The sequence below is a fragment of the Salvelinus fontinalis genome, chromosome 34 (assembly GCF_029448725.1).
Source record: "Salvelinus fontinalis isolate EN_2023a chromosome 34, ASM2944872v1, whole genome shotgun sequence".
Taxonomy (NCBI): domain Eukaryota; kingdom Metazoa; phylum Chordata; class Actinopteri; order Salmoniformes; family Salmonidae; genus Salvelinus; species Salvelinus fontinalis.
In genome coordinates, this window is record NC_074698.1 from 18,723,555 (window position 1) to 18,842,244 (window position 118,690).

At 56.8% G+C, this 118,690-nt stretch overlaps 1 protein-coding gene across 1 annotated transcript; it reads right to left on the reverse strand.

Moving 5' to 3' along the window:
• Window positions 1-5,273: 5,273 nt before the first annotated feature.
• On the reverse strand, window positions 5,274-117,720 carry LOC129833387 (voltage-dependent calcium channel gamma-1 subunit-like). The gene is made up of 4 exons (XM_055897957.1): window positions 117,067-117,720; window positions 12,035-12,109; window positions 8,796-8,933; window positions 5,274-8,587 (listed from the first exon to the last, which is right to left on the reverse strand). Exons 1-4 carry the CDS (start codon window positions 117,305-117,307, stop codon window positions 8,346-8,348), a joined length of 696 nt encoding a protein of 231 aa, XP_055753932.1. The 5' UTR covers window positions 117,308-117,720; the 3' UTR covers window positions 5,274-8,345.
• Between the last annotated feature and the right edge of the window lie 970 nt (window positions 117,721-118,690).

Consider the following 118,690-nt stretch of genomic DNA (forward strand, 5'->3'; position numbering starts at 1 on the left):
AATGTATTGGTGAATTATATTATTCATGTATTGAACTGCATCTATCTGTTCTGCCAACAATGCCTTACTGTACGTCATGGAACGTTGAGTCAAATCGAACCTATTTTTTAAAACCTCTTATAAAGTTGGTTTTGCAGCATAAACCAGGAATTGTATCTTTTTGACTGATATTCTGATTGTCTGATTGTTTCATATCTGCAGAGTTGTTAAAACGCTGCCAGTTTCACCGGTTACTTTGTGTGCTAAACATGAAGAAAACAAATTGCAATTGGAAGCAATAGTTGTACATTTCGATTGAGAAATGCTTCACGCTTGTGTTTCTGTATCATAAGCTGAAACGTCTTTTCCGATGTCATTCTTCTGTGAGCTGCCTCTTGACAAAACCAGTTTAATGCTGCCTGCAGAGGATAGTTCGCTGAAACTAGGCTGTGTGTGCAGCACGCATGTGAATATTTTTCACTTACTTTGTGATTGTGTAGGCTACCTTGTGCATGATTTCTCTGTTGCACTACATCATTGAGATGTCGTATACCTCCACTACACTACTTTGATATGCATCAGAAGGGATTAAGACATGATAAGCAATGCCCACTGAAAAACAAGTGGCCTCTCCTACATGAGTGTGCTGATATTATAGTTGCTTTGATTTTATAAGTTCGCAAATGCACAAACATGTCTGTAAGAGATATAAAGACTGTTAAGATAATCACGTTTCAAGAAAGGAGTGTATATAATTGGCCTGGTCGAAGTGGTTTTATCCGCTGACTGAATGGAAGCTGATGATTAGGAGTTTTTTCCGCTGGTCTCGACCTAGTCAAGACCCAGTATAAATGTATCCGACACCCCCGAGACGAGGCCGAGACACTCAATAAGTGGTCTCTAGACCGGACTACAGCACTGCCATTAGGGGATGGAAATAGCCGACCCTGTATCAGTGGTTAGGGGTAAACATACTCAACAGCGTTCCCTTCTCTCTCCTAGTTCAGAGAGCAGTTTAGCAACCAACCAATCCATGAAGGCTACTCTGCTCTATATGGAGAATATAGAAGTAGTGTTGTCCTCTTGATGTTTTTGTTCCCTAACCTACAGGTCATATTAGATAGCATGTGACAATTCGCCCAAGGCCGTGTAGCATTTGTTAATGGCCCAGTGTAGTCAAAAACGGGATTTCCTGTGTTTTATATATATTTCCACACTATGAGTTTGGAATAATACTGTGAAATTGTGAAGAAATTATAATAATGACCTTTGTGTAAGAGCTGAAAAGACTGCCTGAAATGTCAGACTGTTATGGTGGGATGGGATTTTGGCCTTTCATGCTGAAATGTGTTAATAGACCATGCAATAAGAAATACAGTTCCAAACCTTTCTGCCAATAACAGCAAGTTTTCAGTTTCCCCCTCCCCACTCAGACCACTCCCAGATAGTCCTAGCAAAATGATTTCTTGAGAAAGTAGCTATTTATATTTATTTTTGACCATAAGTACCAGTAAGGTACTTCCAGTGGTGAAAAAAGTACCCAATTGTCATACTTGAGTAAAAGTAAAGATATCTTAATAGAAAATGACTCAAGTAAAAGTTACCCAGTAAAATACTACTTGAGTAAAAATCGAAAAGTATTTGGTTTTAAATATACTTGAGTATCAAAAGTAAATGTAATTGCTAAAATATACTTAAGTATCAAAGGTACAAGTATTAATAATTTCAAATTCCTTATATTAATCAAAGCAGACGGCACCATTTTCTTGTTTTTAAAGTGTTTGGATTTCCAGGGGCCCACTCCAACACTAGTTTAGTGAGTCTGCCAGATCAGAAACAGTAGGGGTGACCAGGGATGTTCTCTTGGTAAGTGTGTGAATTGGACCATTTGTCTGTCCTTATAACCATTTATATTTGTATTTATTAAGGATCCCCGTTAGCTGCTGCCAAGGCAGAAGCTACTCTTCCTGGGGTCCAGCAACATTAAGGCAATTCTATCAAATTTAAAACATTTAATGACATTACATTTCACAACACATTAAGTGTGTTCCCTCAGGCCACTACTCCACTATCACAAATCTACAATACAAAATCCATGTGTATGTGTGTATAAAGTGTATGTCTTATCATGTATATGTGTCTGTGCCTGTGTGTGTGTCTCTTCACAGTCCCCGTTGTTCCATAAGGTGTATTTTCATAAGCTTTTTTTTATCTGTTTCTACTGCTTGCATCAGTTACCTTGATGCGGAATCGAGTTCCAAGTAGCCATGGTTCTACAATATGTAGTACTGTGTGCCTCTCATAGTCTGTTCTTGACTTGGGGATTGAAAACGTAACGAGTACTTTTGGGTGTCAGGGAAAATGTATGGAGTAAAAAGTACATTATTTTCTTTAGGAATGTAGTGAAGTAAAAGTAAAAGTTGTCAAAAATATAAATAGTAAAGTAAAGTTCAGATACCCCAAAAAACAACTTAAGTAGTACTTTAAAGTATTTTTACTAAATAACTTTAAACAACTGCGTACTTAATTGTTACCCATAAATGATTTGATATTGAGATAAAAACAGAAGGGAGGAGGAGAGAGAGCGAAAGCCATGGTTCACTGTCAGTCAGGTGTTTGTTCAGTGTCACTCAGGCCCAAGGGAGAGAGATTGAGAGAGGGAGAGTGATGACAGTGAAACAAAGCGATAGTCAGAGAAAATGGAGAGATACAGAGATACAGAGAAAGAACAATGAGAGAGGAACAGCAAGGGGGAGAGAGAGTTGGTGTACTGAAGATAATGAGAGAAAGACAGTGAGAGAGAGAGAGAGAGCATAGCCTTGCTATTGAGAAAGGCCACCTTAGGCAAACCTGGCCCTCAAGAGAAGACAGGCTAGGTGCACACTGCCAACAAAATTAGGTGGAAACTGAGCTGCACTTCCTAACCTCCTGCCAAATGTATGACCATATTAGAGACACATATTTCCCTCAGATTACACAGATACACAAGGAATTCAAAAACAAATCCAATTTTAATAAACTCCCATATCTACTGGGTGAAATACCACTGTGTGCTATCAAAGTAGCAATATTTGTGACCTGTTGCCACAAGAAAAGGGCAACCCAACCAGTGAAGGACAAACACCATTGTAACACCATGTTTACTTATTTTCCCTTCTGTACTTTAACAAATTGCATATCGTTACAACGCTGTATATAGACATAATATGACATTTTAAATGTTTTATTCTTTTGGAACTTCTGTAAGTGTAATGTTTACTGTACATTTTTATTGTTTATTTCACTTTCGTTTATGATCTACTTCACTTGCTTTGGCAATGTTAACATATGTTTCCCATGCCAATAAAGCCCTTGAATTGAACTGAGAGAGAGAGTAAGAAAGAGGGAACGAAACAGATAGAGACGGGTCTGGAAAACAGCTAGATAGATAGAGAGAGAGAGAGAGAGAGAGAGAGAGAGAGAGAGAGAGAGAGAGAGAGAGAAATAGAGAGAGAGAGAGAGAGAGATAAATAGAGAGAGAGAGAGAGAGATAAATAGAGAGAGAGAGAGAGAGAGAGAGAGATAAATAGAGAGAGAGAGAGAGAGAGAGAGATAAATAGAGAGAGAGAGAGAGAGATAAATAGAGAGAGAGAGAGAGAGATAAATAGAGAGAGAGAGAGAGAGAGAGAGAGAGAGAGAGAGAGAGAGAGAGAGAGAGAGAGAGGAATCACCCAAAATATTTTTGGGACCAACATCTAAATAATTGAAAAATACAGTACAGCAGATCTTGTCTGATTGTTCTCTAATTCCATCAAGAGATCTGAAGTCTAGTATTGTGTGTGTGTGTGTGTGTGTGTGTGTGTGTGTGTGTGTGTGTGTGTGTGTGTGTGTGTGTGTGTGTGTGTGTGTGTGTGTGTGTGTGTGTGTGTGTGTGTGTGTGTGTGTGTGTGTGTGTGTGTGTGTGTGCGTCCGTGCACCCGTGTGAGTCCGTCCATGTTTCCCTCCGAATGTGCATCTCTTGTTCAGTCTCTCATATCTCCTCTGTCACTCTCTGTCAAAGCTAGTCTTTCCACTAAAGACCTCAAACTGCAGTCGGTCCCTGTTGTGATGGGGAATAGGTACGTACTCTCTATCCATGGGAAAATCCAAATAAAGTGATTACGTGTTTCTGTGCATTTAATGCATTTGTGCCGTGGTGTTTATGAGTACATTAATCATTATTCTACATGACAGTAATCATTTATAAAACTCGATTTCATTAAGTTGTAATCAAGTGGGGGAGTTTGATCATTAACACCTGAAGAACTGAAGCTTGGTTTTATCATTCTTTTTGAAAAACCAAACACTTGTGTGTATGACAGGGATGATGTGTTGGAAACTGACAGGGTACACTTTCAGAAAATAAGGTGCTACCTAGAACCAGAAAAGGTTCATCAGTTTGAAAATAACTATTTTTGGTTCCAAGTGGAACCCTTCCACTAATACCTTTCCACTAAGGTTCTATGTGGAACATTTTCACCACTAGCAGGTTCTTAGTAAAACCTCTTTCACCCCAAAGGGTTCTTGGGGACAAACGAAGAACTCTTTTAGTTCTAACGGTTATCTATGTTTTCTATAGGGACAAACGAAGAACCCTTTAAGTTCTAAAGGTACAGAGACATGCGTGCTGCTGCTTGGGTTCACTGCGACAGAGGCTGCGTACCAAATGGCACCCTATTCCCTATATAGTGGACTACTTTTGACTATGGACCCTGGTCAAATTGAATGCACTATAAAGGGAATAGGGTGCCATTTAGGACGTAGCCCAGGTAACAGAACGGATGTGCTACAGCAGCTAGAGGGTTAAAAGTAGAGAGGCGTGTTCTGCTGCCTGGGTCCACTGCAGACAGACAGAGACACAGCCTACTACTTTAAGCTAGCTGTCTGTCTGCTGGTGAACATTGGCTCCGAGGGGAGCAGAGCAAGAAATGATTTGTGAGCTCAGTGTGCTGTTTCCCAAATGGCACCAATTGGGCTCTGGTCAAAAGTAGTGCACTGTATAGGGAATAGGGTGCAATTTAGGATGCAGGTCAGTGTTCTGCATCCATTACGGCTTTTTCTCACAGAAGCCATGACCTCCAAGATGCCATGTTTATGGAGCGTTTAGAAAATGTTTGTCTCTCAATCTAGAACAGCTTTCTGAATGAAATAGAAGTGAAAGCGTGTCATGGTGGGTTAGAGATGAAGCTGTGGGGTTTCTGGCTGAGGGAAGAAAAGATAAGGTCTATATATGTCAAATATATCTCTGTTTAAAGGAGCAATCTGTGATAGAGACATCCGTTATTATTTGTTTTAATTCCCATTGAAATGCCTCATTAGCTTGGTTCAACTGTCATACCACATCAGAACCCAAAATATAAGCATTTTTTTCAAACACTGTATATCCTCAAAACATGATTAAAACTATCATTGATCTAAAGGATGGCCAGTCCTAGCATCCATAGCTCTGCCTATACATTGAGAGTAGTTACATATTGTATCTCGAGTCCCATCCCTCAGCTGTTTACCAAATCAGTGGCAGGGTGGTCTTTTGTTGTTGTTTGAACTCCAGATTGCCTCTTTAATAACTCTATGACTATATGCTTACAGCGAAACAGCAATGGTTAGGCCTTGCAGAAAAGATATATTATACTGTACCTGTCAGAGAACCTGGTACAAAACAATGGGTTAGGTACTTAGATGGGTGAGAACAAGGGATGTTCGTGTTTAGATGTACTTGAATGTCAGCACAGAACATTACAGCTTTGTAGCTATTGAAATCAGTACCTACACAAAAGTGTTGCCCAAAAACAGAACATGCCCATCGCTTGTTGACTGAAAATCACTACAATTTAGCTTGTCCAGCTGGCTATAATACTTTGAAGATAATTCATTATGCAACAACTGTCCTGTGTCAACAGAAAGAAAAGCCTTGAAACATTCTCACACTTCATCTTTTGATTTGGAGCTTTAAGTGAAACAGATGGGCAGAGAGGGGGGAAAGAGATATAATGAGAGAGAGAGAGAGAGAGAGAGAGAGAGAGAGAGAGAGAGAGAGAGAGAGAGAGAGAGAGAGAGAGAGAGAGAGGGAGAGAGAGAGAGAGAGAGAGAGAGAGAGAGAGAGAGAGAGAGAGAGAGAGAGAGAGAATACAATATGAGGAGAGGTACACAATGCGAGATATTGCCATTCAGTGGAGACAAATGTATCCGTCAATAATCACTGTGGTGGGCTTGAATGTTTTGTGTTCAAGCTAGATTGCAATGGATTGTTTGATGAAGCTACTATTGAACAAAAAACAACATAATATCTATCATCTTCATAGGCCCATGTTTAAAACATACAAGTACTGTATACACGCTGTACATTCTGCGTGTCCTCTGTAAACACAAACAGCAGTATAGCTCCCTAACTAATACAGTAGATCCGTGTATAGGCATTGCACTGGAGCTTCAATATGGTTTAATCCATTGATACATGTTAAATAAATAAACATTGTTTGTAGCTGCCTGGAGGGGTGAAAATTTACAATGCAACGTTCATTAAAGCATTAACTTATTTCATTACAAAAATGTAGAACGCTAGAGCAGAAATGTATATTAGAAGTGTACAAGACAGCTCAAACTATATTAATTACACAGAGTAGCAGCTCACTATGTTGCCATGTTCTTTAGCTCTTTCTGTCTCTGTGGTCACTTTATAGCAACAGCTACATTTTAATACTGTACATTATAGGTGCGTTTGTAAATTCACTTTAGAGTGTCAGAGTGCACTCGGTTTGAGTGTTCGAAAATTCAGAGCGTTTGGCTCTCGGAGCGTTCAGAGCTCACGCTGGACACTCTGGCTGAGGTGTAGGGTTGATCTGAGCATTCGGACTATACTCGGCAGTCAAGCACCCAAGCCAACTGGCTAAACTTGTTTAACTTGCTTGCTAGCTACTTCCAGACACAAATGAGAGAGCACCTCTCTGAACATGTTACTCACCCTTGCAGAGCTGGTAGAAGTGCTAGAGTGTTTTCATGTTATCAAGAGGGTTAGTGACTCTAACTGCGTTACTGGCAACAATGTAATTCTGTTTCTTAGCTGATGTTTACTTACATCTGTCATAACAACCGAGTTTAGGCAGTTCGTAAATTCATTAATTATTCTGCGCTCTGGCACTCTCCAACTAGAGGGGTCTGAAATCGAAGTAAGTTGCCATGGTGAATTTACTAACGCACCCTATATCAGGGCAGTCCTCAAGTGCCACAGTGTCTGTTGCTTAGTAACGGATGATATGGACCAGGAGAGCGGACACTCTCTGCAATCAATGGCAGAAATGTATCAGTTAAGGACCAAAGAAAGGTAAATCTGTGGCCCTCGGGGACTGCTCAAAGATCCTGCCTTACATCTTTATCTGTACACTTAAAACCAAGCAGTGTAGTGCAGTGTTTCCCCTTCTACCATTACTTAGGCGGGGTGCCCCACTCTCATTCTTCTGTATCCTTAACTCTGTTGCCCCCACCACCAGCCTCAATTTAGTTTATCTTCAGTTGGATTCTATAAAAACATGTATGTTTTTGGCAGCCTTTGTTGAAGATTCCCCTGGTCTAGACTAGTCTGGTCTGGTCAGTTCTGTTTCAATCTTTTCTGATCTGGTCTGTTCTAATGGAGTCTACTACTAGTCTAAGGGCTCCATGGAGTCTGGCTCTGTGTCCATACAGGTCTCCCAGGGGTTGATCTGGGCAGGTCTAATCTGATCTACTACTACTAGTCTAAGGGCTCCATGGAGTCTGGCTCTGCGTCCATACAGGTCTCCCAGGGGTTGATCTGGTCAGGTCTAATCTGATCTATACTACTAGTCTAAAGGCTCCATGGAGTCTGGCTCTGTGTCCATACAGGTCTCCCAGGGGTTGATCTGGGCAGGTCTAATCTGATCTACTACTACTAGTCTAAAGGCTCCATGGATTCTGGCTCTGCGTCCATACAGGTCTCCCAGGGGTTGATCTGGTCAGGTCTAATCTGATCTACTACTACTAGTCTAAAGGCTCCATGGAGTCTGGCTCTGTGTCCATACAGGTCTCCCAGGGGTTGATCTGGGCAGGTCTAATCTGATCTACTACTACTAGTCTAAAGGCTCCATGGATTCTGGCTCTGCGTCCATACAGGTCTCCCAGGGGTTGATCTGGTCAGGTCTAATCTGATCTACTACTACTAGTCTAAAGGCTCCATGGAGTCTGGCTCTGCGTCCATACAGGTCTCCCAGGGGTTGATCTGGTCAGGTCTAATCTGATCTACAACTACTAGTCTAAGGGCTCCATGGAGTCTGGCTCTGCGCCCATACAGGTCTCCCAGGGGTTGATCTGGTCAGGTCTAATCTGATCTACTACTACTAGTCTAAGGGCTCCATGGAGTCTGGCTCCGCGTCCATACAGGTCTCCCAGGGGTTGCGTGGCATCTGGGGCATGGAGATGATCAACAGGCTGAGGCCACTGAAGACCAGGAGGACGAAGGAGGTGCAGGCACATTCAAATGACCAGGAGTAGTAGTACTGTTCCCAGACGGTCTCCTCGCTGTCAATCATCCGCTTGGTGGAGTTCCGCATCACCTCAACAGAGATGATGATGCAGAGACCTAGAGGGAGAAGGGGTACAGGTGAGGATGGATGTGCAGACAGATGGATGGATGGAGAGACGGAAAGAACAAACTAATTAACGAACTAACGAACAAATGAACAAATAACTGATGAACCTGGATGGACAGGCAGAGAAATGTACACTGTTCTTTGTATTCATGCCTGATGTATGACATGAATATCTCAATCAAAGTAGATGTGTCTGACCTGCGAAGGCAAAGAACATCCCAGCAGGCCTCAGTAGGTAGTCCCTCCCCTTCCCGAAGGAGCACACGACACAGAGCGACCCCAGGGTCATGAAGGCCAGGCTGAACACAGCGATGGCCGCAGCTGAGAGGTTGTACTCTGAGAGAGTGAGAAAGATAGAGTGAGAGAGAAAGAAAGAGAGAGAGAGAGGGAGAGAGGGAGAGGGAGAGAGGGAGAGGGGGAGAAAAGGAGTTAACCTGGATTCTTTTCAGAGGAGAGAAAATGGGGAGATACTACCTCAACTTGTCCAATAAGAACACATATTTCTATTTTTGTGTTGCAAAACGTTTTGCTACGGTGTGCCTTACTGAAAAATGAACATGGCCATGGACAGTTTAACATTGTTTATGACAGTGCTAATGAGTCAACTTTCAGGTTTTGTATTGTAATGTTTTGTATTGTAATGCTAGAAAGAAGGATCCTCAAGTCAAGCATTTTGGAGGATCAGGGGCCCTCAATCTGTTTATCTTTCCATTTTGATTTCCAACAGAAAATCATTCAGTTCTTACTGTAACCCATCTCCCATTCTAAGGCATTGGAACTCCCACTAACCCATCCCCCTCCAATTAACCTTAATCAGCATGAAGAGAATACAGCAGATTGCCCTCTTAAACAGTGTCTTCCTTAACCATCACTGACTATATAGTTAGCCTGGTTGAACCAGCAGACTGAATGGTGTGATCCCCACTGTTTCACTGAGCTCAGCATTCAGTCCGGTTTAACCATGCTACAATACACTAAAACTGTCTATTAGCACTGCTTCTAGCAGAGGAGTGATGAAGAAAGAAGCCTTGTCTCCAGGTGACTCATTCGACTCTCCTCTCTAACCCCCCCCCTCCAATCCTCCAGGCCCATTGTACAGATTACGATAAGCCAGGGCTCACTTTCCCGTCGTAACGCCCTGACTGAGCAGCAGGAGAGCATGGAGCGTGAAATAAGCGTGATCGTTCCACTCAAGTAGCTACTTTTGTCATGGCTTGGCTGTGGAGAGACACAGAGGGACACATACAATCTGTGTCTACATGCGTGTGACCTCAGACGTTCGGGTGGGCTGCCTCTGCCTGTGCTACCAACCTGCTAAGGATTATTATGGTTGTGTCCCAAATGGCACCCTATTCCTTATATACAGTAGTGCACTACTTTTGACCAGAGTCCGTAGAGGCATTTGGGACATAGGCACAGGTCCACTTGGCAAAGTGATGTTTTCAACTAAATTCACGCAAGCAGGGATGAGAGGGGACGGAAGCAACCTTTCCTCCGTTAAAAGCAGTGCAGAATCCTCACTCTCAAACACGTAGATCCCCGGAACGCAGTTCACTTTCCAGCTCACACTCTCAAACACATAGATCCCCTGAACGCAGCTCACTCTCCAGATCCCAATCACCTGAATTCTGATCCCCTGTTCACACACCTGTATGTCATTATCACACACTATTTAGTTCAGCTCTTTGCACCCCATCACAGACCTATATCCATCCTGCCCTGCCTAGCTAAGGTCTTCGAAAACCAAGTCAACAAACAGATCACTGACCATCTCGAATCCCACCGTACCTTCTCCGCTGTGCAATCCGGTTTCCGAGCCGGTCACGGGTGCACCTCAGCCACGCTCAAGGTACTAAACGATATCATAACCGCCATCGATAAAAGACATTACTGTGCAGCCGTCTTCATCGACCTGGCCAAGGCTTTTGACTCTGTCAATCACCATATTCTTATCGGCAGACTCAATAGCCTCGGTTTTTCTAATGACTGCCTTGCCTGGTTCACCAACTACTTTGCAGACAGAGTTCAGTGTGTCAAATCGGAGGGCATGTTGTCCGGTCCTCTGGCAGTCTCTATGGGGGTACCACAGGGTTCAATTCTCGGGCCGACTCTTTTCTCTGTATACATCAATGATGTTGCTCTTGCTGCGGGCGATTCCCTGATCCACCTCTACGCAGACGACACCATTCTGAATACTTCCGGCCCTTCCCTGGACACTGTGCTATCTAACCTCCAAACGAGCTTCAATGCCATACAACACTCCTTCCGTGGCCTCCAACTGCTCCTAAATGCTAGTAAAACCAAATGCATGCTTTTCAACCGCTCGCTGCCTGCACCCGCACGCCCGACTAGCATCACCACCCTGGACGGTTCCGACCTAGAATATGTGGACATCTATAAGTACCTAGGTGTCTGGCTAGACTGCAAACTCTCCTTCCAGACTCATATCAAACATCTGTGTATGACCTTCTACCTGTCCCTGGACCCAGCTACCTGCCTCCTCCTGTGGTCCTTTACAATAAAACACCTGTTGTGCCCCACGCTTGAAACCAGCTCTCTGTCTCCCATCGTATTCATTACAATAAGGACACACATAATTAAAACATGTTTCATTAGAACTGGATTCTAGCTCCTGTACAAATGTCACCAGTCAACTCCATTACACTTAAAAGTTACTTCACCTTCAACCAGTAAATCCTACTGATGGCTAGCTATGCTAGCTTTCTACCGGTCTGTCTTAATGAGTGTTATCATGCTTATAGCATACTCTGCACACAACAATGTATATTTGTACGGGTTCTGCAGTAGTCTCCTAGAATAGCATCTGTTTTGAGAAGAGCAATGTGAGATGCGGAAAGAACTAGTTTTTGCCCCTGAAGCGTAATAACTAATAGCAGGCACGTCTGGTGTGTGTGTGTGTGTGTGTGTGTGTGTGTGTGTGTGTGTGTGTGTGTGTGTGTGTGTGTGTGTGTGTGTGTGTGTGTGTGTGTGTGTGTGTGTGAAAGGGAAAGGGAAAGGGAGAGGGAGAGAGAAAGTGTTTGCCAATCACAGAGGGTACCATTCATGTCTGTGTTTTGACTGAATGTGTTTTATTGTCATGCTGAGAGCCCAATGAGCAGTACCATAGACACATAGTATACATCTCATTCATATTCACCATGCCTCCCCCTCTACAGCATAGGCCCCTCATTCCATGAAAACAAGGAGTTGCAGTTCTGATATTTAAGGAAATGCACCATATTTGAGGGAATTGTACACATGTATTACTCAATTTACAACTCAAACTCAAGTTGTAAATTGCTTAAGATCGCCACAGAGAATTCCACAGTGGTGAAACTGACCGAATGTATTAAAAAAAAAATGTTTTTACAAAACCTTGTGTTGCACTGTGGCTCATTCACCGGAAGGCTGTAACGAAGGAGAGAGAGAGAACTCACCTTTCTGAGTTTTGGCTTCGAACCCTTTGGCCTCTTCTTCCTTAGTGAAGTGTTTGAAGTAGGAGCAGTTCTTGGCTGCGGAGGGAAAGAGATGAAAACATTTATTGAAGTGGGTGCAGGTGCATGGTGGCTCTGGGTTGTATCTGCCTCCCAATGCTCCAGCACTACCAATGAGCCTGGCAGCCATTTTATTTTCTCTAAGACCACTTCCGTGGTGGCCGTCGCACCGTGAGGTCTTCAAGGCAGAGAGCTCTGTAAATGGTGTAAATCATTTTGTTATTTTTTGTGTTTTTTGGTTCATTATTAAAATACTTTTGGGGGGTTTGACTCCTCTGGGGTTTGATCACTTACATCTCATGGTCTTGACTCTCAGAGTTGAAGAATTGGGATGAAAAGTCAATATTTGTGGCTTATAGCTAGCTAGCTGGCTGTTTGGATTGAAATAATGTATCCCTGTCTTTATTGTTTGATCTGTCAGGAAGAATAACAACAAGTACAGCATGCTGTGTCCAGAGATGGCAGAATAGTTTTTATCATTTCATCACTAGTAAACATTCATTCAAAAACTTTGACTAAAATCCGGTGTTTCTGTGTCAAAGTTTTTTAAAATAGATTTCAGTCTTCTGTGATGTATATATAGTGTAATATTGGGATGTTAACTAAAAATTCAATACATTTCAACTATATATGACACGGTGCAGGTTTCTTCTTTTTTTGAAGTACATAACCATGTGTGTGAGGTGTATACTTTTGTTTCAAAGTAGATTTATTTAAGACTACTAAGAAACACTCTGTGTGGCCCTGATTTAGCCCACTGCAGTAAAAGGTTAACTGCTGCCAACATGTGGTGGCTTTTCGTGTACTTTTCAGAAACCATGGCATCACCCAGGTGGGTGCTATATGTTTGGCAATGGAAGACCAGTACCTTTGGAGGAGCGGGTCCTATGGAGCACCAGTACCTACGGAGGAGCGGGTCCTATGGAGGACCAGTACGTACGGAGGAGCGGGTCCTATGGAGGACCAGTACGTACGGAGGAGCGGGTCCTATGGAGGACCAGTACCTACGGAGGAGCGGGTCCTATGGAGGACCAGTACCTACGGAGGAGCGGGTCCTATGGAGGACCAGTACCTACGGAGGAGCGGGTCCTATGGAGGACCAGTACCTACGAAGGAGCGGGTCCTATGGAGGACCAGTACGTACGGAGGAGCGGGTCCTATGGAGGACCAGTACCTACGGAGGAGCGGGTCCTATGGAGGACCAGTACCTAAGGAGGAGCGGGTCCTATGGAGGACCAGTACCTACGGAGGAGCGGGTCCTATGGAGGACCAGTACCTACGGAGGAGCGGGTCCTATGGAGGACCAGTACCTACGGAGGAGCGGGTCCTATGGAGAACCAGTTCGTACGGAGGAGCGGGTCCTATGGAGGACCAGTACGTACGGAGGAGCGGGTCCTATGGAGGACCAGTACCTACGGAGGAGCGGGTCCTATGGAGGACCAGTACCTACGGAGGAGCGGGTCCTATGGAGGACCAGTACCTACGGAGGAGCGGGTTCTATGGAGGACCAGTACGTACGGAGGAGCGGATCCTATGGAGGACCAGTACGTACGGAGGAGCGGGTCCTATGGAGGACCAGTACCTACGGAGGAGCGGGTCCTATGGAGGACCAGTACCTACGGAGGAGCGGGTCCTATGGAGGACCAGTACCTACGGAGGAGCGGGTCCTATGGAGGACCAGTACGTACGGAGGAGCGGGTCCTATGGAGGACCAGTACCTACGGAGGAGCTGGTCCTATGGAGGACCAGTACCTACGGAGGAGCGGGTCCTATGGAGGACCAGTACGTACGGAGGAGCGGGTCCTATGGAGGACCAGTACCTACGGAGGAGCGGGTCCTATGGAGGACCAGTACGTACGGAGGAGCGGGTCCTATGGAGGACCAGTACGTACGGAGGAGCGGGTCCTATGGAGGACCAGTACCTACGGAGGAGCGGGTCCTATGGAGGACCAGTACGTACGGAGGAGCGGGTCCTATGGAGGACCAGTACGTACGGAGGAGCGGGTCCTATGGAGGAGCAGTACCTACGGAGGAGCGGGTCCTATGGAGGACCAGTACCTACGGAGGAGCGGGTCCTATGGAGGACCAGTTCGTAAGGAGGAGCGGGTCCTATGGAGGACCAGTACCTACGGAGGAGCGGGTCCTATGGAGGACCAGTACCTACGGAGGAGCGGGTCCTATGGAGGACCAGTACGTACGGAGGAGCGGGTCCTATGGAGGACCAGTACGTACGGAGGAGCGGGTCCTATGGAGGACCAGTACGTACGGAGGAGCGGGTCCTATGGAGGACCAGTACGAACGGAGGAGCGGGTCCTATGGAGGACCAGTACGAACGGAGGAGCGGGTCCTATGGAGGACCAGTACCTACGGAGGAGCGGGTCCTATGGAGGACCAGTACCTACGGAGGAGCTGGTCCTATGGAGGACCAGTACCTACGGAGGAGCGGGTCCTATGGAGGACCAGTACCTACGGAGGAGCGGGTCCTATGGAGGACCAGTACCTACGGAGGAGCGGGTCCTATGGAGGACCAGTACCTACGGAGGAGCGGGTCCTATGGAGGACCAGTACCTACGGAGGAGCGGGTCCTATGGAGGACCAGTACGTACGGAGGAGCGGGTCCTATGGAGGACCAGTTCATACGGAGGAGCGGGTCCTAAGGAGGACCAGTACGTACGGAGGAGCGGGTCCTATGGAGGACCAGTACCTACGGAGGAGCGGGTCCTATGGAGGACCAGTACGTACGGAGGAGCGGGTCCTATGGAGGACCAGTACGTACGGAGGAGCGGGTCCTATGGAGGACCAGTACGTACGGAGGAGCGGGTCCTATGGAGGACCAGTACCTACGGAGGAGCGGGTCCTATGGGGGACCAGTACCTACGGAGGAGCGGGTCCTATGGAGGACCAGTACGTACGGAGGAGCGGGTCCTATGGAGGACCAGTACGTACGGAGGAGCGGGTCCTATGGAGGACCAGTACGAACGGAGGAGCGGGTCCTATGGAGGACCAGTACGAACGGAGGAGCGGGTCCTATGGAGGACCAGTACCTACGGAGGAGCGGGTCCTATGGAGGACCAGTACCTACGGAGGAGCTGGTCCTATGGAGGACCAGTACCTACGGAGGAGCGTGTCCTATGGAGGACCAGTACCTACGGAGGAGCGGGTCCTATGGAGGACCAGTACCTACGGAGGAGCGGGTCCTATGGAGGACCAGTACCTACGGAGGAGCGGGTCCTATGGAGGACCAGTACCTACGGAGGAGCGGGTCCTATGGAGGACCAGTACGTACGGAGGAGCGGGTCCTATGGAGGACCAGTTCGTACGGAGGAGCGGGTCCTAAGGAGGACCAGTACGTACGGAGGAGCGGGTCCTATGGAGGACCAGTACGTACGGAGGAGCGGGTCCTATGGAGGACCAGTACGTACGGAGGAGCGGGTCCTATGGAGGACCAGTACGTACGGAGGACAGGGTCCTATGGAGGACCAGTACCTACGGAGGAGCGGGTCCTATGGAGGACCAGTACCTACGGAGGAGCGGGTCCTATGGAGGACCAGTACCTACGGAGGAGCGGGTCCTATGGAGGACCAGTACCTACGGAGGAGCGGGTCCTATGGAGGACCAGTACGTACGGAGGAGCGGGTCCTATGGAGGACCAGTACCTACGGAGGAGCGGGTCCTATGGAGGACCAGTACCTACGGAGGAGCGGGTCCTATGGAGGACCAGTTCGTATGGAGGAGCGGGTCCTATGGAGGACCAGTACCTACGGAGGAGCGGGTCCTATGGAGGACCAGTACCTACGGAGGAGCGGCTCCTATGGAGGACCAGTACGTACGGAGGAGCGGGTCCTATGGAGGACCAGTACCTACGGAGGAGCGGGTCCTATGGAGGACCAGTACCTACGGAGGAGCGGGTCCTATGGAGGACCAGTTCGTAAGGAGGTGCGGGTCCTATGGAGGACCGGTACCTACGGAGGAGCGGGTCCTATGGAGGACCAGTACCTACGGAGGAGCGGGTCCTATGGAGGACCAGTACGTACGGAGGAGCGGGTCCTATGGAGGACCAGTACGTACGGAGGAGCGGGTCCTATGGAGGACCAGTACGTACGGAGGAGCGGGTCCTATGGAGGACCAGTACCTACGGAGGAGCGGGTCCTATGGAGGACCAGTACCTACGGAGGAGCGGGTCCTATGGAGGACCAGTACGTACGGAGGAGCGGGTCCTATGGAGGACCAGTACGTACGGAGGAGCGGGTCCTATGGAGGACCAGTACGTACGGAGGAGCGGGTCCTATGGAGGACCAGTACGTACGGAGGAGCGGGTCCTATGGAGGACCAGTACGAACGGAGGAGCGGGTCCTATGGAGGACCAGTACGAACGGAGGAGCGGGTCCTATGGAGGACCAGTACCTACGGAGGAGCGGGTCCTATGGAGGACCAGTACCTACGTAGGAGCTGGTCCTATGGAGGACCAGTACCTACGGAGGAGCGGGTCCTATGGAGGACCAGTACCTACGGAGGAGCGGGTCCTATGGAGGACCAGTACCTACGGAGGAGCGGGTCCTATGGAGGACCAGTACCTACGAGGAGCGGGTCCTATGGAGGACCAGTACCTACGGAGGAGCGGGTCCTATGGAGGACCAGTACGTACGGAGGAGCGGGTCCTATGGAGGACCAGTTCGTACGGAGGAGCGGGTCCTAAGGAGGACCAGTACGTACGGAGGAGCGGGTCCTATGGAGGACCAGTACCTACGGAGGAGCGGGTCCTATGGAGGACCAGTACGTACGGAGGAGCGGGTCCTATGGAGGACCAGTACGTACGGAGGAGCGGGTCCTATGGAGGACCAGTACGTACGGAGGAGCGGGTCCTATGGAGGACCAGTACCTACGGAGGAGCGGGTCCTATGGAGGACCAGTACCTACGGAGGAGCGGGTCCTATGGAGGACCAGTACGTACGGAGGAGCGGGTCCTATGGAGGACCAGTACGTACGGAGGAGCGGGTCCTATGGAGGACCAGTACGAACGGAGGAGCGGGTCCTATGGAGGACCAGTACGAACGGAGGAGCGGGTCCTATGGAGGACCAGTACCTACGGAGGAGCGGGTCCTATGGAGGACCAGTACCTACGGAGGAGCTGGTCCTATGGAGGACCAGTACCTACGGAGGAGCGGGTCCTATGGAGGACCAGTACCTACGGAGGAGCGGGTCCTATGGAGGACCAGTACCTACGGAGGAGCGGGTCCTATGGAGGACCAGTACCTACGGAGGAGCGGGTCCTATGGAGGACCAGTACCTACGGAGGAGCGGGTCCTATGGAGGACCAGTACCTACGGAGGAGCGGGTCCTATGGAGGACCAGTACGTACGGAGGAGCGGGTCCTATGGAGGACCAGTTCGTACGGAGGAGCGGGTCCTAAGGAGGACCAGTACGTACGGAGGAGCGGGTCCTATGGAGGACCAGTACCTACGGAGGAGCGGGTCCTATGGAGGACCAGTACCTACGGAGGAGCGGGTCCTATGGAGGACCAGTACGTACGGAGGAGCGGGTCCTATGGAGGACCAGTACGTACGGAGGAGCGGGTCCTATGGAGGACCAGTACGTACGGAGGAGCGGGTCCTATGGAGGACCAGTACCTACGGAGGAGCGGGTCCTATGGAGGACCAGTACCTACGGAGGAGCGGGTCCTATGGAGGACCAGTACGTACGGAGGAGCGGGTCCTATGGAGGACCAGTACGTACGGAGGAGCGGGTCCTATGGAGGACCAGTACGAACGGAGGAGCGGGTCCTATGGAGGACCAGTACGAACGGAGGAGCGGGTCCTATGGAGGACCAGTACCTACGGAGGAGCGGGTCCTATGGAGGACCAGTACCTACGGAGGAGCTGGTCCTATGGAGGACCAGTACCTACGGAGGAGCGGGTCCTATGGAGGACCAGTACCTACGGAGGAGCGGGTCCTATGGAGGACCAGTACCTACGGAGGAGCGGGTCCTATGGAGGACCAGTACGTACGGAGGAGCGGGTCCTATGGAGGACCAGTACCTACGGAGGAGCGGGTCCTATGGAGGACCAGTACCTACGGAGGAGCGGGTCCTATGGAGGACCAGTTCGTAAGGAGGAGCGGGTCCTATGGAGGACCAGTACCTACGGAGGAGCGGGTCCTATGGAGGACCAGTACCTACGGAGGAGCGGGTCCTATGGAGGACCAGTACGTACGGAGGAGCGGGTCCTATGGAGGACCAGTACCTACGGAGGAGCGGGTCCTATGGAGGACCAGTACCTACGGAGGAGCGGGTCCTATGGAGGACCAGTACGTACGGAGGAGCGGGTCCTATGGAGGACCAGTTCGTACGGAGGAGCGGGTCCTAAGGAGGACCAGTACCTACGGAGGAGCGGGTCCTATGGAGGACCAGTACGTACGGAGGAGCGGGTCCTATGGAGGACCAGTACGTACGGAGGAGCGGGTCCTATGGAGGACCAGTACGTACGGAGGAGCGGGTCCTATGGAGGACCAGTACCTATGGAGGAGCGGGTCCTATGGAAGACCAGTACCTACGGAGGAGCGGGTCCTATGGAGGACCAGTACGTACGGAGGAGCGGGTCCTATGGAGGACCAGTACGTACGGAGGAGCGGGTCCTATGGAGGACCAGTACGTACGGAGGAGCGGGTCCTATGGAGGACCAGTACGTACGGAGGAGCGGGTCCTATGGAGGACCAGTACGAACGGAGGAGCGGGTCCTATGGAGGACCAGTACGAACGGAGGAGCGGGTCCTATGGAGGACCAGTACCTACGGAGGAGCGGGTCCTATGGAGGACCAGTACCTACGGAGGAGCTGGTCCTATGGAGGACCAGTACCTACGGAGGAGCGTTTCCTATGGAGGACCAGTACCTACGGAGGAGCGGGTCCTATGGAGGACCAGTACCTACGGAGGAGCGGGTCCTATGGAGGACCAGTACCTACGGAGGAGCGGGTCCTATGGAGGACCAGTACCTACGGAGGAGCGGGTCCTATGGAGGACCAGTACGTACGGAGGAGCGGGTCCTATGGAGGACCAGTACCTACGGAGGAGCGGGTCCTATGGAGGACCAGTACCTACGGAGGAGCGGGTCCTATGGAGGACCAGTACCTACGGAGGAGCGGGTCCTATGGAGGACCAGTACGTACGGAGGAGCGGGTCCTATGGAGGACCAGTACCTACGGAGGAGCGGGTCCTATGGAGGACCAGTACCTACGGAGGAGCGGGTCCTATGGAGGACCAGTACCTACGGAGGAGCGGGTCCTATGGAGGAAGAGTACGTACGGAGGAGCGGGTCCTATGGAGGACCAGTACGTACGGAGGAGCGGGTCCTATGGAGGACCAGTACCTACGGAGGAGCTGGTCCTATGGAGGACCAGTACCTACGGAGGAGCGGGTCATATGGAGGACCAGTACGTACGGAGGAGCGGGTCCTATGGAGGACCAGTACCTACGGAGGAGCGGGTCCTATGGATGACCCGTACCTACGGAGGAGCGGGTCCTATGGAGGACCAGTACCTACGGAGGAGCGGGTCCTATGGAGGACCAGTACCTACGGAGGAGCGGGTCCTATGGAGGACCAGTACGTACGGAGGAGCGGGTCCTATGTAGGACCAGTAAGTACGGAGGAGCGGGTCCTATGGAGGACCAGTACGTACGGTGGAGCGGGTCCTATGGAAGACCAGTACCTACGGAGGAGCGGGTCCTATGGAGGACCAGTACGTACGGAGGAGCGGGTCCTATGGAGGACCAGTACGTACGGAGGAGCGGGTCCTATGGAGGACCAGTAAGTACGGAGGAGCGGGTCCTATGGAGGACCAGTACCTACGGAGGAGCGGGTCCTATGGAGGACCAGAACGTACGGAGGAGCGGGTCCTATGGAGGACCAGTACGTACGGAGGAGCGGGTCCTATGGAGGACCAGTACCTACGGAGGAGCGGGTCCTATGGAGGACCAGTACGTACGGAGGAGCGGGTCCTATGGAGGACCAGTACGTACGGAGGAGAGGGTCCTATGGAGGACCAGTACCTCCGGAGGAGCGGGTCCTATGGAGGACCAGTACGTACGGTGGAGCGGGTCCTATGGAAGACCAGTACCTACGGAGGAGCGGGTCCTATGGAGGACCAGTACCTACGGAGGAGCGGGTCCGATGGAGGACCAGTACGTACGGAGGAGCGGGCCCTATGGAGGACCAGTACCTACGGAAGAGCGGGTCCTATGGAGGACCAGTACGTACGGAGGAGAGGGTCCTATGGAGGACCAGTACCTACGGAGGAGCGGATCCTATGGAGGACCAGTACCTACGGAGGAGCGGGTCCTATGGAGGACCAGTACCTACGGAGGAGCGGGTCCTATGGATGACCAGTACCTACGGAGGAGAGGGTCCTATGGAGGACCAATACGTACGGAGGAGTGGGTCCTATGGAGGACCAGTACCTACGGAGGAGCGGGTCCTATGGAGGACCAGTACGTACGGAGGAGCGGGTCCTATGGAGGACCAGTAAGTACGGAGGAGAGGGTCCTATGGAGGACCAGTACGTACGGTGGAGCGGGTCCTATGGAAGACCAGTACCTACGGAGGAGCGGGTCCTATGGAGGACCAGTACGTACGGAGGAGCGGTTCCTATGGAGGACCAGTACGTACGGAGGAGCGGGTCCTATGGAGGACCAGTAAGTACAGAGGAGCGGGTCCTATGGAGGACCAGTACCTACGGAGGAGCGGGTCATATGGAGGACCAGAACGTACGGAGGAGCGGGTCCTATGGAGGACCAGTACGTACGGAGGAGCGGGTCCTATGGAGGACCAGTACCTACGGAGGAGCGGGTCCTATGGAGGACCAGTACGTACGGAGGAGCGGGTCCTATGGAGGACCAGTTCGTACGGAGGAGCGGGTCCTAAGGAGGACCAGTACCTACGGAGGAGCGGGTCCTATGGAGGACCAGTACGTACGGAGGAGCGGGTCCTATGGAGGACCAGTACGTACGGAGGAGCGGGTCCTATGGAGGACCAGTACGTACGGAGGAGCGGGTCCTATGGAGGACCAGTACCTATGGAGGAGCGAGTCCTATGGAAGACCAGTACCTACGGAGGAGCGGGTCCTATGGAGGACCAGTACGTACGGAGGAGCGGGTCCTATGGAGGACCAGTACGTACGGAGGAGCGGGTCCTATGGAGGACCAGTACGTACGGAGGAGCGGGTCCTATGGAGGACCAGTACGTACGGAGGAGCGGGTCCTATGGAGGACCAGTACGAACGGAGGAGCGGGTCCTATGGAGGACCAGTACGAACGGAGGAGCGGGTCCTATGGAGGACCAGTACCTACGGAGGAGCGGGTCCTATGGAGGACCAGTACCTACGGAGGAGCTGGTCCTATGGAGGACCAGTACCTACGGAGGAGCGTGTCCTATGGAGGACCAGTACCTACGGAGGAGCGGGTCCTATGGAGGACCAGTACCTACGGAGGAGCGGGTCCTATGGAGGACCAGTACCTACGGAGGAGCGGGTCCTATGGAGGACCAGTACCTACGGAGGAGCGGGTCCTATGGAGGACCAGTACGTACGGAGGAGCGGGTCCTATGGAGGACCAGTACCTACGGAGGAGCGGGTCCTATGGAGGACCAGTACCTACGGAGGAGCGGGTCCTATGGAGGACCAGTACGTACGGAGGAGCGGGTCCTATGGAGGACCAGTACGTACGGAGGAGCGGGTCCTATGGAGGACCAGTAAGTACGGAGGAGCGGGTCCTATGGAGGACCAGTACCTACGGAGGAGCGGGTCCTATGGAGGACCAGAACGTACGGAGGAGCGGGTCCTATGGAGGACCAGTACGTACGGAGGAGCGGGTCCTATGGAGGACCAGTACCTACGGAGGAGCGGGTCCTATGGAGGACCAGTACGTACGGAGGAGCGGGTCCTATGGAGGACCAGTACGTACGGAGGAGAGGGTCCTATGGAGGACCAGTACCTCCGGAGGAGCGGGTCCTATGGAGGACCAGTACGTACGGTGGAGCGGGTCCTATGGAAGACCAGTACCTACGGAGGAGCGGGTCCTATGGAGGACCAGTACCTACGGAGGAGCGGGTCCGATGGAGGACCAGTACGTACGGAGGAGCGGGCCCTATGGAGGACCAGTACCTACGGAAGAGCGGGTCCTATGGAGGACCAGTACGTACGGAGGAGAGGGTCCTATGGAGGACCAGTACCTACGGAGGAGCGGATCCTATGGAGGACCAGTACCTACGGAGGAGCGGGTCCTATGGAGGACCAGTACCTACGGAGGAGCGGGTCCTATGGATGACCAGTACCTACGGAGGAGAGGGTCCTATGGAGGACCAGTACGTACGGAGGAGCGGGTCCTATGGAGGACCAGTACCTACGGAGGAGCGGGTCCTATGGAGGACCAGTACGTACGGAGGAGCGGGTCCTATGGAGGACCAGTAAGTACGGAGGAGAGGGTCCTATGGAGGACCAGTACGTACGGTGGAGCGGGTCCTATGGAAGACCAGTACCTACGGAGGAGCGGGTCCTATGGAGGACCAGTACGTACGGAGGAGCGGTTCCTATGGAGGACCAGTACGTACGGAGGAGCGGGTCCTATGGAGGACCAGTAAGTACAGAGGAGCGGGTCCTATGGAAGACCAGTACCTACGGAGGAGCGGGTCCTATGGAGGACCAGTACGTACGGAGGAGCGGGTCCTATGGAGGACCAGTACGTACGGAGGAGCGGGTCCTATGGAGGACCAGTACGTACGGAGGAGCGGGTCCTATGGAGGACCAGTACGTACGGAGGAGCGGGTCCTATGGAGGACCAGTACGAACGGAGGAGCGGGTCCTATGGAGGACCAGTACGAACGGAGGAGCGGGTCCTATGGAGGACCAGTACCTACGGAGGAGCGGGTCCTATGGAGGACCAGTACCTACGGAGGAGCGGGTCCTATGGAGGACCAGAACGTACGGAGGAGCGGGTCCTATGGAGGACCAGTACGTACGGAGGAGAGGGTCCTATGGAGGAACAGTTCGTACGGAGGAGCGGGTCCTAAGGAGGACCAGTACCTACGGAGGAGCGGGTCCTATGGAGGACCAGTACGTACGGAGGAGCGGGTCCTATGGAGGACCAGCACGTACGGAGGAGCGGGTCCTATGGAGGACCAGTACGTACGGAGGAGCGGGTCCTATGGAGGACCAGTACCTATGGAGGAGCGGGTCCTATGGAAGACCAGTACCTACGGAGGAGCGGGTCCTATGGAGGACCAGTACGTACGGAGGAGCGGGTCCTATGGAGGACCAGTACGTACGGAGGAGCGGGTCCTATGGAGGACCAGTACGTACGGAGGAGCGGGTCCTATGGAGGACCAGTACGTACGGAGGAGCGGGTCCTATGGAGGACCAGTACGAACGGAGGAGCGGGTCCTATGGAGGACCAGTACGAACGGAGGAGCGGGTCCTATGGAGGACCAGTACCTACGGAGGAGCGGGTCCTATGGAGGACCAGTACGAACGGAGGAGCGGGTCCTATGGAGGACCAGTACCTACGGAGGAGCGTGTCCTATGGAGGACCAGTACCTACGGAGGAGCGGGTCCTATGGAGGACCAGTACCTACGGAGGAGCGTGTCCTATGGAGGACCAGTACCTACGGAGGAGCGGGTCCTATGGAGGACCAGTACCTACGGAGGAGCGGGTCCTATGGAGGACCAGTACCTACGGAGGAGCGGGTCCTATGGAGGACCAGTACCTACGGAGGAGCGGGTCCTATGGAGGACCAGTACGTACGGAGGAGCGGGTCCTATGGAGGACCAGTACCTACGGAGGAGCGGGTCCTATGGAGGACCAGTACCTACGGAGGAGCGGGTCCTATGGAGGACCAGTACCTACGGAGGAGCGGGTCCTATGGAGGACCAGTACGTACGGAGGAGCGGGTCCTATGGAGGACCAGTACGTACGGAGGAGCGGGTCCTATGGAGGACCAGTACCTACGGAGGAGCGGGTCCTATGGAGGACCAGTACCTACGGAGGAGCGGGTCCTATGGAGGAAGAGTACGTACGGAGGAGCGGGTCCTATGGAGGACCAGTACGTACGGAGGAGCGGGTCCTATGGAGGACCAGTACCTACGGAGGAGCTGGTCCTATGGAGGACCAGTACCTACGGAGGAGCGGGTCATATGGAGGACCAGTACGTACGGAGGAGCGGGTCCTATGGAGGACCAGTACCTACGGAGGAGCGGGTCCTATGGATGACCCGTACCTACGGAGGAGCGGGTCCTATGGAGGACCAGTACCTACGGAGGAGCGGGTCCTATGGAGGACCAGTACCTACGGAGGAGCGGGTCCTATGGAGGACCAGTACGTACGGAGGAGCGGGTCCTATGTAGGACCAGTAAGTACGGAGGAGCGGGTCCTATGGAGGACCAGTACGTACGGTGGAGCGGGTCCTATGGAAGACCAGTACCTACGGAGGAGCGGGTCCTATGGAGGACCAGTACGTACGGAGGAGCGGGTCCTATGGAGGACCAGTACGTACGGAGGAGCGGGTCCTATGGAGGACCAGTAAGTACGGAGGAGCGGGTCCTATGGAGGACCAGTACCTACGGAGGAGCGGGTCCTATGGAGGACCAGAACGTACGGAGGAGCGGGTCCTATGGAGGACCAGTACGTACGGAGGAGCGGGTCCTATGGAGGACCAGTACCTACGGAGGAGCGGGTCCTATGGAGGACCAGTACGTACGGAGGAGCGGGTCCTATGGAGGACCAGTACGTACGGAGGAGAGGGTCCTATGGAGGACCAGTACCTCCGGAGGAGCGGGTCCTATGGAGGACCAGTACGTACGGTGGAGCGGGTCCTATGGAAGACCAGTACCTACGGAGGAGCGGGTCCTATGGAGGACCAGTACCTACGGAGGAGCGGGTCCGATGGAGGACCAGTACGTACGGAGGAGCGGGCCCTATGGAGGACCAGTACCTACGGAAGAGCGGGTCCTATGGAGGACCAGTACGTACGGAGGAGAGGGTCCTATGGAGGACCAGTACGTACGGAGGAGCGGGTCCTATGGAGGACCAGTACCTACGGAGGAGCGGGTCCTATGGAGGACCAGTACCTACGGAGGAGCGGGTCCTATGGAGGACCAGTACGTACGGAGGAGCGGGTCCTATGGAGGACCAGTACGTACGGAGGAGCGGGTCCTATGGAGGACCAGTACGACGGAGGAGCGGGTCCTATGGAGGACCAGTACGTACGGAGGAGCGGGTCCTATGGAGGACCAGTACGAACGGAGGAGCGGGTCTTATGGAGGACCAGTACCTACGGAGGAGCGGGTCCTATGGAGGACCAGTACGTACGGAGGAGAGGGTCCTATGGAGGACCAGTACCTACGGAGGAGCTGGTCCTATGGAGGACCAGTACCTACGGAGGAGCGGGTCCTATGGAGGACCAGTACCTACGGAGGAGCGGGTCCTATGGAGGACCAGTACGAACGGAGGAGCGGGTCTTATGGAGGACCAGTACCTACGGAGGAGCGGGTCCTATGGAGGACCAGTACCTACGGAGGAGCGGGTCCTATGGAGGACCAGTACGTACGGAGGAGCGGGTCCTATGGAGGACCAGTTCGTACGGAGGAGCGGGTCCTAAGGAGGACCAGTACGTACGGAGCAGCGGGTCCTATGGAGGACCAGTACCTACGGAGGAGCGGGTCCTATGGAGGACCAGTACCTACGGAGGAGCGGGTCCTATGGAGGACCAGTACCTACGGAGGAGCGGGTCCTATGGAGGACCAGTACGTACGGAGGAGCGGGTCCTATGGAGGACCAGTACGTACGGAGGAGCGGGTCCTATGGAGGACCAGTTCGTACGGAGGAGCGGGTCCTAAGGAGGACCAGTACGTACGGAGGAGCGGGTCCTATGGAGGACCAGTACCTACGGAGGAGCGGGTCCTATAGAGGACCAGTACCTACGGAGGAGCGGGTCCTATGGAGGACCAGTACCTACGGAGGAGCGGGTCCTATGGAGGACCAGTACCTACGGAGGAGCGGGTCCTATGGAGGACCAGTACGTACGGAGGAGCGGGTCCTATTGAGGACCAGTACGTACGGAGGAGCGGGTCCTATGGAGGACCAGTACGTACGGAGGAGCGGGTCCTATGGAGGACCAGTACCTACGGAGGAGCGGGTCCTATGGAGGACCAGTACCTACGGAGGAGCGGGTCCTATGGAGGACCAGTACCTACGGAGGAGCGGGTCCTATGGAGGACCAGTACGTATGGAGGAGGGGGTCCTATGGAGGACCAGTTCGTACGGAGGAGCGGGTCCTAAGGAGGACCAGTACGTACGGAGGAGCGGGTCCTATGGAGGACCAGTACCTACGGAGGAGCGGGTCCTATGGAGGACCAGTACCTACGGAGGAGCGGGTCCTATGGAGGACCAGTACCTACGGAGGAGCGGGTCCTATGGAGGACCAGTACGTACGGAGGAGCGGGTCCTATGGAGGACCAGTACGTACGGAGGAGCGGGTCCTATGGAGGACCAGTACCTACGGAGGAGCGGGTCCTATGGAGGACCAGTACCTACGGAGGAGCGGGTCCTATGGAGGAAGAGTACGTACGGAGGAGCGGGTCCTATGGAGGACCAGTACGTACGGAGGAGCGGGTCCTATGGAGGACCAGTACCTACGGAGGAGCTGGTCCTATGGAGGACCAGTACCTACGGAGGAGCGGGTCATATGGAGGACCAGTACGTACGGAGGAGCGGGTCCTATGGAGGACCAGTACCTACGGAGGAGCGCGTCCTATGGATGACCCGTACCTACGGAGGAGCGGGTCCTATGGAGGACCAGTACCTACGGAGGAGCGGGTCCTATGGAGGACCAGTACCTACGGAGGAGCGGGTCCTATGGAGGACCAGTACGTACGGAGGAGCGGGTCCTATGGAGGACCAGTAAGTACGGAGGAGCGGGTCCTATGGAGGACCAGTACGTACGGTGGAGCGGGTCCTATGGAAGACCAGTACCTACGGAGGAGCGGGTCCTATGGAGGACCAGTACGTACGGAGGAGCGGGTCCTATGGAGGACCAGTACGTACGGAGGAGCGGGTCCTATGGAGGACCAGTAAGTACGGAGGAGCGGGTCCTATGGAGGACCAGTACCTACGGAGGAGCGGGTCCTATGGAGGACCAGAACGTACGGAGGAGCGGGTCCTATGGAGGACCAGTACGTACGGAGGAGCGGGTCCTATGGAGGACCAGTACCTACGGAGGAGCGGGTCCTATGGAGGACCAGTACGTACGGAGGAGCGGGTCCTATGGAGGACCAGTACGTACGGAGGAGAGGGTCCTATGGAGGACCAGTACCTACGGAGGAGCGGGTCCTATGGAGGACCAGTACGTACGGTGGAGCGGGTCCTATGGAAGACCAGTACCTACGGAGGAGCGGGTCCTATGGAGGACCAGTACCTACGGAGGAGCGGGTCCGATGGAGGACCAGTACGTACGGAGGAGCGGGTCCTATGGAGGACCAGTACCTACGGAAGAGCGGGTCCTATGGAGGACCAGTACGTACGGAGGAGAGGGTCCTATGGAGGACCAGTACCTACGGAGGAGCGGATCCTATGGAGGACCAGTACCTACGGAGGAGCGGGTCCTATGGAGGACCAGTACCTACGGAGGAGCGGGTCCTATGGATGACCAGTACCTACGGAGGAGAGGGTCCTATGGAGGACCAGTACGTACGGAGGAGCGGGTCCTATGGAGGACCAGTACGTACGGAGGAGCGGGTCCTATGGAGGACCAGTACCTACGGAGGAGCGGGTCCTATGGAGGACCAGTACGTACGGAGGAGCGGGTCCTATGGAGGACCAGTACGTACGGAGGAGCGGGTCCTATGGAGGACCAGTACCTACGGAGGAGCGGGTCCTATGGAGGACCAGTACCTACGGAGGAGCGGGTCCTATGGAGGACCAGTACCTACGGAGGAGCGGGTCCTATGGAGGACCAGTACGTACGGAGGAGCGGGTCCTATGGAGGACCAGTACCTACGGAGGAGCGGGTCCTATGGAGGACCAGTACCTACGGAGGAGCGGGTCCTATGGAGGACCAGTACGTACGGAGGAGCGGGTCCTATGGAGGACCAGTACGTACGGAGGAGCGGGTCCTATGGAGGACCAGTACGTACGGAGGAGCGGGTCCTATGGAGGACCAGTACGAACGGAGGAGCGGGTCTTATGGAGGACCAGTACTTACGGAGGAGCGGGTCCTATGGAGGACCAGTACGTACGGAGAAGCGGGTCCTATGGAGGACCAGTACCTACGGAGGAGCTGGTCCTATGGAGGACCAGTACCTACGGAGGAGCGGGTCCTATGGAGGACCAGTACCTACGGAGGAGCGGGTCCTATGGAGGACCAGTACGAACGGAGGAGCGGGTCTTATGGAGGACCAGTACCTACGGAGGAGCGGGTCCTATGGAGGACCAGTACCTACGGAGGAGCGGATCCTATGGAGGACCAGTACGTACGGAGGAGCGGGTCCTATGGAGGACCAGTTCGTACGGAGGAGCGGGTCCTAAGGAGGACCAGTACGTACGGAGGAGCGGGTCCTATGGAGGACCAGTACCTACGGAGGAGCGGGTCCTATGGAGGACCAGTACCTACGGAGGAGCGGGTCCTATGGAGGACCAGTACCTACGGAGGAGCGGGTCCTATGGAGGACCAGTACGTACGGAGGAGCGGGTCCTATGGAGGACCAGTTCGTACGGAGGAGCGGGTCCTAAGGAGGACCAGTACGTACGGAGGAGCGGGTCCTATGGAGGACCAGTACCTACGGAGGAGCGGGTCCTATGGAGGACCAGTACCTACGGAGGAGCGGGTCCTATGGAGGAAGAGTACGTACGGAGGAGCGGGTCCTATGGAGGACCAGTACGTACGGAGGAGCGGGTCCTATGGAGGACCAGTACCTACGGAGGAGCTGGTCCTATGGAGGACCAGTACCTACGGAGGAGCGGGTCATATGGAGGACCAGTACGTACGGAGGAGCGGGTCCTATGGAGGACCAGTACCTACGGAGGAGCGGGTCCTATGGATGACCCGTACCTACGGAGGAGCGGGTCCTATGGAGGACCAGTACCTACGGAGGAGCGGGTCCTATGGAGGACCAGTACCTACGGAGGAGCGGGTCCTATGGAGGACCAGTACGTACGGAGGAGCGGGTCCTATGGAGGACCAGTAAGTACGGAGGAGCGGGTCCTATGGAGGACCAGTACGTACGGTGGAGCGGGTCCTATGGAAGACCAGTACCTACGGAGGAGCGGGTCCTATGGAGGACCAGTACGTACGGAGGAGCGGTTCCTATGGAGGACCAGTACGTACGGAGGAGCGGGTCCTATGGAGGACCAGTAAGTACAGAGGAGCGGGTCCTATGGAGGACCAGTACCTACGGAGGAGCGGGTCCTATGGAGGACCAGAACGTACGGAGGAGCGGGTCCTATGGAGGACCAGTACGTACGGAGGAGCGGGTCCTATGGAGGACCAGTACCTACGGAGGAGCGGGTCCTATGGAGGACCAGTACGTACGGAGGAGCGGGTCCTATGGAGGACCAGTACGTACGGAGGAGAGGGTCCTATGGAGGACCAGTACCTACGGAGGAGCGGGTCCTATGGAGGACCAGTACGTACGGTGGAGCGGGTCCTATGGAAGACCAGAACCTACGGAGGAGCGGGGCAAATGGAGGACCAGTACCTACGGAGGAGCGGGTCCGATGGAGGACCAGTACGTACGGAGGAGCGGGTCCTATGGAGGACCAGTACCTACGGAAGAGCGGGTCCTATGGAGGACCAGTACATACGGAGGAGAGGGTCCTATGGAGGACCAGTACCTACGGAGGAGCGGATCCTATGGAGGACCAGTACCTACGGAGGAGCGGGTCCTATGGAGGACCAGTACCTACGGAGGAGCGGGTCCTATGGATGACCAGTACCTACGGAGGAGAGGGTCCTATGGAGGACCAGTACGTACGGAGGAGCGGGTCCTATGGAGGACCAGTACGTACGGAGGAGCGGGTCCTATGGAGGACCAGTACCTACGGAGGAGCGGGTCCTATGGAGGACCAGTACGTACGGAGGAGCGGGTCCTATGGAGGACCAGTACGTACGGAGGAGCGGGTCCTATGGAGGACCAGTACCTACGGAGGAGCGGGTCCTATGGAGGACCAGTACCTACGGAGGAGCGGGTCCTATGGAGGACCAGTACCTACGGAGGAGTGGGTCCTATGGAGGACCAGTACCTACGGAGGAGCGGGTCCTATGGAGGACCAGTACCTACGGAGGATTGGGTCCTATGGAGGACCAGTACGTACGGAGGAGCGGGTCCTATGGAGGACCAGAACGTACGGAGGAGCGGGTCCTATGGAGGACCAGTACGTACGGAGGAGCGGGTCCTATGGAGGACCAGTACGTACGGAGGAGCGGGTCCTATGGAGGACCAGTACCTACGGAGGAGCGGGTCCTATGGAGGACCAGTACGTACGGAGGAGCGGGTCCTATGGAGGACCAGTACGTACGGAGGAGCGGGTCCTATGGAGGACCAGTACGTACGGAGGAGCGGGTCCTATTGAGGACCAGTACGTACGGAGGAGCGGGTCCTATGGAGGACCAGTACCTACGGAGGAGCGGGTCCTATGGAGGACCAGTACCTACGGAGGAGCGGGTCCTATGGAGGACCAGTACCTACGGAGGAGCGGGTCCTATGGAGGACCAGTACCTACGGAGGAGCGGGTCCTATGGAGGACCAGTAGGTATGGAGGAGCGGGTCTTATGGAGGACCAGTTCGTACGGAGGAGCGGGTCCTAAGGAGGACCAGTACGTACGGAGGAGCGGGTCCTATGGAGGACCAGTACCTACGGAGGAGCGGGTCCTATGGAGGACCAGTACCTACGGAGGAGCGGGTCCTATGGAGGACCAGTACCTACGGAGGAGCGGGTCCTATGGAGGACCAGTACGTACGGAGGAGCGGGTCCTATGGAGGACCAGTACGTACGGAGGAGCGGGTCCTATGGAGGACCAGTACCTACGGAGGAGCGGGTCCTATGGAGGACCAGTACCTACGGAGGAGCGGGTCCTATGGAGGAAGAGTACGTACGGAGGAGCGGGTCCTATGGAGGACCAGTACGTACGGAGGAGCGGGTCCTATGGAGGACCAGTACCTACGGAGGAGCTGGTCCTATGGAGGACCAGTACCTACGGAGGAGCGGGTCATATGGAGGACCAGTACGTACGGAGGAGCGGGTCCTATGGAGGACCAGTACCTACGGAGGAGCGCGTCCTATGGATGACCCGTACCTACGGAGGAGCGGGTCCTATGGAGGACCAGTACCTACGGAGGAGCGGGTCCTATGGAGGACCAGTACCTACGGAGGAGCAGGTCCTATGGAGGACCAGTACGTACGGAGGAGCGGGTCCTATGGAGGACCAGTAAGTACGGAGGAGCGGGTCCTATGGAGGACCAGTACGTACGGTGGAGCGGGTCCTATGGAAGACCAGTACCTACGGAGGAGCGGGTCCTATGGAGGACCAGTACGTACGGAGGAGCGGGTCCTATGGAGGACCAGTACGTACGGAGGAGCGGGTCCTATGGAGGACCAGTACCTACGGAGGAGCGGGTCCTATGGAGGACCAGTACCTACGGAGGAGCGGGTCCTATGGAGGACCAGTACCTACGGAGGAGCGGGTCCTATGGAGGACCAGTACCTACGGAGGAGCGGGTCCTATGGAGGACCAGTACGTACGGAGGAGCGGGTCCTATTGAGGACCAGTACGTACGGAGGAGCGGGTCCTATGGAGGACCAGTACGTACGGAGGAGCGGGTCCTATGGAGGACCAGTACCTACGGAGGAGCGGGTCCTATGGAGGACCAGTACCTACGGAGGAGCGGGTCCTATGGAGGACCAGTACGTACGGAGGAGCGGGTCCTATGGAGGACCAGTACCTACGGAGGAGCGGGTCCTATGGAGGACCAGTACGTATGGAGGAGCGGGTCCTATGGAGGACCAGTTCGTACGGAGGAGCGGGTCCTAAGGAGGACCAGTACGTACGGAGGAGCGGGTCCTATGGAGGACCAGTACCTACGGAGGAGCGGGTCCTATGGAGGACCAGTACCTACGGAGGAGCGGGTCCTATGGAGGACCAGTACCTACGGAGGAGCGGGTCCTATGGAGGACCAGTACGTACGGAGGAGCGGGTCCTATGGAGGACCAGTACGTACGGAGGAGCGGGTCCTATGGAGGACCAGTACCTACGGAGGAGCGGGTCCTATGGAGGACCAGTACCTACGGAGGAGCGGGTCCTATGGAGGAAGAGTACGTACGGAGGAGCGGGTCCTATGGAGGACCAGTACGTACGGAGGAGCGGGTCCTATGGAGGACCAGTACCTACGGAGGAGCTGGTCCTATGGAGGACCAGTACCTACGGAGGAGCGGGTCATATGGAGGACCAGTACGTACGGAGGAGCGGGTCCTATGGAGGACCAGTACCTACGGAGGAGCGCGTCCTATGGATGACCCGTACCTACGGAGGAGCGGGTCCTATGGAGGACCAGTACCTACGGAGGAGCGGGTCCTATGGAGGACCAGTACCTACGGAGGAGCGGGTCCTATGGAGGACCAGTACGTACGGAGGAGCGGGTCCTATGGAGGACCAGTAAGTACGGAGGAGCGGGTCCTATGGAGGACCAGTACGTACGGTGGAGCGGGTCCTATGGAAGACCAGTACCTACGGAGGAGCGGGTCCTATGGAGGACCAGTACGTACGGAGGAGCGGGTCCTATGGAGGACCAGTACGTACGGAGGAGCGGGTCCTATGGAGGACCAGTAAGTACGGAGGAGCGGGTCCTATGGAGGACCAGTACCTACGGAGGAGCGGGTCCTATGGAGGACCAGAACGTACGGAGGAGCGGGTCCTATGGAGGACCAGTACGTACGGAGGAGCGGGTCCTATGGAGGACCAGTACCTACGGAGGAGCGGGTCCTATGGAGGACCAGTACGTACGGAGGAGCGGGTCCTATGGAGGACCAGTACGTACGGAGGAGAGGGTCCTATGGAGGACCAGTACCTACGGAGGAGCGGGTCCTATGGAGGACCAGTACGTACGGTGGAGCGGGTCCTATGGAAGACCAGTACCTACGGAGGAGCGGGTCCTATGGAGGACCAGTACCTACGGAGGAGCGGGTCCGATGGAGGACCAGTACGTACGGAGGAGCGGGTCCTATGGAGGACCAGTACCTACGGAAGAGCGGGTCCTATGGAGGACCAGTACGTACGGAGGAGAGGGTCCTATGGAGGACCAGTACCTACGGAGGAGCGGATCCTATGGAGGACCAGTACCTACGGAGGAGCGGGTCCTATGGAGGACCAGTACCTACGGAGGAGCGGGTCCTATGGATGACCAGTACCTACGGAGGAGAGGGTCCTATGGAGGACCAGTACGTACGGAGGAGCGGGTCCTATGGAGGACCAGTACGTACGGAGGAGCGGGTCCTATGGAGGACCAGTACCTACGGAGGAGCGGGTCCTATGGAGGACCAGTACGTACGGAGGAGCGGGTCCTATGGAGGACCAGTACGTACGGAGGAGCGGGTCCTATGGAGGACCAGTACCTACGGAGGAGCGGGTCCTATGGAGGACCAGTACCTACGGAGGAGCGGGTCCTATGGAGGACCAGTACCTACGGAGGAGCGGGTCCTATGGAGGACCAGTACCTACGGAGGAGCGGGTCCTATGGAGGACCAGTACCTACGGAGGAGCGGGTCCTATGGAGGACCAGTACGTACGGAGGAGCGGGTCCTATGGAGGACCAGTACCTACGGAGGAGCGGGTCCTATGGAGGACCAGTACCTACGGAGGAGCGGGTCCTATGGAGGACCCATACGTACGGAGGAGCGGGTCCTATGGAGGACCAGTACGTACGGAGGAGCGGGTCCTATGGAGGACCAGTACGTACGGAGGAGCGGGTCCTATGGAGGACCAGTACGAACGGAGGAGCGGGTCTTATGGAGGACCAGTACTTACGGAGGAGCGGGTCCTATGGAGGACCAGTACGTACGGAGAAGCGGGTCCTATGGAGGACCAGTACCTATGGAGGAGCTGGTCCTATGGAGGACCAGTACCTACGGAGGAGCGGGTCCTATGGAGGACCAGTACCTACGGAGGAGCGGGTCCTATGGAGGACCAGTACGTACGGAGGAGCGGTTCCTATGGAGGACCAGTACGAACGGAGGAGCGGGTCTTATGGAGGACCAGTACTTACGGAGGAGCGGGTCCTATGGAGGACCAGTACGTACGGAGAAGCGGGTCCTATGGAGGACCAGTACCTACGGAGGAGCTGGTCCTATGGAGGACCAGTACCTATGGAGGAGCGGGTCCTATGGAGGACCAGTACCTACGGAGGAGCGGGTCCTATGGAGGACCAGAACGTACGGAGGAGCGGGTCCTATGGAGGACCAGTACGTACGGAGGAGCGGGTCCTATGGAGGACCAGTACCTACGGAGGAGCGGGTCCTATGGAGGACCAGTACGTACGGAGGAGCGGGTCCTATGGAGGACCAGTACGTACGGAGGAGAGGGTCCTATGGAGGACCAGTACCTCCGGAGGAGCGGGTCCTATGGAGGACCAGTACGTACGGTGGAGCGGGTCCTATGGAAGACCAGTACCTACGGAGGAGCGGGTCCTATGGAGGACCAGTACCTACGGAGGAGCGGGTCCGATGGAGGACCAGTACGTACGGAGGAGCGGGCCCTATGGAGGACCAGTACCTACGGAAGAGCGGGTCCTATGGAGGACCAGTACGTACGGAGGAGAGGGTCCTATGGAGGACCAGTACCTACGGAGGAGCGGATCCTATGGAGGACCAGTACCTACGGAGGAGCGGGTCCTATGGAGGACCAGTACCTACGGAGGAGCGGGTCCTATGGATGACCAGTACCTACGGAGGAGAGGGTCCTATGGAGGACCAATACGTACGGAGGAGCGGGTCCTATGGAGGACCAGTACCTACGGAGGAGCGGGTCCTATGGAGGACCAGTACGTACGGAGGAGCGGGTCCTATGGAGGACCAGTAAGTACGGAGGAGAGGGTCCTATGGAGGACCAGTACGTACGGTGGAGCGGGTCCTATGGAAGTCCAGTACCTACGGAGGAGCGGGTCCTATGGAGGACCAGTACGTACGGAGGAGCGGTTCCTATGGAGGACCAGTACGTACGGAGGAGCGGGTCCTATGGAGGACCAGTAAGTACAGAGGAGCGGGTCCTATGGAGGACCAGTACCTACGGAGGAGCGGGTCATATGGAGGACCAGAACGTACGGAGGAGCGGGTCCTATGGAGGACCAGTACGTACGGAGGAGCGGGTCCTATGGAGGACCAGTACCTACGGAGGAGCGGGTCCTATGGAGGACCAGTACGTACGGAGGAGCGGGTCCTATGGAGGACCAGTTCGTACGGAGGAGCGGGTCCTAAGGAGGACCAGTACCTACGGAGGAGCGGGTCCTATGGAGGACCAGTACGTACGGAGGAGCGGGTCCTATGGAGGACCAGTACGTACGGAGGAGCGGGTCCTATGGAGGACCAGTACGTACGGAGGAGCGGGTCCTATGGAGGACCAGTACCTATGGAGGAGCGGGTCCTATGGAAGACCAGTACCTACGGAGGAGCGGGTCCTATGGAGGACCAGTACGTACGGAGGAGCGGGTCCTATGGAGGACCAGTACGTACGGAGGAGCGGGTCCTATGGAGGACCAGTACGTACGGAGGAGCGGGTCCTATGGAGGACCAGTACGTACGGAGGAGCGGGTCCTATGGAGGACCAGTACGAACGGAGGAGCGGGTCCTATGGAGGACCAGTACGAACGGAGGAGCGGGTCCTATGGAGGACCAGTACCTACGGAGGAGCGGGTCCTATGGAGGACCAGTACCTACGGAGGAGCTGGTCCTATGGAGGACCAGTACCTACGGAGGAGCGTGTCCTATGGAGGACCAGTACCTACGGAGGAGCGGGTCCTATGGAGGACCAGTACCTACGGAGGAGCGGGTCCTATGGAGGACCAGTACCTACGGAGGAGCGGGTCCTATGGAGGACCAGTACCTACGGAGGAGCGGGTCCTATGGAGGACCAGTACGTACGGAGGAGCGGGTCCTATGGAGGACCAGTACCTACGGAGGAGCGGGTCCTATGGAGGACCAGTACCTACGGAGGAGCGGGTCCTATGGAGGACCAGTACGTACGGAGGAGCGGGTCCTATGGAGGACCAGTACGTACGGAGGAGCGGGTCCTATGGAGGACCAGTAAGTACGGAGGAGCGGGTCCTATGGAGGACCAGTACCTACGGAGGAGCGGGTCCTATGGAGGACCAGAACGTACGGAGGAGCGGGTCCTATGGAGGACCAGTACGTACGGAGGAGCGGGTCCTATGGAGGACCAGTACCTACGGAGGAGCGGGTCCTATGGAGGACCAGTACGTACGGAGGAGCGGGTCCTATGGAGGACCAGTACGTACGGAGGAGAGGGTCCTATGGAGGACCAGTACCTCCGGAGGAGCGGGTCCTATGGAGGACCAGTACGTACGGTGGAGCGGGTCCTATGGAAGACCAGTACCTACGGAGGAGCGGGTCCTATGGAGGACCAGTACCTACGGAGGAGCGGGTCCGATGGAGGACCAGTACGTACGGAGGAGCGGGCCCTATGGAGGACCAGTACCTACGGAAGAGCGGGTCCTATGGAGGACCAGTACGTACGGAGGAGAGGGTCCTATGGAGGACCAGTACCTACGGAGGAGCGGATCCTATGGAGGACCAGTACCTACGGAGGAGCGGGTCCTATGGAGGACCAGTACCTACGGAGGAGCGGGTCCTATGGATGACCAGTACCTACGGAGGAGAGGGTCCTATGGAGGACCAGTACGTACGGAGGAGCGGGTCCTATGGAGGACCAGTACCTACGGAGGAGCGGGTCCTATGGAGGACCAGTACGTACGGAGGAGCGGGTCCTATGGAGGACCAGTAAGTACGGAGGAGAGGGTCCTATGGAGGACCAGTACGTACGGTGGAGCGGGTCCTATGGAAGACCAGTACCTACGGAGGAGCGGGTCCTATGGAGGACCAGTACGTACGGAGGAGCGGTTCCTATGGAGGACCAGTACGTACGGAGGAGCGGGTCCTATGGAGGACCAGTAAGTACAGAGGAGCGGGTCCTATGGAGGACCAGTACCTACGGAGGAGCGGGTCCTATGGAGGACCAGAACGTACGGAGGAGCGGGTCCTATGGAGGACCAGTACGTACGGAGGAGAGGGTCCTATGGAGGACCAGTTCGTACGGAGGAGCGGGTCCTAAGGAGGACCAGTACCTACGGAGGAGCGGGTCCTATGGAGGACCAGTACGTACGGAGGAGCGGGTCCTATGGAGGACCAGCACGTACGGAGGAGCGGGTCCTATGGAGGACCAGTACGTACGGAGGAGCGGGTCCTATGGAGGACCAGTACCTATGGAGGAGCGGGTCCTATGGAAGACCAGTACCTACGGAGGAGCGGGTCCTATGGAGGACCAGTACGTACGGAGGAGCGGGTCCTATGGAGGACCAGTACGTACGGAGGAGCGGGTCCTATGGAGGACCAGTACGTACGGAGGAGCGGGTCCTATGGAGGACCAGTACGTACGGAGGAGCGGGTCCTATGGAGGACCAGTACGAACGGAGGAGCGGGTCCTATGGAGGACCAGTACGAACGGAGGAGCGGGTCCTATGGAGGACCAGTACCTACGGAGGAGCGGGTCCTATGGAGGACCAGTACCTACGGAGGAGCTGGTCCTATGGAGGACCAGTACCTACGGAGGAGCGTGTCCTATGGAGGACCAGTACCTACGGAGGAGCGGGTCCTATGGAGGACCAGTACCTACGGAGGAGCGGGTCCTATGGAGGACCAGTACCTACGGAGGAGCGGGTCCTATGGAGGACCAGTACCTACGGAGGAGCGGGTCCTATGGAGGACCAGTACGTACGGAGGAGCGGGTCCTATGGAGGACCAGTACCTACGGAGGAGCGGGTCCTATGGAGGACCAGTACCTACGGAGGAGCGGGTCCTATGGAGGACCAGTACCTACGGAGGAGCGGGTCCTATGGAGGACCAGTACGTACGGAGGAGCGGGTCCTATGGAGGACCAGTACGTACGGAGGAGCGGGTCCTATGGAGGACCAGTACCTACGGAGGAGCGGGTCCTATGGAGGACCAGTACCTACGGAGGAGCGGGTCCTATGGAGGAAGAGTACGTACGGAGGAGCGGGTCCTATGGAGGACCAGTACGTACGGAGGAGCGGGTCCTATGGAGGACCAGTACCTACGGAGGAGCTGGTCCTATGGAGGACCAGTACCTACGGAGGAGCGGGTCATATGGAGGACCAGTACGTACGGAGGAGCGGGTCCTATGGAGGACCAGTACCTACGGAGGAGCGGGTCCTATGGATGACCCGTACCTACGGAGGAGCGGGTCCTATGGAGGACCAGTACCTACGGAGGAGCGGGTCCTATGGAGGACCAGTACCTACGGAGGAGCGGGTCCTATGGAGGACCAGTACGTACGGAGGAGCGGGTCCTATGTAGGACCAGTAAGTACGGAGGAGCGGGTCCTATGGAGGACCAGTACGTACGGTGGAGCGGGTCCTATGGAAGACCAGTACCTACGGAGGAGCGGGTCCTATGGAGGACCAGTACGTACGGAGGAGCGGGTCCTATGGAGGACCAGTACGTACGGAGGAGCGGGTCCTATGGAGGACCAGTAAGTACGGAGGAGCGGGTCCTATGGAGGACCAGTACCTACGGAGGAGCGGGTCCTATGGAGGACCAGAACGTACGGAGGAGCGGGTCCTATGGAGGACCAGTACGTACGGAGGAGCGGGTCCTATGGAGGACCAGTACCTACGGAGGAGCGGGTCCTATGGAGGACCAGTACGTACGGAGGAGCGGGTCCTATGGAGGACCAGTACGTACGGAGGAGAGGGTCCTATGGAGGACCAGTACCTCCGGAGGAGCGGGTCCTATGGAGGACCAGTACGTACGGTGGAGCGGGTCCTATGGAAGACCAGTACCTACGGAGGAGCGGGTCCTATGGAGGACCAGTACCTACGGAGGAGCGGGTCCGATGGAGGACCAGTACGTACGGAGGAGCGGGCCCTATGGAGGACCAGTACCTACGGAAGAGCGGGTCCTATGGAGGACCAGTACGTACGGAGGAGAGGGTCCTATGGAGGACCAGTACGTACGGAGGAGCGGGTCCTATGGAGGACCAGTACCTACGGAGGAGCGGGTCCTATGGAGGACCAGTACCTACGGAGGAGCGGGTCCTATGGAGGACCAGTACGTACGGAGGAGCGGGTCCTATGGAGGACCAGTACGTACGGAGGAGCGGGTCCTATGGAGGACCAGTACGACGGAGGAGCGGGTCCTATGGAGGACCAGTACGTACGGAGGAGCGGGTCCTATGGAGGACCAGTACGAACGGAGGAGCGGGTCTTATGGAGGACCAGTACCTACGGAGGAGCGGGTCCTATGGAGGACCAGTACGTACGGAGGAGAGGGTCCTATGGAGGACCAGTACCTACGGAGGAGCTGGTCCTATGGAGGACCAGTACCTACGGAGGAGCGGGTCCTATGGAGGACCAGTACCTACGGAGGAGCGGGTCCTATGGAGGACCAGTACGAACGGAGGAGCGGGTCTTATGGAGGACCAGTACCTACGGAGGAGCGGGTCCTATGGAGGACCAGTACCTACGGAGGAGCGGGTCCTATGGAGGACCAGTACGTACGGAGGAGCGGGTCCTATGGAGGACCAGTTCGTACGGAGGAGCGGGTCCTAAGGAGGACCAGTACGTACGGAGCAGCGGGTCCTATGGAGGACCAGTACCTACGGAGGAGCGGGTCCTATGGAGGACCAGTACCTACGGAGGAGCGGGTCCTATGGAGGACCAGTACCTACGGAGGAGCGGGTCCTATGGAGGACCAGTACGTACGGAGGAGCGGGTCCTATGGAGGACCAGTACGTACGGAGGAGCGGGTCCTATGGAGGACCAGTTCGTACGGAGGAGCGGGTCCTAAGGAGGACCAGTACGTACGGAGGAGCGGGTCCTATGGAGGACCAGTACCTACGGAGGAGCGGGTCCTATAGAGGACCAGTACCTACGGAGGAGCGGGTCCTATGGAGGACCAGTACCTACGGAGGAGCGGGTCCTATGGAGGACCAGTACCTACGGAGGAGCGGGTCCTATGGAGGACCAGTACGTACGGAGGAGCGGGTCCTATTGAGGACCAGTACGTACGGAGGAGCGGGTCCTATGGAGGACCAGTACGTACGGAGGAGCGGGTCCTATGGAGGACCAGTACCTACGGAGGAGCGGGTCCTATGGAGGACCAGTACCTACGGAGGAGCGGGTCCTATGGAGGACCAGTACCTACGGAGGAGCGGGTCCTATGGAGGACCAGTACGTATGGAGGAGGGGGTCCTATGGAGGACCAGTTCGTACGGAGGAGCGGGTCCTAAGGAGGACCAGTACGTACGGAGGAGCGGGTCCTATGGAGGACCAGTACCTACGGAGGAGCGGGTCCTATGGAGGACCAGTACCTACGGAGGAGCGGGTCCTATGGAGGACCAGTACCTACGGAGGAGCGGGTCCTATGGAGGACCAGTACGTACGGAGGAGCGGGTCCTATGGAGGACCAGTACGTACGGAGGAGCGGGTCCTATGGAGGACCAGTACCTACGGAGGAGCGGGTCCTATGGAGGACCAGTACCTACGGAGGAGCGGGTCCTATGGAGGAAGAGTACGTACGGAGGAGCGGGTCCTATGGAGGACCAGTACGTACGGAGGAGCGGGTCCTATGGAGGACCAGTACCTACGGAGGAGCTGGTCCTATGGAGGACCAGTACCTACGGAGGAGCGGGTCATATGGAGGACCAGTACGTACGGAGGAGCGGGTCCTATGGAGGACCAGTACCTACGGAGGAGCGCGTCCTATGGATGACCCGTACCTACGGAGGAGCGGGTCCTATGGAGGACCAGTACCTACGGAGGAGCGGGTCCTATGGAGGACCAGTACCTACGGAGGAGCGGGTCCTATGGAGGACCAGTACGTACGGAGGAGCGGGTCCTATGGAGGACCAGTAAGTACGGAGGAGCGGGTCCTATGGAGGACCAGTACGTACGGTGGAGCGGGTCCTATGGAAGACCAGTACCTACGGAGGAGCGGGTCCTATGGAGGACCAGTACGTACGGAGGAGCGGGTCCTATGGAGGACCAGTACGTACGGAGGAGCGGGTCCTATGGAGGACCAGTAAGTACGGAGGAGCGGGTCCTATGGAGGACCAGTACCTACGGAGGAGCGGGTCCTATGGAGGACCAGAACGTACGGAGGAGCGGGTCCTATGGAGGACCAGTACGTACGGAGGAGCGGGTCCTATGGAGGACCAGTACCTACGGAGGAGCGGGTCCTATGGAGGACCAGTACGTACGGAGGAGCGGGTCCTATGGAGGACCAGTACTTACGGAGGAGAGGGTCCTATGGAGGACCAGTACCTACGGAGGAGCGGGTCCTATGGAGGACCAGTACGTACGGTGGAGCGGGTCCTATGGAAGACCAGTACCTACGGAGGAGCGGGTCCTATGGAGGACCAGTACCTACGGAGGAGCGGGTCCGATGGAGGACCAGTACGTACGGAGGAGCGGGTCCTATGGAGGACCAGTACCTACGGAAGAGCGGGTCCTATGGAGGACCAGTACGTACGGAGGAGAGGGTCCTATGGAGGACCAGTACCTACGGAGGAGCGGATCCTATGGAGGACCAGTACCTACGGAGGAGCGGGTCCTATGGAGGACCAGTACCTACGGAGGAGCGGGTCCTATGGATGACCAGTACCTACGGAGGAGAGGGTCCTATGGAGGACCAGTACGTACGGAGGAGCGGGTCCTATGGAGGACCAGTACGTACGGAGGAGCGGGTCCTATGGAGGACCAGTACCTACGGAGGAGCGGGTCCTATGGAGGACCAGTACGTACGGAGGAGCGGGTCCTATGGAGGACCAGTACGTACGGAGGAGCGGGTCCTATGGAGGACCAGTACCTACGGAGGAGCGGGTCCTATGGAGGACCAGTACCTACGGAGGAGCGGGTCCTATGGAGGACCAGTACCTACGGAGGAGCGGGTCCTATGGAGGACCAGTACCTACGGAGGAGCGGGTCCTATGGAGGACCAGTACCTACGGAGGAGCGGGTCCTATGGAGGACCAGTACGTACGGAGGAGCGGGTCCTATGGAGGACCAGTACCTACGGAGGAGCGGGTCCTATGGAGGACCAGTACCTACGGAGGAGCGGGTCCTATGGAGGACCAGTACGTACGGAGGAGCGGGTCCTATGGAGGACCAGTACGTACGGAGGAGCGGGTCCTATGGAGGACCAGTACGTACGGAGGAGCGGGTCCTATGGAGGACCAGTACGAACGGAGGAGCGGGTCTTATGGAGGACCAGTACTTACGGAGGAGCGGGTCCTATGGAGGACCAGTACGTACGGAGAAGCGGGTCCTATGGAGGACCAGTACCTACGGAGGAGCTGGTCCTATGGAGGACCAGTACCTACGGAGGAGCGGGTCCTATGGAGGACCAGTACCTACGGAGGAGCGGGTCCTATGGAGGACCAGTACGAACGGAGGAGCGGGTCTTATGGAGGACCAGTACCTACGGAGGAGCGGGTCCTATGGAGGACCAGTACCTACGGAGGAGCGGGTCCTATGGAGGACCAGTACGTACGGAGGAGCGGGTCCTATGGAGGACCAGTTCGTACGGAGGAGCGGGTCCTAAGGAGGACCAGTACGTACGGAGGAGCGGGTCCTATGGAGGACCAGTACCTACGGAGGAGCGGGTCCTATGGAGGACCAGTACCTACGGAGGAGCGGGTCCTATGGAGGACCAGTACCTACGGAGGAGCGGGTCCTATGGAGGACCAGTACGTACGGAGGAGCGGGTCCTATGGAGGACCAGTACCTACGGAGGAGCGGGTCCTATGGAGGACCAGTACCTACGGAGGAGCGGGTCCTATGGAGGACCAGTACCTACGGAGGAGCGGGTCCTATGGAGGACCAGTACGTACGGAGGAGCGGGTCCTATGGAGGACCAGTACGTACGGAGGAGCGGGTCCTATGGAGGACCAGTACCTACGGAGGAGCGGGTCCTATGGAGGACCAGTACCTACGGAGGAGCGGGTCCTATGGAGGAAGAGTACGTACGGAGGAGCGGGTCCTATGGAGGACCAGTACGTACGGAGGAGCGGGTCCTATGGAGGACCAGTACCTACGGAGGAGCTGGTCCTATGGAGGACCAGTACCTACGGAGGAGCGGGTCATATGGAGGACCAGTACGTACGGAGGAGCGGGTCCTATGGAGGACCAGTACCTACGGAGGAGCGCGTCCTATGGATGACCCGTACCTACGGAGGAGCGGGTCCTATGGAGGACCAGTACCTACGGAGGAGCGGGTCCTATGGAGGACCAGTACCTACGGAGGAGCGGGTCCTATGGAGGACCAGTACGTACGGAGGAGCGGGTCCTATGGAGGACCAGTAAGTACGGAGGAGCGGGTCCTATGGAGGACCAGTACGTACGGTGGAGCGGGTCCTATGGAAGACCAGTACCTACGGAGGAGCGGGTCCTATGGAGGACCAGTACGTACGGAGGAGCGGGTCCTATGGAGGACCAGTACGTACGGAGGAGCGGGTCCTATGGAGGACCAGTAAGTACGGAGGAGCGGGTCCTATGGAGGACCAGTACCTACGGAGGAGCGGGTCCTATGGAGGACCAGAACGTACGGAGGAGCGGGTCCTATGGAGGACCAGTACGTACGGAGGAGCGGGTCCTATGGAGGACCAGTACCTACGGAGGAGCGGGTCCTATGGAGGACCAGTACGTACGGAGGAGCGGGTCCTATGGAGGACCAGTACGTACGGAGGAGAGGGTCCTATGGAGGACCAGTACCTACGGAGGAGCGGGTCCTATGGAGGACCAGTACGTACGGTGGAGCGGGTCCTATGGAAGACCAGTACCTACGGAGGAGCGGGTCCTATGGAGGACCAGTACCTACGGAGGAGCGGGTCCGATGGAGGACCAGTACGTACGGAGGAGCGGGTCCTATGGAGGACCAGTACCTACGGAAGAGCGGGTCCTATGGAGGACCAGTACGTACGGAGGAGAGGGTCCTATGGAGGACCAGTACCTACGGAGGAGCGGATCCTATGGAGGACCAGTACCTACGGAGGAGCGGGTCCTATGGAGGACCAGTACCTACGGAGGAGCGGGTCCTATGGATGACCAGTACCTACGGAGGAGAGGGTCCTATGGAGGACCAGTACGTACGGAGGAGCGGGTCCTATGGAGGACCAGTACGTACGGAGGAGCGGGTCCTATGGAGGACCAGTACCTACGGAGGAGCGGGTCCTATGGAGGACCAGTACGTACGGAGGAGCGGGTCCTATGGAGGACCAGTACGTACGGAGGAGCGGGTCCTATGGAGGACCAGTACCTACGGAGGAGCGGGTCCTATGGAGGACCAGTACCTACGGAGGAGCGGGTCCTATGGAGGACCAGTACCTACGGAGGAGCGGGTCCTATGGAGGACCAGTACCTACGGAGGAGCGGGTCCTATGGAGGACCAGTACCTACGGAGGAGCGGGTCCTATGGAGGACCAGTACGTACGGAGGAGCGGGTCCTATGGAGGACCAGTACCTACGGAGGAGCGGGTCCTATGGAGGACCAGTACCTACGGAGGAGCGGGTCCTATGGAGGACCAGTACGTACGGAGGAGCGGGTCCTATGGAGGACCAGTACGTACGGAGGAGCGGGTCCTATGGAGGACCAGTACGTACGGAGGAGCGGGTCCTATGGAGGACCAGTACGAACGGAGGAGCGGGTCTTATGGAGGACCAGTACTTACGGAGGAGCGGGTCCTATGGAGGACCAGTACGTACGGAGAAGCGGGTCCTATGGAGGACCAGTACCTACGGAGGAGCTGGTCCTATGGAGGACCAGTACCTACGGAGGAGCGGGTCCTATGGAGGACCAGTACCTACGGAGGAGCGGGTCCTATGGAGGACCAGTACGAACGGAGGAGCGGGTCTTATGGAGGACCAGTACCTACGGAGGAGCGGGTCCTATGGAGGACCAGTACCTACGGAGGAGCGGGTCCTATGGAGGACCAGTACGTACGGAGGAGCGGGTCCTATGGAGGACCAGTTCGTACGGAGGAGCGGGTCCTAAGGAGGACCAGTACGTACGGAGGAGCGGGTCCTATGGAGGACCAGTACCTACGGAGGAGCGGGTCCTATGGAGGACCAGTACCTACGGAGGAGCGGGTCCTATGGAGGACCAGTACCTACGGAGGAGCGGGTCCTATGGAGGACCAGTACGTACGGAGGAGCGGGTCCTATGGAGGACCAGTTCGTACGGAGGAGCGGGTCCTAAGGAGGACCAGTACGTACGGAGGAGCGGGTCCTATGGAGGACCAGTACCTACGGAGGAGCGGGTCCTATGGAGGACCAGTACCTACGGAGGAGCGGGTCCTATGGAGGAAGAGTACGTACGGAGGAGCGGGTCCTATGGAGGACCAGTACGTACGGAGGAGCGGGTCCTATGGAGGACCAGTACCTACGGAGGAGCTGGTCCTATGGAGGACCAGTACCTACGGAGGAGCGGGTCATATGGAGGACCAGTACGTACGGAGGAGCGGGTCCTATGGAGGACCAGTACCTACGGAGGAGCGGGTCCTATGGATGACCCGTACCTACGGAGGAGCGGGTCCTATGGAGGACCAGTACCTACGGAGGAGCGGGTCCTATGGAGGACCAGTACCTACGGAGGAGCGGGTCCTATGGAGGACCAGTACGTACGGAGGAGCGGGTCCTATGGAGGACCAGTAAGTACGGAGGAGCGGGTCCTATGGAGGACCAGTACGTACGGTGGAGCGGGTCCTATGGAAGACCAGTACCTACGGAGGAGCGGGTCCTATGGAGGACCAGTACGTACGGAGGAGCGGTTCCTATGGAGGACCAGTACGTACGGAGGAGCGGGTCCTATGGAGGACCAGTAAGTACAGAGGAGCGGGTCCTATGGAGGACCAGTACCTACGGAGGAGCGGGTCCTATGGAGGACCAGAACGTACGGAGGAGCGGGTCCTATGGAGGACCAGTACGTACGGAGGAGCGGGTCCTATGGAGGACCAGTACCTACGGAGGAGCGGGTCCTATGGAGGACCAGTACGTACGGAGGAGCGGGTCCTATGGAGGACCAGTACGTACGGAGGAGAGGGTCCTATGGAGGACCAGTACCTACGGAGGAGCGGGTCCTATGGAGGACCAGTACGTACGGTGGAGCGGGTCCTATGGAAGACCAGAACCTACGGAGGAGCGGGGCAAATGGAGGACCAGTACCTACGGAGGAGCGGGTCCGATGGAGGACCAGTACGTACGGAGGAGCGGGTCCTATGGAGGACCAGTACCTACGGAAGAGCGGGTCCTATGGAGGACCAGTACGTACGGAGGAGAGGGTCCTATGGAGGACCAGTACCTACGGAGGAGCGGATCCTATGGAGGACCAGTACCTACGGAGGAGCGGGTCCTATGGAGGACCAGTACCTACGGAGGAGCGGGTCCTATGGATGACCAGTACCTACGGAGGAGAGGGTCCTATGGAGGACCAGTACGTACGGAGGAGCGGGTCCTATGGAGGACCAGTACGTACGGAGGAGCGGGTCCTATGGAGGACCAGTACCTACGGAGGAGCGGGTCCTATGGAGGACCAGTACGTACGGAGGAGCGGGTCCTATGGAGGACCAGTACGTACGGAGGAGCGGGTCCTATGGAGGACCAGTACCTACGGAGGAGCGGGTCCTATGGAGGACCAGTACCTACGGAGGAGCGGGTCCTATGGAGGACCAGTACCTACGGAGGAGTGGGTCCTATGGAGGACCAGTACCTACGGAGGAGCGGGTCCTATGGAGGACCAGTACCTACGGAGGATTGGGTCCTATGGAGGACCAGTACGTACGGAGGAGCGGGTCCTATGGAGGACCAGAACGTACGGAGGAGCGGGTCCTATGGAGGACCAGTACGTACGGAGGAGCGGGTCCTATGGAGGACCAGTACGTACGGAGGAGCGGGTCCTATGGAGGACCAGTACCTACGGAGGAGCGGGTCCTATGGAGGACCAGTACGTACGGAGGAGCGGGTCCTATGGAGGACCAGTACGTACGGAGGAGCGGGTCCTATGGAGGACCAGTACGTACGGAGGAGCGGGTCCTATTGAGGACCAGTACGTACGGAGGAGCGGGTCCTATGGAGGACCAGTACCTACGGAGGAGCGGGTCCTATGGAGGACCAGTACCTACGGAGGAGCGGGTCCTATGGAGGACCAGTACCTACGGAGGAGCGGGTCCTATGGAGGACCAGTACCTACGGAGGAGCGGGTCCTATGGAGGACCAGTACGTATGGAGGAGCGGGTCTTATGGAGGACCAGTTCGTACGGAGGAGCGGGTCCTAAGGAGGACCAGTACGTACGGAGGAGCGGGTCCTATGGAGGACCAGTACCTACGGAGGAGCGGGTCCTATGGAGGACCAGTACCTACGGAGGAGCGGGTCCTATGGAGGACCAGTACCTACGGAGGAGCGGGTCCTATGGAGGACCAGTACGTACGGAGGAGCGGGTCCTATGGAGGACCAGTACGTACGGAGGAGCGGGTCCTATGGAGGACCAGTACCTACGGAGGAGCGGGTCCTATGGAGGACCAGTACCTACGGAGGAGCGGGTCCTATGGAGGAAGAGTACGTACGGAGGAGCGGGTCCTATGGAGGACCAGTACGTACGGAGGAGCGGGTCCTATGGAGGACCAGTACCTACGGAGGAGCTGGTCCTATGGAGGACCAGTACCTACGGAGGAGCGGGTCATATGGAGGACCAGTACGTACGGAGGAGCGGGTCCTATGGAGGACCAGTACCTACGGAGGAGCGCGTCCTATGGATGACCCGTACCTACGGAGGAGCGGGTCCTATGGAGGACCAGTACCTACGGAGGAGCGGGTCCTATGGAGGACCAGTACCTACGGAGGAGCGGGTCCTATGGAGGACCAGTACGTACGGAGGAGCGGGTCCTATGGAGGACCAGTAAGTACGGAGGAGCGGGTCCTATGGAGGACCAGTACGTACGGTGGAGCGGGTCCTATGGAAGACCAGTACCTACGGAGGAGCGGGTCCTATGGAGGACCAGTACGTACGGAGGAGCGGGTCCTATGGAGGACCAGTACGTACGGAGGAGCGGGTCCTATGGAGGACCAGTACCTACGGAGGAGCGGGTCCTATGGAGGACCAGTACCTACGGAGGAGCGGGTCCTATGGAGGACCAGTACCTACGGAGGAGCGGGTCCTATGGAGGACCAGTACCTACGGAGGAGCGGGTCCTATGGAGGACCAGTACGTACGGAGGAGCGGGTCCTATTGAGGACCAGTACGTACGGAGGAGCGGGTCCTATGGAGGACCAGTACGTACGGAGGAGCGGGTCCTATGGAGGACCAGTACCTACGGAGGAGCGGGTCCTATGGAGGACCAGTACCTACGGAGGAGCGGGTCCTATGGAGGACCAGTACCTACGGAGGAGCGGGTCCTATGGAGGACCAGTACCTACGGAGGAGCGGGTCCTATGGAGGACCAGTACGTATGGAGGAGCGGGTCCTATGGAGGACCAGTACCTACGGAGGAGCGGGTCCTATGGAGGACCAGTACCTACGGAGGAGCGGGTCCTATGGAGGACCAGTACGTACGGAGGAGCGGGTCCTATGGAGGACCAGTACGTACGGAGGAGCGGGTCCTAAGGAGGACCAGTACGTACGGAGGAGCGGGTCCTATGGAGGACCAGTACCTACGGAGGAGCGGGTCCTATGGAGGACCAGTACCTACGGAGGAGCGGGTCCTATGGAGGACCAGTACCTACGGAGGAGCGGGTCCTATGGAGGACCAGTACGTACGGAGGAGCGGGTCCTATGGAGGACCAGTACGTACGGAGGAGCGGGTCCTATGGAGGACCAGTACCTACGGAGGAGCGGGTCCTATGGAGGACCAGTACCTACGGAGGAGCGGGTCCTATGGAGGACCAGTACGTACGGAGGAGCGGGTCCTATGGAGGACCAGTACGTACGGAGGAGCGGGTCCTATGGAGGACCAGTACCTACGGAGGAGCTGGTCCTATGGAGGACCAGTACCTACGGAGGAGCGGGTCCTATGGAGGACCAGTACGTACGGAGGAGCGGGTCCTATGGAGGACCAGTACCTACGGAGGAGCCCGTCCTATGGAGGACCCGTACCTACGGAGGAGCGGGTCCTATGGAGGACCAGTACCTACGGAGGAGCGGGTCCTATGGAGGACCAGTACCTACGGAGGAGCGGGTCCTATGGAGGACCAGTACGTACGGAGGAGCGGGTCCTATGGAGGACCAGTAAGTACGGAGGAGCGGGTCCTATGGAGGACCAGTACGTACGGAGGAGCGGGTCCTATGGAGGACCAGTACCTACGGAGGAGCGGGTCCTATGGAGGACCAGTACGTACGGAGGAGCGGGTCCTATGGAGGACCAGTACGTACGGAGGAGCGGGTCCTATGGAGGACCAGTAAGTACGGAGGAGCGGGTCCTATGGAGGACCAGTACCTACGGAGGAGCGGGTCCTATGGAGGACCAGAACGTACGGAGGAGCGGGTCCTATGGAGGACCAGTACGTACGGAGGAGCGGGTCCTATGGAGGACCAGTACCTACGGAGGAGCGGGTCCTATGGAGGACCAGTACGTACGGAGGAGCGGGTCCTATGGAGGACCAGTACGTACGGAGGAGAGGGTCCTATGGAGGACCAGTACCTACGGAGGAGCGGGTCCTATGGAGGACCAGTACGTACGGTGGAGCGGGTCCTATGGAAGACCAGTACCTACGGAGGAGCGGGTCCTATGGAGGACCAGTACCTACGGAGGAGCGGGTCCGATGGAGGACCAGTACGTACGGAGGAGCGGGTCCTATGGAGGACCAGTACCTACGGAAGAGCGGGTCCTATGGAGGACCAGTACCTACGGAGGAGCGGGTCCTATGGAGGACCAGTTCGTACGGAGGAGCGGGTCCTAAGGAGGACCAGTACGTACGGAGGAGCGGGTCCTATGGAGGACCAGTACCTACGGAGGAGCGGGTCCTATGGAGGACCAGTACCTACGGAGGAGCGGGTCCTATGGAGGAAGAGTACGTACGGAGGAGCGGGTCCTATGGAGGACCAGTACGTACGGAGGAGCGGGTCCTATGGAGGACCAGTACCTACGGAGGAGCTGGTCCTATGGAGGACCAGTACCTACGGAGGAGCGGGTCATATGGAGGACCAGTACGTACGGAGGAGCGGGTCCTATGGAGGACCAGTACCTACGGAGGAGCGGGTCCTATGGATGACCCGTACCTACGGAGGAGCGGGTCCTATGGAGGACCAGTACCTACGGAGGAGCGGGTCCTATGGAGGACCAGTACCTACGGAGGAGCGGGTCCTATGGAGGACCAGTATGTACGGAGGAGCGGGTCCTATGGAGGACCAGTAAGTACGGAGGAGCGGGTCCTATGGAGGACCAGTACGTACGGTGGAGCGGGTCCTATGGAAGACCAGTACCTACGGAGGAGCGGGTCCTATGGAGGACCAGTACGTACGGAGGAGCGGTTCCTATGGAGGACCAGTACGTACGGAGGAGCGGGTCCTATGGAGGACCAGTAAGTACAGAGGAGCGGGTCCTATGGAGGACCAGTACCTACGGAGGAGCGGGTCCTATGGAGGACCAGAACGTACGGAGGAGCGGGTCCTATGGAGGACCAGTACGTACGGAGGAGCGGGTCCTATGGAGGACCAGTACCTACGGAGGAGCGGGTCCTATGGAGGACCAGTACGTACGGAGGAGCGGGTCCTATGGAGGACCAGTACGTACGGAGGAGAGGGTCCTATGGAGGACCAGTACCTACGGAGGAGCGGGTCCTATGGAGGACCAGTACGTACGGTGGAGCGGGTCCTATGGAAGACCAGAACCTACGGAGGAGCGGGGCAGATGGAGGACCAGTACCTACGGAGGAGCGGGTCCTATGGAGGACCAGTACCTACGGAAGAGCGGGTCCTATGGAGGACCAGTACGTACGGAGGAGAGGGTCCTATGGAGGACCAGTACCTACGGAGGAGCGGATCCTATGGAGGACCAGTACCTACGGAGGAGCGGGTCCTATGGAGGACCAGTACCTACGGAGGAGCGGGTCCTATGGATGACCAGTACCTACGGAGGAGAGGGTCCTATGGAGGACCAGTACGTACGGAGGAGCGGGTCCTATGGAGGACCAGTACGTACGGAGGAGCGGGTCCTATGGAGGACCAGTACCTACGGAGGAGCGGGTCCTATGGAGGACCAGTACGTACGGAGGAGCGGGTCCTATGGAGGACCAGTACGTACGGAGGAGCGGGTCCTATGGAGGACCAGTACCTACGGAGGAGCGGGTCCTATGGAGGACCAGTACCTACGGAGGAGCGGGTCCTATGGAGGACCAGTACCTACGGAGGAGTGGGTCCTATGGAGGACCAGTACCTACGGAGGAGCGGGTCCTATGGAGGACCAGTACCTACGGAGGATTGGGTCCTATGGAGGACCAGTACGTACGGAGGAGCGGGTCCTATGGAGGACCAGAACGTACGGAGGAGCGGGTCCTATGGAGGACCAGTACGTACGGAGGAGCGGGTCCTATGGAGGACCAGTACGTACGGAGGAGCGGGTCCTATGGAGGACCAGTACCTACGGAGGAGCGGGTCCTATGGAGGACCAGTACGTACGGAGGAGCGGGTCCTATGGAGGACCAGTACGTACGGAGGAAAGGGGCCTATGGAGGACCAGTACGTACGGAGGAGCGGGTCCTATTGAGGACCAGTACGTACGGAGGAGCGGGTCCTATGGAGGACCAGTACCTACGGAGGAGCGGGTCCTATGGAGGACCAGTACCTACGGAGGAGCGGGTCCTATGGAGGACCAGTACCTACGGAGGAGCGGGTCCTATGGAGGACCAGTACCTACGGAGGAGCGGGTCCTATGGAGGACCAGTACGTATGGAGGAGCGGGTCCTATGGAGGACCAGTTCGTACGGAGGAGCGGGTCCTAAGGAGGACCAGTACGTACGGAGGAGCGGGTCCTATGGAGGACCAGTACCTACGGAGGAGCGGGTCCTATGGAGGACCAGTACCTACGGAGGAGCGGGTCCTATGGAGGACCAGTACCTACGGAGGAGCGGGTCCTATGGAGGACCAGTACGTACGGAGGAGCGGGTCCTATGGAGGACCAGTACGTACGGAGGAGCGGGTCCTATGGAGGACCAGTACCTACGGAGGAGCGGGTCCTATGGAGGACCAGTACCTACGGAGGAGCGGGTCCTATGGAGGAAGAGTACGTACGGAGGAGCGGGTCCTATGGAGGACCAGTACGTACGGAGGAGCGGGTCCTATGGAGGACCAGTACCTACGGAGGAGCTGGTCCTATGGAGGACCAGTACCTACGGAGGAGCGGGTCATATGGAGGACCAGTACGTACGGAGGAGCGGGTCCTATGGAGGACCAGTACCTACGGAGGAGCGCGTCCTATGGATGACCCGTACCTACGGAGGAGCGGGTCCTATGGAGGACCAGTACCTACGGAGGAGCGGGTCCTATGGAGGACCAGTACCTACGGAGGAGCGGGTCCTATGGAGGACCAGTACGTACGGAGGAGCGGGTCCTATGGAGGACCAGTAAGTACGGAGGAGCGGGTCCTATGGAGGACCAGTACGTACGGTGGAGCGGGTCCTATGGAAGACCAGTACCTACGGAGGAGCGGGTCCTATGGAGGACCAGTACGTACGGAGGAGCGGGTCCTATGGAGGACCAGTACGTACGGAGGAGCGGGTCCTATGGAGGACCAGTAAGTACGGAGGAGCGGGTCCTATGGAGGACCAGTACCTACGGAGGAGCGGGTCCTATGGAGGACCAGAACGTACGGAGGAGCGGGTCCTATGGAGGACCAGTACGTACGGAGGAGCGGGTCCTATGGAGGACCAGTACCTACGGAGGAGCGGGTCCTATGGAGGACCAGTACGTACGGAGGAGCGGGTCCTATGGAGGACCAGTACGTACGGAGGAGAGGGTCCTATGGAGGACCAGTACCTACGGAGGAGCGGGTCCTATGGAGGACCAGTACGTACGGTGGAGCGGGTCCTATGGAAGACCAGTACCTACGGAGGAGCGGGTCCTATGGAGGACCAGTACCTACGGAGGAGCGGGTCCGATGGAGGACCAGTACGTACGGAGGAGCGGGTCCTATGGAGGACCAGTACCTACGGAAGAGCGGGTCCTATGGAGGACCAGTACGTACGGAGGAGAGGGTCCTATGGAGGACCAGTACCTACGGAGGAGCGGATCCTATGGAGGACCAGTACCTACGGAGGAGCGGGTCCTATGGAGGACCAGTACCTACGGAGGAGCGGGTCCTATGGATGACCAGTACCTACGGAGGAGAGGGTCCTATGGAGGACCAGTACGTACGGAGGAGCGGGTCCTATGGAGGACCAGTACGTACGGAGGAGCGGGTCCTATGGAGGACCAGTACCTACGGAGGAGCGGGTCCTATGGAGGACCAGTACGTACGGAGGAGCGGGTCCTATGGAGGACCAGTACGTACGGAGGAGCGGGTCCTATGGAGGACCAGTACCTACGGAGGAGCGGGTCCTATGGAGGACCAGTACCTACGGAGGAGCGGGTCCTATGGAGGACCAGTACCTACGGAGGAGCGGGTCCTATGGAGGACCAGTACCTACGGAGGAGCGGGTCCTATGGAGGACCAGTACCTACGGAGGAGCGGGTCCTATGGAGGACCAGTACGTACGGAGGAGCGGGTCCTATGGAGGACCAGTACCTACGGAGGAGCGGGTCCTATGGAGGACCAGTACCTACGGAGGAGCGGGTCCTATGGAGGACCAGTACGTACGGAGGAGCGGGTCCTATGGAGGACCAGTACGTACGGAGGAGCGGGTCCTATGGAGGACCAGTACGTACGGAGGAGCGGGTCCTATGGAGGACCAGTACGAACGGAGGAGCGGGTCTTATGGAGGACCAGTACCTACGGAGGAGCGGGTCCTATGGAGGACCAGTACGTACGGAGAAGCGGGTCCTATGGAGGACCAGTACCTACGGAGGAGCTGGTCCTATGGAGGACCAGTACCTACGGAGGAGCGGGTCCTATGGAGGACCAGTACCTACGGAGGAGCGGGTCCTATGGAGGACCAGTACGAACGGAGGAGCGGGTCTTATGGAGGACCAGTACCTACGGAGGAGCGGGTCCTATGGAGGACCAGTACCTACGGAGGAGCGGGTCCTATGGAGGACCAGTACGTACGGAGGAGCGGGTCCTATGGAGGACCAGTTCGTACGGAGGAGCGGGTCCTAAGGAGGACCAGTACGTACGGAGGAGCGGGTCCTATGGAGGACCAGTACCTACGGAGGAGCGGGTCCTATGGAGGACCAGTACCTACGGAGGAGCGGGTCCTATGGAGGACCAGTACCTACGGAGGAGCGGGTCCTATGGAGGACCAGTACGTACGGAGGAGCGGGTCCTATGGAGGACCAGTTCGTACGGAGGAGCGGGTCCTAAGGAGGACCAGTACGTACGGAGGAGCGGGTCCTATGGAGGACCAGTACCTACGGAGGAGCGGGTCCTATGGAGGACAAGTACCTACGGAGGAGCGGGTCCTATGGAGGAAGAGTACGTACGGAGGAGCGGGTCCTATGGAGGACCAGTACGTACGGAGGAGCGGGTCCTATGGAGGACCAGTACCTACGGAGGAGCTGGTCCTATGGAGGACCAGTACCTACGGAGGAGCGGGTCATATGGAGGACCAGTACGTACGGAGGAGCGGGTCCTATGGAGGACCAGTACCTACGGAGGAGCGGGTCCTATGGATGACCCGTACCTACGGAGGAGCGGGTCATATGGAGGACCAGTACCTACGGAGGAGCGGGTCCTGTGGAGGACCAGTACCTACGGAGGAGCGGGTCCTATGGAGGACCAGTACGTACGGAGGAGCGGGTCCTATGGAGGACCAGTAAGTACGGAGGAGCGGGTCCTATGGAGGACCAGTACGTACGGTGGAGCGGGTCCTATGGAAGACCAGTACCTACGGAGGAGCGGGTCCTATGGAGGACCAGTACGTACGGAGGAGCGGTTCCTATGGAGGACCAGTACGTACGGAGGAGCGGGTCCTATGGAGGACCAGTAAGTACAGAGGAGCGGGTCCTATGGAGGACCAGTACCTACGGAGGAGCGGGTCCTATGGAGGACCAGAACGTACGGAGGAGCGGGTCCTATGGAGGACCAGTACGTACGGAGGAGCGGGTCCTATGGAGGACCAGTACCTACGGAGGAGCGGGTCCTATGGAGGACCAGTACGTACGGAGGAGCGGGTCCTATGGAGGACCAGTACGTACGGAGGAGAGGGTCCTATGGAGGACCAGTACCTACGGAGGAGCGGGTCCTATGGAGGACCAGTACGTACGGTGGAGCGGGTCCTATGGAAGACCAGAACCTACGGAGGAGCGGGGCAAATGGAGGACCAGTACCTACGGAGGAGCGGGTCCGATGGAGGACCAGTACGTACGGAGGAGAGGGTCCTATGGAGGACCAGTACCTACGGAGGAGCGGATCCTATGGAGGACCAGTACCTACGGAGGAGCGGGTCCTATGGAGGACCAGTACCTACGGAGGAGCGGGTCCTATGGATGACCAGTACCTACGGAGGAGAGGGTCCTATGGAGGACCAGTACGTACGGAGGAGCGGGTCCTATGGAGGACCAGTACGTACGGAGGAGCGGGTCCTATGGAGGACCAGTACCTACAGAGGAGCGGGTCCTATGGAGGACCAGTACGTACGGAGGAGCGGGTCCTATGGAGGACCAGTACGTACGGAGGAGCGGGTCCTATGGAGGACCAGTACCTACGGAGGAGCGGGTCCTATGGAGGACCAGTACCTACGGAGGAGCGGGTCCTATGGAGGACCAGTACCTACGGAGGAGTGGGTCCTATGGAGGACCAGTACCTACGGAGGAGCGGGTCCTATGGAGGACCAGTACCTACGGAGGATTGGGTCCTATGGAGGACCAGTACGTACGGAGGAGCGGGTCCTATGGAGGACCAGTACCTACGGAGGAGCGGGTCCTATGGAGGACCAGTACCTACGGAGGAGCGGGTCCTATGGAGGACCAGTACGTACGGAGGAGCGGGTCCTATGGAGGACCAGTACGTACGGAGGAGCGGGTCCTATGGAGGACCAGTACGTACGGAGGAGCGGGTCCTATGGAGGACCAGTACGTACGGAGGAGCGGGTCCTATGGAGGACCAGTACGAACGGAGGAGCGGGTCTTATGGAGGACCAGTACCTACGGAGGAGCGGGTCCTATGGAGGACCAGTACGTACGGAGGAGCGGGTCCTATGGAGGACCAGTACCTACGGAGGAGCTGGTCCTATGGAGGACCAGTACCTACGGAGGAGCGGGTCCTATGGAGGACCAGTACCTACGGAGGAGCGGGTCCTATGGAGGACCAGTACGAACGGAGGAGCGGGTCTTATGGAGGACCAGTACCTACGGAGGAGCGGGTCCTATGGAGGACCAGTACCTACGGAGGAGCGGGTCCTATGGAGGACCAGTACGTACGGAGGAGCGGGTCCTATGGAGGACCAGTTCGTACGGAGGAGCGGGTCCTAAGGAGGACCAGTACGTACGGAGGAGCGGGTCCTATGGAGGACCAGTACCTACGGAGGAGCGGGTCCTATGGAGGACCAGTACCTACGGAGGAGCGGGTCCTATGGAGGACCAGTACCTACGGAGGAGCGGGTCCTATGGAGGACCAGTACGTACGGAGGAGCGGGTCCTATGGAGGACCAGTTCGTACGGAGGAGCGGGTCCTAAGGAGGACCAGTACGTACGGAGGAGCGGGTCCTATGGAGGACCAGTACGTACGGAGGAGCGGGTCCTATGGAGGACCAGTACCTACGGAGGAGCTGGTCCTATGGAGGACCAGTACCTACGGAGGAGCGGGTCCTATGGAGGACCAGTACGTACGGAGGAGCGGGTCCTATGGAGGACCAGTACCTACGGAGGAGCGGGTCCTATGAAGGACCCGTACCTACGGAGGAGCGGGTCCTATGGAGGACCAGTACCTACGGAGGAGCGGGTCCTATGGAGGACCAGTACCTACGGAGGAGCGGGTCCTATGGAGGACCAGTACCTACGGAGAAGCGGGTCCTATGGAGGACCAGTACGTACGGAGGAGCGGGTCCTATGGAGGACCAGTACCTACGGAGGAGCGGGTCCTATGGAGGACCAGTACCTACGGAGGAGCGGGTCCTATGGAGGACCAGTACGTACGGAGGAGCGGGTCCTATGGAGGACCAGTACGTACGGAGGAGTGGGTCCTATGGAGGACCAGTACGTACGGAGGAGAGGGTCCTATGGAGGACCAGTACCTACGGAGGAGCGGGTCCTATGGAGGACCAGTACGTACGGAGGAGCGGGTCCTATGGAGGACCAGTACCTACGGAGGAGCTGGTCCTATGGAGGACCAGTACCTACGGAGGAGCGGGTCCTATGGAGGACCAGTACGTACGGAGGAGCGGGTCCTATGGAGGACCAGTACCTACGGAGGAGCGGGTCCTATGAAGGACCCGTACCTACGGAGGAGCGGGTCCTATGGAGGACCAGTACCTACGGAGGAGCGGGTCCTATGGAGGACAAGTACGTACGGAGGAGCGGGTCCTATGGAGGACCAGTTCGTACGGAGGAGCGGGTCCTAAGGAGGACCAGTACGTACGGAGGAGCGGGTCCTATGGAGGACCAGTACCTACGGAGGAGCGGGTCCTATGGAGGACCAGTACCTACGGAGGAGCGGGTCCTATGGAGGACCAGTACCTACGGAGGAGCGGGTCCTATGGAGGACCAGTACGTACGGAGGAGCGGGTCCTATGGAGGACCAGTTCGTACGGAGGAGCGGGTCCTAAGGAGGACCAGTACGTACGGAGGAGCGGGTCCTATGGAGGACCAGTACCTACGGAGGAGCGGGTCCTATGGAGGACCAGTACCTACGGAGGAGCGGGTCCTATGGAGGAAGAGTACGTACGGAGGAGCGGGTCCTATGGAGGACCAGTACGTACGGAGGAGCGGGTCCTATGGAGGACCAGTACCTACGGAGGAGCTGGTCCTATGGAGGACCAGTACCTACGGAGGAGCGGGTCATATGGAGGACCAGTACGTACGGAGGAGCGGGTCCTATGGAGGACCAGTACCTACGGAGGAGCGGGTCCTATGGATGACCCGTACCTACGGAGGAGCGGGTCATATGGAGGACCAGTACCTACGGAGGAGCGGGTCCTGTGGAGGACCAGTACCTACGGAGGAGCGGGTCCTATGGAGGACCAGTACGTACGGAGGAGCGGGTCCTATGGAGGACCAGTAAGTACGGAGGAGCGGGTCCTATGGAGGACCAGTACGTACGGTGGAGCGGGTCCTATGGAAGACCAGTACCTACGGAGGAGCGGGTCCTATGGAGGACCAGTACGTACGGAGGAGCGGTTCCTATGGAGGACCAGTACGTACGGAGGAGCGGGTCCTATGGAGGACCAGTAAGTACAGAGGAGCGGGTCCTATGGAGGACCAGTACCTACGGAGGAGCGGGTCCTATGGAGGACCAGAACGTACGGAGGAGCGGGTCCTATGGAGGACCAGTACGTACGGAGGAGCGGGTCCTATGGAGGACCAGTACCTACGGAGGAGCGGGTCCTATGGAGGACCAGTACGTACGGAGGAGCGGGTCCTATGGAGGACCAGTACGTACGGAGGAGAGGGTCCTATGGAGGACCAGTACCTACGGAGGAGCGGGTCCTATGGAGGACCAGTACGTACGGTGGAGCGGGTCCTATGGAAGACCAGAACCTACGGAGGAGCGGGGCAAATGGAGGACCAGTACCTACGGAGGAGCGGGTCCGATGGAGGACCAGTACGTACGGAGGAGAGGGTCCTATGGAGGACCAGTACCTACGGAGGAGCGGATCCTATGGAGGACCAGTACCTACGGAGGAGCGGGTCCTATGGAGGACCAGTACCTACGGAGGAGCGGGTCCTATGGATGACCAGTACCTACGGAGGAGAGGGTCCTATGGAGGACCAGTACGTACGGAGGAGCGGGTCCTATGGAGGACCAGTACGTACGGAGGAGCGGGTCCTATGGAGGACCAGTACCTACAGAGGAGCGGGTCCTATGGAGGACCAGTACGTACGGAGGAGCGGGTCCTATGGAGGACCAGTACGTACGGAGGAGCGGGTCCTATGGAGGACCAGTACCTACGGAGGAGCGGGTCCTATGGAGGACCAGTACCTACGGAGGAGCGGGTCCTATGGAGGACCAGTACCTACGGAGGAGTGGGTCCTATGGAGGACCAGTACCTACGGAGGAGCGGGTCCTATGGAGGACCAGTACCTACGGAGGATTGGGTCCTATGGAGGACCAGTACGTACGGAGGAGCGGGTCCTATGGAGGACCAGTACCTACGGAGGAGCGGGTCCTATGGAGGACCAGTACCTACGGAGGAGCGGGTCCTATGGAGGACCAGTACGTACGGAGGAGCGGGTCCTATGGAGGACCAGTACGTACGGAGGAGCGGGTCCTATGGAGGACCAGTACGTACGGAGGAGCGGGTCCTATGGAGGACCAGTACGTACGGAGGAGCGGGTCCTATGGAGGACCAGTACGAACGGAGGAGCGGGTCTTATGGAGGACCAGTACCTACGGAGGAGCGGGTCCTATGGAGGACCAGTACGTACGGAGGAGCGGGTCCTATGGAGGACCAGTACCTACGGAGGAGCTGGTCCTATGGAGGACCAGTACCTACGGAGGAGCGGGTCCTATGGAGGACCAGTACCTACGGAGGAGCGGGTCCTATGGAGGACCAGTACGAACGGAGGAGCGGGTCTTATGGAGGACCAGTACCTACGGAGGAGCGGGTCCTATGGAGGACCAGTACCTACGGAGGAGCGGGTCCTATGGAGGACCAGTACGTACGGAGGAGCGGGTCCTATGGAGGACCAGTTCGTACGGAGGAGCGGGTCCTAAGGAGGACCAGTACGTACGGAGGAGCGGGTCCTATGGAGGACCAGTACCTACGGAGGAGCGGGTCCTATGGAGGACCAGTACCTACGGAGGAGCGGGTCCTATGGAGGACCAGTACCTACGGAGGAGCGGGTCCTATGGAGGACCAGTACGTACGGAGGAGCGGGTCCTATGGAGGACCAGTTCGTACGGAGGAGCGGGTCCTAAGGAGGACCAGTACGTACGGAGGAGCGGGTCCTATGGAGGACCAGTACGTACGGAGGAGCGGGTCCTATGGAGGACCAGTACCTACGGAGGAGCTGGTCCTATGGAGGACCAGTACCTACGGAGGAGCGGGTCCTATGGAGGACCAGTACGTACGGAGGAGCGGGTCCTATGGAGGACCAGTACCTACGGAGGAGCGGGTCCTATGAAGGACCCGTACCTACGGAGGAGCGGGTCCTATGGAGGACCAGTACCTACGGAGGAGCGGGTCCTATGGAGGACCAGTACCTACGGAGGAGCGGGTCCTATGGAGGACCAGTACCTACGGAGAAGCGGGTCCTATGGAGGACCAGTACGTACGGAGGAGCGGGTCCTATGGAGGACCAGTACCTACGGAGGAGCGGGTCCTATGGAGGACCAGTACCTACGGAGGAGCGGGTCCTATGGAGGACCAGTACGTACGGAGGAGCGGGTCCTATGGAGGACCAGTACGTACGGAGGAGTGGGTCCTATGGAGGACCAGTACGTACGGAGGAGAGGGTCCTATGGAGGACCAGTACCTACGGAGGAGCGGGTCCTATGGAGGACCAGTACGTACGGAGGAGCGGGTCCTATGGAGGACCAGTACCTACGGAGGAGCTGGTCCTATGGAGGACCAGTACCTACGGAGGAGCGGGTCCTATGGAGGACCAGTACGTACGGAGGAGCGGGTCCTATGGAGGACCAGTACCTACGGAGGAGCGGGTCCTATGAAGGACCCGTACCTACGGAGGAGCGGGTCCTATGGAGGACCAGTACCTACGGAGGAGCGGGTCCTATGGAGGACAAGTACCTACGGAGGAGCGGGTCCTATGGAGGACCAGTACCTACGGAGGAGCGGGTCCTATGGAGGACCAGTAAGTACGGAGGAGCGGGTCCTATGGAGGACCAGTACCTACGGAGGAGCGGGTCCTATGGAGGACCAGTACCTACGGAGGAGCGGGTCCTATGGAGGACCAGTACGTACGGAGGAGCGGGTCCTATGGAGGACCAGTTCGTACGGAGGAGCGGGTCCTAAGGAGGACCAGTACGTACGGAGGAGCGGGTCCTATGGAGGACCAGTACCTACGGAGGAGCGGGTCCTATGGAGGACCAGTACCTACGGAGGAGCGGGTCCTATGGAGGACCAGTACCTACGGAGGAGCGGGTCCTATGGAGGACCAGTACGTACGGAGGAGCGGGTCCTATGGAGGACCAGTTCGTACGGAGGAGCGGGTCCTAAGGAGGACCAGTACGTACGGAGGAGCGGGTCCTATGGAGGACCAGTACGTACGGAGGAGCGGGTCCTATGGAGGACCAGTACCTACGGAGGAGCTGGTCCTATGGAGGACCAGTACCTACGGAGGAGCGGGTCCTATGGAGGACCAGTACGTACGGAGGAGCGGGTCCTATGGAGGACCAGTACCTACGGAGGAGCGGGTCCTATGAAGGACCCGTACCTACGGAGGAGCGGGTCCTATGGAGGACCAGTACCTACGGAGGAGCGGGTCCTATGGAGGACCAGTACCTACGGAGGAGCGGGTCCTATGGAGGACCAGTACCTACGGAGAAGCGGGTCCTATGGAGGACCAGTACGTACGGAGGAGCGGGTCCTATGGAGGACCAGTACCTACGGAGGAGCGGGTCCTATGGAGGACCAGTACCTACGGAGGAGCGGGTCCTATGGAGGACCAGTACGTACGGAGGAGCGGGTCCTATGGAGGACCAGTACGTACGGAGGAGTGGGTCCTATGGAGGACCAGTACGTACGGAGGAGAGGGTCCTATGGAGGACCAGTACCTACGGAGGAGCGGGTCCTATGGAGGACCAGTACGTACGGAGGAGCGGGTCCTATGGAGGACCAGTACCTACGGAGGAGCTGGTCCTATGGAGGACCAGTACCTACGGAGGAGCGGGTCCTATGGAGGACCAGTACGTACGGAGGAGCGGGTCCTATGGAGGACCAGTACCTACGGAGGAGCGGGTCCTATGAAGGACCCGTACCTACGGAGGAGCGGGTCCTATGGAGGACCAGTACCTACGGAGGAGCGGGTCCTATGGAGGACAAGTACCTACGGAGGAGCGGGTCCTATGGAGGACCAGTACCTACGGAGGAGCGGGTCCTATGGAGGACCAGTAAGTACGGAGGAGCGGGTCCTATGGAGGACCAGTACCTACGGAGGAGCGGGTCCTATGGAGGACCAGTACGTACGGAGGAGCGGGTCCTATGGAGGACCAGTACGTACGGAGGAGCGGGTCCTATGGAGGACCAGTACCTACGGAGGAGCGGGTCCTATGGAGGACCAGTACGTACGGAGGAGCGGGTCCTATGGAGGACCAGTACGTACGGAGGAGAGGGTCCTATGGAGGACCAGTACCTACGGAGGAGCGGGTCCTATGGAGGACCAGTACGTACGGAGGAGCGGGTCCTATGGAAGACCAGTACCTACGGAGGAGCGGGTCCTATGGAGGACCAGTACGTACGGAGGAGAGGGTCCTATGGAGGACCAGTACGTACGGAGGAGCGGGTCCTATGGAGGACCGGTACCTACGGAGGAGCGGGTCGTATGGAGGACCAGTACCTACGGAGGAGCGGGTCCTATGGAGGACCAGTACCTACGGAGGAGCGGGTCCTATAGAGGACCAGTACGTACGGAGGAGCGGATCCTATGGAGGACCAGTACGTACGCAGGAGCGGGTCCTATGGAGGACCAGTACCTACGGAGGAGCGGGTCCTATGGAGGACCAGTACCTACGGAGGAGCGGGTCCTATGGAGGACCAGTACGTACGGAGGAGCGGGTCCTATGGAGGACCAGTACGTACGGAGGAGCGGGTCCTATGGAGGACCAGTACCTACGGAGGAGCTGGTCCTATGGAGGACCAGTACCTACGGAGGAGCGGGTCCTATGGAGGACCAGTACGTACGGAGGAGCGGGTCCTATGGAGGACCAGTACCTACGGAGGAGCGGGTCCTATGGAGGACCCGTACTTACGGAGGAGCGGGTCCTATGGAGGACCAGTACCTACGGAGGAGCGGGTCCTATGGAGGACCAGTACCTACGGAGGAGCGGGTCCTATGGAGGACCAGTACGTACGGAGGAGCGGGTCCTATGGAGGACCAGTAAGTACTGAGGAGCGGGTCCTATGGAGGACCAGTACCTACGGAGGAGCGGGTCCTATGGAGGACCAGTACGTACGGAGGAGCGGGTCCTATGGAGGACCAGTACGTACGTAGGAGCGGGTCCTATGGAGGACCAGAACCTACGGAGGAGCGGGTCCTATGGAGGACCAGTACGTACGGAGGAGCGGGTCCTATGGAGAACCAGTACGTACGGAGGAGAGGGTCCTATGGAGGACCAGTACCTACGGAGGAGCGGGTCCTATGGAGGACCAGTACGTACGGTGGAGCGGGTCCTATGGATGACCAGTACCTACGGAGGAGAGGGTCCTATGGAGGACCAGTACGTACGGAGGAGCGGGTCCTATGGAGGACCAGTACCTACGGAGGAGCGGGTCCTATGGAGGACCAGTACGTACGGAGGAGAGGGTCCTATGGAGGACCAGTACGTACGGAGGAGAGGGTCCTATGGAGGACCAGTACCTACGGAGGAGCGGGTCCTATGGAGGACCAGTACGTACGGAGGAGCGGTTCCTATGGAGGACCAGTACCTACGGAGGAGCGGGTCCTATGGAGGACCAGTACCTACGGAGGAGCGGGTCCTATGGAGGACCAGTACCTACGGAGGAGCGGGTCCTATGGAGGACCAGTACCTACGGAGGAGCGGGTCCTATGGAGGACCAGTACCTACGGAGGAGCGGGTCCTATGGAGGACCAGTACCTACGGAGGAGCGGGTCCTATGGAGGACCAGTAACTACGGAGGAGCGGGTCCTATGGAGGACCAGTACGTACGGTGAAGCGGGTCCTATGGAGGACCAGTACCTACGGAGGAGCGGGTCCTATGGAGGACCAGTACCTACAGAGGAGCGGGTCCTATGGAGGACCAGTACGTACGGAGGAGCGGGTCCTATGGAGGACCAGTACCTACGGAGGAGCGGGTCCTATGGAGGACCAGTTCGTACGGAGGAGCGGGTCCTATGGAGGACCAGTACGTACGGAGGAGCGGGTCCTATGGAGGACCGGTACCTACGGAGGAGCGGGTCCTATGGAGGACCAGTACCTACGGAGGAGCGGGTCCTATGGAGGACCAGTACGTACGGAGGAGCGGATCCTATGGAGGACCAGTACGTACGCAGGAGCGGGTCCTATGGAGGACCAGTACCTACGGAGGAGCGGGTCCTATGGAGGACCAGTACCTACGGAGGAGCGGGTCCTATGGAGGACCAGTACGTACGGAGGAGCGGGTCCTATGGAGGACCAGTACGTACGGAGGAGCGGGTCCTATGGAGGACCAGTACCTACGGAGGAGCTGGTCCTATGGAGGACCAGTACCTACGGAGGAGCGGGTCCTATGGAGGACCAGTACGTACGGAGGAGCGGGTCCTATGGAGGACCAGTACCTACGGAGGAGCGGGTCCTATGGAGGACCCGTACTTACGGAGGAGCGGGTCCTATGGAGGACCAGTACCTACGGAGGAGCGGGTCCTATGGAGGACCAGTACCTACGGAGGAGCGGGTCCTATGGAGGACCAGTATGTACGGAGGAGCGGGTCCTATGGAGGACCAGTAAGTACGGAGGAGCGGGTCCTATGGAGGACCAGTACCTACGGAGGAGCGGGTCCTATGGAGGACCAGTACGTACGGAGGAGCGGGTCCTATGGAGGACCAGTACGTACGGAGGAGCGGGTCCTATGGAGGACCAGAACCTACGGAGGAGCGGGTCCTATGGAGGACCAGTACGTACGGAGGAGCGGGTCCTATGGAGAACCAGTACGTACGGAGGAGAGGGTCCTATGGAGGACAAGTACCTACGGAGGAGCGGGTCCTATGGAGGACCAGTACGTACGGTGGAGCGGGTCCTATGGAGGACCAGTACCTACGGAGGAGCGGGTCCTATGGAGGACCAGTACCTACGGAGGAGCGGGTCCTATGGAGGACCAGTACCTACAGAGGAACGGGTCCTATGGAGGACCAGTACGTACGGAGGAGCGGGTCCTATGGAGGACCAGTACCTACGGAGGAGCGGGTCCTATGGAGGACCAGTACCTACGGAGGAGCGGGTCCTATGGAGGACCAGTACATACGGAGGAGCGGGTCCTATGGAGGACCAGTACCTACGGAGGAGCGGGTCCTATGGAGGAACAGTACCTACGGAGGAGCGGGTCCTATGGAGGACCAGTACGTACGGAGGAGCGGGTCCTATGGAGGACCAGTACGTACGGAGGAGCGGGTCCTATGGAGGACCAATACCTACGGAGGAGCGGGTCCTATGGAGGACCAGTACGTACGGAGGAGCGGGTCCTATGGAGGACCAGTACGTACGGAGGAGAGGGTCCTATGGAGGACCAGTACCTACGGAGGAGCGGGTCCTATGGAGGACCAGTACGTACGGAGGAGCGGGTCCTATGGAAGACCAGTACCTACGGAGGAGCGGGTCCTATGGAGGACCAGTACGTACGGAGGAGAGGGTCCTATGGAGGACCAGTACCTACGGAGGAGCGGGTCCTATGTAGGACCAGTACCTACGGAGGAGCGGGTCCTATGGAGGACCAGTCCCTAAGGAGGAGCGGGTCCTATGGATGACCAGTACCTACAGAGGAGAGGGTCCTATGGAGGACCAGTACGTACGGAGGAGCGGGTCCTATGGAGGACCAGTACGTACGGAGGAGCGGGTCCTATGGAGGACCAGTACCTACGGAGGAGCGGGTCCTATGGAGGACCAGTACGTACGGAGGAGAGGGTCCTATGGAGGACCAGTACCTACGGAGGAGCGGGTCCTATGGAGGACCAGTACGTACGGAGGAGCGGTTCCTATGGAGGACCAGTACCTACGGAGGAGCGGGTCCTATGGAGGACCAGTACCTATGGAGGAGCGGGTCCTATGGAGGACCAGTACCTACGGAGGAGCGGGTCCTATGGAGGACCAGTACCTACGGAGGAGCGGGTCCTATGGAGGACCAGTACCTACGGAGGAGCGGGTCCTATGGAGGACCAGTACCTACGGAGGAGCGGGTCCTATGGAGGACCAGTAACTACGGAGGAGTGGGTCCTATGGAGGACCAGTACGTACGGTGAAGCGGGTCCTATGGAGGACCAGTACCTACGGAGGAGCGGGTCCTATGGAGGACCAGTACCTACAGAGGAGCGGGTCCTATGGAGGACCAGTATGTACGGAGGAGCGGGTCCTATGGAGGACCAGTACCTACGGAGGAGCGGGTCCTATGGAGGACCAGTTCGTACGGAGGAGCGGGTCCTATGGAGGACCAGTACGTACGGAGGAGCGGGTCCTATGGAGGACCGGTACCTACGGAGGAGCGGGTCCTATGGAGGACCAGTACCTACGGAGGAGCGGGTCCTATGGAGGACAAGTACCTACGGAGGAGCGGGTCCTATGGAGGACCAGTACCTACGGAGGAGCGGATCCTATGGAGGACCAGTACGTACGCAGGAGCGGGTCCTATGGAGGACCAGTACCTACGGAGGAGCGGGTCATATGGAGGACCAGTACCTACGGAGGAGCGGGTCCTATGGAGGACCAGTACGTACGGAGGAGCGGGTCCTATGGAGGACCAGTACGTACGGAGGAGCGGGTCCTATGGAGGACCAGTACCTACGGAGGAGCTGGTCCTATGGAGGACCAGTACCTACGGAGGAGCGGGTCCTATGGAGGACCAGTACGTACGGAGGAGCGGGTCCTATGGAGGACCAGTACGTACGGAGGAGCGGGTCCTATGGAGAACCAGTACGTACGGAGGAGAGGGTCCTATGGAGGACCAGTACGTACGGAGGAGAGGGTCCTATGGAGGACCAGTACGTACGGAGGAGCGGGTCCTATGGAGAACCAGTACGTACGGAGGAGAGGGTCCTATGGAGGACCAGTACCTACGGAGGAGCGGGTCCTATGGAGGACCAGTACGTACGGTGGAGCGGGTCCTATGGAGGACCAGTACCTACGGAGGAGCGGGTCCTATGGAGGACCAGTACCTACAGAGGAACGGGTCCTATGGAGGACCAGTACGTACGGAGGAGCGGGTCCTATGGAGGACCAGTACCTACGGAGGAGCGGGTCCTATGGAGGACCAGTACCTACGGAGGAGCGGGTCCTATGGAGGACCAGTACATACGGAGGAGCGGGTCCTATGGAGGACCAGTACCTACGGAGGAGCGGGTCCTATGGAGGAACAGTACCTACGGAGGAGCGGGTCCTATGGAGGACCAGTACGTACGGAGGAGCGGGTCCTATGGAGGACCAGTACGTACGGAGGAGCGGGTCCTATGGAGGACCAATACCTACGGAGGAGCGGGTCCTATGGAGGACCAGTACGTACGGAGGAGCGGGTCCTATGGAGGACCAGTACGTACGGAGGAGAGGGTCCTATGGAGGACCAGTACCTACGGAGGAGCGGGTCCTATGGAGGACCAGTACGTACGGAGGAGCGGGTCCTATGGAAGACCAGTACCTACGGAGGAGCGGGTCCTATGGAGGACCAGTACGTACGGAGGAGAGGGTCCTATGGAGGACCAGTACCTACGGAGGAGCGGGTCCTATGTAGGACCAGTACCTACGGAGGAGCGGGTCCTATGGAGGACCAGTCCCTAAGGAGGAGCGGGTCCTATGGATGACCAGTACCTACAGAGGAGAGGGTCCTATGGAGGACCAGTACGTACGGAGGAGCGGGTCCTATGGAGGACCAGTACGTACGGAGGAGCGGGTCCTATGGAGGACCAGTACCTACGGAGGAGCGGGTCCTATGGAGGACCAGTACGTACGGAGGAGAGGGTCCTATGGAGGACCAGTACCTACGGAGGAGCGGGTCCTATGGAGGACCAGTACGTACGGAGGAGCGGTTCCTATGGAGGACCAGTACCTACGGAGGAGCGGGTCCTATGGAGGACCAGTACCTATGGAGGAGCGGGTCCTATGGAGGACCAGTACCTACGGAGGAGCGGGTCCTATGGAGGACCAGTACCTACGGAGGAGCGGGTCCTATGGAGGACCAGTACCTACGGAGGAGCGGGTCCTATGGAGGACCAGTACCTACGGAGGAGCGGGTCCTATGGAGGACCAGTAACTACGGAGGAGTGGGTCCTATGGAGGACCAGTACGTACGGTGAAGCGGGTCCTATGGAGGACCAGTACCTACGGAGGAGCGGGTCCTATGGAGGACCAGTACCTACAGAGGAGCGGGTCCTATGGAGGACCAGTATGTACGGAGGAGCGGGTCCTATGGAGGACCAGTACCTACGGAGGAGCGGGTCCTATGGAGGACCAGTACGTACGGAGGAGCGGGTCCTATGGAGAACCAGTACGTACGGAGGAGAGGGTCCTATGGAGGACCAGTACCTACGGAGGAGCGGGTCCTATGGAGGACCAGGACGTACGGTGGAGCGGGTCCTATGGAAGACCAGTACCTACGGAGGAGCGGGTCCTATGGAGGACCAGTACCTACGAAGGAGCGGGTCCTATGGAGGACCAGTACCTACAGAGGAGCGGGTCCTATGGAGGACCAGTACGTACGGAGGAGCGGGTCCTATGGAGGACCAGTACCTACGGAGGAGCGGGTCCTATGGAGGACCAGTACATACGGAGGAGCGGGTCCTATGGAGGACCAGTACCTACGGAGGAGCGGGTCCTATGGAGGAACAGTACCTACGGAAGAGCGGGTCCCATGGAGGACCAGTACGTAAGGAGGAGCAGGTCCTATGGAGGACCAGTACCTACGGAGGAGCGGGTCCTATGGAGGACCAGTACCTACGGAGGAGCGGGTCCTATGGAGGACCAGTACGTACGGAGGAGCGGGTCCTATGGAGGACCAGTACGTACGGAGGAGCGGGTCCTATGGAGGACCAGTACCTACGGAGGAGCGGGTCCTATGGAGGACCAGTACCTACGGAGGAGCGGGTCCTATGGAGGACCAGTACGTACGGAGGAGCGGGTCCTATGGAGGACCAGTACGTACGGAGGAGCGGGTCCTATGGAGGACCAGTACCTACGGAGGAGCTGGTCCTATGGAGGACCAGTACCTACGGAGGAGCTGGTCCTATGGAGGACCAGTACCTACGGAGGAGCGGGTCCTATGGAGGACCAGTACGTACGGAGGAGCGGGTCCTATGGAGGACCCGTACCTACGGAGGAGCGGGTCCTATGGAGGACCAGTACGTAATGAGGAGCGGGTCCTATGGAGGACCGGTACCTACGGAGGAGCGGGTCCTATGGAGGACCAGTACCTACGGAGGAGCGGGTCCTATGGAGGACCAGTACCTACGGAGGAGCGGGTCCTATGGAGGACCAGTACCTACGGAGGAGCGGATCCTATGGAGGACCAGTACGTACGCAGGAGCGGGTCCTATGGAGGACCAGTACCTACGGAGGAGCGGGTCATATGGAGGACCAGTACCTACGGAGGAGCGGGTCCTATGGAGGACCAGTACGTACGGAGGAGCGGGTCCTATGGAGGACCAGTACGTACGGAGGAGCGGGTCCTATGGAGGACCAGTACCTACGGAGGAGCTGGTCCTATGGAGGACCAGTACCTACGGAGGAGCGGGTCCTATGGAGGACCAGTACGTACGGAGGAGCGGGTCCTATGGAGGACCAGTACGTACGGAGGAGCGGGTCCTATGGAGGACCAGTACCTACGGAGGAGCGGGTCCTATGGAGGACCAGTACGTACGGAGGAGCGGGTCCTATGGAGAACCAGTACGTACGGAGGAGAGGGTCCTATGGAGGACCAGTACCTACGGAGGAGCGGGTCCTATGGAGGACCAGGACGTACGGTGGAGCGGGTCCTATGGAAGACCAGTACCTACGGAGGAGCGGGTCCTATGGAGGACCAGTACCTACGAAGGAGCGGGTCCTATGGAGGACCAGTACCTACAGAGGAGCGGGTCCTATGGAGGACCAGTACGTACGGAGGAGCGGGTCCTATGGAGGACCAGTACCTACGGAGGAGCGGGTCCTATGGAGGACCAGTACATACGGAGGAGCGGGTCCTATGGAGGACCAGTACCTACGGAGGAGCGGGTCCTATGGAGGAACAGTACCTACGGAAGAGCGGGTCCCATGGAGGACCAGTACGTAAGGAGGAGCGGGTCCTATGGAGGACCAGTACCTACGGAGGAGCGGGTCCTATGGAGGACCAGTACCTACGGAGGAGCGGGTCCTATGGAGGACCAGTACGTACGGAGGAGCGGGTCCTATGGAGGACCAGTACGTACGGAGGAGCGGGTCCTATGGAGGACCAGTACCTACGGAGGAGCGGGTCCTATGGAGGACCAGTACCTACGGAGGAGCGGGTCCTATGGAGGACCAGTACGTACGGAGGAGCGGGTCCTATGGAGGACCAGTACGTACGGAGGAGCGGGTCCTATGGAGGACCAGTACCTACGGAGGAGCTGGTCCTATGGAGGACCAGTACCTACGGAGGAGCTGGTCCTATGGAGGACCAGTACCTACGGAGGAGCGGGTCCTATGGAGGACCAGTACGTACGGAGGAGCGGGTCCTATGGAGGACCCGTACCTACGGAGGAGCGGGTCCTATGGAGGACCAGTAACTACGGAGGAGCGGGTCCTATGGAGGACCAGTACGTACGGAGGAGCGGGTCCTATGGAGGACCAGTACCTACGGAGGAGCGGGTCCTATGGAGGACCAGTACCTACGGAGGAGCGGGTCCTATGGAGGACCAGTACCTTCGGAGGAGCGGGTCCTATGGAGGACCAGTACGTACGGTGGAGCGGGTCCTATGGAAGACCAGTACCTACGGAGGAGCGGGTCCTATGGAGGACCAGTACCTACGGAGGAGCGGGTCCTATGGAGGACCAGTACCTACAGAGGAGCGGGTCCTATGGAGGACCAGTACGTACGGAGGAGCGGGTCCTATGGAGGACCAGTACCTACGGAGGAGCGGGTCCTATGGAGGACCAGTACATACGGAGGAGCGGGTCCTATGGAGGACCAGTACCTACGGAGGAGCGGGTCCTATGGAGGAACAGTACCTACGGAGGAGCGGGTCCTATGGAGGACCAGTACGTACGGAGGAGCGGGTCCTATGGAGGACCAGTACCTACGGAGGAGCGGGTCCTATGGAGGACCAGTACCTACGGAGGAGCGGGTCCTATGGAGGACCAGTACCTACGGAGGAGCGGGTCTTATGGAGGACCAGTACGTACGGAGGAGCGGGTCCTATGGAGGACCAGTGCGTACGGAGGAGCGGGTCCTATGGAGGACCAGTACCTACGGAGGAGCGGGTCCTATGGAGGACCAGTACCTACGGAGGAGCGGGTCCTATGGAGGACCAGTACGTACGGAGGAGCGGGTCCTATGGAGGACCAGTACGTACGGAGGAGCGGGTCCTATGGAGGACCAGTACCTACGGAGGAGCTGGTCCTATGGAGGACCAGTACCTACGGAGGAGCGGGTCCTATGGAGGACCAGTACGTACGGAGGAGCGGGTCCTATGGAGGACCAGTACCTACGGAGAAGCGGGTTCTATGGAGGTCCCGTACCTACAGAGGAGCGGGTCCTATGGAGGACCAGTACCTACGGAGGAGCGGGTCCTATGGAGGACCAGTACCAACGGAGGAGCGGGTCCTATGGAGGACCAGTACGTATGGAGGAGCGGGTCCTATGGAGGACCAGTAAGTACGGAGGAGCGGGTCCTATGGAGGACCAGTACCTACGGAGGAGCGGGTCCTATGGAGGACCAGTACGTACGGAGGAGCGGGTCCTATGGAGGACCAGTACGTACGGAGGAGCGGGTCCTATGGAGGACCAGTACCTACGGAGGAGCGGGTCCTATGGAGGACCAGTACGTACGGAGGAGCGGGTCCTATGGAAGACCAGTACCTACGGAGGAGCGGGTCCTATGGAGGACCAGTACCTACGGAGGAGCGGGTCCTATGGAGGACCAGTACCTACGGAGGAGCGGGTCCTATGGAGGACCAGTACGTACGGAGGAGCGGGTCCTATGGAAGACCAGTACCTACGGAGGAGCGGGTCCTATGGAGGACCAGTACCTACGGAGTAGCGGGTCCTATGGAGGACCAGTACGTACGGAGGAGCGGGTCCTATGGAGGACCAGTACCTACGGAGGAGCGGGTCCTATGGAGGACCAGTACCTACGGAGGAGCGGGTCCTATGGAGGACCAGTACGTACGGAGGAGAGGGTCCTATGGAGGACCAGTACCTACGGAGGAGCGGGTCCTATGGAGGACCAGTACCTACGGAGGAGCGGGTCCTATGGAGGACCAGTGCCTACGGAGGAGCGGGTCCTATGGAGGACCAGTACCTACGGAGGAGCGGGTCCTATGGAGGACCAGTACCTACGGAGGAGCGGGTCCTTTGGAGGACCAGTACCTACGGAGGAGCGGGTCCTATGGAGGACCAATACCTACGGAGGAGCGGGTCCTATGGAGGACCAGTAACTACGGAGGAGCGGTTCCTATGGAGGACCAGTACGTACGGAGGAGCGGGTCCTATGGAGGACCAGTACCTACGGAGGAGCGGGTCCTATGGAGGACCAGTACCTACGGAGGAGCGGGTCCTATGGAGGACCAGTACGTACGGAGGAGCGGGTCCTATGGAGGACCAGTACCTACGGAGGAGCGGGTCCTATGGAGGACCAGTACCTACGGAGGAGCGGGTCCTATGGAGGACCAGTACCTACGGAGGAGCGGGTCCCATGGAGGACCAGTACGTACGGAGGAGCGGGTCCTATGGAGGACCAGTACGTACGGAGGAGCGGGTCCTATGGAGGACCAGTACGTACGGAGGAGAGGGTCCTATGGAGGACCAGTACCTACGGAGGAGCGGGTCCTATGGAGGACCAGTACCTACGGAGGAGCGGGTCCTATGGAGGACCAGTACGTACGGAGGAGCGGGTCCTATGGAGGACCAGTACCTACGGAGGAGCGGGTCCTATGGAGGACCAGTACCTACGGAGGAGCGGGTCCTATGGAGGACCAGTACCTACGGAGGAGCGGGTCCTATGGAGGACCAGTACGTACGGAGGAGCGGGTCCTATGGAGGACCAGTACCTACGGAGGAGCGGGTCCTTTGGAGGACCAGTACCTACGGAGGAGCGGGTCCTATGGAGGACCAGTACGTACGGAGGAGCGGGTCCTATGGAGGACCAGTACGTACGGAGGAGCGGGTCCTATGGAAGACCAGTACCTACGGAGGAGCGGGTCCTATGGAGGACCAGTACGTACGGAGGAGAGGGTCCTATGGAGGACCAGTACCTACGGAGGAGCTGGTCCTATGTAGGACCAGTACCTACGGAGGAGCGGGTCCTATGGAGGACCAGTCCCTACGGAGGAGCGGGTCCTATGGATGACCAGTACCTACGGAGGAGAGGGTCCTATGGAGGACCAGTACGTACGGAGGAGCGGGTCCTATGGAGGACCAGTACGTACGGAGGAGCGGGTCCTATGGAGGACCAGTACCTACGGAGGAGCGGGTCCTATGGAGGACCAGTACGTACGGAGGAGAGGGTCCTATGGAGGACCAGTACCTACGGAGGAGCGGGTCCTATGGAGGACCAGTACGTACGGAGGAGCGGTTCCTATGGAGGACCAGTACCTACGGAGGAGCGGGTCCTATGGAGGACCAGTACCTATGGAGGAGCGGGTCCTATGGAGGACCAGTACCTACGGAGGAGCGGGTCCTATGGAGGACCAGTACCTACGGAGGAGCGGGTCCTATGGAGGACCAGTACCTACGGAGGAGCGGGTCCTATGGAGGACCAGTACCTACGGAGGAGCGGGTCCTATGGAGGACCAGTAACTACGGAGGAGCGGGTCCTATGGAGGACCAGTACGTACGGTGAAGCGGGTCCTATGGAGGACCAGTACGTACGGAGGAGCGGGTCCTATGGAGGACCGGTACCTACGGAGGAGCGGGTCCTATGGAGGACCAGTACCTACGGAGGAGCGGGTCCTATGGAGGACCAGTACCTACGGAGGAGCGGTTCCTATGGAGGACCAGTACGTACGGAGGAGCGGATCCTATGGAGGACCAGTACGTACGCAGGAGCGGGTCCTATGGAGGACCAGTACCTACGGAGGAGCGGGTCCTATGGAGGACCAGTACCTACGGAGGAGCGGGTCCTATGGAGGACCAGTACGTACGGAGGAGCGGGTCCTATGGAGGACCAGTACGTACGGAGGAGCGGGTCCTATGGAGGACCTGTACCTACGGAGGAGCTGGTCCTATGGAGGACCAGTACCTACGGAGGAGCGGGTCCTATGGAGGACCAGTACGTACGGAGGAGCGGGTCCTATGGAGGACCAGTACGTACGGAGGAGCGGGTCCTATGGAGGACCAGTACCTACGGAGGAGCGGGTCCTATGGAGGACCAGTACGTACGGAGGAGCGGGTCCTATGGAGGACCAGTACGTACGGAGGAGAGGGTCCTATGGAGGACCAGTACGTACGGTGGAGCGGGTCCTATGGAAGACCAGTACCTACGGAGGAGCGGGTCCTATGGAGGACCAGTACCTACGGAGGAGCGGGTCCTATGGAGGACCAGTACCTACGGAGGAGCGGGTCCTATGGAGGACCAGTACGTACGGAGGAGCGGGTCCTATGGAAGACCAGTACCTACGGAGGAGCGGGTCCTATGGAGGACCAGTACCTACGGAGGAGCGGGTCCTATGGAGGACCAGTACGTACGGAGGAGCGGGTCCTATGGAGGACCAGTACCTACGGAGGAGCGGGTCCTATGGAGGACCAGTACCTACGGAGGAGCGGGTCCTATGGAGGACCAGTACGTACGGAGGAGAGGGTCCTATGGAGGACCAGTACCTACGGAGGAGCGGGTCCTATGGAGGACCAGTACCTACGGAGGAGCGGGTCCTATGGAGGACCAGTGCCTACGGAGGAGCGGGTCCTATGGAGGACCAGTACCTACGGAGGAGCGGGTCCTTTGGAGGACCAGTACCTACGGAGGAGCGGGTCCTATGGAGGACCAGTACCTACGGAGGAGCGGGTCCTATGGAGGACCAGTAACTACGGAGGAGCGGTTCCTATGGAGGACCAGTACGTACGGAGGAGCGGGTCCTATGGAGGACCAGTACCTACGGAGGAGAGGGTCCTATGGAGGACCAGTACCTACGGAGGAGCGGGTCCTATGGAGGACCAGTACGTACGGAGGAGCGGGTCCTATGGAGGACCAGTACCTACGGAGGAGCGGGTCCTATGGAGGACCAGTACCTACGGAGGAGCGGGTCCTATGGAGGACCAGTACCTACGGAGGAGCGGGTCCTATGGAGGACCAGTACGTACGGAGGAGCGGATCCTATGGAGGACCAGTACGTACGCAGGAGCGGGTCCTATGGAGGACCAGTACCTACGGAGGAGCGGGTCCTATGGAGGACCAGTACCTACGGAGGAGCGGGTCCTATGGAGGACCAGTACCTACGGAGGAGCGGGTCCTATGGAGGACCAGTACCTACGGAGGAGCGGGTCCTATGGAGGACCAGTACGTACGGAGGAGCGGGTCCTATGGAGGACCTGTACCTACGGAAGAGCTGGTCCTATGGAGGACCAGTACCTACGGAGGAGCGGGTCCTATGGAGGACCAGTACGTACGGAGGAGCGGGTCCTATGGAGGACCAGTACGTACGGAGGAGCGGGTCCTATGGAGGACCAGTACCTACGGAGGAGCGGGTCCTATGGAGGACCAGTACGTACGGAGGAGCGGGTCCTATGGAGGACCAGTACGTACGGAGGAGAGGGTCCTATGGAGGACCAGTACGTACGGTGGAGCGGGTCCTATGGAAGACCAGTACCTACGGAGGAGCGGGTCCTATGGAGGACCAGTACCTACGGAGGAGCGGGTCCTATGGAGGACCAGTACCTACGGAGGAGCGGGTCCTATGGAGGACCAGTACGTACGGAGGAGCGGGTCCTATGGAAGACCAGTACCTACGGAGGAGCGGGTCCTATGTAGGACCAGTACCTACGGAGGAGCGGGTCCTATGGAGGACCAGTCCCTACGGAGGAGCGGGTCCTATGGATGACCAGTACCTACGGAGGAGAGGGTCCTATGGAGGACCAGTACGTACGGAGGAGCGGGTCCTATGGAGGACCAGTACGTACGGAGGAGCGGGTCCTATGGAGGACCAGTACCTACGGAGGAGCGGGTCCTATGGAGGACCAGTACGTACGGAGGAGAGGGTCCTATGGAGGACCAGTACCTACGGAGGAGCGGGTCCTATGGAGGACCAGTACGTACGGAGGAGCGGTTCCTATGGAGGACCAGTACCTACGGAGGAGCGGGTCCTATGGAGGACCAGTACCTACGGAGGAGCGGGTCCTATGGAGGACCAGTACCTACGGAGGAGCGGGTCCTATGGAGGACCAGTACCTACGGAGGAGCGGGTCCTATGGAGGACCAGTACCTACGGAGGAGCGGGTCCTATGGAGGACCAGTACCTACGGAGGAGCGGGTCCTATGGAGGACCAGTAACTACGGAGGAGCGGGTCCTATGGAGGACCAGTACGTACGGTGAAGCGGGTCCTATGGAGGACCAGTACCTACGGAGGAGCGGGTCCTATGGAGGACCAGTACCTACAGAGGAGCGGGTCCTATGGAGGACCAGTACGTACGGAGGAGCGGGTCCTATGGAGGACCAGTACCTACGGAGGAGCGGGTCCTATGGAGGACCAGTTCGTACGGAGGAGCGGGTCCTATGGAGGACCGGTACGTACGGAGGAGCGGGTCCTATGGAGGACCGGTACCTACGGAGGAGCGGGTCCTATGGAGGACCAGTACCTACGGAGGAGCGGGTCCTATGGAGGACCAGTACCTACGGAGGAGCGGGTCCTATGGAGGACCAGTACGTACGGAGGATCGGATCCTATGGAGGACCAGTACGTACGCAGGAGCGGGTCCTATGGAGGACCAGTACCTACGGAGGAGCGGGTCCTATGGAGGACCAGTACCTACGGAGGAGCGGGTCCTATGGAGGACCAGTACGTACGGAGGAGCGGGTCCTATGGAGGACCAGTACGTACGGAGGAGCGGGTCCTATGGAGGACCTGTACCTACGGAGGAGCTGGTCCTATGGAGGACCAGTACCTACGGAGGAGCGGGTCCTATGGAGGACCAGTACGTACGGAGGAGCGGGTCCTATGGAGGACCAGTACCTACGGAGGAGCGGGTCCTATGGAGGACCCGTACTTACGGAGGAGCGGGTCCTATGGAGGACCAGTACCTACGGAGGAGCGGGTCCTATGGAGGACCAGTACCTACGGAGGAGCGGGTCCTATGGAGGACCAGTATGTACGGAGGAGCGGGTCCTATGGAGGACCAGTAAGTACGGAGGAGCGGGTCCTATGGAGGACCAGTACCTACGGAGGAGCGGGTCCTATGGAGGACCAGTACGTACGGAGGAGCGGGTCCTATGGAGGACCAGTACGTACGGAGGAGCGGGTCCTATGGAGGACCAGTACCTACGGAGGAGCGGGTCCTATGGAGGACCAGTACGTACGGAGGAGCGGGTCCTATGGAGGACCAGTACGTACGGAGGAGCGGGTCCTATGGAGGACCAGTACCTACGGAGGAGCGGGTCCTATGGAGGACCAGTACGTACGGAGGAGCGGGTCCTATGGAGGACCAGTACGTACGGAGGAGAGGGTCCTATGGAGGACCAGTACCTACGGAGGAGCGGGTCCTATGGAGGACCAGTACGTACGGTGGAGCGAGTCCTATGGAAGACCAGTACCTACGGAGGAGCGGGTCCTATGGAGGACCAGTACCTACGGAGGAGCGGGTCCTATGGAGGACCAGTACCTACAGAGGAGCGGGTCCTATGGAGGACCAGTAAGTACGGAGGAGCGGGTCCTATGGAGGACCAGTACCTACGGAGGAGCGGGTCCTATGGAGGACCAGTACATACGGAGGAGCGGGTCCTATGGAGGACCAGTACCTACGGAGGAGCGGGTCCTATGGAGGACCAGTACGTACGGAGGAGCGGGTCCTATGGAGGACCAGTACGTACGGAGGAGCGGGTCCTATGGAGGACCTGTACCTACGGAGGAGCTGGTCCTATGGAGGACCAGTACCTACGGAGGAGCGGGTCCTATGGAGGACCAGTACGTACGGAGGAGCGGGTCCTATGGAGGACCAGTACCTACGGAGGAGCGGGTCCTATGGAGGACCCGTACTTACGGAGGAGCGGGTCCTATGGAGGACCAGTACCTACGGAGGAGCGGGTCCTATGGAGGACCAGTACCTACGGAGGAGCGGGTCCTATGGAGGACCAGTATGTACGGAGGAGCGGGTCCTATGGAGGACCAGTAAGTACGGAGGAGCGGGTCCTATGGAGGACCAGTACCTACGGAGGAGCGGGTCCTATGGAGGACCAGTACGTACGGAGGAGCGGGTCCTATGGAGGACCAGTACGTACGGAGGAGCGGGTCCTATGGAGGACCAGTACCTACGGAGGAGCGGGTCCTATGGAGGACCAGTACGTACGGAGGAGCGGGTCCTATGGAGGACCAGTACGTACGGAGGAGCGGGTCCTATGGAGGACCAGTACCTACGGAGGAGCGGGTCCTATGGAGGACCAGTACGTACGGAGGAGCGGGTCCTATGGAGGACCAGTACGTACGGAGGAGAGGGTCCTATGGAGGACCAGTACCTACGGAGGAGCGGGTCCTATGGAGGACCAGTACGTACGGTGGAGCGAGTCCTATGGAAGACCAGTACCTACGGAGGAGCGGGTCCTATGGAGGACCAGTACCTACGGAGGAGCGGGTCCTATGGAGGACCAGTACCTACAGAGGAGCGGGTCCTATGGAGGACCAGTAAGTACGGAGGAGCGGGTCCTATGGAGGACCAGTACCTACGGAGGAGCGGGTCCTATGGAGGACCAGTACATACGGAGGAGCGGGTCCTATGGAGGACCAGTACCTACGGAGGAGCGGGTCCTATGGAGGAACAGTACCTACGGAGGAGCGGGTCCTATGGAGGACCAGTACGTACGGAGGAGCGGGTCCTATGGAGGACCAGTACCTACGGAGGAGCGGGTCCTATGGAGGACCAGTACCTACGGAGGAGCGGGTCCTATGGAGGACCAGTACCTACGGAGGAGCGGGTCCTATGGAGGACCAGTACGTACGGAGGAGCGGGTCCTATGGAGGACCAGTACGTACGGAGGAGCCGGTCCTATGGAGGACCAGTACCTACGGAGGAGCGGGTCCTATGGAGGACCAGTACCTACAGAGGAGCGGGTCCTATGGAGGACCAGTACGTACGGAGGAGCGGGTCCTATGGAGGACCAGTACGTACGGAGGAGCGGGTCCTATGGAGGACCAGTACCTACGGAGGAGCTGGTCCTATGGAGGACCAGTACCTACGGAGGAGCGGGTCCTATGGAGGACCAGTACGTACGGAGGAGCGGGTCCTATGGAGGACCAGTACCTACGGAGGAGCGGGTCCTATGGAGGACCCGTACCTACGGAGGAGCGGGTCCTATGGAGGACCAGTACCTACGGAGGAGCGGGTCCTATGGAGGACCAGTACCTACGGAGGAGCGGGTCCTATGGAGGACCAGTACGTATGGAGGAGCGGGTCCTATGGAGGACCAGTAAGTACGGAGGAGCGGGTCCTATGGAGGACCAGTACGTACGGAGGAGCGGGTCCTATGGAGGACCAGTACCTACGGAGGAGCGGGTCCTATGGAGGACCAGTACGTACGGAGGAGCGGGTCCTATGGAGGACCAGTACGTACGGAGGAGAGGGTCCTATGGAGGACCAGTACGTACGGTGGAGCGGGTCCTATGGAAGACCAGTACCTACAGAGGAGCGGGTCCTATGGAGGACCAGTACCTACGGAGGAGCGGGTCCTATGGAGGACCAGTACGTACGGAGGAGCGGGTCCTATGGAGGACCAGTACCTACGGAGGAGCGGGTCCTATGGAGGACCAGTACCTACGGAGGAGCGGGTCCTATGGAGGACCAGTACCTACGGAGGAGCGGGTCCTATGGAGGACCAGTAACTACGGAGGAGCGGGTCCTATGGAGGACCAGTACGTACGGTGAAGCGGGTCCTATGGAGGACCAGTACCTACGGAGGAGCGGGTCCTATGGAGGACCAGTACCTACAGAGGAGCGGGTCCTATGGAGGACCAGTACGTACGGAGGAGCGGGTCCTATGGAGGACCAGTACCTACGGAGGAGCGGGTCCTATGGAGGACCAGTTCGTACGGAGGAGCGGGTCCTATGGAGGACCAGTACGTACGGAGGAGCGGGTCCTATGGAGGACCGGTACCTACGGAGGAGCGGGTCCTATGGAGGACCAGTACCTACGGAGGAGCGGGTCCTATGGAGGACCAGTACCTACGGAGGAGCGGGTCCTATGGAGGACCAGTACGTACGGAGGAGCGGATCCTATGGAGGACCAGTACGTACGCAGGAGCGGGTCCTATGGAGGACCAGTACCTACGGAGGAGCGGGTCCTATGGAGGACCAGTACCTACGGAGGAGCGGGTCCTATGGAGGACCAGTACGTACGGAGGAGCGGGTCCTATGGAGGACCAGTACGTACGGAGGAGCGGGTCCTATGGAGGACCTGTACCTACGGAGGAGCTGGTCCTATGGAGGACCAGTACCTACGGAGGAGCGGGTCCTATGGAGGACCAGTACGTACGGAGGAGCGGGTCCTATGGAGGACCAGTACCTACGGAGGAGCGGGTCCTATGGAGGACCCGTACTTACGGAGGAGTGGGTCCTATGGAGGACCAGTACCTACGGAGGAGCGGGTCCTATGGAGGACCAGTACCTACGGAGGAGCGGGTCCTATGGAGGACCAGTACCTATGGAGGAGCGGGTCCTATGGAGGACCAGTACCTACGGAGGAGCGGGTCCTATGGAGGACCAGTACCTACGGAGGAGCGGGTCCTATGGAGGACCAGTACCTACGGAGGAGCGGGTCCTATGGAGGACCAGTACCTACGGAGGAGCGGGTCCTATGGAGGACCAGTAACTACGGAGGAGCGGGTCCTATGGAGGACCAGTACGTACGGTGAAGCGGGTCCTATGGAGGACCAGTACGTACGGAGGAGCGGGTCCTATGGAGGACCGGTACCTACGGAGGAGCGGGTCCTATGGAGGACCAGTACCTACGGAGGAGCGGGTCCTATGGAGGACCAGTACCTACGGAGGAGCGGGTCCTATGGAGGACCAGTACGTACGGAGGAGAGGGTCCTATGGAGGACCAGTACGTACGGTGGAGCGGGTCCTATGGAAGACCAGTACCTACGGAGGAGCGGGTCCTATGGAGGACCAGTACCTACGGAGGAGCGGGTCCTATGGAGGACCAGTACCTACGGAGGAGCGGGTCCTATGGAGGACCAGTACGTACGGAGGAGCGGGTCCTATGGAAGACCAGTACCTACGGAGGAGCGGGTCCTATGGAGGACCAGTACCTACGGAGGAGAGGGTCCTATGGAGGACCAGTACCTACGGAGGAGCGGGTCCTATGGAGGACCAGTACGTACGGAGGAGCGGGTCCTATGGAGGACCAGTACCTACGGAGGAGCGGGTCCTATGGAGGACCAGTACCTACGGAGGAGCGGGTCCTATGGAGGACCAGTACCTACGGAGGAGCGGGTCCTATGGAGGACCAGTACGTACGGAGGAGCGGATCCTATGGAGGACCAGTACGTACGCAGGAGCGGGTCCTATGGAGGACCAGTACCTACGGAGGAGCGGGTCCTATGGAGGACCAGTACCTACGGAGGAGCGGGTCCTATGGAGGACCAGTACCTACGGAGGAGCGGGTCCTATGGAGGACCAGTACGTACGGAGGAGCGGGTCCTATGGAGGACCTGTACCTACGGAAGAGCTGGTCCTATGGAGGACCAGTACCTACGGAGGAGCGGGTCCTATGGAGGACCAGTACGTACGGAGGAGCGGGTCCTATGGAGGACCAGTACGTACGGAGGAGCGGGTCCTATGGAGGACCAGTACCTACGGAGGAGCGGGTCCTATGGAGGACCAGTACGTACGGAGGAGCGGGTCCTATGGAGGACCAGTACGTACGGAGGAGAGGGTCCTATGGAGGACCAGTACGTACGGTGGAGCGGGTCCTATGGAAGACCAGTACCTACGGAGGAGCGGGTCCTATGGAGGACCAGTACCTACGGAGGAGCGGGTCCTATGGAGGACCAGTACCTACGGAGGAGCGGGTCCTATGGAGGACCAGTACGTACGGAGGAGAGGGTCCTATGGAGGACCAGTACCTACGGAGGAGCGGGTCCTATGGAGGACCAGTACGTACGGTGGAACGAGTCCTATGGAAGACCAGTACCTACGGAGGAGCGGGTCCTATGGAGGACCAGTACCTACGGAGGAGCGGGTCCTATGGAGGACCAGTACCTACAGAGGAGCGGGTCCTATGGAGGACCAGTAAGTACGGAGGAGCGGGTCCTATGGAGGACCAGTACCTACGGAGGAGCGGGTCCTATGGAGGACCAGTACATACGGAGGAGCGGGTCCTATGGAGGACCAGTACCTACGGAGGAGCGGGTCCTATGGAGGAACAGTACCTACGGAGGAGCGGGTCCTATGGAGGACCAGTACGTACGGAGGAGCGGGTCCTATGGAGGACCAGTACCTACGGAGGAGCGGGTCCTATGGAGGACCAGTACCTACGGAGGAGCGGGTCCTATGGAGGACCAGTACCTACGGAGGAGCGGGTCCTATGGAGGACCAGTACGTACGGAGGAGCGGGTCCTATGGAGGACCAGTACGTACGGAGGAGCGGGTCCTATGGAGGACCAGTACCTACGGAGGAGCGGGTCCTATGGAGGACCAGTACCTACAGAGGAGCGGGTCCTATGGAGGACCAGTACATACGGAGGAGCGGGTCCTATGGAGGACCAGTACGTACGGAGGAGAGGGTCCTATGGAGGACCAGTACGTACGGTGGAGCGGGTCCTATGGAAGACCAGTACCTACAGAGGAGCGGGTCCTATGGAGGACCAGTACCTACGGAGGAGCGGGTCCTATGGAGGACCAGTACGTACGGAGGAGCGGGTCCTATGGAGGACCAGTACCTACGGAGGAGCGGGTCCTATGGAGGACCAGTACCTACGGAGGAGCGGGTCCTATGGAGGACCAGTACCTACGGAGGAGCGGGTCCTATGGAGGACCAGTAACTACGGAGGAGCGGGTCCTATGGAGGACCAGTACGTACGGTGAAGCGGGTCCTATGGAGGACCAGTACCTACGGAGGAGCGGGTCCTATGGAGGACCAGTACCTACAGAGGAGCGGGTCCTATGGAGGACCAGTACGTACGGAGGAGCGGGTCCTATGGAGGACCAGTACCTACGGAGGAGCGGGTCCTATGGAGGACCAGTTCGTACGGAGGAGCGGGTCCTATGGAGGACCAGTACGTACGGAGGAGCGGGTCCTATGGAGGACCGGTACCTACGGAGGAGCGGGTCCTATGGAGGACCGGTACCTACGGAGGAGCGGGTCCTATGGAGGACCAGTACCTACGGAGGAGCGGGTCCTATGGAGGACCAGTACGTACGGAGGAGCGGATCCTATGGAGGACCAGTACGTACGCAGGAGCGGGTCCTATGGAGGACCAGTACCTACGGAGGAGCGGGTCCTATGGAGGACCAGTACCTACGGAGGAGCGGGTCCTATGGAGGACCAGTACGTACGGAGGAGCGGGTCCTATGGAGGACCAGTACGTACGGAGGAGCGGGTCCTATGGAGGACCTGTACCTACGGAGGAGCTGGTCCTATGGAGGACCAGTACCTACGGAGGAGCGGGTCCTATGGAGGACCAGTACGTACGGAGGAGCGGGTCCTATGGAGGACCAGTACCTACGGAGGAGCGGGTCCTATGGAGGACCCGTACTTACGGAGGAGTGGGTCCTATGGAGGACCAGTACCTACGGAGGAGCGGGTCCTATGGAGGACCAGTACCTACGGAGGAGCGGGTCCTATGGAGGACCAGTACCTATGGAGGAGCGGGTCCTATGGAGGACCAGTACCTACGGAGGAGCGGGTCCTATGGAGGACCAGTACCTACGGAGGAGCGGGTCCTATGGAGGACCAGTACCTACGGAGGAGCGGGTCCTATGGAGGACCAGTACCTACGGAGGAGCGGGTCCTATGGAGGACCAGTAACTACGGAGGAGCGGGTCCTATGGAGGACCAGTACGTACGGTGAAGCGGGTCCTATGGAGGACCAGTACGTACGGAGGAGCGGGTCCTATGGAGGACCGGTACCTACGGAGGAGCGGGTCCTATGGAGGACCAGTACCTACGGAGGAGCGGGTCCTATGGAGGACCAGTACCTACGGAGGAGCGGGTCCTATGGAGGACCAGTACGTACGGAGGAGAGGGTCCTATGGAGGACCAGTACGTACGGTGGAGCGGGTCCTATGGAAGACCAGTACCTACGGAGGAGCGGGTCCTATGGAGGACCAGTACCTACGGAGGAGCGGGTCCTATGGAGGACCAGTACCTACGGAGGAGCGGGTCCTATGGAGGACCAGTACGTACGGAGGAGCGGGTCCTATGGAAGACCAGTACCTACGGAGGAGCGGGTCCTATGGAGGACCAGTACCTACGGAGGAGAGGGTCCTATGGAGGACCAGTACCTACGGAGGAGCGGGTCCTATGGAGGACCAGTACGTACGGAGGAGCGGGTCCTATGGAGGACCAGTACCTACGGAGGAGCGGGTCCTATGGAGGACCAGTACCTACGGAGGAGCGGGTCCTATGGAGGACCAGTACCTACGGAGGAGCGGGTCCTATGGAGGACCAGTACGTACGGAGGAGCGGATCCTATGGAGGACCAGTACGTACGCAGGAGCGGGTCCTATGGAGGACCAGTACCTACGGAGGAGCGGGTCCTATGGAGGACCAGTACCTACGGAGGAGCGGGTCCTATGGAGGACCAGTACCTACGGAGGAGCGGGTCCTATGGAGGACCAGTACGTACGGAGGAGCGGGTCCTATGGAGGACCTGTACCTACGGAAGAGCTGGTCCTATGGAGGACCAGTACCTACGGAGGAGCGGGTCCTATGGAGGACCAGTACGTACGGAGGAGCGGGTCCTATGGAGGACCAGTACGTACGGAGGAGCGGGTCCTATGGAGGACCAGTACCTACGGAGGAGCGGGTCCTATGGAGGACCAGTACGTACGGAGGAGCGGGTCCTATGGAGGACCAGTACGTACGGAGGAGAGGGTCCTATGGAGGACCAGTACGTACGGTGGAGCGGGTCCTATGGAAGACCAGTACCTACGGAGGAGCGGGTCCTATGGAGGACCAGTACCTACGGAGGAGCGGGTCCTATGGAGGACCAGTACCTACGGAGGAGCGGGTCCTATGGAGGACCAGTACGTACGGAGGAGAGGGTCCTATGGAGGACCAGTACCTACGGAGGAGCGGGTCCTATGGAGGACCAGTACGTACGGTGGAGCGAGTCCTATGGAAGACCAGTACCTACGGAGGAGCGGGTCCTATGGAGGACCAGTACCTACGGAGGAGCGGGTCCTATGGAGGACCAGTACCTACAGAGGAGCGGGTCCTATGGAGGACCAGTAAGTACGGAGGAGCGGGTCCTATGGAGGACCAGTACCTACGGAGGAGCGGGTCCTATGGAGGACCAGTACATACGGAGGAGCGGGTCCTATGGAGGACCAGTACCTACGGAGGAGCGGGTCCTATGGAGGAACAGTACCTACGGAGGAGCGGGTCCTATGGAGGACCAGTACGTACGGAGGAGCGGGTCCTATGGAGGACCAGTACCTACGGAGGAGCGGGTCCTATGGAGGACCAGTACCTACGGAGGAGCGGGTCCTATGGAGGACCAGTACCTACGGAGGAGCGGGTCCTATGGAGGACCAGTACGTACGGAGGAGCGGGTCCTATGGAGGACCAGTACGTACGGAGGAGCGGGTCCTATGGAGGACCAGTACCTACGGAGGAGCGGGTCCTATGGAGGACCAGTACCTACAGAGGAGCGGGTCCTATGGAGGACCAGTACGTACGGAGGAGCGGGTCCTATGGAGGACCAGTACGTACGGAGGAGCGGGTCCTATGGAGGACCAGTACCTACGGAGGAGCTGGTCCTATGGAGGACCAGTACCTACGGAGGAGCGGGTCCTATGGAGGACCAGTACGTACGGAGGAGCGGGTCCTATGGAGGACCAGTACCTACGGAGGAGCGGGTCCTATGGAGGACCCGTACCTACGGAGGAGCGGGTCCTATGGAGGACCAGTACCTACGGAGGAGCGGGTCCTATGGAGGACCAGTACCTACGGAGGAGCGGGTCCTATGGAGGACCAGTACGTATGGAGGAGCGGGTCCTATGGAGGACCAGTAAGTACGGAGGAGCGGGTCCTATGGAGGACCAGTACGTACGGAGGAGCGGGTCCTATGGAGGACCAGTACCTACGGAGGAGCGGGTCCTATGGAGGACCAGTACGTACGGAGGAGCGGGTCCTATGGAGGACCAGTACGTACGGAGGAGAGGGTCCTATGGAGGACCAGTACGTACGGTGGAGCGGGTCCTATGGAAGACCAGTACCTACAGAGGAGCGGGTCCTATGGAGGACCAGTACCTACGGAGGAGCGGGTCCTATGGAGGACCAGTACGTACGGAGGAGCGGGTCCTATGGAGGACCAGTACCTACGGAGGAGCGGGTCCTATGGAGGACCAGTACCTACGGAGGAGCGGGTCCTATGGAGGACCAGTACCTACGGAGGAGCGGGTCCTATGGAGGACCAGTAACTACGGAGGAGCGGGTCCTATGGAGGACCAGTACGTACGGTGAAGCGGGTCCTATGGAGGACCAGTACCTACGGAGGAGCGGGTCCTATGGAGGACCAGTACCTACAGAGGAGCGGGTCCTATGGAGGACCAGTACGTACGGAGGAGCGGGTCCTATGGAGGACCAGTACCTACGGAGGAGCGGGTCCTATGGAGGACCAGTTCGTACGGAGGAGCGGGTCCTATGGAGGACCGGTACGTACGGAGGAGCGGGTCCTATGGAGGACCGGTACCTACGGAGGAGCGGGTCCTATGGAGGACCAGTACCTACGGAGGAGCGGGTCCTATGGAGGACCAGTACCTACGGAGGAGCGGGTCCTATGGAGGACCAGTACGTACGGAGGAGCGGATCCTATGGAGGACCAGTACGTACGCAGGAGCGGGTCCTATGGAGGACCAGTACCTACGGAGGAGCGGGTCCTATGGAGGACCAGTACCTACGGAGGAGCGGGTCCTATGGAGGACCAGTACGTACGGAGGAGCGGGTCCTATGGAGGACCAGTACGTACGGAGGAGCGGGTCCTATGGAGGACCTGTACCTACGGAGGAGCTGGTCCTATGGAGGACCAGTACCTACGGAGGAGCGGGTCCTATGGAGGACCAGTACGTACGGAGGAGCGGGTCCTATGGAGGACCAGTACCTACGGAGGAGCGGGTCCTATGGAGGACCCGTACTTACGGAGGAGTGGGTCCTATGGAGGACCAGTACCTACGGAGGAGCGGGTCCTATGGAGGACCAGTACCTACGGAGGAGCGGGTCCTATGGAGGACCAGTACCTATGGAGGAGCGGGTCCTATGGAGGACCAGTACCTACGGAGGAGCGGGTCCTATGGAGGACCAGTACCTACGGAGGAGCGGGTCCTATGGAGGACCAGTACCTACGGAGGAGCGGGTCCTATGGAGGACCAGTACCTACGGAGGAGCGGGTCCTATGGAGGACCAGTAACTACGGAGGAGCGGGTCCTATGGAGGACCAGTACGTACGGTGAAGCGGGTCCTATGGAGGACCAGTACGTACGGAGGAGCGGGTCCTATGGAGGACCGGTACCTACGGAGGAGCGGGTCCTATGGAGGACCAGTACCTACGGAGGAGCGGGTCCTATGGAGGACCAGTACCTACGGAGGAGCGGGTCCTATGGAGGACCAGTACGTACGGAGGAGAGGGTCCTATGGAGGACCAGTACGTACGGTGGAGCGGGTCCTATGGAAGACCAGTACCTACGGAGGAGCGGGTCCTATGGAGGACCAGTACCTACGGAGGAGCGGGTCCTATGGAGGACCAGTACCTACGGAGGAGCGGGTCCTATGGAGGACCAGTACGTACGGAGGAGCGGGTCCTATGGAAGACCAGTACCTACGGAGGAGCGGGTCCTATGGAGGACCAGTACCTACGGAGGAGAGGGTCCTATGGAGGACCAGTACCTACGGAGGAGCGGGTCCTATGGAGGACCAGTACGTACGGAGGAGCGGGTCCTATGGAGGACCAGTACCTACGGAGGAGCGGGTCCTATGGAGGACCAGTACCTACGGAGGAGCGGGTCCTATGGAGGACCAGTACCTACGGAGGAGCGGGTCCTATGGAGGACCAGTACGTACGGAGGAGCGGATCCTATGGAGGACCAGTACGTACGCAGGAGCGGGTCCTATGGAGGACCAGTACCTACGGAGGAGCGGGTCCTATGGAGGACCAGTACCTACGGAGGAGCGGGTCCTATGGAGGACCAGTACCTACGGAGGAGCGGGTCCTATGGAGGACCAGTACGTACGGAGGAGCGGGTCCTATGGAGGACCTGTACCTACGGAAGAGCTGGTCCTATGGAGGACCAGTACCTACGGAGGAGCGGGTCCTATGGAGGACCAGTACGTACGGAGGAGCGGGTCCTATGGAGGACCAGTACGTACGGAGGAGCGGGTCCTATGGAGGACCAGTACCTACGGAGGAGCGGGTCCTATGGAGGACCAGTACGTACGGAGGAGCGGGTCCTATGGAGGACCAGTACGTACGGAGGAGAGGGTCCTATGGAGGACCAGTACGTACGGTGGAGCGGGTCCTATGGAAGACCAGTACCTACGGAGGAGCGGGTCCTATGGAGGACCAGTACCTACGGAGGAGCGGGTCCTATGGAGGACCAGTACCTACGGAGGAGCGGGTCCTATGGAGGACCAGTACGTACGGAGGAGCGGGTCCTATGGAAGACCAGTACCTACGGAGGAGCGGGTCCTATGTAGGACCAGTACCTACGGAGGAGCGGGTCCTATGGAGGACCAGTCCCTACGGAGGAGCGGGTCCTATGGATGACCAGTACCTACGGAGGAGAGGGTCCTATGGAGGACCAGTACGTACGGAGGAGCGGGTCCTATGGAGGACCAGTACGTACGGAGGAGCGGGTCCTATGGAGGACCAGTACCTACGGAGGAGCGGGTCCTATGGAGGACCAGTACGTACGGAGGAGAGGGTCCTATGGAGGACCAGTACCTACGGAGGAGCGGGTCCTATGGAGGACCAGTAGGTACGGAGGAGCGGTTCCTATGGAGGACCAGTACCTACGGAGGAGCGGGTCCTATGGAGGACCAGTACCTATGGAGGAGCGGGTCCTATGGAGGACCAGTACCTACGGAGGAGCGGGTCCTATGGAGGACCAGTACCTACGGAGGAGCGGGTCCTATGGAGGACCAGTACCTACGGAGGAGCGGGTCCTATGGAGGACCAGTACCTACGGAGGAGCGGGTCCTATGGAGGACCAGTAACTACGGAGGAGCGGGTCCTATGGAGGACCAGTACGTACGGTGAAGCGGGTCCTATGGAGGACCAGTACCTACGGAGGAGCGGGTCCTATGGAGGACCAGTACCTACAGAGGAGCGGGTCCTATGGAGGACCAGTACGTACGGAGGAGCGGGTCCTATGGAGGACCAGTACCTACGGAGGAGCGGGTCCTATGGAGGACCAGTTCGTACGGAGGAGCGGGTCCTATGGAGGACCAGTACGTACGGAGGAGCGGGTCCTATGGAGGACCGGTACCTACGGAGGAGCGGGTCCTATGGAGGACCAGTACCTACGGAGGAGCGGGTCCTATGGAGGACCAGTACCTACGGAGGAGCGGGTCCTATGGAGGACCAGTACGTACGGAGGATCGGATCCTATGGAGGACCAGTACGTACGCAGGAGCGGGTCCTATGGAGGACCAGTACCTACGGAGGAGCGGGTCCTATGGAGGACCAGTACCTACGGAGGAGCGGGTCCTATGGAGGACCAGTACGTACGGAGGAGCGGGTCCTATGGAGGACCAGTACGTACGGAGGAGCGGGTCCTATGGAGGACCTGTACCTACGGAGGAGCTGGTCCTATGGAGGACCAGTACCTACGGAGGAGCGGGTCCTATGGAGGACCAGTACGTACGGAGGAGCGGGTCCTATGGAGGACCAGTACCTACGGAGGAGCGGGTCCTATGGAGGACCCGTACTTACGGAGGAGCGGGTCCTATGGAGGACCAGTACCTACGGAGGAGCGGGTCCTATGGAGGACCAGTACCTACGGAGGAGCGGGTCCTATGGAGGACCAGTATGTACGGAGGAGCGGGTCCTATGGAGGACCAGTAAGTACGGAGGAGCTGGTCCTATGGAGGACCAGTACCTACGGAGGAGCGGGTCCTATGGAGGACCAGTACGTACGGAGGAGCGGGTCCTATGGAGGACCAGTACGTACGGAGGAGCGGGTCCTATGGAGGACCAGTACCTACGGAGGAGCGGGTCCTATGGAGGACCAGTACGTACGGAGGAGCGGGTCCTATGGAGGACCAGTACGTACGGAGGAGCGGGTCCTATGGAGGACCAGTACCTACGGAGGAGCGGGTCCTATGGAGGACCAGTACGTACGGAGGAGCGGGTCCTATGGAGGACCAGTACGTACGGAGGAGAGGGTCCTATGGAGGACCAGTACCTACGGAGGAGCGGGTCCTATGGAGGACCAGTACGTACGGTGGAGCGAGTCCTATGGAAGACCAGTACCTACGGAGGAGCGGGTCCTATGGAGGACCAGTACCTACGGAGGAGCGGGTCCTATGGAGGACCAGTACCTACAGAGGAGCGGGTCCTATGGAGGACCAGTAAGTACGGAGGAGCGGGTCCTATGGAGGACCAGTACCTACGGAGGAGCGGGTCCTATGGAGGACCAGTACATACGGAGGAGCGGGTCCTATGGAGGACCAGTACCTACGGAGGAGCGGGTCCTATGGAGGAACAGTACCTACGGAGGAGCGGGTCCTATGGAGGACCAGTACGTACGGAGGAGCGGGTCCTATGGAGGACCAGTACCTACGGAGGAGCGGGTCCTATGGAGGACCAGTACCTACGGAGGAGCGGGTCCTATGGAGGACCAGTACCTACGGAGGAGCGGGTCCTATGGAGGACCAGTACGTACGGAGGAGCGGGTCCTATGGAGGACCAGTACGTACGGAGGAGCGGGTCCTATGGAGGACCAGTACCTACGGAGGAGCGGGTCCTATGGAGGACCAGTACCTACAGAGGAGCGGGTCCTATGGAGGACCAGTACGTACGGAGGAGCGGGTCCTATGCAGGACCAGTACGTACGGAGGAGCGGGTCCTATGGAGGACCAGTACCTACGGAGGAGCTGGTCCTATGGAGGACCAGTACCTACGGAGGAGCGGGTCCTATGGAGGACCAGTACGTACGGAGGAGCGGGTCCTATGGAGGACCAGTACCTACGGAGGAGCGGGTCCTATGGAGGACCCGTACCTACGGAGGAGCGGGTCCTATGGAGGACCAGTACCTACGGAGGAGCCGGTCCTATGGAGGACCAGTACCTACGGAGGAGCGGGTCCTATGGAGGACCAGTACGTATGGAGGAGCGGGTCCTATGGAGGACCAGTAAGTACGGAGGAGCGGGTCCTATGGAGGACCAGTACGTACGGAGGAGCGGGTCCTATGGAGGACCAGTACCTACGGAGGAGCGGGTCCTATGGAGGACCAGTACGTACGGAGGAGCGGGTCCTATGGAGGACCAGTACGTACGGAGGAGAGGGTCCTATGGAGGACCAGTACGTACGGTGGAGCGGGTCCTATGGAAGACCAGTACCTACAGAGGAGCGGGTCCTATGGAGGACCAGTACCTACGGAGGAGCGGGTCCTATGGAGGACCAGTACGTACGGAGGAGCGGGTCCTATGGAGGACCAGTACCTACGGAGGAGCGGGTCCTATGGAGGACCAGTACCTACGGAGGAGCGGGTCCTATGGAGGACCAGTACCTACGGAGGAGCGGGTCCTATGGAGGACCAGTAACTACGGAGGAGCGGGTCCTATGGAGGACCAGTACGTACGGTGAAGCGGGTCCTATGGAGGACCAGTACCTACGGAGGAGCGGGTCCTATGGAGGACCAGTACCTACAGAGGAGCGGGTCCTATGGAGGACCAGTACGTACGGAGGAGCGGGTCCTATGGAGGACCAGTACCTACGGAGGAGCGGGTCCTATGGAGGACCAGTTCGTACGGAGGAGCGGGTCCTATGGAGGACCAGTACGTACGGAGGAGCGGGTCCTATGGAGGACCGGTACCTACGGAGGAGCGGGTCCTATGGAGGACCAGTACCTACGGAGGAGCGGGTCCTATGGAGGACCAGTACCTACGGAGGAGCGGGTCCTATGGAGGACCAGTACGTACGGAGGAGCGGATCCTATGGAGGACCAGTACGTACGCAGGAGCGGGTCCTATGGAGGACCAGTACCTACGGAGGAGCGGGTCCTATGGAGGACCAGTACCTACGGAGGAGCGGGTCCTATGGAGGACCAGTACGTACGGAGGAGCGGGTCCTATGGAGGACCAGTACGTACGGAGGAGCGGGTCCTATGGAGGACCTGTACCTACGGAGGAGCTGGTCCTATGGAGGACCAGTACCTACGGAGGAGCGGGTCCTATGGAGGACCAGTACGTACGGAGGAGCGGGTCCTATGGAGGACCAGTACCTACGGAGGAGCGGGTCCTATGGAGGACCCGTACTTACGGAGGAGTGGGTCCTATGGAGGACCAGTACCTACGGAGGAGCGGGTCCTATGGAGGACCAGTACCTACGGAGGAGCGGGTCCTATGGAGGACCAGTATGTACGGAGGAGCGGGTCCTATGGAGGACCAGTAAGTACGGAGGAGCGGGTCCTATGGAGGACCAGTACCTACGGAGGAGCGGGTCCTATGGAGGACCAGTACGTACGGAGGAGCGGGTCCTATGGAGGACCAGTACGTACGGAGGAGCGGGTCCTATGGAGGACCAGTACCTACGGAGGAGCGGGTCCTATGGAGGACCAGTACGTACGGAGGAGCGGGTCCTATGGAGGACCAGTACGTACGGAGGAGAGGGTCCTATGGAGGACCAGTACCTACGGAGGAGCGGGTCCTATGGAGGACCAGTACGTACGGTGGAGCGAGTCCTATGGAAGACCAGTACCTACGGAGGAGCGGGTCCTATGGAGGACCAGTACCTACGGAGGAGCGGGTCCTATGGAGGACCAGTACCTACAGAGGAGCGGGTCCTATGGAGGACCAGTAAGTACGGAGGAGCGGGTCCTATGTAGGACCAGTACCTACGGAGGAGCGGGTCCTATGGAGGACCAGTACATACGGAGGAGCGGGTCCTATGGAGGACCAGTACGTACGGAGGAGCGGGTCCTATGGAGGACCAGTACCTACGGAGGAGCGGGTCCTATGGAGGACCAGTACCTACGGAGGAGCGGGTCCTATGGAGGACCAGTACCTACGGAGGAGCGGGTCCTATGGAGGACCAGTACGTACGGAGGAGCGGGTCCTATGGAGGACCAGTACGTACGGAGGAGCGGGTCCTATGGAGGACCAGTACCTACGGAGGAGCGGGTCCTATGGAGGACCAGTACCTACAGAGGAGCGGGTCCTATGGAGGACCAGTACGTACGGAAGAGCGGGTCCTATGGAGGACCAGTACGTACGGAGGAGCGGGTCCTATGGAGGACCAGTACCTACGGAGGAGCTGGTCCTATGGAGGACCAGTACCTACGGAGGAGCGGGTCCTATGGAGGACCAGTACGTACGGAGGAGCGGGTCCTATGGAGGACCAGTACCTACGGAGGAGCGGGTCCTATGGAGGACCCGTACCTACGGAGGAGCGGGTCCTATGGAGGACCAGTACCTACGGAGGAGCGGGTCCTATGGAGGACCAGTACCTACGGAGGAGCGGGTCCTATGGAGGACCAGTACGTACGGAGGAGCGGGTCCTATGGAGGACCAGTAAGTACGGAGGAGCGGGTCCTATGGAGGACCAGTACCTACGGAGGAGCGGGTCCTATGGAGGACCAGTACGTACGGAGGAGCGGGTCCTATGGAGGACCAGTACGTACGGAGGAGCGGGTCCTATGGAGGACCAGTACCTACGGAGGAGCGGGTCCTATGGAGGACCAGTACGTACGGAGGAGCGGGTCCTATGGAGGACCAGTACGTACGGAGGAGAGGGTCCTATGTAGGACCAGTACGTACGGTGGAGCGGGTCCTATGGAAGACCAGTACCTACAGAGGAGTGGGTCCTATGGAGGACCAGTACCTACGGAGGAGCGGGTCCTATGGAGGACCAGTACGTACGGAGGAGCGGGTCCTATGGAGGACCAGTACCTACGGAGGAGCGGGTCCTATGGAGGACCAGTACGTACGGAGGAGAGGGTCCTATGGAGGACCAGTACCTACGGAGGAGCGGGTCCTATGGAGGACCAGTACCTACGGAGGAGCGTGTCCTATGGAGGACCAGTACCTACAGAGGAGCGGGTCCTATGGATGACCAGTACCTACGGAGGAGAGGGTCCTATGGAGGACCAGTACGTACGGATGAGCGGGTCCTATGGAGGACCAGGTCGTACGGAGGAGCGGGTCCTATGGAGGACCAGTACCTACGGAGGAGCGGGTCCTATGGAGGACCAGTACGTACGGAGGAGAGGGTCCTATGGAGGACCAGTACCTACGGAGGAGCGGGTCCTATGGATGACCAGTACGTACGGAGGAGCGGGTCCTATGGAGGACCAGTACCTACGGAGGAGCGGGTCCTATGGAGGACCAGTACGTACGGAGGAGAGGGTCCTATGGAGGACCAGTACCTACGGAGGAGCGGGTCCTATGGAGGACCAGTACGTACGGTGGAGCGAGTCCTATGGAGGACCAGTACCTACGGAGGAGCGGGTCCTATGGAGGACCAGTACCTACGGAGGAGCGGGTCCTATGGAGGACCAGTACCTACGGAGGAGCGGGTCCTATGGAGGACCAGTACGTACGGAGGAGCGGATCCTATGGAGGACCAGTACGTACGCAGGAGCGGGTCCTATGGAGGACCAGTACCTACGGAGGAGCGGGTCCTATGGAGGACCAGTACCTACGGAGGAGCGGGTCCTATGGAGGACCAGTACCTACGGAGGAGCGGGTCCTATGGAGGACCAGTACGTACGGAGGAGCGGGTCCTATGGAGGACCTGTACCTACGGAAGAGCTGGTCCTATGGAGGACCAGTACCTACGGAGGAGCGGGTCCTATGGAGGACCAGTACGTACGGAGGAGCGGGTCCTATGGAGGACCAGTACGTACGGAGGAGCGGGTCCTATGGAGGACCAGTACCTACGGAGGAGCGGGTCTTATGGAGGACCAGTACGTACGGAGGAGCGGGTCCTATGGAGGACCAGTACGTACGGAGGAGAGGGTCCTATGGAGGACCAGTACGTACGGTGGAGCGGGTCCTATGGAAGACCAGTACCTACGGAGGAGCGGGTCCTATGGAGGACCAGTACCTACGGAGGAGCGGGTCCTATGGAGGACCAGTACCTACGGAGGAGCGGGTCCTATGGAGGACCAGTACGTACGGAGGAGCGGGTCCTATGGAAGACCAGTACCTACGGAGGAGCGGGTCCTATGTAGGACCAGTACCTACGGAGGAGCGGGTCCTATGGAGGACCAGTACCTATGGAGGAGCGGGTCCTATGGAGGACCAGTACCTAAGGAGGAGCGGGTCCTATGGAGGACCAGTACCTACGGAGGAGCGGGTCCTATGGAGGACCAGTACCTACGGAGGAGCGGGTCCTATGGAGGACCAGTACCTACGGAGGAGCGGGTCCTATGGAGGACCAGTAACTACGGAGGAGCGGGTCCTATGGAGGACCAGTACGTACGGTGAAGCGGGTCCTATGGAGGACCAGTACCTACGGAGGAGCGGGTCCTATGGAGGACCAGTACCTACAGAGGAGCGGGTCCTATGGAGGACCAGTACGTACGGAGGAGCGGGTCCTATGGAGGACCAGTACCTACGGAGGAGCGGGTCCTATGGAGGACCAGTTCGTACGGAGGAGCGGGTCCTATGGAGGACCAGTACGTACGGAGGAGCGGGTCCTATGGAGGACCGGTACCTACGGAGGAGCGGGTCCTATGGAGGACCAGTACCTACGGAGGAGCGGGTCCTATGGAGGACCAGTACCTACGGAGGAGCGGGTCCTATGGAGGACCAGTACGTACGGAGGATCGGATCCTATGGAGGACCAGTACGTACGCAGGAGCGGGTCCTATGGAGGACCAGTACCTACGGAGGAGCGGGTCCTATGGAGGACCAGTACCTACGGAGGAGCGGGTCCTATGGAGGACCAGTACGTACGGAGGAGCGGGTCCTATGGAGGACCAGTACGTACGGAGGAGCGGGTCCTATGGAGGACCTGTACCTACGGAGGAGCTGGTCCTATGGAGGACCAGTACCTACGGAGGAGCGGGTCCTATGGAGGACCAGTACGTACGGAGGAGCGGGTCCTATGGAGGACCAGTACCTACGGAGGAGCGGGTCCTATGGAGGACCCGTACTTACGGAGGAGCGGGTCCTATGGAGGACCAGTACCTACGGAGGAGCGGGTCCTATGGAGGACCAGTACCTACGGAGGAGCGGGTCCTATGGAGGACCAGTATGTACGGAGGAGCGGGTCCTATGGAGGACCAGTAAGTACGGAGGAGCGGGTCCTATGGAGGACCAGTACCTACGGAGGAGCGGGTCCTATGGAGGACCAGTACGTACGGAGGAGCGGGTCCTATGGAGGACCAGTACGTACGGAGGAGCGGGTCCTATGGAGGACCAGTACCTACGGAGGAGCGGGTCCTATGGAGGACCAGTACGTACGGAGGAGCGGGTCCTATGGAGGACCAGTACGTACGGAGGAGCGGGTCCTATGGAGGACCAGTACCTACGGAGGAGCGGGTCCTATGGAGGACCAGTACGTACGGAGGAGCGGGTCCTATGGAGGACCAGTACGTACGGAGGAGAGGGTCCTATGGAGGACCAGTACCTACGGAGGAGCGGGTCCTATGGAGGACCAGTACGTACGGTGGAGCGAGTCCTATGGAAGACCAGTACCTATGGAGGAGCGGGTCCTATGGAGGACCAGTACCTACGGAGGAGCGGGTCCTATGGAGGACCAGTACCTACAGTGGAGCGGGTCCTATGGAGGACCAGTAAGTACGGAGGAGCGGGTCCTATGGAGGACCAGTACCTACGGAGGAGCGGGTCCTATGGAGGACCAGTACATACGGAGGAGCGGGTCCTATGGAGGACCAGTACCTACGGAGGAGCGGGTCCTATGGAGGAACAGTACCTACGGAGGAGCGGGTCCTATGGAGGACCAGTACGTACGGAGGAGCGGGTCCTATGGAGGACCAGTACCTACGGAGGAGCGGGTCCTATGGAGGACCAGTACCTACGGAGGAGCGGGTCCTATGGAGGACCAGTACCTACGGAGGAGCGGGTCCTATGGAGGACCAGTACGTACGGAGGAGCGGGTCCTATGGAGGACCAGTACGTACGGAGGAGCGGGTCCTATGGAGGACCAGTACCTACGGAGGAGCGGGTCCTATGGAGGACCAGTACCTACAGAGGAGCGGGTCCTATGGAGGACCAGTACGTACGGAGGAGCGGGTCCTATGGAGGACCAGTACGTACGGAGGAGCGGGTCCTATGGAGGACCAGTACCTACGGAGGAGCTGGTCCTATGGAGGACCAGTACCTACGGAGGAGCGGGTCCTATGGAGGACCAGTACGTACGGAGGAGCGGGTCCTATGGAGGACCAGTACCTACGGAGGAGCGGGTCCTATGGAGGACCCGTACCTACGGAGGAGCGGGTCCTATGGAGGACCAGTACCTACGGAGGAGCGGGTCCTATGGAGGACCAGTACCTACGGAGGAGCGGGTCCTATGGAGGACCAGTACGTATGGAGGAGCGGGTCCTATGGAGGACCAGTAAGTACGGAGGAGCGGGTCCTATGGAGGACCAGTACGTACGGAGGAGCGGGTCCTATGGAGGACCAGTACCTACGGAGGAGCGGGTCCTATGGAGGACCAGTACGTACGGAGGAGCGGGTCCTATGGAGGACCAGTACGTACGGAGGAGAGGGTCCTATGGAGGACCAGTACGTACGGTGGAGCGGGTCCTATGGAAGACCAGTACCTACAGAGGAGCGGGTCCTATGGAGGACCAGTACCTACGGAGGAGCGGGTCCTATGGAGGACCAGTACGTACGGAGGAGCGGGTCCTATGGAGGACCAGTACCTACGGAGGAGCGGGTCCTATGGAGGACCAGTACCTACGGAGGAGCGGGTCCTATGGAGGACCAGTACCTACGGAGGAGCGGGTCCTATGGAGGACCAGTAACTACGGAGGAGCGGGTCCTATGGAGGACCAGTACGTAAGGTGAAGCGGGTCCTATGGAGGACCAGTACCTACGGAGGAGCGGGTCCTATGGAGGACCAGTACCTACAGAGGAGCGGGTCCTATGGAGGACCAGTACGTACGGAGGAGCGGGTCCTATGGAGGACCAGTACCTACGGAGGAGCGGGTCCTATGGAGGACCAGTTCGTACGGAGGAGCGGGTCCTATGGAGGACCAGTACGTACGGAGGAGCGGGTCCTATGGAGGACCGGTACCTACGGAGGAGCGGGTCCTATGGAGGACCAGTACCTACGGAGGAGCGGGTCCTATGGAGGACCAGTACCTACGGAGGAGCGGGTCCTATGGAGGACCAGTACGTACGGAGGAGCGGATCCTATGGAGGACCAGTACGTACGCAGGAGCGGGTCCTATGGAGGACCAGTACCTACGGAGGAGCGGGTCCTATGGAGGACCAGTACCTACGGAGGAGCGGGTCCTATGGAGGACCAGTACGTACGGAGGAGCGGGTCCTATGGAGGACCAGTACGTACGGAGGAGCGGGTCCTATGGAGGACCTGTACCTACGGAGGAGCTGGTCCTATGGAGGACCAGTACCTACGGAGGAGCGGGTCCTATGGAGGACCAGTACGTACGGAGGAGCGGGTCCTATGGAGGACCAGTACCTACGGAGGAGCGGGTCCTATGGAGGACCCGTACTTACGGAGGAGTGGGTCCTATGGAGGACCAGTACCTACGGAGGAGCGGGTCCTATGGAGGACCAGTACCTACGGAGGAGCGGGTCCTATGGAGGACCAGTATGTACGGAGGAGCGGGTCCTATGGAGGACCAGTAAGTACGGAGGAGCGGGTCCTATGGAGGACCAGTACCTACGGAGGAGCGGGTCCTATGGAGGACCAGTACGTACGGAGGAGCGGGTCCTATGGAGGACCAGTACGTACGGAGGAGCGGGTCCTATGGAGGACCAGTACCTACGGAGGAGCGGGTCCTATGGAGGACCAGTACGTACGGAGGAGCGGGTCCTATGGAGGACCAGTACGTACGGAGGAGAGGGTCCTATGGAGGACCAGTACCTACGGAGGAGCGGGTCCTATGGAGGACCAGTACGTACGGTGGAGCGAGTCCTATGGAAGACCAGTACCTACGGAGGAGCGGGTCCTATGGAGGACCAGTACCTACGGAGGAGCGGGTCCTATGGAGGACCAGTACCTACAGAGGAGCGGGTCCTATGGAGGACCAGTAAGTACGGAGGAGCGGGTCCTATGTAGGACCAGTACCTACGGAGGAGCGGGTCCTATGGAGGACCAGTACATACGGAGGAGCGGGTCCTATGGAGGACCAGTACGTACGGAGGAGCGGGTCCTATGGAGGACCAGTACCTACGGAGGAGCGGGTCCTATGGAGGACCAGTACCTACGGAGGAGCGGGTCCTATGGAGGACCAGTACCTACGGAGGAGCGGGTCCTATGGAGGACCAGTACGTACGGAGGAGCGGGTCCTATGGAGGACCAGTACGTACGGAGGAGCGGGTCCTATGGAGGACCAGTACCTACGGAGGAGCGGGTCCTATGGAGGACCAGTACCTACAGAGGAGCGGGTCCTATGGAGGACCAGTACGTACGGAGGAGCGGGTCCTATGGAGGACCAGTACGTACGGAGGAGCGGGTCCTATGGAGGACCAGTACCTACGGAGGAGCTGGTCCTATGGAGGACCAGTACCTACGGAGGAGCGGGTCCTATGGAGGACCAGTACGTACGGAGGAGCGGGTCCTATGGAGGACCAGTACCTACGGAGGAGCGGGTCCTATGGAGGACCCGTACCTACGGAGGAGCGGGTCCTATGGAGGACCAGTACCTACGGAGGAGCGGGTCCTATGGAGGACCAGTACCTACGGAGGAGCGGGTCCTATGGAGGACCAGTACGTACGGAGGAGCGGGTCCTATGGAGGACCAGTAAGTACGGAGGAGTGGGTCCTATGGAGGACCAGTACCTACGGAGGAGCGGGTCCTATGGAGGACCAGTACGTACGGAGGAGCGGGTCCTATGGAGGACCAGTACGTACGGAGGAGCGGGTCCTATGGAGGACCAGTACCTACGGAGGAGCGGGTCCTATGGAGGACCAGTACGTACGGAGGAGCGGGTCCTATGGAGGACCAGTACGTACGGAGGAGAGGGTCCTATGTAGGACCAGTACGTACGGTGGAGCGGGTCCTATGGAAGACCAGTACCTACAGAGGAGTGGGTCCTATGGAGGACCAGTACCTACGGAGGAGCGGGTCCTATGGAGGACCAGTACGTACGGAGGAGCGGGTCCTATGGAGGACCAGTACCTACGGAGGAGCGGGTCCTATGGAGGACCAGTACGTACGGAGGAGAGGGTCCTATGGAGGACCAGTACCTACGGAGGAGCGGGTCCTATGGAGGACCAGTACCTACGGAGGAGCGTGTCCTATGGAGGACCAGTACCTACAGAGGAGCGGGTCCTATGGATGACCAGTACCTACGGAGGAGAGGGTCCTATGGAGGACCAGTACGTACGGATGAGCGGGTCCTATGGAGGACCAGGTCGTACGGAGGAGCGGGTCCTATGGAGGACCAGTACCTACGGAGGAGCGGGTCCTATGGAGGACCAGTACGTACGGAGGAGAGGGTCCTATGGAGGACCAGTACCTACGGAGGAGCGGGTCCTATGGAGGACCAGTACGTACGGAGGAGCGGGTCACATGGAGGACCAGTACCTACGGAGGAGCGGGTCCTATGGATGACCAGTACCTACGGAGGAGAGGGTCCTATGGAGGAACTGACCATGGGAAAAGCAGATGTGGTGCCCTGATGAAGCGCTACAGGCCTGTTTGTCAGATTGTCTATGTTTCTCTCTGGCTCTACCATCGATGTCACTTCCCCTGAAGGTACACTGCATTTCCAATCTGAACTGCCTCAACTCAGGCTTTCATCAACTCAGGCTTTCATCCCAAACCAAATATAGACATTCAATCTCCATCTCTACCATCTCAATTTAAATGTGTTGTTTTCTGTTTAGATTTTTATGCACTATGAGATCATTTTCTGAAAATTAAATAAATTATAATTTTTATTAAACCCATAGCAAATGAAAATCCAATTTGAGATCTCTTCTTCTTTATCACCTCCAATTTGCATAGACAAAATGTTTTGATTATTTTGTCATACTTCTCATGTTTTGCTCCAGAGAAACAACCATGTATAATCTTAGATTTGAATCACTCTGATCAAAATGTCTAAATTCTCTTAATCTAAGAAAATTATCTTTAAAAGAAACATACCTGTATGTATCTACCTGCACAGAGTGATGGAGAGGTATGGTCTGTTTCCTATCTCTCTGGACAGAGTGATGGAGAGGTATGGTCTGTTTCCTATCTCCCTGGGCAGAGTGATGGAGAGGTATAGTCTGTTTCCTATCTCTCTGGACAGAGTGATGGAGAGGTATGGTCTATTTCCTATCTCTCTGGACAGAGTGATGGAGAGGTATAGTCTGTTACCTATCTCTCTGCACAGAGTGATGGAGTGATATGGTCTGTTTCCTATCTCCCTGCACAGAGTGATGGAGAGGTATGGTCTGTTTCCTATTATCTCCCTGGACAGAGTGATGGAGAGGTATGGTCTGTTTCCTATCTCTCTGCACAGAGTGATGGAGAGGTATGGTCTGTTTCCTATCTCTCTGGGCAGAGTGATGGAGAGGTATGGTCTGTTTCCTACCTCCCTGGACAGAGTGATGGAGAGGTATGGTCTGTTTCCTATTATCTCCCTGGACAGTGATGGAGAGGTATGGTCTGTTTCCTATCTTCCTGGACAGTGATGGAGAGGTATTGTCTGTTTCATATCTCCCTGCACAGAGTGATGGAGAGGTATGGTCTGTTTCTCTGGACAGAGTGATGGAGAGGTATTGTCTGTTTCCTATCTCCCTGGACTGAGTGATGGAGAGGTATGTTCTGTTTCCCTGGACAGAGTGATGGAGAGGTATAGTCTTTTTCCCTGGACAGAGTGATGGAGAGGTATGTTCTGTTTCCCTGGACAGAGTGATGGAGCGGTATACATGTATAGACCAAGGAGACCCCTCTTCCTCTATCACCTCTACTCTTCTTCCCTCCTCTTCCCCTCTCCCTATCTCCTTCTCTTGCTTCCTCCCTTTCCCCTATCCTCTCCTCCCATGTTTGTTCCCCAGGATGGAAAATCACTAAAGAGGTAGCTTAGCAACAGGCTGCTCTGTTTTTTGCTGGTGTGTTTTTTTAAAGTAAAGACCCATCGAAAGGGACAGGAAGGGGAGGGGGGCAGTGCCTGAATATCAGCTCCATTTGGCTAGCCTATTTCCATCAGAGAGGTGATTGTACTGTATATGTGCCTGTGTCGATGCAGGCCTGAAGAGAAGACTTGTGGTAAGATATACTAGGTCTGACACTGAGGATATACTGTGGTTCTGCTTTATCTTGCTGTATCTTGGCTGAACCACTGCTTTTATCCAGGAGATTGCATGTATCACTTTAACCCAGCTAGATATCATATTGTACAAGCAGCTGAATGTTGTCTCTTTAATCCAGCTAGATATCATATTGTACAAGCAGCTGAATGTTTTCTCTTTAATCCAGCTAGATATCATATTGTACAAGCAGCTGAATGTTGTCTATTTAATCCAGCTAGATATCATATTGTACAAACAGCTGAATGTTGTCTCTTTAATCCAGCTAGATATCATATTGTACAAGCAGCTGAATGTTGTCTCTTTAATCCAGCTAGATATCATATTGTACAAGCAGCTGAATGTTTTCTCTTTAATCCAGCTAGATATCATATTGTACAAGCAGCTGAATGTTGTCTCTTTAATCCAGCTAGATATCATATTGTACAAACAGCTGAATGTTGTCTCTTTAATCCAGCTTGATATCATATTGTACAAGCAGCTGAATGTTTTCTCTTTAATCCAGCTAGATATCATATTGTACAAGCAGCTGAATGTTGTCTCTTTAATCCAGCTAGATATCATATTGTACACACAGCTGAATGTTGTCTCATTAATCCAGCTAAATATCATATTGTACAAACAGCTGAATGTTAGCCTGGTCTCAGACCTGTTGGTGCTGTATAGCCAACTATTGTGGCCACTGTGGTACAGGAGCACAAACAGGTCTGGGATCAGGCTAACTTTATACCTCTCCTGGGACTGGAACTAGGAGAATGACTAAACATACACAACTGTTTAAAGCAGGGAAGGTAAAGAAAGGCACTTTCATCAGGCTATAGAACCCTCAAACTCACCTCTGGACCTGGAAGCCAGTTACGCTGTATTTTTTATTGTTGCCCTCCAATCAGGGACTGATTTAGACCTGGTAAACCAGGTGTGTGCAATTAATTATCAGGTAGAACAGAAAACCAGCAGGCTCTGGCCCTTGTAAGGTAAGTGTTAAATACCCCTGCTCTAGAGGCCTTGCTTTGTGTTACTGACCACTGAGAGAGATACTCTTTGCCATTACAACAGCACTCAATACATATACTGTACACAGGCTGTGGAGACTCACATGGTGCTGATATGTGAGGTTCTGGGGATAATATTTGGGGCCGTAGCATTGACCTTGTGGTTAATAAGGGAACTTCATTCCAGTGAAGTAGGCAATTAGGAGGTGGTATCGCCTGTCAGTTTCGGTTTTCATTCCTCCATTAGACCTCCTCATCCTCTTCTTTCTCTATCCTCCCTATACATCTTCCTCTGTTTCCTCTACTCCCTTCTCCAGGCTATCACAACCGGCCGTGATTGGGAGTCCCATAGGGCAGCACACAATTGGCCCAGCATCGTTAGGGTTTGGCCGGGGTAGGCCGTCATTGTAAATAAGAATTTATTCCTCTTCATCTCATTACTCCCATCTCCCTCTTCCTCCCTCCTTCCCACATCCTTCCTTCTTCTTTCTTTCCTCTCCTCCTCATCCACCTTCTTCCTTCATCCCCTTCACTCGGTCCTTCCTCCTCTTCACTCGTCCTTAACCCTCTTCCTTTCCCTCTGCCTCTCTCAACAATGGATGTGGTGTCCTAGACATGAGGTAATGGTCTTCAAAATGAATTGACTTTTAACAGGAGGTTTACTTGTGTTTTCTACTCTTTCCAATCAAAGTGGAAAGAAGTCCACTACCTTTCTGCCCTCAATTTAACCCCTGGGAATGGCTTCCTTCTGGTAGCAGTGCTTAAGGGGTGATGGCATTGTCAACAGGAGAACAGTGGCTGTATGAGAGGGAGTGGTGAGGAGAAAACGTTTATTTTTTAAGTCCAGGTGCAGAATGACTGTCAGATTCTGGATCAATGTGAATCGGGGGGCTTTTAAAAAGGCTAACCCGCACCAAGCATTCATAACTGGGTCACAACGGCCTAGGATGGTACTCAGGGGTGTGTGTGTGTCTGTGCATGTCCGTGTCCGTGTGTGTGTAATTTTAATGGCATAACCCTCCTGAGAGAACAAAGTTACAATCTATGGTTTTAGTTCAAAATAAAAACAAGTCCCATTACTACAGTTGTCCTTTTACTATCTTAATTTATCACCACTATCACCACCATGGTCACCATTACCATCACCACCACCATCTCCATCACCCACACCGTCACCATTACCACCACCACCAAAATCACAGTCTCCATCACTGAATCCACACACCTGCCAGGTTGTTTTCTGAATGCTACAGTATGTTGCTCACACACACGCACACACACATGCACACACACAACCCCCTGCTGTCAGCTAGTCTAGGCTCCGTGCCAAGAACCAGGACAAACAAACACAAAGCGGGAAAACGGATTAGGTGTTTAAGTGCCAACGTGTTTGCTCAAGGCTACATCTGGGCATTTAAAGAAACTCACCACTTTAGCCCTCCCTCTCTCTCGACTGAGCAGGCTGAGAAACTGGTGTGAAATTGGGGCACCTGTCTCATAGCACGTGGGGTGAAGGTGGAGGTGGAGGGGGAAGCGGACCTGGAGGTAGGGAGGGTCTGTCTTGCTTGACTGTCTGGGGGAAGACTCACCTTCTGGGAGGCTGAGGCTGAGGGAGGGGACTGGTAGGGAGAAAGGTACAGGGGGAGGGAGGGAGGGGTGTAGGGAGAAAGGTACAGGGGGAGGGAGGGAGGGAGGGAGGGAGGGAGGGAGGGAGGGAGGGAGGGAGGGAGGGAGAGGAGGGAGGGAGAAAGGTACAGGGGGAGGGAGGGAGGGATGGAGGGAGGGAGGGAGGGATGTAGGGAGAAAGGTACAGGGGGAGGGAGGGAGGGAGGGAGGGAGGGAGGGAGGGAGGGAGGGAGGGAGGGAGGGAGGGAGGGAGGGAGGGAGAAAGGTACAGGGGGAGGGAGGGAGGGATGGAGGGAGGGAGGGAGGGAGGGAGGGAGAAAGGTACAGGGGGAGGGAGGGAGGGGAGGGAGGGGAAAGGAATGAAGTCTGGAGAGCCAGACCCTACTGGATCAACTCAACATATCTACATCCGGAGAGGTCATGCCCATAATGTGCACAATGGCCCCCATTTTTCAGACACATTTTCTAAACGTAATTTTTAAGCACACGTTTTATCATAATTATTTCTAAGAAGAGTATCCCCCTCCCTTATACTCCCCAGTAAGTGGTTTCTTCCAAAGTGACCCAGGAGCAAAGATATGCTAGGCAGGACGCTAGATACTCTAGAGGTGCAGCACATTAGATACTCTAGAGGTGCAGCACGTTAGATATTCTGGTGGTGCAGCACGTTAGATACTCTGGTGGTGCAGGACATTAGATACTCTAGTGGTGCAGGACATTAGATACTCTGGTGTTGCAGGACGTTAGATACTCTAGAGGTGCAGCACGTTAGATATTCTGGTGGTGCAGGACATTAGATACTCTAGTGGTGCAGGACATTAGATACTCTGTTGTTGCAGGACATTCGATGCTCTAGAGGTGCAGGACGTTAGATACTCTAGAGGTGCAGGACGTTAGATATTCTGGTGGTGCAGGACTTTAGATACTCTAGTGGTGCAGGACGTAAGATACTCTAGTGGTGCAGGATGTTAGATACTCTGGTGATGCAGGACTATAGATACTCTAGTGGTGCAGCACGTTAGATACTCTTGTGGTGCAGGACATAAGATATTCTAGTGGTGCAGGACATTAGATATTCTAGTGGTGCAGGACATTAGATATTCTGGTGGTGCAGGAGGGTAGATGTTCTAGTGGTGCAGGACATTAGATATTCTAGTGGTGCAGGAGGGTAGATGTTCTAGTGGTGCAGGACATTAGATACTCTAGTGGTGCAGGACGTTAGATACTCTAGAGGTGCAGGACGTTAGATACTCTAGTGGTGCAGGACGTTAGATTTTCTAGTGGTGCAGGACGGTAGATATTCTAGTAGTGCAGGATGGTAGATATTCTAGTAGTGCAGGACATTAGATATTCTAGTGGTGCAGGACGTTAGATTTTCTAGTGGTGCAGGATGGTAGATATTCTAGTGGTGCAGGACGTAAGATATTCTAGTGGTGCAGGACGTTAGATTTTCTAGTGGTACAGGACGGTAGATATTCTAGAGGTACAGGACATTAGATATTCTAGTGGTGCAGGAAGATAGATACTTTAGAGGTGCAGGACATTAGATACTCTAGTGGTGCAGGACGTTAGATACTCTAGAGGTGCAGGACGTTAGATACTCTAGTGGTGCAGGACAGTAGATATTCTAGTGGTGCAGGACGTTGGATATTCTAGAGGTGCAGGACGTTAGATACTCTTATGGTGCAGGACGTTAGATACTCTAGTGGTGCAGGACGTTAGATTCTCTTGTGGTGCAGGACGGGAGATATTATGGTAGTGCAGGACGTTGGATATTCTAGAGGTGCAGGACGTTAGATACTCTTGTGGTACAGGACGTTAGATACTCTTGTGGTGCAGGACGTTAGATACTCTTGTGGTGCAGGACGTTAGATACTCTTGTGGTGCAGGACGTAAGATATTCTAGTGGTGCAGGACGTTAGATATTCTAGTGGTGCAGGACGTTAGATACTCTTGTGGTGCAGGACATTAGATATTCTAGTGGTGCAGGACGTTAGAAATTCTTGTGGTTCAGGACGTTAGATACTCTTGTGGTGCAGGATGTTAGATACTCTTGTGGTGCAGGACGTTAGATACTCTTGTGGTGCAGGACGTTAGATATTCTAGTGGTGCAGGACGGTAAATATTCAAGTAGTGCAGAACGTTGGATATTCTAGAGGTGCAGGACGTTAGATACTTTGTGGTGCAGGACGTTAGATACTCTTGTGGTTTAGACAGTATCATAAGTGGAGGAGAGAAAGTGTTGAGTGACACACAGAGCGTTTGATTTCCGCCCTGACATCGCTCATCCATATGTATATAGTCTTAATTCATTCCTACTTAGATTTGTGTGTATTGGGTATAAGTTGTGTTATTTGTTAGATATTACTAGTTAGATATTACTGCACTGTCAGAGCTAAAAGCATAAGCATTTCACTACAGCTGCAATAACATCTGCTAATCATTTGTATGTGACCAATACAGTTTGATTTGATTTGATCTGCCGGGGATGGGCAGGATTCACAGGATTCGCAGGAGGTATGTTTTTAAATGACTTTGATCAAGCTTTGTAGCCTATTGACTCCTTCTTGATGAATAAAAGTAAAATAAATTGTTTCTCTGTAATAACTAGCAATTTAATTTAATTGGCTTTAGCTAGCCAGCTAGATAGGTTCCCAATCTCCCAAACTCATAACTAACTACCAAGCCATTTCAGGCTGTCATATAAAATAATGGGTGTATGACACCCTGTCTACATCAGTTGCCACAACATGGCTTTTTGTATTTAGTTCATCCAAATTTACACTACAGTTTCAGAACACTGGGGTTGAGAAACACTACAGTTATAGAACACCGGGGTTGAGAAACACTACAGTTATAGAACACCGGGGTTGAGAAACACTACAGTTATAGAACACTGAGGTTGAGAAACACTACAGTTATAGAACACCGGGGTTGAGAAACACTACAGTTATAGAACACCGGGGTTGAGAAACACTACAGTTATAGAACACTGGGGTTGAGAAACACTACAGTTATAGAACACCAGGGTTGAGAAACACTACAGTTATAGAACACTGGGGTTGAGAAACACTACAGTTATAGAACACTGGGGTTGAGAAACACTACAGTTATAGAACACTGGGGTTGAGAAACACTACAGTTATAGAACACCGGGGTTGAGAAACACTACAGTTATAGAACACTGGGGTTGAGAAACACTACAGTTATAGAACACTGGGGTTGAGAAACACTCCAGTTATAGAACACCGGGGTTGAGAAACACTACAGTTATAGAACACTGGGGTTGAGAAACACTACAGTTATAGAACACTGGGGTTGAGAAACACTACAGTTATAGAACACTGGGGTTGAGAAACACTACAGTTATAGAACACTGGGGTTGAGAAACACTACAGTTATAGAACACCGAGGTTGAGAAACACTACAGTTATAGAACACTGGGGTTGAGAAACACTACAGTTATAGAACACCAAGGTTTAGAAACACTACAGTTTGCACCCATCTCCATATATCCAGCTGTGTCTCATCCTGAACTAATTGCCTTGCTCAGGGACTCCAAAAATACTACCCTCCTGAGAGTTAAGCCAATAACCATCTGGTCCCTTCCTTCCAAATGAACAGGTAATTCAACTGTCTACTATCTACTGTCTATCTGTCTGTGAGGCACTTACATTCCTCCCAACACACACACACACACACACACACACACACACACACACACACACACACACACACACACACACACACACACACACACACACACACACACACACACACACACACACACACACACACACACACACACACACACACACACACACACACAGAGAGAGAGAGAGAGAGATACAGACAAAAACACACACACACACACACACACACACACAGAGAGAGAGATAGAGATCCAGACAAAGACACACACACATGAAACCATACATCACTCCAACAATATGCCCCTGATGTTATTTCCTGGCTGACGTGATGGTGGTGTTCATTAAAGTGTTTGTTCAATTTAAAACCAGTCAAGAAGTCATGTGTCATTTATAGGGAAGGTTGTTTTCAAAATTCATCAAGGCATCTTGTTGCGGGAGACAAATGCCTTGTAATTACGGCAGTAAATGACAAAAGTGTACGGCGAACAGGAGTGAACGGAAATGAACGGGAGCGAATGCCACACGTTGATCAGCTCCAATCGTTTTGGAATGCAAAGCATGTTATTAAGGTGAGTCACCCTGACTCCCACCACGGGTAGACAGTTAGGTGTGTAGGATCCTGTTGTGGTTTTCACACAATTGAATCACAGACTATTCTTTGCTGGTGCTGCGCTGTGTTGATGTATTCTGCCTCACACCCAACCCCTGTCCAACCCCCAGCCCCAACAGTGTGTCTTAATGAGCAGCTAACACATAACATCAGGTGCCTGTGTGGCTGGAAACCTGGATAAATCCCATTATGCCTCACTTTCCTCTGGGTCACTAACAGCCCCTAATCTAACAGGAGGATGACGAAATGTGGCCTGTCTCCAAGGGAGCTCGCTGTGTTCTACAGGAGCACCATCGAGAGCATACTTTCGGGCTGTATCACAGCCTGGTACGGCAACTACACACAACACACTAGCCAATAGCTTCTAACCCCTGAACAGCCACCACTAGTCAGCTACCTGAATTTCACTGTACCCTGTAATTACATCTGTAACTCTGTACATGTGACTATTAAATTAATCTAATCTAATAGCCTGACTGATCAAAACAGTATGAACTAAATGTTCAAATCCGGGTGCTGCAGGATTATTTTTGCTGTGACAATATAGGTCAGATTTGATCCTACATCTGTCTGTAGTGAAGTGGCATGTAAACGAACACCCATTCAAAGGCAGTATTGAGTGAATACTGGCCTGAACATAGCGGAATAGTCACTTCCAACACTGACAATGTTGTGTTTATTCAAAGCCAATGCGATCTTCATACTTAACTTAAAAATAAACGCATTCTCATGTCCATATCTGTAACCTTGAATTATTTACATATCCCCATGGCTTCCACAGCTGTATTTAGACAGTTCCCACTGCCTGTCTTCCACATCCCCATGGCTTCCACAGCTGTATTTAGACAGTTCCCACTGCCTGTCTTCCACATCCCCATGGCTTCCACAGCTGTATTTAGACAGTTCCCACTGCCTGTCTTCCACATCCCCATGGCTTCCACAGCTGTATTTAGACAGTTCCCACTGCCTGTCTTCCACATCCCCATGGCTTCCACAGCTGTATTTAGACAGTTCCCACTGCCTGTCTTCCACATCCCCATGGCTTCCACAGCTGTATTTAGACAGTTCCCACTGCCTGTCTTCTACATCCCCATGGCTTCCACAGCTGTATTTAGACAGTTCCCACTGCCTGTCTTCTACATCCCCATGGCTTCCACAGCTGTATTTAGACAGTTCCCACTGCCTGTCTTCTACATCCCCATGGCTTCCACAGCTGTATTTAGACAGTTCCCACTGCCTGTCTTCCACATCCCCATGGCTTCCACAGCTGTATTTAGACAGTTCCCACTGACTGTCTTCTATATCCCCATGGCTTCCACAGCTGTATTTAGACAGTTCCCACTGCCTGTCTTCCACATCCCCATGGCTTCCACAGCTGTATTTAGACAGTTCCCACTGACTGTCTTCTATATCCCCATGGCTTCCACAGCTGTATTTAGACAGTTCCCACTGCCTGTCTTCCACATCCCCATGGCTTCCACAGCTGTATTTAGACATTTCCCACTGCCTGTCTTCTATATCCCCATGGCTTCCACAGCTGTATTTAGACAGTTCCCACTGCCTGTCTTCTACATCCCCATGGCTTCCACAGCTGTATTTAGACAGTTCCCACTGCCTGTCTTCCACATCCCCATGGCTTCCACAGCTGTATTTAGACAGTTCCCACTGCCTGTCTTCCACATCCCCATGGCTTCCACAGCTGTATTTAGACAGTTCCCACTGCCTGTCTTCTATATCCCCATGGCTTCCACAGCTGTATTTAGACAGTTCCCACTGCCTGTCTTCCACATCCCCATGGCTTCCACAGCTGTATTTAGACAGTTCCCACTGCTTGTCTTCTACAACCCCATGGCTTCCACAGCTGTATTTAGACAGTTCCCACTGCCTGTCTTCTACATCCCCATGGCTTCCAAAGCTGTATTTAGACAGTCCCCACTGCCTGTCTTCTACATCCCCATGGCTTCCACAGCTGTATTTAGACAGTTCCCACTGCTTGTCTTCTACAACCCCATGGCTTCCACAGCTGTATTTAGACAGTTCCCACTGCCTGTCTTCTACATCCCCATGGCTTCCACAGCTGTATTTAGACAGTTCCCACTGCTTGTCTTCTACATCCCCATGGCTTCCACAGCTGTATTTAGACAGTTCCCACTGCCTGTCTTCTACATCCCCATGGCTTCCACAGCTGTATTTAGACAGTTCCCACTGCCTGTCTTCCAAGTGTGATCGACTGAATGTAGTGCATCGGGCACATCCAGTTTGTTTGTCAATTCACACACCTCGATAGGACTAGCGAGTCAATTCACACACCTCAATAGGACTAGTGAGTCAATTCACACACCTCGATAGGACTAACGAGTCAATTCACACACCTCGATAGGACTAGCGAGTCAATTCACACACCTAGGTAGGACTAGCTAGTCAATTCACACACCTCGGTTGGACTAGCGAGTCAATTCACACACCTCGATATGACTAGCGAGTCAATTCACACACCTCGGTATGACTAGCGAGTCAATTCACACACCTCGGTAGGACTAGCGACTCAATTCACACACCTCGGTAGGACTAGCGACTCAATTCACACACCTCGATATGACTAGCGAGTCAATTCACACACCTCGGTATGACTAGCGAGTCAATTCACACACCTCGGTAGGACTAGCGAGTCAATTCACACACCTCGGTTGGACTAGCGAGTCAATTCACACACTTCGGTTGGACTAGCGAGTCAATTCACACATCTCGATAGGACTAGCGAGTCAATTCACACACCTAGGTAGGACTAGCGAGTCAATTCACACACCTCGGTTGGACTAGCGAGTCAATTCACACACCTCGGTTGGACTAGCGAGTCAATTCACACACCTCGGTAGGACTAGCGAGTCAATTCACACACCTCGGTTGGACTAGCGAGTCAATTCACACACCTCAATAGGACTAGCGAGTCAATTCACACACCTCGGTTGGACTAGCGAGTCAATTCACACACCTCGGTTGGACTAGCGAGTCAATTCACACACCTCGGTTGGACTAGCGAGTCAAATCACACACCTCGATTGGACTAGCGAGTCTGAATGTTAGTTTACGGAAGGCAATTTGCTAAACGGGGGTGCTGTGGGATTATTCAAGATACTCTTTGAAGAGGGAGGGTATCAGATGTTTTTGGAAGACGGGCAGGGACTCTGCTGTCCTAGCTTCAGGGGGAAGCTGGTTCCACCATTTGGGAGAATAGCTTTGACTGGTCTGAGAGGGTGCTGACCTCCTGTTGGTGCGGGAGAGCCAAGAGACCAGAGGTGGCAGAACGGAGTACTCGGGTTGGGGTGTACGGTTTGAGCATAGCCTGAAGGTAGGGAGAGACAGTTTCTCTTTATGCTCCATAAGTAAGTACCATGGTCTGTAGTGGATGCGAGCTTCGACTGGAGCCAGTATGATGGGCTGTGGAGCGGGGTGACATGGGAGAACTTGGGAAGGCTGAACACAAGACGGGTTGCGGTGTTCTGGATCAATTGCAGGGGTTTGTTGGCACAAGCAGGGAGCCCAGCCAACAGCGAGTTGCAGTAGTCCAGATGGGAGATGACAAGTGCCTGGATTAGGATCTGCGCCACTTCCTCTGTGAGGTCGGGTCATACTCTATGGATGTTGTTGAGCATGAACCTGCAATACCAAGTCAGTGCTTTGATGTTTGGAGAGAACGACAGGATGTTGTCCAGGGTCACGCAAAGGTTCTTTGCACTCTGTGAGGGGGACACTGGAGTTGTCAACCGTGATGGAAAGGTTATGGAGCGGGTAGGCCTTTCCCGGGAGGAAGAGCAGCTCTGTCTTGTCCACACTCACACACACAAACCAGCCTCTCTCTTGCTCTCTTTCTCTCTCCCTCTCTCTTTCTGTCTCTCTCACTCTCTCTCTCTCTCTCTGTCTCTCTCTCCCTCTCTCTCTCTGTCTCTCTCTCTCCCTCTCCTCTCTGTCTCTCTCTCTCTCTCTCTCTCTCTCTCTTTCTCTCTCTCTCTCTCTCTCTGTGTCTCTCTCTCTCCCTCTCTCTCTCTGTCTCTCTCTCTCTCTCCCTCTCTCTTTCTGTCTCTCTCACTCTCTCTCTCTCTCTCTCTCTCTCTCTCTCTCTCTCTCTCTCTCTCTCTCTCTCTCTCTCTCTCTCTCTCTCTCTCTCTGTATCTCCCTCACAGTTAAACCTCTCTCTCTCAATTTCAATTTAAAGGGCTTTATTGGCATGGGAAACATATGTTAACATTGCCAAAGCAAGTGAAATAGATAATAAACAAAAGTGAAATAAACAATAAAAAATAACAGTGAACATTACACTTAGACATTTCAAATGTCATATTATGTCTATATACAGCGTTGAAATGATGTGCAAATAGTTATAAATAAACATAAATATAGGATGTATTTACAATTTCTTCTTCACTGGTCGCCCTTTTCTTGTGGCAACAGGTCACAAATCTTACTGCTGTGATGGCACACTGTGGTATTTCACCCAATAGATATATGAGTTTATAAAAATTGGATTTGTTTTCAAAATCTTTGTTGGTCTGTGATCTGAGGGAAAGATGTGTCTCTAAAATGGTCATACATTTGGCAGGAAGATTGAAAGTGCAGCTCAGTTTCCACCTCATTTTGTGAGCAGTGTGCACATAGCCTGTCTTCTCTTGAGAGTCAGGTCTGTCTACGGCAGTTTTTTTGTTAATTCTTTCCAATGTGTCAAGTAATTCTCTTTTTGTTTTCTTATGATTTGGTTGGGTCTAATTGTGTTGCTGTCCTGGGGCTCTGTGGGGTCTGTTTGTGTTTGTGAACAGAGCCTCAGAACTAGCTGGCTTCGGGGGATCTTCTCCAGGTTAATTTCTCTGTATGTCACGACTTCCGCCGAAGTCGGTCCCTCTCCTTGTTCGGGCGGCGTTCGGTGGTCGACGTCACCGACCTTCTAGCCATCGGTGATCCACTTTTCATTTTCCATTAGTTTTGTCTTGTCTTCCATCACACCTGGTTCCAATTCCATCAATTACATGTTGTGTATTTAACCCTCTGTTCCCCCCATGTCCTTGTCGTTAATTGTTTGTTGTAGTGCTTGTGCACGGTATGCTGGTATGTACCGGGTTTTGTTTGACCCATATATTGTATTGTTCTGTTGACGGTAGTTTATGGATATTAAACGACACAGTTGTAAATCAGTTTTCGCTCTCCTGCGCCTGACTTCTCTGCCGCCAGTACGTACCTCACTACACTGTAGGTGATGGCTTTGTTATGGAAGGTTTGGGAATCACTTCCTTTTAGGTGGTTGTCGAATTTAACGGCTCTTTCTGGATTTTGATAATTAGCGGGTATCGGCCTAATTCTGCTCTGCATACACTATTTGGTATTTTACGTTGTACACAGAGGATATCTTTGCAGAATTCTGCATGTAGAGTCCCATTTTGTGAATTCTGAATTCTGCATGGTGTTTGTCCCATTTTGTGAATTATTGGTTGGTGAGCAGACCCCAGACCTCACAACCCTAAAGGGCAATGGGTTCTATAACTGATTCAAGTATTTTTTGCCAGATCCTAATTAGTATGTCAAATGTTCTGTTCCTTTTTCATGGCAAAGAAAACCCTCTTGCTCCACCCGCAGACACAGTAACTCTGGGGGGCTGTGTGTGTGTGTGTGTGTGTGTGTGTGTGTGTGTGTGTGTGTGTGTGCGTGCGCGCGTGCATATGAGAGGGTAGTCCCCTCACACCACTCACTCTCAGCTCTCTCTCCTCTACCCTCTGCCCTCTGACATCTGAAGAGATCGATCTGGAGGTGGAGGGGCAGGTCTACTGTACGCTCAGACAGAAAAGCAGGGGGAGAGTCCCTGAATGACAAGTTTTAACCAAATTCTAATTGGAAGGCCGCATATTGGTAAGGACCCCCACCAGCAACAACATGATACAATGAATGAAAGCCAGGAGATTAATATCTGCAGCCCATGTAACCCCTCACCCTTACTGTAGCTCACTAATAGAGACAGATATGGTCAAGAGCCTCTTGCCTCTGGGGAGACACTACTAGACAGAGAAAGGGGTTAACTGTGTTTTTTTAGCCTCAGAAGAAACAGGGTTAGAAAAAAAACCACCTTCCTGGCAAGCAGACATTAACAGAGACAGGAGGGCAAAGAGCCATTTACTGCTCTGCTAGTTATTAAACTCTGCTTGTGTCCCAAATGGCACCTAATTCCCTATGTAGCGTCTGGTCAGAAGTAGTACACTGTGTAGGGAATAGGCTTTCATTTGGGACACAGGCTTACACTAACTTACACAGAGGGTTAGAAACAATCACACTGCACCACCTGCAGGTTGGCATTTACTGGGAGGACGCATGTACTGGAGGCAGCTCTGCAGGGTGATTTTAAACCTAACCCTAACCTGAACCCTAACCTAAACCACACTGCTAACCTTATGCCTAACCATAACCTTAAATGAAGGTAGACTCCCTGATCCTAACAGAGACAGAAGGTAGAAGCAGCCCTTACCTCCGGGCAGACTGATGGGGCCACAGCCCTGGCCCTCTGGGTCCTCCTCCACCATGAAGACGGTCTTCATGCAGAGCTTCCAGAGGCCAAAGTGGGCCGTCTCACAGGTGGTGTTGAACTTGTCGAACGGCGGGCTCAGTACAGTCCAGTGGTCCGTTACCATGGCAGCCAGCATGCAGGAGATGCCCACCAGGATGACGAAGAACATGATCTTCACCTTGGTCTTCTTCTCCTCCAACATGGTGCTGAGAGTGTATGAAGTGTGTGTGTGTTGTTGTGTATTATAGTAAAGGTCCCTGTGAGATTGTCTAGCTCCTAGAAAGCAGTATTAAGAATTAGTCTTCTCCAGCAGCCTCAATAAAGCAGGAAACGTCTCCTCTCTCTCTCTCCAGCTCTCTCCATCCACAGATCTCTGCTTCTGCTCGAAGAAAAGAGGCCAGATAACAGTGCCCTAGATTCCTACTCTCCCTCTCCCTCCCAGGAACATGTTTACAGTGTTTAGCCCGAGTCTATACAGCACTGCTGTGAAGAAGGATGTGAAATATTTACCAAAACCGTCCCCACTTCAACCACTCTGAGCTACTTGGGGTCAGGGGTTAGGTGCTGTGATGGGGTACAATCGAATGAGACAGGTTGAGGGCTCGATCTGGTTTAAGCTTTCATACGACATTGAAGATTCAGAGGTGGAAAAGACTCATATCTAAGCCAAAGTAAATATTGGACACATTGTGTAGATATTGTTGTTCTAGATACCCTTGAAATCAAATGTGAATATTTAGAACATGTTCTTTGTAATAGATTCCCGTATTATTTCTACCTATCAGAAAATGTCTTGTTGCTCTCTGGCTCCATTTAAGGGGCTCATGGGAGAGTTCCTTTATTACGAGCTGATCTATTTCTCCACCAATCACTGAGGGGCCTGAGACACGGGGGCCCCCACCTGACGGCTGCACCCAATCCAAATTCGGAAAAAGGAAGGATCTATTTAAATCTAACAGAGGACTACAGAGGACTAAAGATAATATATCTTTACACCTTAATAGTTGACAGTGAAGGAATCATGAAATGATTGTTTTTAAATCTACTGTCTAGCGATATAAATCCTTTGTCATTCAAGTACATCCATTCTGCAGATGAATGGGTTTAGTCCTTGAAAGGGCATGTAATTGTACATAGCAACAGGTGTCTCCACTTGTTCCTCTGCTGTTTCACATTATTTTGGTTGTTGTGTTTTAAGTGTCTGGTATTCTATATGTATAGCTGCTTGAAGATGCTACTAAATCCACCATTTATACTATACTGGAATGTAAATGGAATGAATCCTCAGACTAAATAGTGAAAAAAGGGACTTTCTTGGACTTAATGAATGAAACAGAATCAGAGAGAATGTGTGATGAAATCTTCCTCCACCATGAAGACGGTCAACATGCAGAGCTTCCAGAGGCCAAAGTGGGCCGTCTCACAGGTGGTGTTGAACTTGTCGAACGGCGGTCTCAGTACAGTCCAGTGGCCCGTAACCATGGCAGCCAGCAAGCAGGAGATGCCCACCAGGATGACGAAAATGATCTTCACCTTGGTCTTCTTCTCCTCCAACATGGTGCTGAGAGAGTGAGAGTGTGTGGGT

Bases quoted from the DNA above. Each gene is read 5' to 3' on its own strand.
- LOC129833387 (XM_055897957.1), bottom strand. From the start codon at position 117,307: ATGTTGGAGGAGAAGAAGACCAAGGTGAAGATCATGTTCTTCGTCATC. The intron at 12,110-117,066 runs GTAAGGGCTGCT...TTCCCTCCGCAG, and splicing joins CCCCATCAGTCTGCCCGGAG to CCAAGAACTGCTCCTACTTC. The intron at 8,588-8,795 runs GTCAGACACATC...TTCTCCCTCTAG, and splicing joins GATGTTCTTTGCCTTCGCAG to GTCTCTGCATCATCATCTCT.